Source organism: Elaeis guineensis, chromosome 4, assembly GCF_000442705.2.
Source record: "Elaeis guineensis isolate ETL-2024a chromosome 4, EG11, whole genome shotgun sequence".
In the NCBI taxonomy this organism is placed as follows: Eukaryota; Viridiplantae; Streptophyta; class Magnoliopsida; order Arecales; family Arecaceae; genus Elaeis; species Elaeis guineensis.
The window spans coordinates 64,343,459-64,487,637 of NC_025996.2; the positions used below are offsets into that span (position 1 = coordinate 64,343,459).

At 36.4% G+C, this 144,179-nt stretch overlaps 4 protein-coding genes across 6 annotated transcripts in view; 1 reads left to right on the forward strand and 3 right to left on the reverse strand.

Annotated features, from left to right (window-relative positions):
• Positions 1 to 11,396: 11,396 nt before the first annotated feature.
• On the reverse strand, positions 11,397 to 12,765 carry LOC105061522 (uncharacterized). Its single transcript, XM_010945600.4, has one exon. It carries the CDS (start codon positions 12,691 to 12,693, stop codon positions 11,602 to 11,604), a length of 1,092 nt encoding a protein of 363 aa, XP_010943902.1. The 5' UTR covers positions 12,694 to 12,765; the 3' UTR covers positions 11,397 to 11,601.
• A 14,312-nt stretch (positions 12,766 to 27,077) lies between these two features.
• Positions 27,078 to 51,616, forward strand: LOC105061523 (leucine carboxyl methyltransferase 1 homolog). 3 transcript variants are annotated; one of them, XM_010945601.4, is made up of 13 exons: positions 27,078 to 27,383; positions 36,979 to 37,067; positions 37,165 to 37,307; positions 37,627 to 37,674; positions 37,986 to 38,067; positions 45,371 to 45,473; positions 46,435 to 46,555; positions 46,645 to 46,692; positions 48,551 to 48,634; positions 48,761 to 48,825; positions 50,203 to 50,254; positions 50,401 to 50,439; positions 51,281 to 51,616. In XM_010945601.4, exons 1-13 carry the CDS (start codon positions 27,298 to 27,300, stop codon positions 51,365 to 51,367), a joined length of 1,047 nt encoding a protein of 348 aa, XP_010943903.1. In that variant the 5' UTR covers positions 27,078 to 27,297; the 3' UTR covers positions 51,368 to 51,616. The 3 variants fall into 3 exon arrangements, with proteins under 3 accessions (XP_010943903.1, XP_010943904.1, XP_073112715.1); XM_010945602.4 differs by having other exon boundaries at positions 37,165 to 37,304; XM_073256614.1 differs by lacking the exon at positions 36,979 to 37,067 and having other exon boundaries at positions 37,118 to 37,307.
• A 3,293-nt stretch (positions 51,617 to 54,909) lies between these two features.
• On the reverse strand, positions 54,910 to 75,484 carry LOC105061524 (ubiquitin carboxyl-terminal hydrolase 3). Its single transcript, XM_073256145.1, is given in 11 exon segments — positions 54,910 to 55,554; positions 55,976 to 56,052; positions 56,209 to 56,257; positions 56,629 to 56,703; positions 56,788 to 56,846; positions 59,713 to 59,751; positions 59,754 to 59,823; positions 59,982 to 60,080; positions 74,646 to 74,690; positions 74,916 to 75,047; positions 75,310 to 75,484. Coding segments are annotated over 11 exon segments (882 nt in total). The 5' UTR covers positions 75,457 to 75,484; the 3' UTR covers positions 54,910 to 55,464.
• Positions 75,485 to 140,361: 64,877 nt separating this feature from the next.
• The window catches only part of LOC105061533 (uncharacterized), a 4,963-nt gene continuing 1,145 nt past the window's right edge, over positions 140,362 to 144,179 (reverse strand). Inside the window, exons 2-3 of the mRNA XM_073256146.1 lie at positions 141,388 to 143,032; positions 140,362 to 140,519 (exon numbers count right to left, since the gene is read on the reverse strand). Coding sequence (XP_073112247.1) covers positions 140,362 to 140,519; positions 141,388 to 143,032 — 1,803 coding nt within the window. The remainder of the gene's footprint in view (positions 140,520 to 141,387; positions 143,033 to 144,179) is intronic.

The following is a 144,179-nucleotide window of genomic DNA, read 5'->3' on the forward strand; positions in this document are numbered from 1 at the left end:
TTTCCTACGAAAATTGATAGTCCCTTTGAACCACTTGAAATCAGGAGTGTGTAGATTTCGCCTCTTTCATACCTATTGCTTAAAAGAATCTTGAGGTGGAAAGAATTTGCTCCTTTCTCTTACTGATTTGTAGTTGTTGAAGGACTCTACAAACAAGCCCCTTGAAGATCGCTAGATCAAGATCCATTTTTGCCCTCTTCGGCATTGCCCTTTCCTCCAAGGAGAGTTTGATGGAGCCTTAAAGACTACCTTACCCTTGTCATTAACATTGCTTTCATATTGTCCAATATAATTTTGTCAGGCAATGTCTTCAAATTTAATTTGCATTATGGATATCGCACCCTATCTTATTCATCAACTGATTATTGGCTTTAGTAGGTAATTTCTATGTCAATTTTAACTCATGTTCTAGCCTATTCGATTTGAGCATTTTTTGTATGTTGATCATGCCTTATAGTCCAAATATATTTTAGAATCAAATCTTACTTCTTGCAAAGGAACATTCAAGAAGTGTACTGTTTTCTCCACCCTTGCTAGTCCCCTCCATACTTAATAAAGCTTCACTTGAAATACCTAAGTTGATAATATAGCATCCCAAAAGTTGGTTGCACTTCCATTCCTACACCCCCAAGGCCTTGTACAACATTAGTTGTTATATCCGGTTCATACGTGCTTTATCTAGTTGTTAATATGGTGGCTAGGTTGGCTTATTTCGGTACATAGATAATGAATCAAAAATTTTGAATTTGTCGTTAATTTGACATGCTACTTAGCTATTACTAAGTCATAAATTAGGAATTTAGTGATAGTGCAGCTATTTTGATGTTCATTTTTGGCCCTCAAACTTCCTACCTAGATGCTTACTTCCTCCTCCCCTTGGTCTTCTTATTGTGCCATTAGGTCATTTTCAATGTACTTTTACATTAGTTGTTGAGGGAGGATCAATTTTTTTTCATTTGATTGATGGATCCAACAACCAATTTTAATGACTTAAGATATTCGGTTTAGTCTTGCAACAAGTACAACTTATGCAATTAAGGGTCACTATGTTTGCTAGCTATCCGAATTAGGAATTAGATTCCTATTAAGATTTTATGTTAGACTGACTATATGATAGAAGATCATTGAAGCTTAAAAATTTGTATATTAAAATTTTTCTCTAGTCACACTAGATTCGGCAATTTAATGCACATCAATCCAAAAAAAAGCTTCATCAAGATGAATATAATTAAATTAAAATGGGATAGATTTCTAAAGTATTTTGAATCACCAAAATAGAGATCGGATGAGAAAATTATTAACAAATCATCAAAGGTAGTCAGTATTGATGAACTTCAATAAAATTATAAAAATATCACTTGTGATTCATAATTTATAGCATGGGTTTTTTTTTTATTTTGTCTGAACTATGTTTCTTTCTTCTAGGAACTCATGTTAGATGACTTAGAAGCTAGAACGAGTTAAAAACATATTAGCTTAGGGAATTTATTAGCTCACCAATTCAAGAAATTTATGTCCTACAAGAACTAGAAAGTCTGTTAGCTCTAGAAAAATCTCTCTTTTTAGTTATACTTTTTAATATCACCTAATTCATTAATAAAGCTTTTAAAGTTTTTCAATTCCTTTTTGAGAGTATTTTTTGCTTGTTGTAGTGTAAGATTATGATTTCTGAGAAGTGACTAGTGTGAGATTGGATGTTACATTTTCCAAAGAGGTCAGGGTGCAAGGTTGAAGAATCTCAAGGTGTTGGTACGAGGCTATCAATTGTCTCATATTTAGATTTGCTTCTATGGATTTTATACTCTCATGCTAGCTTGTCTGCATTAGTAATCCTCATGTTGAGTTACCATCAATGAGACCAAAGTTATGGCATGTTCTTAAGATTTGGTCTATATGCCCAGTGTTGCTCAATATCATTTGATAAAATAGTTACTCCAAAATGATTCTTGTTTAAGAATAGGACAACATTCCTCCAAGCCTTTCTTTCCTAAATTCTCTTTGAAAAACCCTCCTACTCAGTAAAAGAGACTTTGCTAATGCAATATCATGGATCCGAGTTCGGGAACAACCACTTTTAACAAAAAAAAAAAAAAAAAAAGCCAAATACTAGGTATTGCTGGGATCTACCTATCAAGACCTTGGATTGTCAAGGCTATAATTGGCTAAAAGCCCCTTGCTCTTGGCACTTTATATATAATATTTATTTTTCTTAAGCAATGTATGCTAATTACACTATTATATGGTATTTTATTTCTTGCACTTTATGTACCCTTCTTGTTCATGAATTGATTTTTGGTTTTAGTTTGGTATTTTTCATGTTAATTTCAAGGATATTCATAGCTATAATGTTCTGATGGGGTTTATGGATGTTGACCATGTCTAAATCCAAATGTCCTTTCTAGTGTCATGCCTTCCTTGTAAAAGAACATCCAAGGAGCACATTTTCTTCCATTCTTTATGGCTTCATTTTGAACCGCAAAGGTTAATGATATGGCCTACCAAAATATGATTGTACTTCCATCCATTCCTGCAACCCAAGGGCCTAGTGCAACATTAGCTATTATGGCAAATTTGTGTGAGTTATCATTTTTTTTTCTATTATTACCTCATCAACAATATAGCATCCAAGTTGGCTTATTCTGGTACATAGGTAGTAAATCAAAAACCATTAAGTCTGCTATTATTTTAATGTGCTAGCTACTTAGTTGTTACTTTGTCATGTATTAGGTTACTTGGCAATAATATGGCTATTTTTTATGTGCACTCTTTTGTCTGCCTCAAATCTCCTAGCTAGATGCCTCTTTCCCTCCTTTGTCATCTTGATGTACTACTAGGTCATTAGGAGACTTGGCTAGTAAATGTAATGCACAGGTTCGGATTCTCCGTTGCCTCTTTATGTACATACATACAGAAAAAAAAAAAAGAGTCTTTTATTCTAGGCATTTTGCATACAACATTTTATTTTGTTTGAACATTGTATACAAATTACATTGTTGTAGGTAGTTTAATTCATTTATTGGCTATATTGTTTGCAATGTAGCTAGTGTACTCCATCTTGTTCATGAATTGATTTTTGGATATAATTTGATTAATTTAAGACAAGTTCTAGATTGTTGGTTCTGATGAGGTTTCACCGAGATTGACCATCCCTAGAATCAAGATGTTTCTCGAGCGGACCACATGAAAATATAGCCAAACCTATTCAAAGTCGGATAAATCATTTAAAGGGGTGTTTGGTTGTAATCGAAATTAAAATGGGAATGAAAATCGAAATGTTTGAAATCGAAATGGCTAAATCTTCTGAAGTATTTGGTTCGTGACCAGAATCGAAATCAGAATGAAAATTTGAATTCATAGAGAAGAATAGGGATTGAATTCTATATAGATTGAGCCATTTCTATTCCACCCTGAAATCAAAATCGAAATGAAATTTTTTCAATCAAACAGTTAAATGGAAGTCATCTATTCCGATTCCAACCCCCACTCCCCCCAACCAAACATCCCATAAGTGAATTAGCTCTTAAACCTCCACTTCTTTAACTTCATTAGGGATGCTGATTCACATCAACTAGTAGATTAGCTTTTCCAGTAGTGTAATATATAATTAACACATACTTGTCAGCAACCACATTTCATCCTTAATCAGTTAAGAAACTAGATTTGTCAACAAGGACGAAGAGTATTGTTTGAATGTTCATAACATCTAAGCATCATCATAGAATAACCAAAAGTAATTCCTTAAAAAAATTCAACATATCATAGGATAGTATACAATATTGTACTAGTCATGTGTCTCTCTGAACCAACTTTTGTGACCAATACTAGCATAGTGTGACAAGGTAACAGATCATTCTAGTCCTAACAGGTACAAGCACAACGAATGGTTCTTCAAGCACTGTACAAACAACAGAATGATCCCTTAACAATAAGCAGCTAGCTTAGAAAAGATCCAAAACTTATAAAGTGGTTTCTCTCCAGACAGATTGCCAGTACCAGCAAAGTATGATGTGCATGCAATACCATGCTAGCCCAGACTGGTTTGCGCACAACAAATGATTCCTTATTCCTTAGAGAGGAGAGAGGAGAGAAACTGAAATACATCATACCATGGTTTAATGTATTTTAGTAGAGTTGCATGTCTCAGCAAGTGGTATCTTCCAGACAATTAGTGGATAGAAGTAAACACTTAGGTTGGTTTGATGCATCGCCAGACAATCTTAGAAGTAATCTGATTACCTTCAGATAGATTGCCACCATTAAATTGCAGTAATGTTGATTACTGTGTTTGATACATATAGGTAATGTTACAGTAAAATTATTGAAAATCTTGATTGACATATTTGATATGACAATCAGATTATCGTAATATGAAATCAAATTCCTAAAATACCCCCTTAATCTTATAATAATAATAATAATAATATATATATTATATTATTATATATAATGATATTTATATAATTATTATAATATAATATATTTTAATATAGTATATTATAATATTACATTATGATATTATAATAAACTATTATAATATAATATAATATAATATAATAATTATACTATATTATTATATATAATAATATTATATTATATATTATGTTATTTAATAAAATATATTTTTATAATATATTATAATATTAACATATTAATATATTACAATATATTATAATATAATAGTATAACAATATAGTTAATATATTGTTATAAAAATAATATTTATATAATATACATTACATATATATCAATATATATAATATTATATGATAATATAATAATACATTATTATAATAAATATAATATACTATATTATTATATATAATAATATTATATCATATGCTATATTATATTAATATAAGATATTAATATAATATAATATATATTTTTATAATATATAATAATAATATAATAATATATAGTAATATAATATTAATGATATTTATATAATTAATATAACTTAATATATTTTAATATAGTATATTGTAATATTATAATATTCATATATTAATATATTACAATATATTATAATATAATATGTAACAATATAATTAATATATTGTTATATAGAATAATATTTATATAATATATATTACAATATATTAATATAATATATAATAATATATGATTATATAATAATAAATTATTATAATATAATATAATACACTATATTATTATATATAATAATATTATATTACATACTATATTATTTTAATATAAGATATTAATATAATATATATTATTATAATATATTATAATTATAATATTATTATAATATATAATATTGTAATAATATAATAATGATATAATATAATATAATATAATATAATATAATAATACAATATAATTTATTGTTATATATAATAGAATTCATATAATATTATTATAATATATTATCATATACTATATTATTGTAATACAATATAATTACTATAAAAATATAATAATAATATAATAATAGTATATTATATTATAATATATTATACTATATTATTATATATAATAAAGAGAGGGTGAGAGCCGTCGGGAAGGAAAGTGGAGGGATGGATTTGTATAATTTTTTTTTGAAGGATAATTTTGTTTAAAATTTTTTTACAACATTATCAAACAATAGTAATCTAGATAGCCATCTCTCCCTAAGGCAATTCAAATTACCTCTCTGGAGGTAATCTGAATTGCCATCCAAAAAGCATACCAAATACAGTAATCTGATGGATTTATGTTAAATTGCCAGTAATCTAAATAGATTGCTTGCTACCAAATGCAATCCAGAGAACAAAGCAAAATAGATTGCTGCTACCAATTGCACCTGATATTTCCTATCAAGACCGAGAGTAGAGGGGGCCATCAGAGGAGAATAAACCCCTCGCGCCAAAACAAAAACAACCAAAAAGTGAAAAAACATTGGCATGCAAACCCTAGACTTTAAAATAAATAGCTTACAACTTATTTAGTGGAACAACCTAATCAAACAAAACAATTGAAATTAGACATAGAATCAAATGAGTGCACTTAAAGGGTAACTTGTCATTAAGTAGCAAAAAACATTAGCTCAGTAACATTGCATCTTTAAACTATCAATTACAATGAAACATCACATTGGGCTTTTGCATCACACAGTTGTACTCCATTGATATTCTTAAAGCAGCATTTTAAACAACAATACATTGTATTGGACAGAAAATAGCACCGGTACAGCTTGAAACCTTCCAACTTGAACTCCTATGCATATCTTTTTGGCGCAGCAGTTTGGTTTGGAGAACTAGCTATATATCATTCAACATGCAAACTAAGATCAATAGAACCTGTCATAAGTATATTAAGGAAACAAAGAAAATAAAACAATCCATGCATTTTGCCGCTTGTTCATTGTACATTACATTATTAACTCCTTAAATAACTAGAATATTCAACCTGGAGAGTTAAAGCCATCTCTGAAATCTCACTCCTGCGAATGCTTGTTCCATTTTGGGATCCTCTCATATCAAGTTACTTTCCATGACTTTAATATATCACCGAGCCATATCTAGTTTGTTCTGTCACATCTTAATCCTTTTTTCGTGTATTGCTTGAAATAGATCCACCAGCAGATCTTCATAAATAGAATGTATTAAAAATGAATATATAAATGATTCTATGTGTTTTGATTTCTAAGCTTTTTAAGAGAACCACTTGTCCATTATTGCACCTGAAACCATGTGCAATTCAGGCTACTAATCATAAGAGATGCTAATAAGGACAAATTGAAAAATACAGCACATCTTCAGAAAAATAGTGTTTATTGCAAAATTAATTCCAAGTGGCTTTGCAAAGAGACTTCACTAAATCTATGTTAACCCACATCTCGGGCTGGGTTTTTTCCAAAACAGATTTCTGGAAATCGTGTTTTATGAAAAACAGGAGGTGACCATTCTTCATTACTCATTTTTAAGTTTTTATGACTTCCTAGTTTTGGCAAAAGAAGTTTTAAGAAGAAAAAACCAAACAACATTTTCTGTGAAACAGATTCACTTTGAATTTTTTATAAATTTGTTTTAGTAAAACTTGTCAACCCTACAGTCCCTCATGATTGATAACATGGCGGTAGATATATCCACCCAATACCCCTTTTCATTAATTAATTGTTTCAAATATAACTTATACAAATGCTTTCTATGCATTTGGTTTCTAATGTTTTAAGAGAACCATTGTTGAAGCACTCCTTTCAAACTACTCATCATCAGACATGCCCAGAAAGATACAAACTAAATATTGCAGAACATCTTTTAAGTTAAAAAAAAGTGTGATTGAGTAATTAATTTCTGTTGGCATTAGGAAAAAGTAAACTTCATACCCTAACTCTAGCTTCCAACGACAATAAAGATTGATAATTTTTCAGTTGATATATCCACCCGATGTCTCTGACTAAATTGTGAATTTACAGCATAAAGTTTCTAGGAGATGAGATTCATGGAACAGAAACAAAACTCGCTTCCTCAGTTTAAGTCATTCAATAAGAAATTGCCAGCAATTAGGCCATATTCTGATTGGCTTCATTGTTCTATGATATTCTACCCTAGATGCAGTCTAATGTAGGATTATCATAGCTCAGGAATTTTCAAAGGTTTCTCTACTAAACAAGTTGGCTTTGGATGTGTAGGACTGAGACCATCCTATCAAAGCAAGTGCTTGTGCAGCATGAATCTTCAGAATCATGAGCAGTATCGACTTTGCATGGACAATGCAAGTTTCTTCTCTAATCTTTTTTTTTAATCACTTTAAGAGTCATTTATTAATGCATGGGAGAAAAAAAGAATAAAGTTGTAATTCATCAAAAGCAAGACATCACAATACAAAATCATCAAAGCATGAAGGGAATAGAGGACCCAATGCAACTGACCTCCAAACGGTATTATGCTACTTGGAAAAGTTATCATAGGAGCGTATTTCCACTTCTTAGCTAGATCTTAGATTGTGTTTGATGTTCATTGAGATGAGAGATGAAACTTCAGATGAGGAAGAAAAACTGAAAATTGTGAGTTTAAAATAAGACAAGACTGAGAAGACAGAAGCCAAGATGAGAGTACACTTTATACATCCTCACCAACCCATTCGTTATTAGGAACAAAGACGATGCACACCATAATTACATATCTGTTCAATTTAACAAAATGTATTACTCTTCGAAAGCACTTGCTATACTATCACCTGAAAAATTTGGTCACCCAATCAGCCTTCTTATGGGCAGTTATACATGAACAAGGAGTTTAAATACTTAAGGTAGACCTTGTTTACCACGTATAACACCAATAGCCATGGATAGGAGCACCATCTATATGCATTGCCTAACTTGCCCTTTACTAAGCATGCCCCACAATAGGACATCAACAGCATAGTCAACCAAAAACATAATAATCGGGCTTATATTTGTTTTATCCAGATACCATATGTCGTATAGTCTGAGTAACATTTATTTTTTCCAATAAAGTTATTCGACATTAATTTGTTATATAAACTGTACAACTAGGCAGTATGTATTCTTTTATGACATTCATTTATAACAATAGTGCATCTACTAGAATTCATAGTTATTTTTCAGAATAAGAATTCACAGTTATGATGTTTATAATAATCAAATTGGCATCCTAATGGTTCAGGACTTCTATAAAAACACAAATTTATGCTTTGGTAGAATTGTGTATCAAGGTGGCTCAAGTATTGATTTTATATACATAAAATGATCAGCCGTGACAATTATAAGTGCAGAGAGCAAACTTTAAACATGACCAACAGCCAACAAATCAGTTGATCCCGAAAGGACTTTGCCGGTACAATACTAATAGATCCATACCTTCCAAATATACCATATGAACATTTATCCTATGAAATCCCTCTAGGTCACTTCAAATGAGTATGAAAGCAAATAGGAGCATAAAACCAAAGGTTAGGGAACAAGAATGAATGCAGGTACTGTTTGTTCATAAAAATTGAATCCCCCATTAATGGCTAACTCTTTTTCCAAAACAATACCTTATCTCCAACCTTTCTAAGTGAAATCGTTCTTTTCTGCACCAATTCCTCAAATAAAATGTAGTTCAGTTATCTATCCAATTTTCTTTTTCAAAAAAAGACAAAAAAAGCAACATTGGAATAACACAAGATGTAAAGATCCAAACTGCTTGAGAAATCAACTGGTACAACTTTTCTATGGTATACCAGACATCAGACATTCCCTTAAATTACCAACTTCCACACAAGGACTTGACAGCTGGTCTGCATGGCATGATACACACCATGCCTGTTGCTACACATGATTTGGAACATAATAGCATGGTATAATAGAAAATTATGCCAATGCTAGGATAGCCTGCCACCTGCACATGGTATTTCAACTTTTGCTCCCATCCATGGCACCAAAGTTAACCATTTGAAAAGTTATAACAGCAACCATCATTTTACACACTCTAGCCTTGTCAGCAGCTCGTAAATAGCTGAAAAGCACCATTTGCATGTGTTTCCTAGCTCGCCTTTAACATTCATTCCCCACAATAGGACATCAGCAGCACAGGCAAATCGAAATTTTCCCCTTTGATCCCCAAACCTCCAACACTCCCCCCCCCCCCTCCCCCCCCCCAAAAAAAAGGAGAAAAAAACAGACACACACACACACAAACGAGGTTAGGAACCAATTTTAAGAGACAAAACTTTAATTGCACTACAGCTCTGGCCAAATTCCCAGATCTTTTCCTTTTCAGTACTTAATTGAAGTCTAAACTTCTAAATCCCAACCATCAACCTTAACAAAACTTTTAAAGCTAGATCATTCTATCAGATCACTCTGTCTTTCTTGCTTTCATCTATTTTCCAACCAAGGCCAAGGTCATTCTGCTAATTTTTCAAACTTAGAAATTGATATTTAGAAAAATTATATGCAGCATAATTTCTATTTTATATGTTCCACGTTGAGGACCCCATGACAGAATATACACACCTCGGTGCTGAAGAAGGTAATGCATTAACATATCCCTTCAATGGATAGGAGCGTAGGATTTCACCTGAAATCTACAATAAGCAATGAGACATCACAAGGCATCGTAATGGAGCTTATGTTTGCTGTCTCCAGACATCGTATATTGTATTGTCTGGGTAACATGTATTTTCTAAATAATGTTATTTCATAATATTTTGTTTATAAACTATGTAGCTAGTGCGATATGTGTTTTCTATGACATTCATTTAGAACAGCAATGCATCTTCATGAATTCATGGTTATGATGCTTACAGTGATTAAACATGCATCCTAATGGTTCAAAGCAACTATCTATATTATAAAAAATACAAGTTTACACATTGACTGGGTTGTGCATCAAGGTATCCAAGCATCGACTCAGTATCATACAATATGAGTAACATGATCAGCCTTGACCACTATGAATATAAAGAGCAAGCTTCAAACATTGCCAACAGCCAACAAACAAGTCAAGGCCTCAGGAGCATTGCTAGTGCAACACCAAAAGATTCATATCTTCCAAACAAACAAAATGAACTTTTTCCTTATCTTTACTATCTCCCCGATGGAATGTGTCTAAGTCACTCCCAATAAGAATGAATAAAAATAGCAGGATAAAAGTGGTAGTTAGAGAACAAGTTTGTAACTACATATAATTTGTCAATACAAAATTACAAATTATCCCTCATCAATATCTAACTCTTTTTTTTCCAAGGCAACCACCTTATCTCCAACTTTGTTTTCCAAGAGAAGTTATTGTTTTCTTCTACAAATATTCAAATAAAAGGTATTACAAGTTTTGCCCCTTTTTACTTTTTTTTTTTACGAGATAGTTTAGATTAACAAAATACAACATGTAAAGCTCCAAACTGCTTATGAAAGCAACCCTAACTACAATTTTTCTACACTAAACCAGAATTAGACATTCCCTTGGATTACCAACTCCCCTTTATGGATTTAAGAGCCTGTCAACATAGCACAAATGCATGTCATGCCAGTTCTTGCCAAGCATTCACATGATTTATGACAAAACAGCACAGAATCATAGCAACCTTGCCAATGCCAGGTTAGCATGTGACTAGCACATCATACTTCAATTTGTTCTCCCATCCATGGCACCAATGTTGACCGTTTAAAAATTTATGCCCACCACCATCATTTTTTCACACTATAGCCTTGTCAACAGCCCTGTAAAAAGCTGCAAGGTCCTACGGAGCCAAAGCATCTTGAAAATAAAATAAATGTAGAGTATGGTTCAAAATTAGGCTGAATTGTTGGATTAATAGAAGCCAATTTGTCAAGAAAATTTCCAAGGTTAAAAAATCACTATGTACTTTCCTTGCACATGAAACAGCAGCAATTCTTGGTTAAGTTTGAAAGGAGCAACAATTGTAAAACAATTCCAGAGCAATTTGTTTAAAAACTCTCGATAAAATAAATATACCATAAACATGGATGATAAACCTACATCTAGCATTAAACATAAGTAACTAGTCCCTGCAAGTAGTTAAGCAAAAACCCCAAAAGACTCACCTTACCTCGGCTTCTTCCACCTACAAAACCATTACCAGTTCTTAATCTCACATATACTATAAATTTCAGAACAATGACATGATTCATTCATTAATGTATCCCTCCTTGCGGCCTTCAAATCCTGGGCGCATGAGCTTCTTCTCCCTCTTCTCAATCCGCCTCATCTTCTTCTGATGGATCCGCTCCTTTATATTTTCTGTCCTCTTCTTCTGCTTCTCCACCCTAAGCTTCTCCACACTCTCCATCCTCTCCTTCCACTTCTCTGCGTGCTTCTGCTGCCTCTTCTTCTCCTTCTTTATACTCTCCTTCAATAACTTTGGATCATCGTGAACCTTAACCCCAGCAGCTCTGCTCACTGCAGTCTTCCAAGATTGTTTCTTCGAAATCTTCTCCCCCTTCTCCGGGTCTTTCTTTGCCTCATCGAGCTTCTTCGCCCTCTCCAAAGCCTGCTGCTTGGAAAGCTTCCTCTTTTTCTTCTTGTTGTCGTCGTCACCTCCAATCTTGACCTGGCCGAATGTTAAATCGGCAGTATCTCTCCCTTTCTCTGGCTTCGCCTTCTTTTTCTTTCCCTTCTCCTCTTCCGACTCCTCCTCTCGCTTCCGCTTCCCATGAGAAGAGGGCTCTGCCTCTTCTCCTGCCTCCTTATTCTTATTCTTCTTGTTTTGCTTGTTCTTTTTCTTCTCTTTCTTCTCCCTTTTCTTCTCAGACGGCCGGGTGTTTCGATTTGACCGGAGCTCCTCGATCCGGCGGTGGAGTCGCTGCCGGAGGTCCTCGTAGGTGATGGAGCGATCGTCGGCGACGACGGGGCGGCTGAGGTTCTCGTCAATCTCGGGAGCCTCGTCGCTGTCGCTGCCGCCGTCGGATGATTTGTCTGCGGCCTCAAAGATGCTCTTCTTTAGGAGGTCGAGGGTGGTGGCGGATTTTTCAGGGTCGAGGCGAGCGCGGCGAGCCTTCCTGACATTCTCGCGAGACTCCTTCTTGGCGGCGGCTTTGGCGGTTTTGCTAAGGCCTTGGAACCAGGGCTTGTCTTCGTCGGCGGGGAGGTAGAAGCGGGCCGGGATGAGCTCCACGAGGTGATCGAAGTAGACGGAGTGGCCGTGGATTAGAGTTTTCAGATTGCTGTCCCCCGCCGCCGGGAAAGGCTTCTCGCCGCCGCCGCCGCTCCTCTTCTTCATTTTAAGGATTCGTGTGTGTGTTTGATGAAGCCGAAGGAAAGGGAAGAAAGTAGAGGGTTTTGGAGGGTACTCGAATCGACCGATTTCATCTTTTATTTCCTAGAAGTGGGCTTGAGCCGGCCCGAAGCCCATTGGATCGAGTCAGGCTACAGAGTAGGTCTGATGTTGCCTGGTTGTAGCAATCTTCGGAAAACTTCTTTTAAAAATTAAAGCAATTATGTATGCTAATGATAATTTGTGACTGTGAATGCAGTGGAATAAAATAGTATTTATAAGTAAATGTAATGTAAATGGGCAAAGACAAAATGCAATTACAAATACAAGTAAATTTATAGTACACCCAGCGTATATGTCCACTCTCCAAAAATACCTATTTGGAAATTCCAACATGATCTTCAAAGATTATTGTTTGATTGTTTTGGCAGCTCATAATTAATCCAATGGTTTTGTATAGATTTACCGGCCAAAATATTATCAAGTTTTTTAAGACTTAGTTAATACAACCGTCCAATTCAAGGCTTCGGCAAACCTCATTTACAAATTTTTTACTTACATGTTTCTATCTCAAAAAGTAAAAATAAGAGTTAAATTAGACGAGCTGTTGCTCAAGAAAGAAACACTACTTGGAGCTCAAGAAAAATCGAAGTTGATTGCTCTTTGGAGTTTGGACTTCTTTTTTTTAATGAATAAGAGGCTCTTTGATGATTGATAAAGATATACTCAAGGTGCTCAGTCAATAAACATTTTTAAAGAATTGAGTGCACTCTTAAAAAGATGGCTTATGGGCTTTAAACATTCATTTCACTAATTTTCTTTATTTTCCACTATTCACTTCCAATCTCTTACTTTCTAATTTGATTCAGTGTTAAATATCTTCATTTTGATTAGAAAGGATAAACTAGTCATTATAAAAGCCAAAATGGCCCTTGCAGTTGAATTTTGCCCATTGAAAATTGTCAGAAAACTAGCCATTGGGTTGTTATCCACAGAAGAGTTGACTCATTTACTTCAAGGGTCGACTCATCAGTTTTTAAGGTTGACTCGCTTGACTGTTGAATCAACTCATGAAGACTGCATTTTGGGGTATTCTCTATCTTTTGCTTTTGGCCATTCTGGGGTCAACCCATGCAAGTGCTGGGTTCGACTCGCTAAATGTCATTTTTGAATACTTTCTTTTTTTCGCTTGCAGCAAATCTGGAGTTTACTTATGTTAGAGCTAGGGTTGACTCATGAACTTTGCCAGTTTCTTCTAACATACCAGAGTTGACTCGTGGATTCCTGAGATTCAACTCTTGAGACTTTCAAAAATATGGGTTCGACTTGTGGACATCAAAGGGGTCGACTCGTGGACATCAAAGGTCAACTCTTCAAGCCAAAACTTATATATTTGGTCTTTAAATTTTTTTGATTTAGCTCATTTGAGAGGTTTTCTTCATTCATCGAATGGTTCGTTGCGAGCATTGAGAAATCGCACAATCATTCTTAAAGCACTCAATTGTACCATTTGCACTCAAATAATTTATTATTATCAAAATTAAAGCTTTGAGTCAATAATTTTCTTTTTTTTATGATGACAAAATCTTTGAGCACTCAATCACAAAAAATTATGTGCATTTGATATGAATAAACACAAATCAAGCATCCTTGGCTTAAAAGAAATAAATTTTTAACTTACATTGAGTTTCATGATCTTGATACTATTAATTATGTACTTTCATTTGAATATGGTATAGAGATGAAATTTAAAAGAGTAATGCTCCATAAGAATAAAAATCAAAAAAAATGCTAAGATCAAATCATTTAATGCTCCCTTTTTTTTTACGATATTTGCTCTAAAAATGATGCTTACTCCCCTTACTCATTGTCTCTCTTTATTTATCAATAAATTCTTCCTCCTTTTGTCATTATCAAAAAGGACATTAAATAGTATCAGAGTAAAATAAAAGTGACAAGGCTAATGTCATAACTCATATCAGAGTAAAGAGAGTAATACAGTACCAGAGCAATCTATGTTATTGTAGAACAATAATATCTTTTCTTGTAGATATCATCCTATATCAGAGGATGATAAATAAAGTTGTATCTCCTAGATAAACCTAACACATGACACAACTTATTTCAAAGCAAAAATATCTCAAGACACATGGCATATAATATATATCAGAGCAGTATAGTAAAAAGATGATTTTATTGATAATTTAAATCAAGTTTAACATATTACATAGATAGTCTGAATACTAGACAATATAGGCAAAATGGACTAAGATCCTAGAATCCTAAATAGAGGATGCAGAAGAGCTATCTAAAAACTAGATGGGAGACCTCCTAGATTTATAACAAACTGAAGGCCTAGCTGAGGTGGAGGGTCTAGTTTGGGTAGAAGGATATGTCGGTATGGTCGCCCCAAGCTGCTATGCTCCCCTTTCCATCAAATCAATAATAGTGTATAGAGATATTGTAATTGACTCTGTAATGTTCTCTCTACTTTGACATGATGAATCAAGTCCAACATTTGTCACTCTATCCTATCACTCGTAATAATGATCAGATAGACTCTAAATAAACAATCCTTTACATCTGAACCTCCAACAAAAAAAAAATATTTGAGACATCATGCCGCAACTTGATGAAGAGTTAACATATATGGCACGAGTCTGCTATTAGGGTGTTCAATAACTCTAGTTGCCATTGAAAATCGGGTTGCATACCCATCGATTAATCAAAGAAACAGTGAAATTCAAAAACTTAACCCTCACCTGATCTTGAGCCCAATCCTATCTTCAGCCCGCATATAGAATGGTTGCTTCTCCCTTGATGCAACTGAACCACTGTATCCAGTCAAGAATAGTTAACATTTGAGAAGGCACGATATTCTATAATGGTGAAAGATCCCTCGACTTAATATTATTGAGGAGATTTTAAATTTAGGTCTCATTCTTAATTAGTCATAAATGTTATGACTAACCTAGTGGCATGGGCTAGCTCGAATCATAAGGAAACCAAATTTAAAACTTAATCACTCAAGTTAGCCAAGTAAGTATGATCATTGGGAGGGTTGCAGATGTTGCCTTGGATACTATTTATTCATGAGCAGGTAAGCATGATCCTATTAAAAATCATGATCCAGACTTGTCCTATACACCAATTGGTTATTAAGAATTGAATAGGTCAGCCTAGACTTGGACTCGAACTATTGAGCCAAATTAGATTTTTAAGTTGATCGACAACATATGGCTGTTAATTGATTTGATCAATCTACAACTATTGGATTGGTTATGAGCATACTTGATCCAATCCTAATCAACTTTTGATTCGATTTGATCAACCACTCAAACTAGATCTAATTGAGCTACCCACACCCATAACTCCATATTTTATGCGATAAATTAGATCTTAAATTCTTAATTTTAGATCTCATTAATTTTATATTTTAATTCTTAATTAAGTATATTATGAATATGAATTTAATCTAGATATTGAAATAATTTCATATCTAAACTACATTTTATTTTGTATCTCATACAAATTCACTGTCCATAGACATGAGTCAACTCATCCTAGATCCAAGTTGACTCATCCAATGAGTTGGCTCAACTCTCAGATTGAGTCGATTCAACTCTGACGAATAGAAATCTGTAAGCCTCAGTTTACACAACTGAGTCGGCTAATTTGCAAATTGAGCCGACTCACCAGGGTCTGAGTCGACTCGAATAAAAATTGAGTCAACTCTATAGGCATGCTAGCCACAAATTTTAATATTTCAAAAATATATATGCATCATTAAAGTTCTAGTTTAGATATGAAAACCCCTTTTCAAATCTAAACAACTAAAACATGCATCATAAGCAAAACATACTAGGATTTTTGGATCTAGAGTTTTGTAGAAAATTAAGTGTTTTCTCTTTTTGCTGTTTTTTTCATGAGACATCACAAGCGGTACCCTTACACACTATAAGAGAATCCATCGACTGGTTAAGAGAAAACTTTAATCCCTACTTCCTCTTATGATCGGATGGCCATGGTGATGTATCGATTTCGAGTATGAGATTGCTCAGAACAAACTAAATCTATATATCTCATATGCATGATTCAATCTACATATCTCATATGCAAGTATATATATCTCATATGTATAAAAACATGCTGATCCAAACTAAAACTCCTTTTAGATCTACAACAAACTTCAGATCTCATTTGAAAATAAGTCTGGTTTAGATCTATGATGTATCTCATACAAAAGATTCTCTTTTTACTGTTCTTCTTTACGAGACATCACAAGCAACCCCCCTATATGCCATAAGAGAACTCGTCAATTGGACAAGAGAGAGATTTTAATCTCTACTTTCTCTTATGATCAGACGGTCATGGTAATATACCTATTTCGAGTACTAGACTACTCAGAACAAACTAAAACTACATATCTCATATGCATAACTAGATCTACATATCAAATATGCATACATAAATCAAATATGATTTAGATATAGTCTTAAACATAATGATTTAATCTAAAACTCCTTTTAGATCTACTAAAAACTTCATATCTCATCTGAAAATAAATCTAACTTAGATCTATGATCACAACACTTGGCTTTGATATCAATTGGAGGGTCGGATTGCATACCTGATCGATTAATTAAAAAAATAGCAGAATTCAAAAACTTAAATCGATCTGACAACTGATTATAGATCTAAATCAGAAAACCAAAGCAAAAAATCAATATGCAAATGGGTTGTGATAATCTTATGATCACCTTACATAGGTAGATAAACATCGCAATCTGATTTTCGTGGATCTGAAGGAGGTTTGCTATTGAGCCGCGTATGTGCTCGACCTCTACAGGTATCCACTAAGATCAACCTTGGATTATCCTTCTTGTGAGATTTTCTGGATCGTAGATCAACTCTTGATCTTCCTCACGATCTCAACCTTGGAGAACTTGCTTCCTCCTTTTTTTGGCACAGGACAAGGTTTGTCTAACAACCTTAGACGTGTGGAGATAGGGACGCTCAACTCTTGGGCATGGAATAGGGTGGAGAGGGAGAGGACGTGTAGACACAGGGAGAGACTATGAAAATTTAATTTTCATCCCTTGGCAAATCCTAAAAAGCTGTCCCTTTATAGACCCTTGATTTGAATTCAAAATTCAAACCAATCGGGATAAAATTGTTGGTTGTTATTTCATAACAACTCATTCCATTTAATCTAATTTTTTTGTAAGAAAATCAGATCTAAATAGTATGTGATCTCTCTCAAATAGGTAAGTAAAGTGGGCACCAATACTTAACAGCCACTTGTCCTCATCCAAGCAAGAGAAGAAGGAGTGTATGCCCTTTCTCCCTTTCCTCATGCTGAAACCAGAGAGGGGAGTATGCCTCTCTCATTCCTCCACATGAATTCCAGTGGTGAGCACATCTGGAACATGCCAAGGCGTGTGCCTCTTTTGATCTCATCCAAAGGTGGCATGCGCCCCTTCTATAAAATTTGCACCAAGTCAAGAGAGAAAAAGAGGAATATGAGCCAACTAATTATCTTGACCCAATCCTATTGAGGCGCCCAATGTAGTGCCCCCTAAATTCAAATGGATTAGATTAGGACTAAGCAATTGACTTGATTAAAATCTTATCCAAGAAGGAATCAAATCCAGAGAAGAATTTGAATTTAACCATATGCTAGCATGGTGTGCCTAAACCCAATAGGATTTCATCAAATCTTAATCCAATTATGACTTTACAAGCCCAATTTGATCAATCCAAGATTAAATCTTTTATTGTGTGAACTCATAGGTTCAATTCTATATGATAATAAAATAGATCATGATCTCCATCATAGTATCATTAAAACTCTTTTCAATGGGTTGAAACAATTTCAACTCACACCCATAAAAGATCATTGATCCAGCATGATCCTAATGAGCTCTCACAATCTACTAGTGATATCTAGCAATATAGTGGCAAGCTAGCAGAACTGAAGGGATGAACCTCTAGGTGCAGTTACTGTGTGATTCGATTCGTCTATTATGAGTTTCGACGGGACAAAGGTTAAAGATAACTCATCAAACTTTATCCCTGTCATATGTTAGAATCAATCGATTCAAGCTTGATGTGAAATCTTGTGGAAATAATTTTTCATCATTCACATTGTCTTGGCCATAGATTTTAGGACTCAATCTCATGATGTACATAAGACTATCCTCTTCTATCGAGGTTGATAGATTCTATCTTAATACAATCCAATTTCTACAATGAACATATTGTAGCCAATATATACCTCAAGATGAACTGTCGATGCATCTCAGATCAGAGAACTAAATACACTACTGCAGCTATGAGTATGTCACTGATGAGAAAATAGATATCCTTGTGACTACTCAGGATTGATCACGCTTAGTATCCTTGTTCCTAATAAGTACTTATACTTTTACTCCAGTGTCTCACATCGTAGATTCAAGACTCATTTACCTTAAGAAAGCAATCATGCACCAATCTTTTCAGATCAATCATCATCCCCATGATGATCCTATGATCAGGAGTAATTTATGAGTTAACTAATAATAACATATATCTCAAATTTTCAACTCTTGAGAATATATGTTATTATATCCATTAACTCAATGGACGATTCATAGACACAATAAACATAGATGTGAATGAATAAAAATTTAAATTTTATTAATATATAAAAATTTAATTATAAAATTATGCCTCTAGAATGTGTATATGTGTCAACCAATTTGACTTTTAGAGCATACATCTACAGCTATGGGATGTTTGATGTACTAATTGGCTGCTTTCCCCTTTCTCAGCGCTCTCAAAGCTTATAGCATTGCCACTACTTGCTTTATGACTTCTCTCAATTGATTATCATCTAGTTTAATGGTCCTCTCGCTACTTCTCTTTGGATGCTCTGACTGAGGCTTCTTTGCTCCAATCCAGAAATATGGCTGCCATTTTTATCCTGAGACTGTGTAGCATCTCAAGTAAGCTGGGTTGGTGCATGTGGCATGAAAACCTAATATGCTTGCTCTGCTAGCTCAGAAAGTCCTACCTCATCCTTGCTTGTCTCTCTGCTTCTATTTTACTATCACTTCTCTATGTACTCAATGACTATCTATCTTATGATATTCTATGCAATTCAGAGAATGATCGTTGTAGGTGTCATTGTGCAAGAGGGTTGTTAATGTCTCACCCTCTAACTCCACACCTTGCTCCCTAAAAATAAGCATCAATACCATGTTGTAAGGAAGAGATGCCTTCAATCGGCTTGCTGCTTCATGCATAAGTGAGTGAACAAGAGAGAAAGAGATGGGGGATGGGGAGGGAGGAAGGGGAGTGCAAGGGAAACCTTAACCCTAATTTAAGTGTGTGAGAGAGAGAGAGAGAGAGGGTGGAGGGAGGGGCTTATCCAAATATAGGTGGTAGAGGGGTTGGGGTGGAGAAGTTCAAGCGGGTCATAAGCAATTTAATAGCCAAGGGAGGAGGATTTAAGTGTCCATGCTCTATCTTATTTTAATAGTATGAACCATGTTGCTACTTGACTTATCTATTTTGGTACATCTTATATTAACTGATTTGATATAGTTTAGTAAGCAATGGTCCAAGTAATGTGACATAAGGATAATTTGACATGATAGTTCTCTTTCTTCAACTCAACCCCAAGAATGTTTTCTTTTCTTTTCTTTTTAAATGATAGTAGCCCCTTGTTGTCACCCTTTTTGTCCTATCTAGATGAGTGCCAAGGAACTTGGCATCTCAAGGAACTCAATTAATTGACGGAGAAAGGCATCGAGTCTCAATGACAATAAGGTAGATGTTGGCAGGCATGAAATCAATGATAGATCAATGGAAAGGATGATGATGCGGATTTGGAGATTACAGAGAGGATGGAAAGTAGCATGGGTCAAGTGTCCTGATCTTCGAGAATTTTTATTACTATTACACCATCATTCGAAAAAGATGGATCTAATAGAGGTGTAGCATTGGGCCATGATAGCACTAGACGAGGTAGAAATTTAAGTTATTGCTACTTTTATGGTGGAAACTACTTATAGATTAAAACTAAATTAATATACAAGAATACATTAATTTATATTACTAAAAGATCCTGATGCAAAATAAAACTCTACTATTTGTACAAAAAAAAAAACTGCCTTAAAACATGATAACTACCCACATTGATGGTTGTTCCCTATGTTTGGCCTCTACTCTTGGTAGTTCTAATAACTGATACTGACCACCCTCCTTTACTCCATGTTCGTTATCATGATTTTTTTTAGCAACTAATAATCATTTCTTATTGATCTTAATTTATTCGAGGTGCCTGCATTGGCTATTTCTCTCCTTCCTCTGCTTATAATATGATCTCCTACACTTCGAAGATTGATTCAGTCACTTCGGTCTTTTATCGACCATCTTCACATACTTTGTAGTTAATTATAGCCAAAGTCTAATCTTTCAATCTATTTATCCATATTATCACTGAATCTTTCTTGTTCAGTTTGCATCTTTAGCCTTTGTGTGATTTATCACAGTCAAACTCTACTTAGTCCAACAAGAGTTACATGATTCTTGCATGCCTTGATTCTATCAAAGTTAATTCACATAGAACCTGCTTTTGGCCACCAGCTATATTGTTAAGATGGGATGTAAACACTCTTTTCTTTTCTTTTTTTTTTTGAGACTTGGACTATCTTTAGATGATTTCCATTTATTTCACCTGCTTGATAATAATTATAATCTTTCAAATTTTTTTAACATGTATACCCTTCTAAATATGTAAATTTAGATGAATACCCTCTTAAAGTTATTATTTGTATAAACACCTTCATAAAATCCTTATTTTGCATGTATACTCTCATTTTTCGTTATTTTTTGTATGTGCTTCAAAGTTTGTGATCAAAGCATATTTAATTCAGAGTATATGCTCGAATGTAGAAGTTAAATCTAGTAAAAATAATTTAGTTATTTTTAATTAAAGAGAGTGGCGAAAAAGATGAATATTATCATATTGCTTGATCTCATATTAATATCAATTTTTATAAAATAAATCATGATGCCTTTATGAAATTTTCATCTTGATGAACAAATAACAACTCCACATTTAAAAATCACTAGAAAAAATTTTACTGATCTAAATATCTATAATTAATTTAAATTTAATATATTTTAATTTTTTTAAAAATAAAAAAATATATGGATGTCATATTTATATCAAAATCAAATAAAATTTTAGAAATACCAAAACTATCATCCAATATTCCAACTTGACCCGTTGACCAACTCAAGATATTAAACAAAAAAAATTAATAATATTACTTGATTCTTTTTTTTGAACCTCTCAATTCAATTATCTTGTGAAAGATTTGAAGTTTTTATAGGATATACATATACAAAAAAAAAAAACATGCGAACTAAATATTTTATAAGTATTATATTATATATATATAATAAAAAATTATAAAATATTTATGTAATTTTGTATGCATACAAATAAAAAAATAATTATTAAAAGGTAAAATTTTATTATTTAAAAAATTTTATTATTAAAAGTTAAAATCTTTCGAGATCTGGGCCGAACTGGGCTAACGGTTAGGGATGGAAATAGGTCAGGCGGCCTGTCAGGGGCTTATGACCTGGCCTGCTATCGGTCTGGCCTGGTCTGATCTATTTATCTAAATAAGTCAGGTATAGGCTTTTAAAAAGATATGTTTAAATAAATAGATCAGGCCTAAAATTTTAAAACCTGGCCTGAAAGTCTGCAGGCTGACCTGTATAAATTATATATATATATATATGTTGGTGCAAAAATCCGCTTGCGTCGGAGAAGCTGGAGTCGAGGGAGTCGCGGTTGCCGTCGGGACCTGCAAAAGAAGTCTAAACCGGAGGTGGGGTTGCTCCGGCCAGACCCTCCGACGCTCAAGTCAGTTCTCTGCCTCAACAAGAATGGAGTTCTCGAACGAAGATTTTAGCAAAGTTTCTAGGTAAAAATAAGAACTTAGAGAATAACGTATCTGGGGTCCCCCTTTTATAGGCGGAGGGGGCAACAAACTGATAGCGATGCCTGTAACCGTCTGGCAGTGGGCCGTCCAGAGTCAGGAGGAGTTTGTTGCGGAGAGTAGTGGAGTAGACCCGTGGCTATCACCGAGGTGTGCCACGTGGAGTCTGCCACGGGGAGCGGAGCGACGTCCGTTGTCGCGACTTGTCAGAGAATGGAAGAATCGTGCGGTATCCGTCGCAAGAAGTGGAGCAGGATCGTGGCCATTATCATGGCCTGCCAGGGAGTGATGGAGCCGCGTGGAATCCGTCGCAGGAGGTGGAGTAGGATCGTGGCCATTATTATGGCCTGTCAGGGAGTGATGGAGCCACGTGGAATCCATCGCAGGAGGTGGAGCAGAGTCGTGGCTGTTGCTGCGGCCTGCCAGGGGGTCCAGGTCCATCGATCGGAGTTCGGCTGGGGTGTCTGGCGGAGAGAGGTGGCTAGCTGCCCGTCTGAGAGGAGCTTGAAGTCTGGCTCTCGCAGGAGCTCGGACGGAGTCTTCTTTCAGTTGAAGTCGGGGACGAGGTCTGGCTCCCACAGGAGTCCGGACGGAGTCTTCCCGCAGTTGGGGCTGGAGACGAAGTCTGGCTCCCGTAGGAGTTCGGGCGAAGTCTACCTGCAATTGGAGTTGGAAGTGAAGTCCGGCTCCCGTAGGAGTTCGGATGAAGTTTACCTGCAATTAGAGTCAGGGACGAAGTCTGGCTCCCATAGGAGTCTGGACGAAGTTTACCTACAGCTGGAGTCATGGGCGGGGTCCGGCTCCCATAGGAGTCCGGACAAAGTCTGCCTGCAATTAGAGTCAGGGATGAAGTCCAGCTCTCGTAGGAGTCCGGACGAAGTTTACCTGCAGCTGGAGTCGTGGGCAGAGTTCGGCTCCCATAGGAGCCCGGACAAAGTTTACCTGCAATTAGAGTCAGGGACGAAGTCCGGCTCCCGTAGGAGTCCGAACGAAGTTTACCTACAGTTGGAGTCGTGGGCGGAATCTGGCTCCCGTAGGAGCCCGGGTGGAGTCTGCAGGTGAAGTCGTGGGCGAGGTTCGGCTCCCGTAGGAGTCCGGACGAAGTTTACCTGCAATTAGAGTCAGGAACAAAGTCTGGCTCCCATAGGAGTCTGGACGAAGTTTACCTGCAGTTAGAGTTAGGGACGAAGTCCGGACGAAGTTTACCTGCAACTGGAGTTGTGGGTGGAGTCTGGCTCCCGTAGGAGCCCGGGCAGAGTCTGCAGGTGAAGTCGTGGGCGAGGTCCGGCTCCCGTAGGAGCCCGGGCGGAGTCTGCAGGTGAAGTCGTGGGCGAGGTCTGGCTCCCGTAGGAGTCCGGACGAAGTTTACCTGCAATTAGAGTCAGGGACAAAGTCCGACCCCCGTAGGAGTCCAGACGAAGTTTACCTGCAGCTGGAGTTGTGGGCAGAGTCTGGCTCCCGTAGGAGCCCGGGCGGAGTCTGCAAGTGAAGTCGTGGGCGAGGTTCGGCTCCCGTAGGAGTCCGGACAAAGTCTGCCTGCAATTGGAATCGGGGGCGAGGTCCGGCTCCCGTAGGAGTCTGGATGAAGTTTACCTGCAGTTAGAGTCAGAGACGAAGTCCGGCCCCCGTAGGAGTCCGGTCGAAGTTTACCTGCAGTTAGAGTTAGGGACGAAGTCCGACCCCCGTAGGAGTCCGGACGAAGTTTACCTACAGCTGGAGTTAGGGACGAAGTCCGGCCCCTGTAGGAGTCGGACGAAGTTTACCTGCAGCTGGAGTTGTGGGCAGAGTCTGGCTCCCGTAGGAGCCCGGGCGGAGCCTGCAGGTGAAGTCGTGGGCGAGGTTCGGCTCCCGTAGGAGTCCGGACAAAGTTTACCTGCAATTAGAGTCAGGGATAAAGTCCGGCTCCCGTAGGAGTCCGATCGAAGTTTACCTGCAGTTAGAGTCAGGGACGAAGTCCGGCCCCCGTAGGAGTCCGGACGAAGTTTACCTGCAGCTGGAGTCAGGGACGAAGTCCGGCCCCCGTAGGAGTCCGGACGAAGTTTACCTGCAGTTGGAGTTGTGGGCGGAGTCTGGCTCCTGTAGGAGCCCGGGCGGAGTCTGCAGGTGAAGTCGTGGGCGAGGTTCGGCTCCCGTAGGAGCCCGGACGGAGTCTGCAGGTGAAGTCGTGGGCGAGGTCCGGCTCCCGTAGGAGTCCGGACGAAGTTTACCTGCAATTAGAGTCAGGGACAAAGTCCGACCCCCGTAGGAGTCCGGACAAAGTTTATCTGCAGCTGGAGTTGTGGGCGGAGTCTGGCTCCCGTAGGAGTCCGGGCGGAGTCTGCAGGTGAAGTCGTGGGCGAGGTCCGGCTCCTGTAGGAGTCCGGACAAAGTCTGCCTGCAATTGAAATCAGGGGCGAGGTCCGGCTCCCGTAGGAGTCCGGACGAAGTTTACCTGCAGTTAGAGTCAGGGACGAAGTCCGTCCCCCGTAGGAGTCCGATTGTAGTTTATCTGCAGTTAGAATCAGGGACGAAGTCCGACCCCCATAGGAGTCCGGACGAAGTTTACCTGCAGCTGGAGTCAGGGACGAAGTCCGGCCCCCGTAGGAGTCCGGACGAAGTTTATCCGCAGCTGGAGTTGTGGGCGGAGTCTGGCTTCCGTAGGAGCCCGGGCGGAGCCTGCAGGTGAAGTCGTGGGCGAGGTCCGGCTCCCGTAGGAGTCCGGACAAAGTTTACCTGCAATTAGAGTCAGGGACAAAGTCCGGCTCCCGTAGGAGTCCGGTCGAAGTTTACTTGCAGTTAGAGTTAGGGATGAAGTCCGGTCCCCGTAGGAGTCCGGACGAAGTTTACCTGCAGCTGGAGTCAGGGACGAAGTCCGGCCCCCGTAGGAGTCCGGACGAAGTTTATCTGCAGTTAGAGTCAGGGACGAAGTCTGGCCCCCGTAGGAATCCGGACGAAGTTTACCTGCAGCTGGAGTTGTGGGCGGAGTCTGGCTCCCGTAGGAGCCCGGGCGGAGCCTGCAGGTGAAGTCGTGGGCGAGGTCCGGCTCCCGTAGGAGTCCGGACAAAGTTTACCTGCAATTAGAGTCAGGGACAAAGTCTGGCTCCCGTAGGAGTCCGGTCGAAGTTTACCTGCAGTTAGAGTCAGGGACGAAGTCCGGTCCCCGTAGGAGTCCGGACGAAGTTTACCTGCAGCTGGAGTCAGGAACGAAGTCCGGCCCCCGTAGGAGTCCGGATGAAGTTTACCTGCAGCTGGAGTTGTGGGCGGAGTCTGGCTCCCGTAGGAGCCCGGGCGGAGTCTGCAGGTGAAGTCGTGGGCGAGGTTCGGCTCCCGTAGGAGCCCGGGTGGAGTCTGCAGGTGAAGTCGTGGGCGAGGTCCGGCTCCTGTAGGAGTTCGGACGAAGTTTACCTGCAATTGGAGTTGGGGGCGAGGTCCGGCTCCCGTAGGAGTCCGGACGAAGTTTACCTGCAGTTAGAGTCAGGGACGAAGTCCGGCCCCCGTAGGAGTCCGGACGAAGTTTACCTGCAGCTGGAGTTGTGGGTGGAGTCTGGCTCCCGTAGGAGCCCGGGCGGAGCCTGCAGGTGAAGTCGTGGGCGAGGTCCGGCTCCCGTAGGAGTCCGGGCGGAGTCTGCAGGTGAAGTCGTGGGCGAGGTCCGGCTTCCGTAGGAGTCCGGACGAAGTTTACCTGCAATTAGAGTCAGGGACAAAGTCCGGCCCCCGTAGGAGTCCGGACGAAGTTTACCTGCAGCTGGAGTTGTGGGCGGAGTCTGGCTCCCATAGGAGCCCGGACGGAGTCTGCAGGTGAAGTCGTGGGCGAGGTCCGGCTCCTGTAGGAGTCCGGACAAAGTCTGCAGGTGAAGTCGTGGGCGAGGTCTGGCTCCCGTAGGAGTCCGGACAAAGTCTGCCTGCAATTGGAATCGGGGGCGAGGTCCGGCTCCCATAGGAGTCACTCCATTTTTCATTCTTGTTGAGGCAGAGAACTGATTTGAGTGTTGGAGGGTTTTGTCGGAGCAACCCCACCTTCGGTTTAGACTTCTTTTGCAGGTCCCGGCAGCGACCGCGACTCCCTCGACTCCAGCTTCTCCGACGCAAGCGGATTTTTACACCAATAATATATAATTTAATAAAAATTATTATTTTATTAATATATATAATTAATTAATTATTAATTTTATCCATCAATATTCAATTATCTTAATTCTTTCGAGAATCAAGAAAATGAAAGAGTCTTTTTAAATAAACTTTTAGATCAGATATTTTTATTTTGTAAAATAGATCATTGAGCCTCATTTTAAGCCTGAATTAATCTAATAGATCATATGCAAGTTAGTATTTTATAATACAGGTATGATCTGTTTAAGCCAAAGCCTGGTCTGCCTGGCCTATTTCCACCCGTAATAGCGGTGGAGGTCTAAACAGGCTCTAACAGAATCTCCTCCTCCCCTTCTCTTTGGCAAACCTCCGCTCAGACCCAGCTCTTCCACCGCTGCTCCGTCTCTCATCTTTGTGTTATATGATCTTTGGATCGCTCTGGTTTGGTATTATATCCTTTTTGGAATCCAAAAACAGGATCGAGTTGCTCTCTTAGAAGGTTTTTCCTTCCCAAGGGCGAATCCAGAGAACTGCGCAGCCGATGGAGAGAGTAGCGGCCGATTCCCGCGGCAGCAGCAGCACCGCTGCCGTTCAAGCGACCAACGACGACGCTGCCGCCAGCAAGCTGTGCGTGTTCATCACCCCTCTTCCCTCTTTTCCCTCTGTCCCTTCCAATCCAAAGAACATAACCACATTCATAATATCAGTTAGATTCTTTGTCATGATTTCTATACCTTGAACTTGCTGATCCCGTTGATTCTTAATACAAATACTTTTGCTCCTTTTTATTTTCCTAATTTGAATCGCTTCACTTGTTATATTTGAAGGCGTCAATGTTCTCATGACATAATCAGGTTTATATCTGAGGCATGGCGTGCTGTTTTAGATCGTTTTTGTTTAAAGCTTCGTCATGTATATGGTTCGATCTAAGATACCCTGTTTCTGCGTCAGACTCAATCGTCTCTAAAGGTACGGCAACTATGGTAGGAAACAAAAATAAAAAAAATAGGCAGAGTTGCGGAGTGGGAAATCCCAAAATTTGAGGTAGAACTGTAAATAAAGGATGGAATGTGTTTGGGTGGCCACGCAGGTGGTAGATTCATAATCTACATAGAAAATTCTATCTTCTCCATTTAAAATTGGAGATTTATGTATGCTTGGATGTTATATGTTGCTAGGCAATAGGATAGATTGGAGCATTTAGAGTTCAGGTTTTGTTTAGAGAAATTCAAAATACCAAACGTATACAAATGATTGTAGATAAGGTATTCTGTAATATGTAGGAGTTATTGTTGTTGCTAATTGAGGATTTGAGTCAGGGATTTCTTTGTTTCTTTGTTGTAGTGTGTGGCTTTAATTTTACAGACCCTCTGGTTATCAATTGCTCCTCAGCTTTGGTAGACATTGTTTTTATATCAGGGGTAGCTTATTAGAGCATCCAAGTAATGGCTGAATGTGAATGATTTGTGTTGGTAGTTAATGAATCCAAGCTCTTCCTCAACTAGTTGAATTTGTGTGGTGGAAGTTGAATGGTCTTATATTGGTCATTGAATTATCAGTCGTGCCAGTAGAAAACTGGAAGTTGAAAGCATTTGATGCTTTACAATAACTAAGGGGAATGTTACTAAATATTTTGCTTAATTATGGCCAAAATTTAGGAGGATAAACAATTTAATAGGACATTAAAATGGATGATGTGCGGGCTAAATGAACGATTAAGAGAAATGGAAATTAGTATGATGTTAAAAAAGAATGGCGTAGCTGCTATGTGTGGTTGATTTTTTCTGTGATTTCTTAGAGAACTTTGATGAATTTTAGAGAGGGCATGACTTTCTTTATTCTATCTGGAAGGCATGTTTGAAAAATTGTAGATGCTTGATTGATAGACACAAATTCTTAGTTTCTTGGCACATTACAATCAATATTATATATCTTTGCTAATAGCAGCAACAGTGGCTTAAAAGGATGAAATAAACGGATAAAAAAAGAGGGAAAAGTTGGTAGCAGGAACAGGAGTAACAGGTGGGAGAAGAGAATATAACCGAAAGGGGAAGATTTTTTTTCCCCTTTTACTATTACTGCTGTCATTGTTGAATATGACCATCAGATTCCACTGTTGTCAGATGCAATAATCATATTAGGTCTATGCTGATGTGCTGAATCCATGTTGGCGTTCTTTTCTGATTTCAGTTGTCAATTGATTAAATTTTGGTGGATGAGTGGTTTTGAAGTCATCTGATGTTGGATGTGGATATGGTTACGCTTTTGTATTTTGGATATGAATACATATAATTTTATGAACATTTGCATCATCTAGCTTTGACAAGATTGTCCTTATTGACAAGAACAAGAATAGAGAGATGGCTTGGGATGCCCAAATTTTCTCTCCCCTTTGGGATCAGAGAGTCTCTTTATATAGATCTTTAATAGAGAAAAATATAGTAATACAGCCTATACCAACAACTATACAAAATAGGATAATCAATAATATATTACAGCCCAAAGATAGTAATACAAACTATAAAAATACAGCCTATATTTAGATTCCTGCTGATTGCTAAATATATTCTTACTGATTGCTATATTTAGATCCCTACTAATAAGGTATTCTTGGATTTTGCATATATATTTAGATTCCTGTTGATAAGGCATTCTTGAATTGTGCTATATTTAGATTCTTGCTAATTGCTATCCCTGCTGATAAGGTATTCTTGGATTTTGCATATATATTTTGATCCCTGCTGATAAGGTATTCTTGGATTGTGCTATATTTAGATTCTTACTGATTACTAAATATATTCCTACTGATACTTCCTCTCAAATTGATGCTGGGGAATCTTGCAGTATCAATTTGCTATTGATAAACTTATGTCGATCAAAAGAGAAAGCCTTCGTAAAAATATCAATGATCTGATCTTTGGAGGGCAAGTAGAGAAGAGTAATAATTTTTCTCTCAAGAACATCACGAATGTAGTGACAATCAATTTCAATATGTTTTGTGCGTTCATGTAAGATTGGATTCTCAGCAATTCGAATGGCACTAGTATTGTCAGCATATAGGGGAGTGGGTTCATTGCACGGGAAACCCAATTCTAAGAGTAATCCTCTCAATCAGGTGACTTCAGAACATGTAGCAAACATTGCGCGATATTCAGCTTCAGTGGATGACCTAGAAACCCGATCTTGCTTCTTGCATTTCCATGAAATCAAGCACTGTCCTAAAAAGACACACCAACTAGTAATAGATCTCCTAGTGTTGGGGCAAGCTCCCCAATCGGCATCAGCATATGCGGACAAGGACAGAGAGGTTCCAGAAGAAAAGAACAGTCCTCGGTTAGGAGTACCCTTGAGGTAGCGGAGAATACGATGAACAACAGCAAGATGTGTATGCCTAGGAGCAGTCATAAATTGACTCACATTATTCACAGCATAGGCAATGTCTGGACGAGTAAAACTGAGATAAATGAGGCTCCCAACAAGTTTGCGATAATAGGTAGGATCATCAAGTAGATTGCCAGCATCACTTCGAAGTTTAAGATTTACTTCCATAGGTGTGGCAATAGTGGGACTGTTTTGAAACTGAGCAAGAGATATTAGATCATGCAAATATTTTTGTTGAGTCAAATGTATGCCTTTTTTGGTGCGATGGGCTTCAACACCTAAAAAATAATTAAAATACCCAAGGTCTTTCATCTGAAATGACTGATGCAGCGTATCTTTGATGTGCTGTATTCCAAGAGTATCATCACCTGAGATCAATATATCATCAACATACACTACAATAAGAGTAAGACCTTGAGGGGCCTTTGCAAGAAAAGGGATGAATCTTGTTTGCTCTGCTGAAATCCCGCCTTCTGAATGGTATGTCGCAGCTTAGTAAACCATGCCCGTGGTGCTTGTTTGAGCCCATAGAGTGATCTCCTCAATCGACAAATCAAGTCTTGTGATGGCAAAGGCAATCCTGGAGGAGGTTTCATAAAAACTTCCTTATGTAGATCTCCATTCAAGAAAGCATTCTTGACATCCATTTGAAATATAGGTCAAGATTTTGATGCAGCTAATGCAACAAGAGTTCGAACAGTTGTCATTTTAGCCACAGGGGCAAAAGTGTCTTGATAATCAATTCCATATTCTTGACGATTCCCCAAAGCGACTAATCGAGCCTTGTAGCGTTCCAAGGATCCATCGGATTTCATTTTGATAGTGTAAATCCATTTACATCCTATGGGCTTGATGCCTGAAGGACAGAAAATGAGATCCCATGTGTTGGTTTTGACCAAAGCATCTAACTCCTCTGCCATAGCCTGTTGCCAACACTCATGCTTCACAGCCTGAGATTATGTATTGAGGATGAAATTGTGGACAAAGTGAAGAGAAAGGATATTTCTGTGAAAGTGGATGGAAAGCCATAGCGGTCAGGTGGGCGAGTGGGGCGAGTGGATCTCCTAATATTGGAAAGTAAAGGAAATTCAAAAATCGGTGCAAGTTCAGGATCAGGGTCAATAGCAGGGTTAAGAGGTTCAGCTTGACCAGCACCTGATGCTGTGGGTGTATCCCTTCACTTGTAGACCATTCCTTGTTTGAATTTGCTGGAGAAATCTGCCTCATGAGTTGTGTCAAATAAATGTATAATGGAGGAAGAGACTTGCGAAGATAATGACGGATGGTGAAAATAGAAAAAATATTTATCAAAGAATACGACATTTCGAGACACTCGAATGCGTTGACTGTGAGGATCATAACATCGGAACCCCTTTTGATTCACCGCATAACCAAGAATACACAGCGAGCAGCTTGAGCAGAAATTTTATGACGTTCAAGTGGAGGAAGGTGAACAAAACAAAGACAACCAAAGGGATGAAGATTTCTATAATTTGGTTGTTCTTTAAAAAGTTTAAAATAGGGACTGACATTCTCTAATTTTTTCGAGATCTGACGATTGATTAAAAACACAGCAGTCCTTACAGCCTCATCCCAAAACGTTGGAGGCACTACAGCATCAAGAAGCAGAGTATGAGCGACATCAAGGATGTGTCTATGTTTTCTCTCAGCAACATCATTTTGCTGAGGAGTATAGGGGCAAGATCGTTGAGAGATTATTCTTTTGTCTTGAAGAAATAATTGAAACTGATTTGATATATACTCTCCCCCTGAATCTGATCGTAGGGTCTGTATACGTTTGTCAAAATGAGTTTCAACCATCGACACAAAGGCTTTGAAACAAGACAACACATTAGATTTTGCACGCAAGAAGTAGATCCAAGTGAATCTACTAAAGTCATCGATGAATGTCACAAAATATTTGTAACCCGAAGAGGATATAATTGGAGCCAAACCCAGACATCAGAATGTATAAGTTCAAAGGATGATTGTGATACACGATTGCTCAAAGAAAATGGAAGAGTTTTGCTCTTCCCTTGGCAACAACTAAAACAAGGACATTGCTTTGGAATTTCAGATTTATTATGAATCAAATCTTTCTTGAACATTAACAACAATTTATTTGAATTTGGATGTCCTAATCTACGATGCCAAAGTAGCCATTTATTGGACACAACTTCATGAGATGCAGACAAACCAGAGGGTTGCAGGAATATGTGATCCACAGTGAAAAGACGCCCATGCTTACTCCCTTTCCCGATCACTGTCTCTGAGTTCAGGTCCTGAATAATGCAGCCAGAAGGAGAGAAGGTTACATTGCAATGATTGTCTACAAGCTGTCCAACTGAAAGAAGGTTATTGGACAATTGTGGAACAAGATAAACATCAGAAACATTAAAGTTTTTGGATTGAATTTACCCATTGCCATAATAGGTAAATTTTTTTCATTAGCAATGTGAACTTTAGATTGACCATGGTAAGGAGATATTGAACAAAGGGTTTGTGAAGAGGATGTCATATGATTGGAGGCTCCAGAATCTAACAACCAGGGCCTAGAAGTATTTTTACCTGAAATTCTCATGGCAGACAAGGCAGACTGAATCATAGCTTGAATTGATTCAGTAGTGATTGAGTGATTACCAGTAGGTGTGGCAAGAGGAGAAGATTCTCCAGCTAAACCAACTGTGGTTGGTATGCCTTTCCTCAGTTCTGAGGTCTTCGCCTACATTCAGTCAAGATGTGGCCTTCCTTCTTACAATACCTGCAGAATTTCTCCTTACAATCTCGAGCAATGTGTCCATATTTTTGGCATGAATAGCATTGTAACTGCTGGGTATCTTTAGCTCTAGGTTGCTCCCTAAAAAGAAAGGCAAGATCTGAATTGTTTACAATCTTAGAATTATCGACAGTTCCTTGTGAGAGAAGCCGTTGTTCTTCACGAAGAACCTCCTGAAAGCACTCATCTAGATCAGGTACAGGTTTTCGATTCATTAAAGTCCCTCTAACAGTCTCAAAATCAGATCTTAACTTCATGAGGAAATGATCTCTCATATTTTTGGCTTGCAAAGTTTGAATTGTCACCAAAGCTTCCGTAGGAACAGTTTCATATATGATAGAGTTGTATTCCAATCACAAGTTCATAAAATCAGAATAGTATTCCTGAACAGTCTTGTCCCCTGAGTATATTCACCAATCTCAATCCCAATATTGTATTTCCTAGAATCATTGTCTTGATGATATAACTTCTTTAAAAAACTCCACATGCTTGCAGCAGTGGTGTGTGCCTGCAGATTTATTCCAATTTGAGGTTCAACAGAACTCACAATCTAACTCATCACTTTTGTATTGTTTTTTTGCTATTGTTTTACTTTTTTTTCATTTCTTTATCTTTCCTAGGCTGGCCTTCACTTCCATCAACAAAACCTCAAAGTTCTTGACCCATAATGAAACATCTTAAATGAAACTCCACAAAAAATAGTTTTTTCCATTAAAACATACAGGAATTGCAGCAGTTTTGGTGTTGGTATCCATGAGGAACAGAGATTTCGAAAGTTAGGAGATCAAAACAGAAATATGCAACGAACCTGACAGAAGTTTCTCAAAAAAATACCAGACTTCAGATTCCCATGATCTCAAGATGCTGCAGAAGAATCCTTGAACGAGGGCAGCGGACTCCAGAAAGCCCTCTAGATGAGGACGGTAGTTTCAGAAGTCCTTTGCTCTGATACCATGACAAGAACAAGAATAGAGAGATGGTTTGGGATGCCAAAATTTCCTCTCCCCTTTGGGATCAGAGAGTCTCTTTATATAAATCTTTAATAGAGAAAAATATAGTAATATAGCCTATACCAACAACTATACAAAACAGGATAATCAATAATATATTACAGCCCCAAAGATAGTAATACAAACTATAAAAATACAGTCTATATTTAGATTTCTGATGATTGCTAAATATATTCCTACTGATTGCTATATTTAGATCCCTGCTGATAAGGTATTCTTGGATTTTGCATATATATTTAGATCCCTGCTGATAAGGTATTCTTGAATTATGCTATATTTAGATTCTTACTGATTGCTATCCCTGCTGATAAGGTATTTTTGGATTTTGCATATATATTTAGATCCCTGCTGATAAGGTATTCTTGGATTGTGCTATATTTAGATTCTTGCTGATTGCTAAATATATTCCTACTGATACTTATGTCTTATGTAATGGACATAGATGTAAAACAACATATCTTGATAAAAAAAAAACATAATTTCATGAAGACTTAACCAACATTATTTTGTAGTTTTGCTAAAAATCTAATTGATCAGAACTTATTATGCATGAGATGACCGAAAAGCATATGAGACGACTTATTAACTTTACTGGTGCAACTTGAATTAGGTTTATCTAAACCCTACCAGAGCCAACCCATTGTTTGGTCAAGTTGGGTAATTATGCATCTGGCTGAGGCCAGGCTTGGGTTGGAAAATGTCAGCTTGATTTGTTGATGGGTTAAGTCAGTTTGAAGCCTTGGATAGCTTGGAATTCATTTTCAGATCTGATCTATTGAAGCTAAATCCACACTTCTTTTACAGGCATCCTACCTAGCATAACCTTTTGCTTGATGAAAGTAAAGATGGTTTCATGATCAAAACGATGTGAGGAGTTTAAGATACAACAATGAACCAACTTGATAGATCCAACCCACTTCTATTTGGTTGAAAATATCGGAGGCATGTGAATTCCATGTTTGGCTGGTTGACTCCAGGATGGTTTAGGTTGGGTTCCAAATGTGATTTGATTGATTGGATAAGTCTGTTAGCCTTAAGTCAATCCAACTTACTCATATTGAACCTCTATTTTGTATAAGAAATCTATCACATTCCCAATGGTACTTATTTTTCATTTAAAGTAGGTATTATTGTACTCATGTCTAGTTTCAAGTAGATATCATTGTACTCATGTCTAGTTCATATTCATGTCATTTCACAATGATAGATATAAGCATGGTATTCCGTACCCGGCCTGAACGGCCGGTACACTTCGTACCGTACCGATGGAGAACCGGTATGATTCACACTGGATTTTTGAAAAATTGCCTGAGCTAAACTGGACCGAACCAGTTGGTTCGATACGGTATCGGCCCAAACCGCCTAATACGGGGCGGTTTGGTCTGGTTCGGTACGTTTCGGGGCCGGTCAGCCTGATTTTTTTTTCTTTTGGTGTGCTATTGGGTAGAATTTTTTTTGATTTTGTACGGTATGGTACAGTACGGTATGGTATGGCATCGTATCGTACCATATCGGTCGGCAATCGGCACGGATTCCAGTACTGAGTCTACGAACCTTGAATATAAGTTTCAAGATCTGAACTATGCAAACATTCGTGTGCATGTGTGCAATACAATTAGAATATGGATATGTTTATTCACATATCTGAGCCATATCCACTCCATTTATTTTTCTTATAAAAACTAAATTCTTTTTAATTATTTGGATAGTGAGATTATTTAGCAGTAATTAATGAACAACTTAGAAGCGTTTAGGTATAAGTTATCTTGCAAATTTATTTAAAAAATGGGTCATTAGGTGTTTAAAGAGAGTGGTTTATGTACTTTTGGAAAACTCTCCATTATAGAGTTTTCGTTAGTGGTTTAGATCTAGGAATCACACCTAGGGTCTATTAGGAAAAACACCTAGTAAAGAGGAAACACTCCTTTAGGAGCTGGGCATCTCACCAAATTTAGGACCCGTGCATTTTATTTAGCATAGAATGTCACATGCCTTTACAAAGGCCATTTCCTTTTCTCATATAAAGGTGGTTTGCAATTAAAATTTCACAGAAACAACTAATTAATGGTTGTCAGTGAATTGGATCAAGTTATCATAGGAAGGTTTCAACTAGCAGTTAGTTGGCTATTAGCTAGGTAGTTGTCAATGGGTTTGCATTGAGTTATCAAAAGTTGGTATAATCTTCTAGCCAATGGTTTGGGCCTTGGCAGCCTAGTGGACTTTGCTTTTGAAGTCTTGGGCTAGTACAGCTCCCAAATAGAGCCTGCTCTAGTTTCTTTCCATATAAATTCTGATTTTTTTTTCTTATAAAATTTCATATGCTGCGAAGCATGCCTAGCAGTGGAGCAGGCTGAATCTATGTGAGCAAGATAATAATGCTAGATTGCTAATATTAATGATCCATACCCGTTCAAAACCATGTACTAGTCACTTGTCTTTAGTTAATTGAATACAAATACTAGAAAAACCCTCACAAACTTTCCTAGGCATACTAAGATAAAAAAGTATAATAGCAATAGCACTTATCTAGTCCATGCAAAAAGAAGAAAATAAGGTGAAGAAGCTAGCAAAATCCTCATGACATTACCGAGAAAAAGGAAAAAAAGGAATGAAACAAGAAGCAGCAGTAACCTTTTTCAACTCATACTAACACCATGTTTGTGCATGCGAATTTGTTGCAAATCAGATATTAATTATCCTTCATGCTGGGTTTGGGGCAAGTTATTTTCTATCATTGGCTTCTATGGTAGAATCTGTCGATGAGGCATATGTAAACTATGACCTACAAGATTATGATGGCAACACCACTGTCCTGTCCATTGTGACCCTTATATTTCGCACACTTACCTACATAAAATATATGTCAGAAGCATATTGTGTTGCAAGCATCTTGCTATCATATGTTTTTCCATTTGGCATATCAGTTTAGGAGTCACTATCTTTTTTCCATTATGGGACTCTGCTCTACTTCAACTTGTTTGCAGATGAAGTTCTATTATACAGTTATTGTGACCTTCTATTGCTAGAACTAATTATTATATTGTTGCTCACAAAGGTCCTGTGTGAATAAAGGATACATGAAGGATGAATATGTTCACTTGTTTGTTAGAAGACCTGTAAAAAGAGCGCCCATAATCAACCGTGGTTCGGTTCCTGCATCTAGACCTAAAAACCTGTTGTTTCTCATTTTTCAGATTATTCAATATTAACAACTTTTCATGTGGTAAATGGCATTTTGAAGGGTACTATTCTCGTTGGGTTGCTCTCCGGAAGCTCCTTCTTCAGTTTCTCAAGTCCAAGAGACAGAGCAATGGCAACATTCAGACAAAGAAACAGATTTTGTCTCTTGGAGCTGGCTTTGATACAACCTACTTTCAGTTGGTGGTGCATAACACTCATTCTTCTATTTTTTGTATCTAAATTGATTCCAACTATACTTGGTGTGTATTTTTGTTCTATGTGACGTTAATTCAAATCTCATAACTAAGAAGAGGCTGTCTCAGTGTTTTGGGAGGGTGGAATTAGTTCGTATGCAAGGAAGTTGATGCTTTCTGATTATCTTTTGTACCTGATTTTAATTTAATTCTATAAATTAAGATACATAACAAATGGCAGTCAGGTTTTCTGTATCCTCCTTTCTTGCTTGGTCTGCCGCTAATATCCTAGTCTTTTTTTCTGAATTTATTTTATCTTATTTTTACAGGATGAAGGGATTGCACCACACCTTTATGTTGAAGTGGATTTTAAGGAGGTGCAAATCTAAAGCATAAGTATTATATTATGAATTTATTGGTGAACCTTTAGTTCATTTTTTTGCCCTGAGTGTCTTTTGCTACATTAGACGAAGAATTTGCAGTTTTTGGAGATAAAATTATAAATTCCGCATCCATGATTTTTTCTTTCTTTTTTTTTGAAGAGTACATCATATTTTAATTGTTCTAGATGTTCTAATCACTGATCAGCATGCCATCAGAAGTTATAGCTATTTCCTGAAGAATTAACTTTTTTTTTCAATTCCATTAAAAATGTATGTAGATATTTGATTCTTTTCATTTTTGTTAGGTAACCAGTAAAAAGGCCGCTCTCATAGAACACTATAGCCAATTAAAAGACAAAGTTGGACCAGAAGCATCCATTTCAAGAGGTAAATCACCTATGTTAAAATAGCTTATTTCACCAGTTTTTTTATCATCATATTTGATTTACTGGTGCTGCAGTTCCCTTTTCTCTCCTTAATTTTGGGTTTCTGCACTTTAAATTCACTGACCATTTATCTTCATATATGCATAATCATAGAATTAAAATACTTAAATGGGCTGAACTTTTATTCATATGAATTGTATTCAACGAAATGATGGAAAATAATGGCTATGGGGATTTAATGACGCAGCAATTAATTGCTATGTTATCCAGTACTCCATAAAAATCTGAGTTGCAAAAAATACCTTATCACTTGTCTAAGTTCATATGGAACTCAACTAGCAGACGATATATTAAATTGTGGTGGAAGTTAAGTTATCAAAGTAGGGAATTGAAGCATGTCTATGTTATTTGAACCTATATCTGGTGGCAGATGTGGAGGATGTCTGTATATCAGAAAATTTGACCTGTTTACTGGATGATGTAAAAAAAGGCCATTACGTTGTTATGGTCTCTGCAATCCAGGGTCTTGGAAGGGGCAGTCTAGGGGCAGGCCTAGCTTTTGGGTTTTACAATTTTTTTTGGGACAAACTGGTTGCTCCAGGACTTAAACCCACACCATTGTGCTTGGTAGCTCAAGCCTTTTATCGTTGTACCAGGCAATGATCCCTTGTTTATTGCATGATGTGAAAATATTAAGTTGCTGATAGATTATTTTTGTTATATATTAGGCTCAGTTTTTCATTTGAGGAAGATTTATGGGAAGTATCTTTCTTAGTTTAGCTCTTGAAATGCTTTTTTCTGATATTCATGTTTGGTGGTAAAAATTATGAAGGATCATTATTCTACAGATGTAGCATGAAATCTCTTTAACATTGAATTGTTGTAAAAATAGACTTTGTTGATCAAGTTTTTTCTTCTTCCTTTTGTTGAAATGGGGTGAGAAAGATGGTGTCCTGAAATTTGGTATTATGCTATATATTTTAGGAATTTAGGTGAATTCGAAGGATTAGTAGGCCATGTTTTGCATATGGAAAAAAAGTGAAACATGATTTGAGATTAAGAACTTGAAATAGGGATGTGAATGGATTGGATTTGGGTTGGATCCATCATGTGTCTGTATCCAAACTTAATATGAAAAATCGAGTTTGTATTCAGGTCCAGGTCCAACAATATGAGTAAGCTCCAAACTCGCCTTGAGTTTGGATCGAGTTTGCATTTCAGTTTTTTCTTTTTCTTTTTTTTTTGGGGGGGGGTACGATTTAGAACATGATTTTAGTAGGCCAAAACTAGCCAAGGGTCAACATATTTCAAAGATAAAAGGACTCTTATCATAATAGTTTGTGACAAATTGCAATATGAAGGGAGCATGATATGGGAAGTGCATGTTTTTTGGAAAAAAATCACATTACCTTTGAAACAAATTTAAATTTAAGTATCTATATATGCTTAGTTTGATTGAAACCTAATAAAAATCCAATATCGGTGGGGATTTGGAACTAAAATAGCAAAGGGCAAGAGTTAAGGAGAGCATGCATGTGAAAAAAGTATAAATCCAAATGTGAAGAAAAGGAATGAAAAAAAATCATGTAGCCATTTTTCTACATATTTCTATACAACATATATAGTTTCTATACAACATATAATTTGGTATCACAGGAAAAAGAGTTCTACCTTGTCTTCTTCTTTCTTGATCTTCCTTGTATTTGCCTCAATTTTTCTTCCCCTCTGTCATAATAAAGAATGAGGAGTTGGTTTTCAAAATCAATGATCTTCATCAACATATCAAATATGAGAAAGGTATTGTTGGGAAGTTGGATAATAATTTGACATCTATCCGTAATTGTGTGCTGCCAATGAATGCTACATCAGCATGATTGTAGGAGTGTTTAAGTATTGAAGAATTATTTGAGGCGAAATCAAGAGTTGCAAACCTGAAGAACCATTAAAAAATGATGAATCTAGAATTGAAGGTTCATCACATGGTGAGCCAATGATCAAGAATATACCATGTAAGATTTGTAGCATATGCAGATTTGTGAAATGAGGGTCTTGCAATCTTCGATCCATTAGACATCTTCAATGCAAAAGATTGAAATGGTGGACATCCATATACAGAACACTCATGTAACATCATCAAAGGTCGCCATCAACTGGATGATTTATAGTGTTTTCATCATCAATCAAAGGGCACTAAAACGACCAACTAGCAACATGATAGCATGAAAGTCCTATATGGGTCATCAAATCCTGATGATCCAACAATTGAGTATGAGGATGCAAATCATCTGGATCTTGGGGTGAGATTTATGCAGTGGAGACAAATGATTGGGAGTAGATTACAATGCATTTAATGATTTGAGATTTACCGATCCGAAGTCATTTAGTTATTGGCCTTAGGCCATAACCAATAGTGTTTTATTCCTTAATTTGATTGGAGTCTGAAAATAACCAGTGAATGCTGTCATAAGATCTTTGAGTCATTTAAGTTTTGGAGGGATAGAAGTAGTCAGATAAGGTAACAAGTTCTGTACACATCACTTTAGCATGAGTAATGATGCTGCAGGACATTGGGTTGTTGGGGGTCAACAAGTAGCTTGTTTTGGAGATTCTATGAGGGAATTCTTTCTATCTATATAAGGAACCCAAAAAGACTTAAACTCAATAATTTGTAAGTCAAGCTCGGGAATCTTTATAAAGGGTTTCGGGCAAAAGATAATGTATGCTGGTTTTTCTTGTGAAAGGAACTGAAAGTTTGAGGATCCTCCCCTCTCTCTCACCCTTTCTTGCTGATATTTCTTCTTGTCCCCTCTAGATGACCATTCTCTTATCTTTATGTATGCTTATATGTCTTTATCCTGCATGCACAATTCTGAATTTTAGTAATACATGAATATAAACCCTATTGTTTATCCTATGACATTACTGAACTTTAGTAATACATCAATATAAACCCTGTTGTTTATCCTAAGACCCTTTAACACCTAGTTCCTCTTATCCATTCCTATCACAAAACTGAAAACCCGAGGTTAAGGTGCGTTTGGTGTTGTTATTTGTCCTTGATCTTGAAGATTGACCATTGCTGTCAATCAAGCTACACCTATGCCTACTCCAGTGCATTCCCTATGTCCTTGGATGCATTGCAGGCCATCCCCTATTGGTCTTTCATCACCTGGTTGGGATTATTCAGAACAGTATTAGATATAGTTTGCCTTCAAGAATTTGAAGAACTTCCTAGTAAGATGGTGTAGCTAATATTGTTGATTACTTGCCTTGATGTGGAAAGTGGTCCAGAAAAATGGTAAGTTCACAAATTTTTTTTCTCTCTTGCACTAATTTGTGGCAAGTACAAGAAGGAAATATTGAAAAATTTGTTGTAGGTGATTAATACTCACCAGAGCTGCTCATTGGCTGCAATTATTTGTTACTGATCAAGGTTGACCTAAGACATTTAATCATCAATAGCTAACATGGACCACATTAGTGATAATTCTGATGCTCATCATAGTTGGCTGATGGAACACAATTGTTCGTCACTAATTTTATTATGTAGTTGATCATCACTGACTTGTTTTTATTAGATTGTGATCGACTTTGCTGATGGGGACCATAGTCAACAATAATCAACACAGTTAGTCATTGACAGGTTACTAAATCTCATTAAAGTTGATCGATCTTGGATAGCACAACTGACTTCATAGGCTATTTGATCATTATTCTTTGGTGAACATAGTTAACCATTAGTGCCAAGACAAGTGGTACTTTATCCTTATTATGTTTTTGGTAATTGATAATAGGTAAAATACAAGAACTAAACAAATGATAGCTGTGCTAGTGAAGTCACACATGCAGTGCAACCGGCATTCAGGATTTTGTTTCTTTCTTTGGTCTGCACATAATATTCCACTTTTTCAACAGTTTTGTTGGGCTTAAGTTTTCCTTTTTTTAAAAAATCGTAATAAGATCGTGAAGCAAACATTGCTTTTGTTTCTGTACTTCATAGGCCCTATAGTAGCTTTTGTGGAGAAGATCATGTGGAGCTCAGCTTTGATGATGTATTTAACAAGTGAAATCTGACATCTCTTTGATGGAATGGGAATTAAAAAATTTGTTTTGTAAAAGTGGGTCTTGTGAGCCAGTTGTGACTCCTTCGTATATGTGGCTTGCTGGAATCAATGCAGTGGTTTATGATCCCATCTTGATTGTACATTTGTAAGTTATCACTCCATATTGAAACAAATGCAGCTGAAGCTTGACCATTACTCGGTCTATTGAAGATCTTATGATAGTGTGGATCCTAAAGGAGGATGAGTTTTTTTGAAGTCTGTAGAGCATTATTGTAGTGGTTTATATGTGCTTGGAGCTTTGGATCGAGGTTTTAAATCCTGTGGAATGAAAGTGTCTTGGTTTCTCCATAGAATGGGATGCCCTGCTGTCCTATCTCGTCCCTACAACAGTCTCGGTTATGCATCCCAGTAGATATCCTCCATCTTCCTCCATCTTTGCTTTCTTTCTTTTCTTTCTTTTTCTACTTTCTTTTCTTTCATTTCTTTTTTCTTTCTTTTTTTTCTCCTTTACTTTCTCTTTTTCATTTTTCATCTTTTTTCCTTTTATTTTTTTCCTTCTCTTCATCTTTCCTTCTTTTTCTTCTCTCCTCTTTCTTCTCCTCTTCCCATGTGGATGGGTTTTGGAGTCTTGAATCTGTCTGGTCCTGTTTTTTCACAAGAATGAGGCGAGACGGTCGGGATGCCCCTTGTCCCGCCGAGATGCAAAACCTTGCCTTGGATGGTCTTTCATGCTTCCAGTGAGAACTTAATTTTAACTGAAGAATGCTTCACCATCCCTGCTTTAGTCTTTGTGTGTATTGATTGGTAGGTTGGCACTAGGGCCCTGCTTTTCACCCATGTGAGCCTCATGTACGGCACCAATTCCTGACTACCATGGGGGACTAATGTTCTCAACAAGGAGGGGAGTGGTTCTAGGAATCAGCACTCTAATTAATTTACAAGAGTTCAATCTGTCTTTACTGATGGGGATATTGGTTTAAAATTGTGCTTTTTTTTTTTTTTTGTTTATGTATTACCTTTTTTCATGAATTAGTTTCAAAATTTAGTTGTTTCCTGTGGTGATAAAAGGTGTATTGTCTTGTTCTTTCCCTTTGCTTCCTATTTGTTTCACCTAGTGTTCGCTGTACTATCTTGTACCGGGCGTACGAGGCATACCGTACCGTACGAGGCATACCGTACATACCGACACAGGTATACTGTATTGTACCGTATATATCACTATACTAGGGTTTCACCGTATGGGATCCGATACCGAGACGATGAACCTTGGTTTCACCTACTTTTCTATAATAAATGCCATTTGTGCAAGTCATGAAATTAAAGTTAAAAAATATTCACAATCCAAAATCATCCATGGATTCAATTATGCCCTCATCCACAAATCCAACAGAGCCCAGAAAACCATTATAGATCATCCCAAAGACTGTTGATTAGCCAAATATTTTGAAGTATGTGTTTTTAATTCAAAATGTTGCTTGTAATACTAGCTTTCTTTGTTGTCATATAGTGCTCATAATTGTGTTATAGAAACTTCGTGAGTATTTTTGATTTAAACAATGATCTTAAAGATACATTTGATTACAGGCCATACATAAAAAGAATAATATAATATTGAACAATTGCAATATTGGGAATTGTTTTTATGGCAATCACATAATGCCACTGCGGGCAGTGCAAAATTATATTCGAAGAAACTATAATTTATATTATACCATGTTTGCTCATTTTTCAATGGAAATGTCTTGAATGAAACTGTTATCTACTACTGTATATATGTATATATGTCTAAAACTGTTATAGACCATCCCAAGGACTGTTGACAAGTCAAATAAGTTTGAAGAATGTATTTTGATTCAAAATGTTGCTTGTAATACTAGCTTTCTTTGTTGTCATATAGTGGCTCATAATTGTGGGATAGCAACATCTTGAGTATTTTATATTTAATCAATGATCTTAAAGATACATTCAATTAGTGGCCGTACATAAAAATAAACAATATAATATTGAACAGTTGTAATATCAGGAATTGCTTTTATGGCAATTATATAATGCTACTGCAGTGATTGCAACATAATATTTTAAGTAATTATAATTTATATTGCATCATGTATGCTCATTATTCAATGGAAATGCATTGAATGAAATTGTTATCTACTACTGTGTGTGTGTCTATATATATATATAATGGGAAAGGCTTGGGGTCGGCTTCTTAACTGAGCTCCATGCCTGAAATCTCACATTTTTCCACAGGCCCTGTATCTATAGGATAAGAAATCCATCCCAAATCTATTTCTTGTGTGACCTTCACGGTTTGCCAAAAGAAAATGAACAAAACCAAAGACAAATAAGTGAAGGGAGGGGAAAAAATACTGTTAAAGGGAGCAGATATAATTATACCCTCATCTTCGCTTTCCTTGTCTTTTTATTTTTAAGATAAGATAGATATTAGATGGAGATTATACTTCCTAATGATTTCAATTAGGAAAGGAAAGAGAGATGTGATTAGAACCATTCATTAATTGCTTTCTTAAAAAACATGTGGATTGCATGTGTCAAGACCTAATGGTATTATTACTTGCTGTATATAGTGAAAAAGGCTTGGGCCTGGCTTCATGCAACTGATGTCCAAGCTTGAATCCTCTCACCTTTTTCCATGGACCCTGCATCTAAAGAGAATAAGAAATCCATCCCAAATTTATTTCTTGCATGATCTGCACAATGCACTTTTTTTTTTAAATTAAAATGACAACCAGGTGAGGGAAGGGAACAAACACCAGTAAAGGGGGCAAGATATATTTACATCCTCTTCTTCGCTTTCATTATCATTTTATTTTTAAGATATGAAAGATATTGGAAAGAGATTATACTCGTTCTGATTTCAGCTACAAAAGGAAATGGAGATGCAATTAGAACCATTTATTTGATATTTTCTTTTAAAAAATTACTTGAATGGCATATATCAAGATCTGACGTAGCAATAACATGAGTCATTTTAAACGATGAAGCAACCCTGCTATGGATTTGCTTGAGGCTAATGATATTTTTGGGCAACGTATGCGTTACATCATGAGTTGTCTTTGTATGTCTCTGTGGAAGCACAAGTTCATGACTTAGCATGAGACTTTAACAAGGGTTGTGAACTTAAGCCCTTTGTATGATATATTTGTTTAAATTGGAGTCATTACGCTATTGTTGTGTCTTGTATTCTTGTGCTTTCATGACAGTTTTTCATCATGTCAGAAAGAGGTGAAGTGTTAAGTGATCATTACAAGCTACTGCCAGCTGATATACGTGATATTCAAAAACTAGATAGCATCATAGGTCTGGCTCACTTTGATCCCAGGTACATTTTCCCAATTCTGCTTATTCTCATATCTGTCAATTGAATGTGGACCATTTATCTTCTTATTTTGATTTAAGTTAACAGTCATAATCAACAACACAATGATAATTTTCTTTGTTCTTTCCAATCTTACCTGGACACTAGCATCCAGCTTCTAGAATCTTTGCCAGATACATATACAAATCAGATACGTATCTGACACTTGGACACTTATCAGCTTATAGAAGTTGGTAGAGAGTGGACCGGCAGCGAGTTCAATGCACTACAATTATGTTAGGTTTTGTTTTTCAACAAAGTGGTCAGAATGTAGGTACTAAAATAATTTTGCAAAATATCATTTTTTTGGAAATTCTTAAACTTGTTGGAAAGTTTGAATGAGCAACATCTTTATTGGAAAACCTTAATAAATAATCTCTTTATTATTTTTTATTATTTTATTTATATTTAATATGTTAAACCATGTTTTATGTTTTGAAATTATTTATATAAATATTAAATATATATTATTTTTAAAAAAGAAGATATGATGATACATTAAAAGTTATATAAAATTGTATTTGTTCTTCATATCACCATATTATCTTTTTTCCTTCCTTTTGTATCTGACAGTTAGATAAGTGCCAGAATCTAATTCTTGAGTCTATGATGATGTAGCAGTGGTTCTATCTAGATCTTTTTTTCTAAATTTATTTTTGACTTTTAAAAGGAAAGTACTAAATTGTGAGTTTGCATTACTTGGTACTCTGTTATTCAGTGTAATCATTTTAATACATAGAAATTGCACTACTATCAGTTAAGGTGGATCATTTTGACTTTAGCCTTGTATTAACTATTAACATACATTGCCATGTTTACAAGATATAAATCTAAATGTTCATGTTACTAAGATTTTTCTACCATACGTTGCACAAAATCTATGTCTGAGAAAAATTAAACTGGTTTATTCTGATGTTGCCATCAGCCTGCCAACATTTATAATTGCAGAGTGCGTTTTAATATACTTGGATCCAGATTCGACCAATGCTATTGTTGGATGGGCTGCCAAAAAATTCTCAACTGCAGTATTTTTCTTATATGAGCAGGTTGATTCTCATTTCATGCCATGATCTCAGCCTACTTTTATAGCTTTTATTTTTGGAGTTCTTACCATTTTCCCTGGTTTTCTACTCAGATCCATCCTGATGATGCTTTTGGAGAGCAAATGATAAAAAATCTTGAGGTATTATAAATTATGTTGTCATCCTGATTGTATTTTCTTTTATCTCAGTTATGTGTAAGTATCCTATTTTATGAATCTGATATTATGGTCACTGCAACCAATTGAGCTTTTAATTGTACATGCCAACAGTATGGTGCTGGAGCTAATCAAGAAGTCAAGAAAGACTTTAAACAATTTCTTTATAATTTAAGGGGTGCTATAGGTTAGCAGGAAACTTGTACCGTTCCACAGTTGTTTATGTTGGGGACAAGATTTGCTATATGTGCTCCGGAGATTGAATCCTTTCTCCATTGCAAGCATTAAACTTAAAACCTCAGACGGAAATTGCTGTAGTGAAAATATTCTTTCAAGGAATGTAGTGCGATAGAGGAGAGGAAAGGAAGGGGGAAGAGAATAATGAAAAAGAAACAGAGAGTGAAGAAATTAGAAGAAAACGAAACATGAGAAAGAAGGGGGAGAATTGAGGGATGCATGGTCTGTTCTGCAGTCAGAGCTGACAAGATTACTGAATAAATATAATCTTTTTTCTTTTAAAACCTGTTTTAATGGGCAAATTTAAAATAGTTTGAGGTGGTGCACCTCACTAAATGGAACTTTGTTATGATTGTTGTTCCTACTATATTGGCTTATAAATTAGCTCTGACCGGGCAATTCAAGCACGACCCATGTTAATCACCTGCTTGCAACTAAATCAGAATCTGAATAAGATGTTTCATGATTTCTTCAAATTTAATATTTAGCCTGATTTGTTTAATTTGCTATCTAAATGGTGTAGTGTAACTTCTAATCTTTGTTAAAAGATTTAATAACACAAAAAGCAGTAATCGACCATCCAAATTGGAGATCCACATCATAGGTTGTGATCTGCACTACTAACCATTCTTAGAATCCGAAAGTCATGTCTTTGAGACCTTTAACTCATGCATTGAAGTGGGTGCACAAAAAAGGCTGCTTCAATGACATGGTATGATATTTTGCTATGATCTATGTGTCAAACCTACTGAATTCCAGTTTTTAAGTTGTTGATAGGTTCAAAAAAAAAAAAAAAATCTTGGACTTACCAAGATTCTCTGACTAAAGTGGTGTTAGGGTCTATGCAAACTCGGCCCCTTTTCCCTAATCAATGCGACCACACTGGACCTTTTAAAATATCATTGGAATTCTATTTTCAATCTTGGAAATAATGCTCTCATTTTAGCTCGACCATCATCCCAACTTATTTCCATTGACTTCCAACATGACATACATATTCAACATTCACTTAAGCTCCCTTTTACCTTGAGGTTGTAGATCATCAAAAACTACTCTTTTACGCTTTCAATCTTCCTTGGCTAGATTTCAAGTTTCTTTTTTTTTTTTATTTATTATTTTCTTAACATATGATCCTTTTTCATTCTCTGGAGTTCTGATAATTTTCTTTACCATGTTTTTTTCTGAGTAAATTACCCTAACCCCTCTGAAGGTTTGGGGTAATTACATGATCCCACCCAACGTTTTGAAAATATATACATGACCCCTTGGTCAAATATAAAAATTTAAAATTTGAAAAATTAAAAATTATCAAAATAAAAAATATAAGATATTTTAAGACTCAAATAGGTTAGATAGTGATGATGTTAGCAAGACCATTAGTTTGTTTAACAGAAAGATATTAGTAGGGGGTTACATGTCATACATATAGCAAAAGTTAAGTAGTAGAATGTATATTTCCAGAACATTGGGTTGGAATCTGTCATTATCTCAAACTTCAAGGGAGATCATTGTAATTTATTCTTTTTTTTTTAATTAACTTATAATGTATAAACAATTGCCTGGACAAGTTATAGAAGTGATGTATGCATATTGGCTTGTTTTGCAGAGTCGAGGATGCCCTCTCCTTGGTATACATGCTACACCGACTTTACAATCTAAGGAAAAACTCTTTCTTGATCATGGATGGCAGGTGTGTTTTTTCAATAGATGGCATATTCTTTTAGCAAAAGACTTTCTATTTGTTGGATATGAACAATGCCTACACATATTAAAGCTAAAATTCATGACCCACTCCCTCTAATATTTGATGCTGCAGAGGGCTGTTTCATGGGATATGCTGCAGATATATAATGAATTTATCGAAATTCAAGAAAAACACAGGTAGGATTTTTCTAATTGAATTGTACAAAAATTGTTTTAGATGGTGTAAAACTAACAATGGTTACAATTCTCTTTTAATAAATGCAGTTTGAAATTTAGAAAATATTATTTTGTTTGCTACGTACTAGAAGAAAATGAGCACCAAGATTTTCCTTCACATACGAGTTTCTCTTGGTCCATATTCTGTCATTTACCTGTTGGTTTCTTGCATTTCTTTAGTTCGCTGCTATTCTATCATGCCAGACGAACTCCTTACCATGCATGGCTACATAACAAAATGGGAAGCCGTTCAAGATATAATATTAGAGGTGTTTATATACATTTCAGGCATGATTGTTGAGCACTTTATGGAATCAGCACGAAAACATCGTTTGGGGCAGTACATACCCTGAACCACCCCATACCAAGCTGAACTATACCATAGCATCTGATACTGTCCAGAACTGGGGTGTGTAATATATCAACTCATACGCCTAATTTTGAATGGTACCATGATAAAAAGTGAGAAAAGGGTCGGGAGCTATCTCAGTATAAGATGCGTACCATGCTGTATTGACCATAGCACACTGAACGAATGCCATACCAGTATGGTACCCAATACCGAGACTACAGATCTTGGTTGAGCTACTATGAAAAGCTGTTTTAAGCTAAATAGCAATTTGTGGAACTTCATTTGTGTGGAACTCGACTTTGGGAACACATACACGCACGCACGTGCACGCGCGCGCACACACTAATTTTACCTGTCAAATTTTGGAATTTATGTTGTGTGGTTGAACAGATTCACAATATGCAAGTATTTTTTTCAAAAAAGAAAAAAATTGATGCAACTCATTTTGAAACTGCAAAGTTGGTTTCTAAATACCATCTCACTATTTCTTGATTATTCAGCTGTATTATGATTGCAAATGCTATATGACTATCATATACTATTGAATCTGCATATGGGTAAATTGAATTGCCACAACCTGTGTTTCTGGCCCCAGTTCACTGAAGGCATGAATTGCATTAATGAGTCCAAAACCATTCACTCGGGGCTCTTCCCTTACATCTATTTTTGCCGGATCTTCCTATTCTTCCAAACAAAAGGAAGGGTCTTCTTGGGTGGATTCCTCTTGTTCTTGTTTAGTCTCCTTCATTTCGAAAGTTGTTTCTACATGCTTTCTTCCTCACTTTCTCCCTTTCTTCCATTTCTGAGGTTTCTTTCAGTTCTTAGTAACAACAGGTGATGGCATTCTGCCTAAATAGTAGACACAGTGATAAATAAGAGAATATTTAAGATTTGAGTAAAGCTTGAAAGGCTGAAATAAGTCATCCAAATAATAAGGTAACAATAGCCTCTAACTTCCATTTCTTTACATTGATATTCTGTTGCAGGATTGAACGGTTAGAGCTGTTTGATGAGTTTGAAGAGTGGTACATGATGCAGGCAAGTGCATGTTTAATATAATGTGCAATGTTTAATGTCATGATTTCAAGTCAACATTGTTAAACTCATTAGCCTTTACCTAAGTAACAGCATCTCCATTCATCTCGTCAAAGGCATTGTCTAATAAATTAATTCTTTTCCTCCAGGAACATTACTGTGTGGCTTGCGCAATTAATGATACTGAGGTTTGCAGCAAATACATTCAGCAGCACACATATCTGAAGTAGATATAGGCATATTTTACTTGCTTCCACTACGTGAAAACTGAAAGCATGGATAATAAAACTGAAAACACAAGCATGGGTTCTTTATGGCCATACTTTGCCCATGTGATGTGGGCCATGTGTTGCAGCGGCCTTGGTCTAACATGATCCTGCACCTTGTTGGTCTCAAAAGGGCCGAAGGGTCTTTTAGCCATGAAGAATCCAGGCTCGATGAACACAGGTTCAATATAATTTAAAATTCTTTTTTTTTTTTCTCCCTTGTCCCTTTTTCTTTGATTTATAATATTTTTTTCTTATATTCGAAATTTCAACATCCAAGCAATACGTTGACAAGTGCGGTCAATATTACAGTTCATGTTTTATACAACCACCTGGATGGAATCTTTGAAATGCCTCAAGGGGTTTCAGAGGGCAGAATGCTACTTTGACAAATTAGCTTATCCTACAAACCAGTCTAAAGCCAATGCAAGAGAATGGAATGATGTTTGGTGAGAATATCTAGCCAGGAAACCGATGTGTCTAAATGGCTAGGATCATCTTTTTTTTTTTCAAAAAAAAAAAAAAGAGAAAAAACTATTGTAACAATATTTTAAGCTGGACTTATGGAAGAAGAGATTTTACCTGTTTCTTGATTAGAAATGGACTAGCTATCATAGTTAATATCGTCGATGCTAATGAAGCTTGAATTTTTGCAGTAATGTTTTGGCATCACCAGAATAGATGCTTTATAGAGGATCATTTTACTTCATCAGCTTATTTTTGAATTTGTTGACAGACTTGGGTTCTACCTGTTCACGTGCAGGGCCTGTTTAATGATTTTGGATTCTCCAAGGACCCGCATATTAGCAGCAAATCTGAGAAGCTTCATCCTAAGCAGATCAAGGAATAACCATTGTTAATTGGAAGAATTATGATTATGACTTAATTGTTGGTTGGTTGTTTAGTTTGATGGTAGTTGGTAAATATGTCATTTACCTCTCCCCTACCACCCCCCACCCCCCCGCCCCCAACCCACCACACCCAAAAAAAGGTAATTCATCTAGAATGTATGATATGAAGTCCCATGCATATGCTGGTGGCATGATAGTTTTCTGCAGTGCACAGTTTGTCATTGAAGAAACATGTCTTTTGGTCACCATCCAAGACTATGTTTTGGAATATTGAAATTGTGTTATGCTTTTATGAAATCTCCTTTTTTGGGGGATCAGTTGGCAATTTAAAGTGGACCGCTCCTTTTCTTTTCTTTTCTTTTTTTTTCCTTTAGAATCTTAGTGATCAAGTGGGAAGTATTTTTTATCTACAAAAATAGTACTGTGATAACTAAAATATTCCTAGAAATTCAGTTTAAAAAATAAAATATACCTATAAATTAATGCCTTTGATGATGAAAGCTACGTTGGTCAGCAGGGGTACAGCTTTAAGACTAGCTAATAATCAATGGTCTGAAAAGGTCTGCACATAATGCTATCTATTTTCTTGGTCCTTTCCCACGCATTACAGTATTTATGAATATCCATGCTTTTTGAATGGAGATGGGGTTCATTAGCTTGAAATTTAGCGGCACAAGAAGAAAACGGGAAAGTGCCTCGAGGCCCCATTACACAATAAAATGACCAAAGATCCACCAAGTATCGATAAATGAAATTTGGGTCGGTGCCTAAATTTATTCAGAGGAAAATAACATTCAGGAGCAAATAAGTTACCTCACCAAAATGAAAATAGTTATGGTATATGAATGGTAGTACCATAATCATCATCTTGGTTAGAGTTGTTTTACGTAATCAGCCTTGTAGGTTTATTTTATGTGGCAAATGTCTTTTGGTTTGGACGTTCTTGCTTGAAAGTGCCATGACTAAATGATGTATCCCCTGCGAATGGCGTGGTTGTGAGGCATTCGATCCGCTCTGTTGCTCCATTGTGTGGTTTTGAGGTGTTCTCTAAAACACATCTTAGGCTTGAGGCTTCTCACCCAAGTGAACCAAGCTTGGGTGAACATCTTAGGAAACCTGTTTTATGAAACTAGCTTTTTCTTTTCCTGCATGATGCATGGAATGCAGTTCTGGTATTGTATGATACAGTAATTAGCTAAGATGGACCAGAGAGAAACTAATGATGAGCAGGAGTATATATGTGCAAGGGTTCTAGCCGCATTTTGACTTACCTATCAAATTCAAACTTAGGAAGAAAATACAGAGTCAACCCTCCGTTAGATCCCAAAAGATTAAAAAGTATCATTAGATCCCAAAATTTTAAAACTGTCGGAATCTATAGCTGAGCCACCTATCTCCGTTAGAAATATTACCATGTGAGGATCACCTGATAGCCCAATTTTTATAAATTCGTAACTATCCTTCCTAATAACAAAAAATGTTTTTGTTTTGACAAGAATTGAAAGAAAGAGGAAAGTGGTATTTTAAGATTCATCTCCGTGAATTAACGACTTTATGTTTTGAGATCTATGTAGCTAGATAAATGATGAAAGATGGATGCTTGAGGATCTATACAAATAGATGAATATAGAGAATAGTGTTTTAAGATCTATGCAGATACAAGCGATAGTAGACGGAGCATTTTCAGATTTATGCAGATAGATGAAGGACAGAATAGAGTGCTTTAAAATCTGTGTAAATGGATGGATAATAAAAGATGAAGTACTTTGAGATCTATGTAAGCAGATGGATGATAGGCATAGACTGCTTTGAGATTTGGCAAGCAGATAGATGACAAAAGATTTAGCACTTTGAAATCCGTATAGATGGATGGATGATAAAGGATGGAGTGTTTTGAAATTTGTGTAAACGATATATGATAGATGATGAAGTGCTTTACGATTTGTGCAAATGGAGATAGAGGTGGAATGCTTTGAGATCTATGCAATGGTCGAATGATGAGGAGAAATCATTTGAGATTTGTGCAAAATATAGATGACAAAGGACGAAGTACTTCAAAATTCATATAGTTGGATGAATGATAGAGGATGAGTGCTTTAAGATTTGTGTAAGGAGATAAATATATAGGATGAAGTCTTTTGAGATCTATGCAAGTAGATGAATGATAGAGAAAGAGTGTTTGAGATTTGTGCAAATAGATAATGATAGAGAATGGAGTACTTTAATTTTACAGACAGAAAATAACTAAGAATAGATGTTTAAGATCTATGTAAGAAGATGGATGATAGATAGAGTGTTTAAGATTTTTACAGACAAATGGATGATAGAGGACTGAGCGCTTTGAGATCAGTGCAAGCCAATGCATCACAGATGAAGCACTTTAAAATCTATTAGACAAATGGATTATAGGCAGAATGTTTTGCGATCTGTGCAGGGAAAAGATGACAAAATGAAGCTCTTTAAGAGTTGTGCATGCGGATGGATGATTAAGGCAGAAGCACTTTAAAATTTATGAGACAAATGAATGGCAAGGATGAGGTGCTTTAAGATCTGTGCAGGTGGATGAATGATAAAGAATGGAGTATTTCGAGATTTGTGCCAAATGCATGAATGTCAAAAGATAGCTTCTTTAAGTAAGGATATTTTTATTCTTTTTCTCATTCTTTTAATGATGTTAGAATCCAGATAGATATAGTAACAAATTTGAAATTTTAGTGACTAATTGACACTTTTTAAACTTTTAGGATCTAAATGTAAAAATGATCCAAACTTGAAAGAATATCTCTATAATTTTTCTTTAAACTTAATATTGCACTCAATGATAGGATATTTATATCTAATAAGTCAAATTGTTTAGAAATGAGATCATAAGCCTCAAATGTAAGCAAGTCCAAAACATTAAAATCGCTCCATCTCAGTTAAAAACAAAAGTGGTTTCGCCAAAATGTTGTGCTGGAAACCAAAATGATGTATTAAAGTTAGGCATAACAATAGTTGCATAATAACATAAAAAAGCGGAACCGTTGACATCCGTATATTCCTGTGTTATGTAGCACAGGATAGGAAGAATATACTTGACATTGCCTGGCCAAATTTAAGCATTGTTAACAGTTTCTTTGCATTCCAAAGTAAACTTCAATCTTGCAAACCTTATCCAATAAAGATGGATTGATTTGATTTGATAAATATGATCATAATTTTATAATTCTTTCAATATTTTGTGGACTTATTTATTATTTAGATCTTGCATAATCTTTGGACATTCTCTAAAATTCATGTAATCATATCACATGGTTGATCCAGACACGGGTTTGGGATGTGACAATTTCAAATGAAAATCCATTTATTTTGGCTGTAATGATTGAAGGATGGGCCCTAGCTTTCCTTCTGACTCTGATATTCAAATTTCAACCTCAATATTACACAGCTCATGTTTTCAATTTGGCCTTTCACCTCACTACCATAAGATCAAGGGCACATGCTGGAATAAGTGTCCACAACTAACATGAGATACTGATCTATGCACCAAGGAAGCACATCTAACAAAGAGAAACACAAGCTATGCTCTCAAATAAAATGGTGCGCTAAAATATGTACAATACATTGTTAGGAACCAAATTGACTCCATGGGATTAGAGAATTACATAGTTTATAAAGATAGAAAAGAAAAAAAATAATGATACAGTGACTGCAAAGCCGGATCAGCTTAAGTACATAGATGATGACTTTGGGCACAGCAGCAATAGCCAATGGAAAAATACCACATCTTACAAAGGTGACTCCAAGGTTGATCAAGTATTTTCTGAACAAACTGTATTCACTGGTTGTAGAAACTATAGAATGAAGACTGGAGGTCACTTAAATTTGTCAGAATGAAAGTTTGGGAATTTTGTGAGAAGAAAAGGAATCTGGAGATGTATACAGTTAGGTCCCACTAGGCAAACAATTATACATGACAAATCATGGCAAGCGAACTTGCAGAATAAATACATATCAAATTTGTTGGTTTCCCTTTCACCATTTCCTCAGCATTTTCTTTTGACACAAGTCCCTGCCATAAAATAATGTCAAATCAGTGGTGGCGACCGCATGATCTTCACTTTGTTTTTTTGGAGAGTGCCATGACATTGAAGTTGAGTGAATCAGGATTTTTTTGGATCATGGCTTTTATAATTCTTACAGCATCCTGTACACAAACAAGTTCCCGATTCATTGGTCGTAGAATTCACAAAATAAAGAAGCAAAAGAGTACAAATTGGGCCTGTGTCCCAAAACTGGTGAAGGATGCATCAGAACGATGTAATCCTTCAACATTTACAAAGATATCTGCAATCAAACTGAGTGATTGTCACTCCTAATAATTGTTTGACTCTTCCATCTTACATGTAGCATTTTGAGCATTAAAATAAGTCCATTGATATGGTAGTTCAGGTTGCACATAAGTTTGATGCTTTTGCAGTTGTTTGAAAATGTTAACAGTTGAAAATAGCAAACTAGTCTCTTTCGTGCTGATTTTTTTTTTTTTTTTTTTAATTTTTTGGCAGTAGTGCTGCTGGAAGGATGAAATGGCTTGTAGTAGGAAGATAGGCAACAAAGATGCAGAATACCTGCAATAAGCTGGCAGGTGATGAGGAACCATGTGATATTGGTTGAGACTTCATCCCATCAAGCTCATAAAGTTCTCCTATAAATCCAAAAATTGTGTGGTTTTATGTCATTAATTAAAGAGAATAACTAATATTAAAAAAATTAAATTATTAATGAAAGGGCACAAGTACATTTAAATGGTAAATAGTCACTAAGTTTATAAGATGATGGAAGACAGATTCACCATTCGTACCATCAACGCATGTGAAACAAATAAAATGTTCATCTACATCTGGAGAAGCCTGATAAAAAAAAAATCCAGCAACCAAGTTAGAGAATTCATAAGAGCGAAATAGAATAAATGAAGAGCTTCAGTTTACCTTTTCCTTCAAAAGTTAAGCTGAAACCGATATCTACTTGTTTTTTTTTAAAAAAAAGGAGGTCTAGTTTCAGATCTTCCTAAAATCATCCACTAAATGCAAATTTTCAAATGCTTAGGAAAAGGTCCCACAAATGTCAAGGTTATTGTCACAAAACTACTCCATGCAAAATGGGTATAAGATCCAGTAAACCTACAAATGATATGAATCCCTCACAGAGAAAAATCAAGCCCTGAATCTGGCTTGATGGCTTTGGCAATCTATCATACAAATATTGTTCATGTCAAAAGTACCTCTGTATCACCAGCAGTAGCTGCTAGAGAATGGGCATTCTCCATTTCTGTGTCCTTTTCAAGAAAAGCAGCACGCTGAAAAGCAGATGACTGTTGTCAGTAAAACAGCAGAAAATATATCTCCTACTTTAAACTTCAAAAGCAAATGTGGATAAGAACCTCAAGTGGATCCATTTTGGATGTTGACTTGAAGAACCTATCCAAGCATGATCCGTCAACTGAAAGAAAGAATCATATGTATAAAATTATTATTTTTTTTTAAAAAAAACAACACTCATTTCTTGTTATAAATGGTTTAGAGTTCTCCAATACAAGAACTTTGGCTTCCTTACTTCATACCTTCCAGTACAACATTCAAACAATATAACAAACAACTTGAATAGCAAGGCAACACCAATTGTCCTAACATAATAGAAAAAATAAATTACAGAAAAGTATGGAATACAGTACAACTGAAAAGCATAAAGACAGCTTCTTAAGATGAACCTTTCATGCCAGTGCACATGGAGCAAGCTCCTTGAACGCCTCCATGGTATCTCCTAATCCAGCAGATCAAATGATCTAGTATTGGTGATAGGATCAATCATATAACATGTTAGGTTTATGTTATGGGAAAAAAAACTTTAACAAGCAGTCATGACCAGAAAGGCCATCAGTTCAAACATATGTACTATGGTTACTGAACCGTATAAAATGGCTGACCAAAAGACTGTAGAGGAGCTTACATCCTACAAATACTTGTGCAAACTAAAAGATTGCCATGAACCAGAGGTGGTGTCCCTGACCAACCTATTGAGCTGTAATGTGTCTTATCAATGCTGGCAGAACCCTTAAGTTTATAAAATTGGGGGAATGCTAGACATAAGAAAGACTTCTATGTCTGCCCGAGAATGCTTCTAATCTTACTACAACATGACCTTGAAAGTTGATCTAATTTTATCATGTATATGGAAACTGAACCCACCTTATATGTATATATATTTTTTAACACCCGAAAACATGGATAGTCATGGTCTTCAGAACCGTCCCAAACCAGGCAGTTTGGAGCGTGCTGAACCGGAACGGCGAGAAACCGAGACGGTTCCGGCAGGAAAAACGGCACATGCTGGTGCAGGGGAAGAGAGAAACAGAAGAAGAGAGAGAGAGAAGAGGGAGAGGCCGTCGGAGGCCGGTGGTGGCCCTTTGTGGCCCCGGAGGGCCGCAAAATCCTTTATGGCTTGGTTCGCCCGATAGAGCTGCCGCAACGAGCAAGAAAGAGAGAGAGGTAGAGGTCATTGGAGACGGGAGGACGGGACGGCGGAGGGGCCGCTGGAGGTCTCTGGGTAGCCATCGTGACCATCGGATGGCGGAAACGGTGCAGGCAAAGTCGTGGCCACAAAATAGGGGCGATCCCCTTTTACGCGTCGACTGTTTTTTAAAAAAGAAGAAGAACAGTGAAATCGACACTTAGTTTGTTGGCTTCACTTTTTAAGAAGTTTTTTAAAAAAAAATTAAAAACAATGAAATCGGCAATCGATTTGCTGGCTTCACTATTTCAATACTTTTTTAAAAAATCCAAAAATAGTAAAGTCGGCAAATCCATTGCCGGCTTTACTGTTGTCGGACTTTTTTAAAAAAGTCCCTGAAACAGGGGGCTTTTTCGAACCCCTGTTTCACCACTGCGGAGCCGGAGGTGCCATTTATGCCACTTGGCGGCCAGCCGGAGGGCGCCGGCTTTACTGTTGTCGGACTTTTTTAAAAAGTCTCTGAAACAGAGGACTTTTTTGAACCCCTATTTCACGACTGCGGAGCCGAAAGTGGCATTTACGCCGCTTGGCGGTCAGCCAGAGACCCTTCGGTGGCCTCTCCGCGAACCTCCCTCGGTCTGGTTCTCCCCTCTCTCTCTCTCTTTTCTCCCGCAGACGATGTGGAGCCGTGGTGGCCACCGCGGCCCTCCGAGGGCCTGTGCAATCCTCAGGTGGCCACTTGCGACTTCTCTGCTGCCTCAACCTCCGTCGCTCCCCTCCTCTCTTTCTCTTCCTTTCTTTTCTCTCTTTCTCTCTTTTCCTCCTCCCCGATTTGTCCCTTCCTCCCTTCATCGGTTCGCACCGGTCCAGTCCAGTAAGGGGCCATGCCGGACCATGCCACCGGCCGGCCAAAACAGCCACCGATACTGATGTTCAAAATCTTGATGGATACTGTTATCATTCTTGAGGAAAACTTGGATACTAATATGTTTTGAATAATAATGTAGATAATATATCAGCATTGTTGTCTGATAAGGGCAACAATAAGATTTAAAAAATCTTAGTAATTAGACTACACCAGTCTTCGCATAAATAAGATAAACTGCAATTTATGTCAATAATGATTTAACATCTTTTGCAAGACATCAAAATAGTTTAGTAAATATGATTCTACCTAGAGATATCAAGCTAATCCAGAAAGCAAAACTACAAACCAGAAGTCACTCCATACATGATATTTTGAGATGGATTCAGCTTTTATCAAGATGCACAACTTACCAAGCATCAAGAACATGCTATACACATGAAAAGATGAGGCAGGTGGAGATGCCTTTTGATGACAGTGGTGTTTGCGTTGTATTAATTGGAAAACTCAAAATGCCATACACCAGTTTTTATTTCATGCATCATTGTAGTACTGTCTTACATTGTTTTGATCATGGTGTTGTTGCTTGTGCAATAAGTTTTAAAGAAAACAATATTTTCTTTTATTAAGCTAACAAACTTTATCATACATTCTGTAAAATTATAAGAAATCAGAGCATTGTCTAGCAAGCAAGCTGTTTTATGTATCAACTTTATCTTATCTCTCTCATATTTCCAAAACAAATAACTTGGTATGGACTAGCAGGTTTCCATTTTATCTTGCCAGCAAAGATGAGTATGGTGCTTGGACCAATCAATAGTCTTGATGATCAGGATGTGGAGCAAATGTGACAGAAAACATAAGGACTGCCACAAACCTATAGGCATGAACAGAATATTCAATAAACAAGCACGTATAACATGATTTGCAAAAATCTAGGTGATCAAAAAAGGGAATATTGCAACCAACAAATCTAAGACGTAAGAAACTTACTTAACTGTATTTCTGAAGTTGCATTTCCTATGGCATGAGAAGACCAATAGTTCCACAAGCATTTCCCAAAGATTCAATTTGTTTCAAGAAGTATGCTCTGTCACTAGGTTCCTGTGAAAAAACACAAAAGAAAGAAAAGAAAAATCTTAAATGATTAACTCATTGCACATCCATACATTAACTATAACCAAAAAAATGTTATCTTATTGCTTCACCTATATGTCTTGTCAGGGCCAAACAATACATCCGCATTAGCTTCCTCAGGTTCTCTGAACAACTTCCATCCATGTACTTTTATGTATTCTCCATTCTTTATTTGAAGCTTCAATGCAAATGCAAGGGCTTTCTTTTTTATTATTGCTTCCGATCTTCATTGCACATGACCACCAAGATCACATATTATCCTTATTATGTTTTTCTAAAATTTTAAATTACATCTGACTGTCATGCAACAATCACACAGTCAAGAAGCAAACTATTCTTCATCCATCCTGACATTTTTTATTTTGAAAAAAAATAGGAAAATGAAATCTGTCTTCCTGCTATACTACTACATGTAGCCTAGAAGAGAAAACTGTTGGATCAATATGCATACAGATTTAATACAGAATCAATTCAAAAAGTTTCTTCCCCATCCCTTTAACTAACACTTAATCTCACTTGGAACTACATGCAAATACATAATATGCATATATGTGTGCTTGTTTTTCATACATATTGTGATATTGTTATATATCTTTTTGTTTTGTATCCTGATGCCTCATCATCAAGCTGAAAATACCTTACAAAAATAGCATATCTTTTGTGATAATAAAGGTATCGAAAATCACTCTTGTATCTCTAGAAAGATATATAAGTTTGCCACAAGATTCAAAACAGTATACTACAAACACTACTTTTTGTTGGATTTCTTTTTAACCTTGGCTAATCTATGCTGCTGTAAACTGGTGCAGAAACATATTCGAAACTACCATATATTGTTAGTTTGATATATGGCCTGATCTTGCCCGTGTTTGCCTGACAATTTGTTAGGAGCATGGTAAAATCCTCGTTAAATTATCTCCCCTCTTTACCAGTATTAACTGTATGGGTCCTCTAATACCTCCTTTTTATCTCCTTGACGAATTGTTTCTCTTGTTCAAGTTTCCTTGTGTGCCTATAACTTCATTTTTGCCTCTTCGTATTGATCTTTGCCATTCCTGTTTCTCCACATGATCAATGAAGACTGAGGGTGAGTGGCAACTTATTGACATGTTAAAGTTCTCATCAAGTCGATAGCACAAACTTTGGGCATGCAGCCTCTCAGTTTTTCTTCTACAAAGGCCATTTGGGGCTATCTATAGGGAATCAACATTCATGGTTGATGCAGCGCATCAAGCCGTTATTTTGCTATATCCGTCAAGTCATCGTTTTTCTTTATTTCGTTTGTGGTGTTTGATTCGATATAGCTTAATTATTTTGAGAAAAATTGGATAGGGTGATCCAAACCCGAACCAAATCTTTTTGTTTATTTTTAGCCAAACAGGGATGCCAATTTAGATTTGCATGGACCACATGATTCTCCAAAAAAATTATCTTTTATTAGAGAAAAAGGAAAGAAAAGAAAAAGGGGAAAGACAAAAAAAAAAAGAGACTTCACAAAAATCCTAAATCCTCCTCTCTACATATAGCTCCCCCTCTATCTTCTAATTCATAGTTGCTTCTTCTTCACACTCAGATTGATCTCTCCTTTCTCTCTACTTCTTCTGGATCTTCTTGCCTTTCATCCTTCCCATGCTGGAGTTTGTCCACTATGGTGCTGCTAATCTTGATGGTCATGGATGCCCTGCATCTGGTGAAGCAATTGCAATCTTAAACCTCACCGACCTTTGCCTTCTCATCGGAGGTAATCCATAGGTCATGTAACCACCGTGATTTATTACCGTCTTAACCTTCTACTGAAACCTATTCAGTTTCTTTTAATAATTAAGCTTGGAAAGATTCAATTCTCGAATGTTTCTTTGGGACTATTATATGTACTTGGTGTTGGTGTATTGAACTTAGTTGTTGATCTTTCACTTTTTTTTAGTTCTTATTGTCGCTGTTAATCTAATCTAGATTATATTGCTGCTGAAAATTGTCTTATTTTCTGCGCTAGGCTCTTAAGTTCAACTTAAAAGATCTCATTAAATTCAGATTCAGAATCTAGGATTGCATTTTATCCTTTAAAGCCCTCTTTCTACTGCACTGCTATAATAAAATGGCTGCAGCCCTGCAACAATACTTACAGCTACATTAAGTGGTATCTGAGCAAGTTCTGATCCAAGGGCTTTCATTCAAATGCATTATTAGAACCGTATATCAATACACGTACATGGCATGAGCTTGTCTCACCTGCCACTTCTTTGTTGTCTAAAAAGTTTGAAAAAAAAGTGTTGAAGATTCATGTCTTGCATCTTGTTGGCTGTCCACAACTTTTCAAATCATTAATACCTCATTGTAGGGCCATTAGCATCTCAAAATGCCAAACAATCACGTAAAAAACCCTAGGGATGGGAGAGAGGCATATGAGAGACAACAAGGGGCTATGAGAAATATGCAAAACCAACTAAATCAAATACAACAATTGTTAGAAGCCATGAACATGACTCGTCAACACTTGAAGGATGTAGCTACCAATTCTAAGAGCGACCCTGATGTAGATAGATTCGACTTACCTCCTATGAGAAATTGGCCAACCCAACATCAAGCGAACACCGCATGTTGGGATCAAGGTATTAAGGTGGATGTTAGTGAGTTCGAGGGTAGGCTAGAACCTAAAGAGTTTCTAGATTGAGACAAGTTAGAACAATTCTTCAAGTGAAAAAATTCTCCGAGGACAAAAAAGTCAAATTTGTCTCCCTTAAGTTGAAAGATCATGCCTTAATTTGGTGAAAGTAAGTCCAAAATGATAGGATTAGAAAAGACAAGGAGAAAATCGCCTCTTCTGAAAGAATGAAAGAGAAGCTTAAAGAAAAATTTCTCCCAACTGATTATCGACAAATCTTATTCCAAAACCTTCACAATCTTAGACAGAGATCTAAGATAGTGCAAGAATACATTCAGAAATTTTATATCTTGTAGGCTCACGATGACCTTAAGGAGGACGAAGAACAGCAAATAGCTCGCTGTCTTATCGGGTTTCGTCCTCAAATTCAGGATGAATTAATCTTTTGCAATTTTCTGCAAATCAACACAACCTACGTCACGCACTTAAAGCTGAGTCCATGTTGAAAAGGCAAATATTCCAATAGGGAAATACAAGTGGGAAGATCACCGTAGGAAACAAACCAACCCCAAAATATAGCATCCAACCCCTCCAAAACCTATTGTTGATACTAAGGATAAGGAGATTTTAGGTCCTAAGCCCCGGGATCCAATCACTTGTTACAAGTGTAAGTAACCGAGTCATAAGTCGTTAGAGTGTCCTTTGAGACAATTTCAGCCTTGAACAAATTTGATTGAAAATGCCAATGAAAGTGAAGAGGACGAAGAGGTCGAAATGCAAGAGAAAGATGCTATTGGAGATAGCAAAATCCTCGATTAGACTGCTGAAGTTACTGAACCAAATCTAATGATCATTCGAGTCCTAATAGCACCCAAAACTATGAAGGACAATTGGAGACGACGTAGTCATTTCTGAACTATCTGCAGTGCTGGAGGAAAATTCTATTCTATCATAACTAATAGTAGGAGCACAAAGAACTTTGTCTCTCAAGAGATGGTTGACAAGCTTCTGTTAAAAATTGAAAAGCTTACACAACCTTATCGAATTGCATGATTTAAAGATGGGGATAAGGTTCCAATAACGCAACGAAGTTTGATTAAGTTTTTCATCCGAAAAACTTATACTAACAAGTTTGGTGCAATATAGTGCCTATGGATGTATGTTACTTGCTTTTAGGAAGACTGGCAATTTGACCATAACACCATACATGACGGAAAGGAGAACACATACATAGTCATCAAGGACAACAAAAAGATCATCAAAGCCACAGCCTAAGTTAGACTTATCCCAAAAATATCATCCATCGAGGGGCAATTCATAATGACTTTGAACAAATCTCAATTTGCCAAAATCTTAGCAGGATCCCTTATGCTTTATGCCTTAGTGATAAAAGAAACAATGGAAACTCTGAAGTTCCGTCGATTGTTCGAACACTGATAGACGAGTTTTCTGATATCATGTCAGAGGAACTCCCTGATGGCCTACCCTCTATGAGAGATATCCAGCACTGTATTGATCTAGTGCCAGGGGCAAGTCTCTCACACTTAGCTCACTATAGGATGAGCCTAGTAGAAGTTGAAGAATTGTATCAACAAATCACTGACTTGTTGAAGAGGGGTACATTAGAGAGAGTATAAGTCCCGTGGCTATACCTGCTCTCCTCACTCCCAAAAAGGACGAAACATGGTGGATGTACGTAGATAGTCGAGCTATCAATAAGATCACGATAAAGTATAGGTTCCTCATCCCTAGGCTTGGTGACATGCTTCACATGTTAGAGGGTGCGAAGATATTCTCCAAAGTCGATCTGAAGAGCGGATATCACCAAATCTATATCCAACCAGGAGACGAGTGGACAACGGCATTCAAAACCAAAGAACTATATGAATGGTTGGTTATGCCCCTTAGGCTATCCAATGCCCCAAGCACTTTCATGCATACCATGAATCAAGTGTTGCGGCCGTTCATTGGAAAATTCATCGTGGTACACTTCAACAACATTTTGATCTATAACACGAGTCTTGAATTCCATCTAAACGATCTACGACAAGTACTTCCGACCTTGAGAAAAACTCAGTTGTATCTAAACCTTAAGAAGTATACTTTTCTAATTGATAGCCTTAGTTTTTTAGGCTATATTGTATCTGCCAATGAGATTAAAGTAGATCCTGCTAAGATCAAAATGATTCGAGATTGGACAACCTCAAAAACCATAATTGAAATTCAAAGCTTTCATGGACTTATGTCATTCTATTGATGCTTCATTCGAAATTTCAGTTCTTTGATTGTTCCGATCACAGACTGTTTGAAAGGAGGAAAATTTCGTTGGACTCCTACATCGAACAAAGCTTCAAAATGGTTAAGGACAGGCTCACGAGCACACTCATACTTGCCCTACCTAACTTTGATATGGTATTCGAAGTTGATTGTGATGCCTCACATGTGGAAATAGGGACTATGCTATCTCAAGACAAGCCATAGTCCTTTTTAGTAAAAAATTGAATGATGCTTGATCACGTTATTCTACATATCATCTCGAGTTCTGTGCGATCGTGCAGGCTTTAAAGTACCGATGACCATATTTGATTCATCAGAAGTTCATCCTTAATTCAGATCAGCATTTTCGGAACCGTCTCGAACCGATCAGTTCGGAGCGTGCCGAACCATACCAACGAAGAATCGAGACGGTTCCTACATGAAAAACGGCACATGCCGGTGCCGGAGAAGAAAAGAGAGAAAAAGAGAAGAGAGGAAGAGAAAGAGAGGAAGAAAAAGAGGGAGGGGATCCGTCGGAGGGGCTCCAGAGGGCCTCCGACGGGCTGTCATGGCTATCGGGCGGCGTAAACACCTCCCGCAGCTCCGCGGCATGAAACAGGGCGATCCGCCCCTATTTCCCATATTATTTTAAATTTTTTTTTTAAATGAAGCCGGCATAGGGTTTGTTGGCTTTACTCAAGTCATGTCGGCAAATCTAATGCCGGCTTCATTTAAAAAAAAATTTAAAAAAAATATGAAAAATGGGCGGATCACCCCTGTTTCATGTCGCGGAGCCGCAGGGGGCGTAAACGCAGCTCGCAGACCACGACAGCCCACCGAAGGCCCTCCGACAGTCCCTCCGACGGACCTCCCTCCCTCTTTTTCTTTCTTTCTCCCTCTCTCTATTTCTCTCTTTCTCTCTTTTTTTCTCCGATTTGGCTCTGTTTTTCTTCATCGGTTCGTTTCCGTTCGGAACGGAATAAGAGCATGCCGAACCATATCGTCGGTCAGTCGATACAGCCATCGGTACCAGTCCGCAAACCTTAATTCAGATTATGAAGCCTTGCATTATTTGAATTCTCAAAAGAACCTTAACAAGAGGCATGCCAGATGAGCTGTGTTTTTACAAGAGTACACTTTCCACTTGAGACATAGGTAGGGTATAGTCAATTGGGTTGTTGATGCTCTCAGCCGTAGGACCATCTCCTTGCCACTGCTTCCTTACAGATTATAGGGCTTGAGACTATGAGAATCAATACAAAGATGACCTTACTTCGGACCTATCATAGAAAAATATTTGTCTCCCGACACTAGTTTGTTCTCTGATTTCTACACTGAGTCCGGGTACCTTTTAGGCAATCCAAGTTATGCATCCTCGAGGGTTCGCTAAGAGAGAGTCCTTGATTCAAGACCTACACGATAGCGGTTTAAGGGGGCATTTTGGATGGGATAAAATCTTAAGATTAGTTCAAGAGCGCTACTATTGACCAAACGTGCATAGAGACAGATGATTCGTTCAATATTGTATGACCAATCAAACATTTAAGGATAAAAAATAGAACACGGGTTTATATACTCCTCACTCCATTCTCTCTACTCCTTGGGAAGATGTCTCTATGAACTTTGTTCTTGGCCTATCCAAAACTGCACGATATGCTAACTCAATCTTTGTGGTTGTAGATCGCTTTACTAAAATGGCCCATTTTATTCCTTATAAAAAGACGTCTGTTGTATCACATATTGCAAAACTATTTTTCAATGAAATTGTGCGTCTAAATAGCATTCTTAGGTCAATCACATCAGATAGGGATACTAAATTTTTAAGTCATTTTTGAATAACTTTGATGACCAGAGCAGGACGTAGATTAAATTTTAGCGGCCCATATCATCCGCAAACTAATGGATAGAAAGAGATGGTAAATCGATCTTTGGGCATCCTTTTAAGATGCTTGATGGGTGAAAAACCAATACAATGGGATCTAATCTTACCATAGGTTCAGTTTGCATATAATAGTTTCACAAACAGAACCACAATAAAATCTCTTTTTGAAGCTCTCTATGGCCATCCTATTCTCCATTTTCTTGATCGACATTCATTACATATCCTAGTAGAGTTAGTGCAGAAGCTGAGTCCTACTTGAAACAGGTTCAAGAGGTGCAACAGCAGGTTCATTAAAGGTTGTAAGATTCCACAACCAAATATAAAATAGTAACGGACCTACACCACCGAGGTATGGATTTTAGTGAAGGAGATAGTGTTTTGGTTTATTTCAGAAATGAGAGAGATTTCCAACCGGAAGTATAGCCAGCTCAAGATTCTCAAGTTGGAGAAGATGCCTACCTTATTGATCTAACATCAGAAGTACCTACCTCTCTAGTATTCAATATGAGTGATTTATTCAAGTACCATAGATAAACACCCACTATTATAAGTGTCGAGGTGCTACCTTTCATTGTAGATGCACAGATGACAGCAAAGGTTGTGCAGGAGATTTCAGACGTTCGCAAGACTAAGACATGTCGGGGTACACATTGCCCATATTTGGTATGTGGGCAAAGACGTCAGATAACCAATAAAAGCTGGATTTCGGAGGTAGAGTTGCGCTGGCTTCGAGAGGACCTATACCAAGGATATCAAAAGGCTATCTCGATGGGATCGAGATTTCTCCCATCTGGAGAGAACTGATGCAGCGTATCAAGCCGTTATTTTATTTTACTCATCAAGTCATTATTTTTCTTTATTTTGTTTGTGGTGTTTCATTTAATCCAGCTTAATTATTTTGAGAAAGATTGAATAAGTTGATCCAAAATCAAACCAAATTTTTTTGTTTATTTTTAGTTAAATGGGGATGCCAATCTAGATTTACGGAGACCACATGATTCTCTAATAGATTTATCTTTTCTCAGAGAAGAGGAAAAGAAAAGAAAAAGGGGAAAGAAGAAAAAAAGAGACTTCACAGAAACAATAAATCCTCCTCTCTACATTCGGCTTCCCCTCTATCTTCTGATTTATGATCGCTTCTTCCTTACGCTTGGATCGACCTCTCCTTCTCTACTTCTAGATCCTCTTGCTTTTCATCCTTCTCGTGCTGGAGTTTGTCCACTGTGGTACCGCTAACCTTGGTGGTAGTGGATACCTCGTATCTGGTGAACCAGTTGCAACCTTGAACCTCACCGATCTTTGCCTTCTCATCCAAGGTAATCAATATGTCACGTAACCACCGTAACCCATTACCTTCTTAACCTTCTATTGAAATCTATCCACTTTTTTAATAATTAAGCTTGGAAGATTCGATTTGTGGATGTTTATTTGGGACTATTATATACTTGGTATTGATGTATTGAACTCAGTTGTTGATATTTTATTTTTAGTTTTTATGGTTGCTGTTAATGTAAATCTAGATTTATTGCTGCTGAAATTTATTTTATTTCCTACACTATGCTCTTAACTTCGACTTAAAAGATCTTATTAAATTCAGATTTAGAATCTAAAATTGTATTTTATCTTTTAAAGCCTTCTTCCCACTGCACTGCTACAATAAAGTGGCTGCAGCGTTGCAATAGCATTTGCGGCTACATTAAAGGTGGTCATGTTCATGCCAAACAACCTTACCTCAGCTGGTTGGCACCCTCTCCACTTGGGAGAGGTCCACAGTTTGAACCTAGTTGGTGGTGTGTTGACCATAGTTCTCAAAAAGAAAGAAAAACAGGAGGGGGGAAGACAAAAAGGATGTCATGCTCATGAGGTTTAGTAATTATTCTATAAGAATCTCAGTGCATATCTCTGCAAATCTTGGAACCTTTTCTACTCCACAGCAATTGCCTATCCTTAAATAAGGAGAGAGATCTAGTCCTTAAACTGTTCTGGACACCCTGCTGACAAACTTTTTTAGACTCCATTTCCCTGATGACAGATCTTCCTTGCTTCTCTTTTATTTATTTTTTCAAGTAGATAAGCCTCACTTAAATGCGTTTAACTGAGATATACTATGTTTAGTAGAATGTCATAGATGCAGCCACTCTCCTATTTGTTTGCATAACTGGATACTTCAATTGGAGGTTTCCTACTACAGGTTCAACAAAGGCAAAGCTCCTTTGCAACCGAATGTTTAATTCAGAAATGACTCTCTCCAACAAAGTGCATTTAAAAGAAGACATGTCACTCACAGCCACTTAGACATGTTGTCTGTGCAGTTTGCCCAGGCAAGGCCACTGAACCCTAGTGGGCTACTGTGTTATAAATTGAGTTACAAGCCATATCTCATTATAAATTCCATATGTGTTTGTATATCTACAACAAAAGATAATCCACATATCATATTCTTTTGCTAACAATGTATATGGTATATTGGAGCAGAAAAATACTTAATGCTATAACAGACAGTATAACTTTTACTTTTCTTCATCCAGCTATTTCCTTCAATTCTCAGATTTTCTTCTACTTTCTTTCCTTTGCTTCTTCAACTTTTTCCTTCTCTCTCTCTCTCTCTCTCTCTCTGTCTTGTCTTATTCTTTCTCTTCTTCTTAACCCATCTTTCTTTACCATACTCTCCACCTTCAACCTTTTTCTTTTACTTGTTCTATTGTTTCGATCCTTCCCCTTTTCACTTTCTCTCTCTTTTTTCCTTCTTATCCTTTTTTCCTCTTTTTACTTTTCATCCTCTCCTTTCCTTTTCTCTTGTTAATAGCAATCATGTTCATTTGCTATAAACTCAGAATATGTCTTCATCTTCAAGTCTGTTGCAACAATGGGCAAAATTTGAATGCAAGTCCATTTCCAGCCTGCTATGATTGTTCTGTTGATTATCAACAAAAAAATACAGCCAATACATAAAGAAGATAAGATTTAAATCTGATGGAGGTCAAAAATGATAATCTTTCTCATATAGATAAGGTTTAAATCTGATGGAGGTCAAAAATGATAATCTTTCTTATATTCATCCTACATGGGAAGTATGTCTTTTAATAATTTAATTGTCTTTCCAGAATCATGCTTATTTCTTTTTCAGACTTCTTACTAGATTATGCATGCCAAGCTAAAAGGTTCGGTTTTCATACTGAAATGTTGAAACAGGATGCTTTAACTCTATTTCACAGATGCATCACCTTTCATTCTTAAATTGACACAAGATATTTTCCTAAAGGACAATGGATATGCTACATACTCCAATTTCATTCTTAAATAGCTACTTATGCCAAAACATTTGAATCATCAAGGATTCTCTCTGCTTATGAAACAGCATTAGAGTCATTTGATAGGAGTGCTGCAAATTACTGACTGATGTATCAAGGCTCAAATAATATGTGCTCGATCTCTATCTTTTTGCTCCACAGTTAAGGCATTTGACAGTGGCAGAAGAAAACATAAGTAAATTTAGGCCAAGACTTATTCATAACTCAATAATCAAGAACCTAAATTACATAATGTATCTGGGGTCGACTCTAAGAATCCATCTCCATATACCCTTCCAATTAAAAGAAGATTAACAAATATGTTGAAACCGTCGGTGTGGTCCCTTCTCATATGGGACCCATCGGTTTAAAGGAGGTGAAGAGAAGAGTCCGAAACAAACTCTTATTTATTGGCTTGGGATTGTCCTGTGTGCGTGAAACTAAGGTGCACGGAAAAGCCACGACAGCGTCGAAAGGGATAACGTGCGGAAATCGTGTGAGGCACGAAAAAGCCTAGTGCGTGGAAGTGAAGGACGTGCGGAATTCTTTCGCGAAGTGGAAGATGAGTCCATAAAGGACTCCTACCTTTTTTGCTTATAAAAAGGGGGTCATGGATGTGATGAGAAGAGAACACAGACAAGAAAAAAGGGAGAAAATGGTGAACCACAAAAAGAGAAAGGTAGAAAAGAAGAGAGGTTTGGAGAGGGTGCTTCTTTCAAGAAAAGAAGATTGGAGAACATCGATTGAGTTCGCTCTACCTCGGATAAGAGTTATTCCATTGAGAAGGATTCTTCTGGAGATTTGTTTAATCTTTGGATTTCTTCTTGTATCAGAAGCGGTGTTCCAGACGTGATATCAGAGAAGTTTTTGTACTTTAAACTATTATTATTATAGTGGAATCTCCTTTTTACTTTGATCCCTGTGTGGATGTAGGCTTCGGCCGAACCACGAAAAAATTCTGGTGTTCTTGCAATTGGTGTGATTTTTCTGGCCTTTTGGTATTATTATTAGTGTAGGTTTTTGTTCTATTTATTATCTTTCAAGTACTCGAATCTAAATAAGTAGTATCAAAGCCTGGTTCCTCGAATCCAGAGTATCAAGAAAGAGATAAGATGCTAATAGATGGAGAATCAATATTCGACAAGTACTATGATCAAGCTGATGTCAACCAACTACTCGATTTGAAAGCTTCGCATGGAAGATCTCCTTTATTGCAAAGATCTTTACAATCCAATCGAGAGAGTTATTGCTCAGCCCGATAAGATGTCAGACAGAGAATGGGAGAAGCTGAATCGCAAAACCATTGGGCTCATTCGGCAATGGATTGATGATAGCATCTTCCATCATGTTTCAATAGAGGTTAATGCCCATAGCCTCTGGCTGAAGCTGAAAAGCTTGTACGAGAGATAAAGACGACGTAGAACAAGATGCTCCTAATTCACAAACTAGTGAACATAAAATATGAGGGAACTTCCATGGTGGAGCATCTAAGCAACTTCCAGAATTTGGTAAACCAGCTCGCCGCAACGAAGATGGCGTTAGATGAGCAGCTCCAGGCCCTACTGTTGTTGAGTTCCTTGCTTGACAATTGGGAGACTTTGGTGGTGTCTCTAAGCAATTCTTCATCAGAGGGTTTGATAGCCTAGACGATGGTGAAAGATTGTATGCTTAATGAAGAAGCCAGGAGGAAGGAGCAAGGGGTCTCGAGCCACAATGAGACCCTTGTCACGCAAAAAAAAGAAAAAGCAAGGACAGGGACTCCCAATCTAACTCAGATGATGGCCGCACCAAATCATGGAGAAGATCTAAGTCTCGAAGTGGTAGATGTTTCAACTGCAGCAAACGGGGCCACTTCTAAAAAGATTGCCGATTATTGAAAAAGGAGAAGCTAAAGAACAAAGCAGACGGTGATTCCAACTCGGATAATGAGACGATAGCAATAGCTTCAGGTGAAGAGGTGATCATTGTTTGTGGCACAACAGACGATTGTTTTACAGGTACTACTGGCCAATACTCTATCTGGATAATTAATTCAGTCGCTTCGTATCATATTACAGCGAGACAAGAATTATTCACGTCTTATCATTCTAATGATTTTGGGATGGTAAAGATGGAAAACGATGGAGAATCAAAAATCATTGACGTTGGAGATATTGTCCTGATCATGAGCTTAGGGTACATGTTGGTATTAAAGAATGTTCGACATATATCAGATATCCATCTGAATCTGTTGTCGATAGGAGTATTAGACGAGGAGAGCTACTACAATGTGTTTGGAGACGGCAAGTAGAAGCTGACCAAAAAATTGCTAGCAGTAGCCAGAGGCATCAAGCAAGGCTCTCTCTACTTCATGCAAGCCAAGCTCAATAAGGGAGATGTGAAAGTAGTGAAAGAACCTTCTATCTCAGAATTGTGGCATTGATGATTGGGACATATGAGCCAAAAATGGATGTCAATTTTGATCAAGAAAAATGCTCTTCCTATTGATGGTTCTGAATTGAAGACATGCGAAAGTTGCCTGATAGGAAGCAAACCCGAATTTCTTTTCAGAACTTTTTCTCTAAAAGAAAAATTAGTATATTAGATCTTGTTCACAGTGATGTTTGGTCAATAAGTGATAGAACTCTTGGTCGATGCTTTTACTTTGTGATTTTTATTGATGATCACTCTCGAAAAATTTGGACATATGCTTTGAAAATGAAGAATCAAGTGCTTGATATATTCAAGCAATTTCATGTCTCTATTGAAAAAAAGATTGGATGAAAGCTGAAGTGCATATGGACGGACAACGGAGATGAATACAGGGTTTCTTTTGAGAAATACTATCAACACAATTGCATCAGATTAGAGAAGACGGTGCCTAAGATGCCATAGCAAAATGGGATTGCTAAGAGGATGAACAGGATGATCTGCGAGAGAATCAAGAGTATGCTCTCTCACGCTAAACTATCGAAGGCATTTTGGGGAGAGGCATTGATGACTGTGGTCTATGTTATTAATCTTTCTCCTTTCTATGCTCTTAAGGGTGATACATCACAGAGAGTATGATTAGGAAAAAATGTTTATTATAATTATTTGAAAATTTTTGGATGCAGGACGTTCGTGCATATTCCCAAGGATGAGAGGTCCAAACTAGATGCCAAGGCAAAGCAGTGCATATTCTTGGGCTACAGTGATGATGGAGAGTTCGGCTACCGATTGTGAGATCCTGTGGAGTAGAAGATCATGCACAGCCACGATGTTATTTTCTTGGAGGATCAGACGATCGATGACTTCGAGAAGCCTAACAAGCCAAAGTCGACCTCGAGTAGCCTTATAGACTTATGCCCAGATACTTTTTCGAGGAGTCTTGATAATAGGGGAACAACTGCAGATGATAGTACATATGACAATCACGAGGCTGAAGAGTGCGGATGGTGTTCAAACTGAGCTGCATGCGGAACCATTTACACAGGAGATCCGAAAATCCACAAGAGAGCGGAGGCCGTCTATGAGATACCCACCACAAGATTATGTGCTATTAATGGATGTGGGGGAGCCTGAGTCCTATTATGAAGCCATGGAGCACCAACATAGTGAGGAGTGGTTGAAATCAATGACGGAGCAATGGCCCTGCAGGCTTGACGGAACCTCCCATACGAGTCAGGAGGGAGTGATTTGTTGGTGTGGTCCTTTGTCATATGGGACCCACCAGTTTAAAGGTGAAGAGAAGAGTCCAAAATGGACTCTTATTTATTAGCTTAGGATTGTTCTGTGCACGTGAAACCAAGGCATACGGAAAAGCCACGACAGTGCCGAAAGGGATAATGCGTAGAAATCGCACGAGGCACGAAAAAGCCTAGCACACGGAAACGAAGGATGTGCGGAATTCTTTTGCAACGCGGAAGATGAATCTGTAAAGGACTCCTACCTTTTTTGCCTATAAAAAGGGGGTCGTGACATGATCAGATGAGAACACAGACAAGAAAAAGGGAGAAAACCGTGAGCCACAAAAGGAGAGAGGGAGAGAGAAGAAGAGAGGTTTGAAGATGGTGCTTCATTCAAGAAAAGAAGATTGGAGAACGTCGTTTGAAAGAGTTCGTTTAACTTCGGATTAAAGTTATTCCATCGAGAAGGGTTCTTCTGGAGGTTTGTTTAATCTTTGGATTTCTTCTTTCTTATATCAGAAGCGGTGTTCCAATGTGGTATCAGAAAAATTTTTATAGTCCAAACTATTATTATTATAGTGGAATCTCCTTCTCATTCTAAGCCCTATGTGGACGTAGGCTTCGACCGAACCACGAAAAAATTCTGGTGTTCTTGCGATTGGTATGATTTTTCTAAACTTTTGGTATTATTGTTAGAATAGGTTTTTATTCTATTTATTATCTTTCAAGTACTCGAATCCCAATAGAAACATCTAACTGCTGGCATTCTACATGACTGCATACTTCATCTCCATTTATTTGGTCTGTGAGTGTTAAGAAAGGAATGATCTACTCCCAATATGTATTAGATAGGTGCAGAAAGCAACATTTTGTACAGGCATTACGAGTCATTTTGATACAAATTGAGCCGCTTCAAATAGGCACATTGCTCTAGCTCATAATACTATCAATCAGTCATGGGGACAGACAAATGCTATGCATCATAATATTAGACAAATGGTTAAATTACATCATCAATAGCAAATTTGGAGGATTTCAGTATCAAGAAAATTCAGCATTGATAATCTATAGCCCAAAACTCGAGTTAATAGACAAAGGTTTACTTTGCTCACCTTCTTCCCACACCCCACAACTTGCTCGTTATCAGACCATCCAACCTGAACCAAGAAAAGACATAATATATTTCTTCCATCCCGAACAATATGCAAACAGAAAGCAAAAACCAGTAAGTCACGAGAAACAAAAACAACATAAAAACCTTTTAAACAATGGATAACTAGGTGATTTTTTTTAAAGAAAAAAAGGAAACTTTTTTATACGCCCAAAAAAAAAAAATGATAAACTGGTTACGAAATTAAAATGAGCTATAGCGAATGAATTACCTGGGCAGTATCAGGGAAAAGGAAAATCACCGCAAGCACGGGCTTAGGCACCATCTCAAGAAGTTCATCATCTAAACCATAAACATCATATAGCTCCACTTCATCCTTGGGAACGCCGAGGCCCCAAATAAACTGCTCCACGTAGAGATACAGCAACAGGTATCAATAATAACCAAAGCCTAACCAAGAACCCATATTTTCCATATCTAGTGCCTATTCAGCGAGCTAAAAAATTGTAAACCCTAACTAATTAATCATTCTTACACGATAGAAGTCGATAGTACTTGGAGATTACAAGCCACGTAAGAGAAGAAATTGCTCAAGAATTTTTTTGATAGGGAGGAAGGGAGTTTGAGGTCGCCATAGGGGTTTGGGGGGAAGGAAGAGGGGAGACCTGGTTCATGACATCGGGGTTGGATTCCAGGGGAAGCCATTTCTGGGCGGCCGTTCCCTCACCAGGCATCGCCATTGACGTGGGAAGAGGAGCGCGAGCAGGAAATTTTAGTGTCAGAGGAGTCGCACTTGAAAAGTTCGTCAGCATCCGATTGTTTCTACCAAGACTGCACAAGGAGCGGGTTGACGACGGGTGACCTGAACCGAACCGAGTAGATCCGTTTAGACCTAACGTCAGCTGCTCCGGCCGAGTTGCGTTCAAACATTAGACCCGTTTCATATTTTGGACCGGATCAGGAATCCATAAATTTTGACCGAGCCAACTCGATCCGTTCCAAACACTTCTGATCTATTTTTGGATCTTCCTCACCTAAATTGATCCGAAGACATCATTCCAAATCAGTTCTTCACTCAAACAAATCTTACAATATTTAAAAATGCAAGCTGTTGAGATTGTTAACCTCTTGAAGCATTCTATAGTTCCAATAAATATTAATTCATGTAGTTTTGACCATGTTTGTAAATAATTCTATGGCAGTCAAAATTTAGTTGGATTACAAAATAAGAACAAAATACTGTTCATGTGATCTTATTAATAAATGAATGCAGGACTGGACTCAAACTCAACTCAACTTGGACCTATCCCAAACCTGCTCATGACATAAATATTTTGGATCAGTTCTAGGCCATAATGACTTTTATTGGGATTTGGATACACAGCGAAGGATGAAATTTAAAAATTTTATTATGTAATCAATAATTGAAAACATAAGATCTGAATCCAATTCCAAGATCATCTTGATGATTACAATCAAACAGAAAAGAAATACTCAAACAAAAGGAAAGAATATGTATACCTTCCAAAAGATTTTGATTGATTTCCATAAAGTACCAAAGTGGATGTCCTCTAATGCTAATCCATAGAGGAACCGATCGTGGACTTCTCTTTCAATCTTTTTTTTGAATCCCTTCTTAACGAATTCGGTGCCCTTTCTCACTTTTATTTTTGGTTTACCACGAACTCTTCTGAGGCATCCCAAATTTCAGGCATGAGATATGTGGCGTGTCTCCTCCTCAAGGCATGAAGAATCTGTTATAGGGTGCAAACACCTTGGGCGTTAACCCCATTTAGCATCAATCCTCTTAGGGCGTAAGATATATATTTTGCTAAGATCTATCTATATTTTTCATAATACCTTTTATTATATAAATATTATTATATATAATAATATAATATAATATATATTATAATATATTATATCAATATAATATATATTATAATATAATATATTATATCAATATAATATATTATAATATATTATTAAATATTATATTATATTATAAGGTGGTAGATATATAGGAATGAATTAAAAAGATTATTTTTCTAATTGATGGAAAAATGATTTACACTATAAGAAAACAGTGATATTGCGGTCGATTTTGTAACTGAATTTTTGGATTGAAATTAATATAGCAACCGAAAAAATTAGTTACAAAATTAAAATTTTATAATCAATTTTGAAACAAAAAAGTTGAATATAAAAATAAATTTATAAAATATTAATTTTTTATAGATTTGTAATTGCAAATTCGATCGTAATAATTTTTAATTATTTAATTCAACTTTTAAATAATTTAGCAATCAATTTTTTGGTTGCAAAATGAATTTATTATTTTGTAATAAAAAAATTAGTTGCAAGCTTTTTATTTTTTTATTTTTATTAAAAATTTTACGATCAAAAAATCAGTCCCAAAATTCTTGACTTGTTTTCTAATCTATAGACAAGTTTGCAATTGATTTTTCGAACACAAAATTTTGTTTATATTTTATAAGCAAAAAATCAATCACAAAATATTTTAATTAGTTTTTTAATTTAAATATATTTGTGACCAATTTTTTGGTTGTAAAATATTAAAAAAATTATGATCAAAAAATCATTGCAAAATACTTGAATTATTTTTTTAATCTATAAATAAGTTTGTAATCAATTTTTTGATCATAAAATTTTTTAATATTTTACAACCAAAAAATTGATCATAAAAATATTTTAATTATTTTTTAATTTAAATATATCTATGATTAATTTTTTGATTGTAAAATATTCAAAAAATTTATGATCAAAAAATCGATCATAAAATACTTAAATTATATTTTTAATTTATAAATAATTTTATGATCGATTTTTTTGTCACAAAATTAATATTTTATAACTGAAAAATCGATCGTAAATATATTTTGCAATTGAATATAATTTTTTTCTAATTTTCTCTGAATATGATATAATTTTAAAATTTAAAGTTCATCTTTATCATTTATTATCTAAATAATTATCATTAGAGTATCGTCACAAAAGATCGTCTTTGATCCGGTAGTCCTAGTTATGTCGATCAATAAAATTTAATTTCGACGATCACAAATATTCGTATAATGATCTGATAGATAGAGACCATCAATGGATCCGAAAGCTGGTAACGATGATTTCGATGATATTTATAGCATACTATCAAAATTTTATTTCAATCGGACATCATTATCATGGTCAATTTAGCATGAGATAATTTGGATCGTTCAATAAAAAATAAGTGATCAAAAGATCAAACGGCATCCGATTATAAGATAATTTTTTAAATAAATTATCTTTGTTACTACTTTGATTATTTATATGGTGGTGATTATAAAATTTAAATCACACATATATGAACCATCCACGTTCAGCAAATCTTATAAAAGTATAAGTATAATTATTTAAAAACTTTAAGAATGACTATTAAGAGACATATAGTTTTGGATGGTTCATATACTCATGATTTGAATTTTACAATTACCATTGTATAAATGATTAAAGTAGTAGCAAAGATCATTTATCCAAAAATTCACCTTATAATCAAACAACGTCTGATCTTTTGATCACTCATTTTTTATTTAACGGTCTAAATCATTTTATACTAAATTAATTATGATAATGATATTCGACTAAAGTAAAATTTTGATAGTATGCTACAAATATCATCAAGATAATTGTTATAATTTTTTGGACCTATTGGTGGTCTCTATCTATCAAATCATCATACGATCGTTCATGACCATCGAAATTAATTTTATTGATCGACATAGTTAGTGCTAATGAATCGAGGTGGTATTTTATGATGATACTCTAATTATAATTATTTAGATAATAAATGATAAAGATAGATTTTAAATTTTAAAATTATATCATATTTAGATAAAAATAAAAAAAATTATATCTAGTTGTAAAATATATTTACGATTGATTTTTTGATTGTAAAATATTAAAAAATTTTGCAATCAAAAAATTGATCACAAAATTTTTAAATTATTTTTTTTTATCTATAAATAAGTTTACAACCAATTTTTTGATCATAAGATATTAATTTTATGATAGAAAAATCAATCATAAATTATTTATTGATTAAAAAATAATTCAAGTGTTTTGCAATGGATTTTTTGGTTGCAAATCTTTTTAATATTTTATTACCAAAAAATTAGTCAAAAAAAAATATTTAAATTAAAAAATAATTAAAATATTTTATGATCAATTTTTTAGTTATAAAATTTTAAAAAAATTTTATGATCGAAAAATCGATTACAAACTTATTTATAGATTAAAAAATATCTCAAAAATTTTGTGACCAATTTTTTGAACATAAAATTTATAATTTATAAAATATTAAAAAAAATTATGATCAAAAAATCGATTGCAAAATTTTTGAATTAGTTTTTTTAATCTATAAATAAGTTTGTGATCAATTTTTTGATTGTAAAATATTAATTTTATGATCAAAAATCGATCATAAAATTTTTGAATTATTTTTATTCTATAACTAAGTTTGTGATCAATTTTTCAGTCATAAATTTTTTTATATATTTTTCAACTAAAAAATCAATCATAAATTTAAATTTAAAAAAAAATAATTGGCGATGCCGATTTCTTCTTTATAACTTGTCTTCTTCCCCTCCCCTCTCCTCTCCGACCTTTTTCCCTCTTCCCCTCCCCTCCCCAACACCCGAACCCCCCCTTCCCCTCCCTGGCCCACCTGCGACGACCTGCCCTCCCCTCTCCGATGATCGCTCGCGACGGCCTCCCCTTACCGATTCGCCCGCGATGGCCCCTCTCCCCTTCCCTCCCCGACGATCGCCCGCAACAGCCTCCCCTCATCAACCCACCTGTGATGGCCCCCCTCCCCTCTGATCTCCCCACACCGGCCCACCTGCGATCGCCCTCTCTCCCCAACGACCACCCGCGACGGCCTCTCCTTGCCGTGAGCCACAAGAAATGGGCAAGAAATACCCTCGATCCACGATGGATCACGAGAATTGAGGGGAGCTGGTCGTTGGTCCATGCCTTGCTCCATGGACTGCGCCAGCCGAATTTTATTTTAAATAATAATATAAAAAATAAGATATATAAAAAATAAAAAATATATAATAAAAATAATAAAAATATAAAAATATAAAATTAAAATTTTATGATCAATTTTATGATTTATTTTAAAAATTAAAATATTATAAAAAATAAATTACAACTGATTTTACAATCAATTTTTTAATTAAAAAATTTAAAAATAATTAACGATCAATTTTATAAATTAAAAAATATTTTAACAAAATTAGTAATCAATTTTATGATCGATATATTAATTTAAAAATTAAAAATAATTAGCAATCAATTTTATTAATAAAAAAATTTAAAAATAATTAGCGACTAATTTTATGATTGATTTATTAAAAAATATTTTAATAAATTTAGTAATCGATTTTAGCGATTGATTTTACGATCGATTTTGCAATTGATTTTAAAAAATAAAATATTATAAAATTTAAATTATTTTTTTATTTTTCGATCACTAAATAGATTGCAAGATGTTGCGATTGATTTAAATCGATCACAAAGTTTTACAATTAGGATTTTTGCAATCGATTAAAATCGATCACATAATTGATTGTAAAATAAATTAGCAACTAATTTTTATTATTTTTCAATTGATTTTTTGGTCGTTAAATTTTTATTGTTTTGTAGTGTTAGACATCCTCTAGTTGGGTAAGATTTTCTTCTATTTTATGGATAAATATTATCCATGAGAAAGTAATTTATCCATCTTGAAAAATATGAAAATATAAGTAAGTTAGTCAATGAGAAAGTTGACCAAATTTTTCATGATATTTATCCACAAAAGAATAGACCCTAAAGCCTCTTGCCTTTGGGAGATTAGGAGGAAGTCATAGTTTAGTTGATCAAAAGCTTTCTTAAAATCTGGTTTGGAAACTATACCTTGCTGGCATGATTTTTTGCAGTGGAAGATGAGTTTGGCTATCGAAATAAAGTAGTCTCTAATATGTCTTTCTTTTATAAATGTTGAATAGATTGAGGAATTAGTCTATCAATGATGGTTATAAGGCAAGAGCAAAGGGTTTTTGCGTTGATTTTGACGACACCATGAATTAAGTTTATAGGTCTGTAATCTCCAATCGATAAGCTTTTCTTCTTTTTAGGTATCAATGTCTGGATCCTCTCTAGTTCAATATTGCCATTGTAAAGGTCTTTAAACAGCTTGCAGAAGTCTCCTTTAAAAAGTGCCCGATATCACTAATAAAAGGAATTAGAAATCTATTAGGTTCTGGTGACTTATCCTTGACAAGACTGAAGATAGCATCTTTAATTTTCTCCTTTGAGAATGGTTTGTCAAGCTCTGCCATGTTGATTTGTTCATTTTGAAAGAAAATTTTTCAATCGAAGTATATGCCAGGGTGGGAGGCATTATTGAAGAGCTTTATGTAGAAGTTTACAAACACCTCCTCTATTATTTGGTGATCATCATATGTTGGATCTTGAAATATAACAGTGCAAATTGTATTCTTATTTTCATGCACTAGTGCTGGCATGGAAAATTTTGATATTTTGATCATTGCACTTTAACCATTGAATTTTCAACCACTGCCTTTACATTATCTCTACTTGGTATAGTATGTCATGTAGTTTTTCTTTGAGATTTCTTTCCTCTGATACAGATAAGTTAAGGTTCTAAGCTCTTCAAATTCATCCAACCGAGCTATTCTCTTTTGTTTTTCATTCTTCTTAATCAATAATCAAAACGTTGCCATTGTTGTTTCTATTCCACACCTTAAGATTGGCTCTAAGGAATCTTAACTTTAAGACTATATTTGACATTGTGTTTTCAGAGTATGGTGCTGCTTTCCAATAGTTATATATAAGGTCATCAAAATCTAGAGTAGAGCACTAAAATTTTTTGAATCTAAATAGTTAGTAGCATATGATTGGGGGGGGGGGGAGGGGGTATTAAAGGTATAGGCAGTGATTTGAAGTGATCTGGGCCAATGGTTGGAGGGTAGCTAAGGAGAATGTGTCCATCCAGTTGAGCGTGGCAGGGTAGCGATCCAACTTGATAAGTGTTGGATGTTCCCTATGGTTTAACCAAATGAATTATTAATGATTGAGACTTATCTCCACCAGCTATAGAAAATCAAAGAATTCATTGAAATCTCTAGATGCAGTTTTAGTATGAATTTTTCCTTATTTTTCCCAGTGAAACCGAATTAAGTTGAAATATCCAACCAAGATCCAAAAACCTTGCCAACTGTTCTTGATATTGATGAGCTCTTGTAGGAAAGATTTCTAGAGTACCAGGTTGACTAGGCCGTAGACATTTATGAGCAACAAGATAAATTGAACTTGGCATTGATGAGGGAGTGTCAAGTACTAAGAGAGTATATTCCTTTGAGAAATAAGGTGCCATCTATTTTTGAGGAGTCCCAAGATGTGATTTGTCCCCCAAAAGAGTTTATTGCATTGACTGTTTCCCATTTATCGAATTTATGCCTGCATGTCGTGAGAAGGATTTTGTAATTCATGTGTGTAAGTTTGGACTCTTGGAGACAAATAATGCAACTTTTAAATTGCTATATGATTTCTTTCATCTTGCATCTTTTCAATGGTTTACCTAGATCTCTTACATTCCAAAAAAGTATAGTCATTGGAATTGAAAAGCCAACCAATCACTAAGCCTACTTATAGTGCAAACCAAGGTTGTATTGAACTAAAGTTAAGAAAGAAAATTTACTAGCTGTTTGAGATCAAAGTGATGAATATGGCACTGGATCCATTAAAGAGAACACCTAGGGAGATCTTGAGTTGAAGGTGCACTTGACTTGGCGAGAGATAGTAGAACGAGTGGAAGGAACACTTGTAGTGATGATGTTCTTTTGAGAAAGGTTTTTATATTGTCTATAACAGGCATTCAAAAAATATAATCACTGTAGTTTTAAAGCGTTGATCAAAAGCTTTCTGCTAATATATTTGAGGAAGGGACATGTTTAATTAACACTATCAAATAAGTACCGAGCTTTAAAGGCTAAAGTTGCAGATGTTAATAGGTAGAGATAGCAACCTGAGATTTTTGGGAAATGAAATCTACTAGAGGGTATTGTGGTCTTCTATTTTCCATCATTTCCACTAGCACTCCTAAGCATTCCATAGCATGCGGTTTCTAAGAGTTGAAGCATGGCGGTCACCTTCTCTAGATTTTTCTAAAGAGGAGATCATACTTTGCTCCAAGAGTTTTGACTTCTTGTGCAGTAAAGGAGTTGGGTAGAGGAGATCTACTTGCCAAAGCTTCAAATTTTTCTTTGCTTGAGTTGAACACTACATTTTGCAAAGGGGGATGGGTTAACATGGTATGGGGTTGATACGATTTGGAGGGGGGGAAGAAATGATGGGAGAAGATATTGTAGATCTAATAGGAGCTATTGCCAAAGTACTATCGATCTCAAACGGTTTGGAATGAAAGTTAGTTAGGATGATAGAAAAGGTTTTTTTTTTTTTTTAGTGGACATAATATTTAGTGCTGAGGGTGAAGTGACAATGGCTTTAAGATCAGAAGAGATTTTTGAGGCTTTAAAAGTGGGGGTCGATAAGTCCACGATGGAACAAGTAACAGATCATTTGAGTTTGAAATTTGAATCGATGAACTAGTGTTTGCAAGCAAACCACAGAAGCTTAGCTATGAACCATATTGGATCGAGCCTGAGGATGGATCAGATAAGGTTGAACTCAGTAGAGACAACAGGAGAATAAGCTGGTTTAACCAAGACAATCAGTTTTCATCTGAGTTCAGCTTAAAGTTAAGATTCTCAAAATCAAATGCTTAGGTTGCACCCCTTGATACGACCACCACTACTGGGTTGCAGCAGTCGGTGGATTGACTGTCGTCTGATTGATTGAGATGGTGTTATCAGGAGATGTTTGATGGAGACCGGCCAGCAGGCCATTTCAAAATTCTTAACCACTATTTCTAGGTCATCTTGGTCATCATCGGAGGATGAAGAACTATCAAATTATAGCTCCTTTTCTGAAATGAAGTAAACTAAGATGCCAATAGTATACATAAGGGTTTCGATGGTTACTTAAATTGATTCCGGTATACTTTCAATCAATTCACGGAACAAAACAACATTAAAGCCCGATAGATCTTCTTATTTTAGGCTAGTGCAACTTGCTCTATGAAGTACCCCAAAACCTAAGATTATGGTAGTAACTGCTTCAACCGTCCCACAATAAAGGGAAGGGTTGAGGAGAGCCGCATAAATTTTGAATTTAAGGTTGTGTTGTTCTCCATTTTTGGAAGTGATTCCAGTAGTTGATAATGATTGAGAAACCATCTCTGTAGATATGGCTTTTAGCAATGGGGTAACAGGAAGCAAAGAACTCAAAAGGAGATAACCGTCTTGTAGTCTAGGAGCCGCATTTTTTGTCTTGTATGTTAGGGTAGTAGATATCATCTACTTTTAACTGGACGACCAATGGACTCAACATGTACTGTTCGACCAAGATAGGAGGAGATACTGGCCATTTCACAGGTGAAAGGAAGGAAGACTTTTGCAAATTGTGGATGATTAGGGATTTGTTGGGAATGATTTGGTTCTTAGGATTGCATTTTTGGCAGTTGGCAGGATGTGGTTTGCTAGCTTGAGGTGCAGAAAGGAAAGTATGCTCTGCAATTCTTAGCTTGGAGGCCCATGCAAAGGCACTTAAAACATCATAATGGATTTCGGCAGCTATCTTTAAAGTGATTTGAGCTCCCAAATCTGAAGCAAGTGCTCTTTTTAAAGGATAGGGTGAAGGAAGGGGGACGTGAGTATGACCGAGATGCAGAGTGGGGGACCTTACTGAGGCTGCCTTGGGTTCTGGGATGAGAAAGAAAGAAAGATGTCACCAAATGGGATAAAGTTGGGAGTCTTTTCTCAAGGACCTCAGCATAAGATTCTCAGTGTCATCTTAGGCCTTGTGAGAGCCGTTTCCAACCTTGATTTGTTACTTCCATCTCAAAGGCACGACACCACCACCAAGAGGATGGTAAGGGGGGTACATGGAGTTGTTGGAAGTTTTAGGACGACATTTGGAGACAGCCACCTATTCTCCTCGAGCTTTAGGCTGAGGTGGTTTTAAAAATCTAGAGGTTTTGATGTTGTTTGGAGGATTTTGAGGCATGGTGTGAGCCAGTTGATTGGTGAGAGACCAGAGACCAGCGACCAGAGGATATAATAGATGCATGATAAGAGAGGGATGTCATATCAGAGTGCTGGTTTAGATGGCAAGGGAGTTAATGGGATTTAATCGTCGGAGTTGGTTGTAGAGGTGGAAGCCGACTAGATGGGAGTGGATGGTTAGATTGTGCGAACCGGAAGGTTGACAAGAGTGAGGGTGGAGATGAACAAGGCCTATAGGATGCTGAGGGGAGGTATTCACACCAGATTTCCCAGAGCTTCTCTCTCTATATTTTCTAGAGTTGCAGAGTTTTGTTGCAAAACATGCAATGCAAGGGGAGTGCTCTTGGACTACCAGTGGTGTTATTCATGCAATGTAGTGTTAATCTCTAAGATCTTATAACTCATTATTTATACATCCATCAAAAGGTTAAGTAGATGTTAACAAAAAAATCTGCTTATATTGTTTCGTCGGTATTTATTTCATATATTCTTGACATTATGCCTCTCATTTTCATACTAAATCAATCCATTAAGTAATGCCCCTCTACCATTAGTCCTCGGGTAGCAAAAGGAGCAAAAGGAGGCCTAGTCCAAATCCCATTTACAATTAATGCAAAGGCAGTTTTGTCCTTCTGCAATGCTGGTTAATCCAAACTAAATTTTTTTTTTGATGAAGTGTGGAAGAAGTAAGGTACTTCCCCCACTTAATTGATAATATTAAAGTGCGTATATGTACAAAGGAAGATCAAATGAGAGATACAATGAGAAGGTAATTAGGAATTTAAGATAGAGCTGAGGAAGATCCATTTTAACTGTATCCTTCAGTCGCATTCTCTATGTTTCAGTAGTCGAAGTGCTCGACTTCCTTGTAAAACTGAATCTGGCTATTTTCCATATAATGAGATTCTGTTGCGTTCCTTGGAGTCTGAAAGGAGGAAAGGCGATGTGGAGATTATGTTGACTTGTTACCTCCTTGTAGTCCCAATATCTGATACTCAGAAAAGTTGGTAAACATGCACTATAATCCAAACTAAAATTCAATTGCTGAAAACTAGTAAAAAGACTGATTTGTGCAAGTGGAAGATTTTACAAGATTTTTATATGAAATATGAAAAATGATGATTAATATGCAAATATGAAGATTTTTAGGACTAATTTATCAAAATATTTTCTCGAACTGAATCTCCAACTTGGGATGTTATAACATTTTGCAACATAACCCTTCATTTAAAAAACATTTTCCAGAATGTTGCAGCACTTTGAAAATGTTGGAGGATCAATGCCTATGGGTTGGAGAATGTATCATTAGGTATATAAAATCCATAGAGGATCCTCTGTAATCTATCATATAGTTGGCTATCCAAAACATACTAAGTTAGTATTTTTTTAGAATCTCACAGCATAATTTGGAAAAATACCACGATAAATTGACGTAGGCTCTGATAGTACTTCCATTGTGAGAGTGCTTCCCCTTCCTTGCCTCCTACACCATATGAAATTTTTAGTTGGAACAGCCATCTCTGAGCTAGTGGACTAATCCAATCACGAAGCACCATGCACAAATGCATATTTATGGTGCTCTTTTCCTTTTTGTCCATCATTGTGCATGTTGCTTCACGGTTGGACTGATCCACCATCTTAATGGTGGATAAATAATATGTCTCAACACCATAGGTTGATTACAGAGACCCACCCATCTCTAGCTACCAAGGCTCAATCAGTACATCACGGTAAATGGTGACAACATTTAAGTATCAGCCGAAGAGCTTCAGAAGCCAGATTCCAGAATGACACGGTGAGACACCATACAAAATACCAGTAAACAGTCTTACTTCAAGAGAAATTATGTCACAGAGGTGACAATGCCACCGTCATTAAATCTGCCCTACTAACACCAATTCCCCTTTCAGTTGGATTGCAGATTCTTCAAGTTGATTTTGTTCTCCCTGCAAACCTGTTGGACAAAGAACTAAATTAGACAAGGAAAATTTTGACTCATTTTTCAGCTGATAAGCAAAGCATAATGTAGGCCCTTCCAAATCGAACATATAGCAGATACTAATGCAAACATGAATTGCAATAGATAGCAATCAGAAGCAGTTCAAAGTGAATAGAGGAGTGGACACAAGAAACCAGATCATATTCATACCCATCTAGTTCTGATTCCTAAATGACTATGTGATGGCCACATGGTACCGGCAGTATGTTACGGTGGTGACGATGTTTTGATTGTATCATGCATACATTACCAATAATGGAAACCCAATGATCAGGCGCCATGATGCAAATTATGTTTGATAAATATACAACACATATCATAGTCTCGAACAGTTATGCGCTCCTCCGACTTAGCACTTCGATCTGATAAGGAAGCATTGCTAGATTCTCATAATGTAAGAACATAATATGGCACCCAAAAGCATATCATTGGTGTTAGATGGCACCAACATAAGAACATGTTTGATGTACTGCAGTGGGTTGCCTAGTGAGAGGCACAGAGAGCTCCCAATGATAATATAGTTATCTACGAAGTACCTAGCAGATTATAACAACGATTATACTCCATCCATAAGTATGACTAAATATTATATGAATCTTAAATGCGTAAGAAGAAGTGATTCACAAATCCTAGTAAAATTCATAGCTAATGAATGATTTAAATATGTCAATGTAATTTTTCTCATTTTAACAGATCCATTTGCAGAGTAATTGCTCTCAGATCCATGATGGCATCCTGCCTGACTTAACTAAAAACAGGTCTCATTACCTTCAGGAACTTCCTGACCTCTAACAAAAACAGATATATTAGTTTATGTTTGTTAAGATGAGGCAAAAGGAAGAGTTCACCCATCCTCATACCTCCTCTTCAGCTAGCATAAGATCGATCCACATGCTGTCGAGGTCTTGCAAACGTTCGACCTTGGCAACCATATCTGTAGACTGAAGGGTGCAGAAATTTGCAGATAATTTTTAAAAAAAAAAAATATTATAATGCAGAAAGAAGAGAGAGATTGAGAAATATCACATATGAGGGAACAAACAGTACATTTGATGTTTGTGGGTCAAACGTATAGCAAAAAGTAGAAACTGTATAATTAACTAAAAGAGATGTGCAGAAGAATATCATGTGAACCAACTTCTAAGAAAATTTAGAATTTAAAACTAACAGCATCAACTAGTTTGCTAACCTGGAACCTTACCAAAATAAAGTTTTTATCTATTAATTTTTTGGACATTAATTTACATGAAAATTAATCTTATAATGGAATTATTTGTACATCCTATCATCGATCAAAATGGACACGCTTTGGTCGTGCTACGGTTCCACCTAATCTCAACCCAAATTTATTGTAAATTTTAAATCAACTCAACTAAAAACACCATTGTTTGGGACAATTTTTTTTAGATGTTGTGCACATTGGACTGATCTAAAAAAGCCACCCATTAAAAATACTTCTAAAATTACTTTGAAATTTTAAATTTAAATTTCAGTTTAATTATTTATAAAAGTAGTGAAGTTAATATTAAAAATGTAAGTGTCGCATTAGATGATTATAGACCATTTTCTGAGATAAATAGTGCACTTTCTTTAAAAAAAAAAAAAATCTTTCTTAATAATTTTCTATTTTTACATAATTAAAAATACATAAGTGTCTAAAAATTTTATTCAAGAAAAGATAAATTGATTCACCTATGTTACAAGGGTAATGCACTAATGAATCAACAAATGTGCACACTTTATTACATCCATCTCAAACCAGGCATTATTTTGCCTTGAAATACTATGTGGCATCTTTTTGATAGATCATTGTATATATGTATGGATGTTTTGGTTAGAGAACATTAACATCATTGGATGGGTTTCTTACTCCACTCAAAGCTATCAGCAATTGGACAAAACCTTGACTTTGCATCAAGCAGGACTTCCTCTCACAAGCATAGGTCAATTTTTCTCTATTGCATCTCTCTGTTAGGTCTATATCAGAGATAAAAGTCTAAAAACAGAGTAATATCTCTCCTTTTTCTTGTCTTAAACATTCTTAATTCATGGTCTCCCAAAGGCTACAAGTTTGAAGCCTCCTTGGTTTTTGGTTACACACACAAAGCTAGTCCATGGCTATTAATTATGATTGTATCTGGAGTAAAAGAGCTTAATAGAGCTATGAACCACGGTGGGCTCAACCCAGGCAGTATGTAAACTTTTATCTACGTTATTTATTTATTTATTTACTCATCCGAAAGTTTATCAACAAACTGTACATTAGCCCAATATTATTTCTTCTTCATTTCCCAACATTATATCTACATGAGCCATTTTCCTTTATTCCAATTTAAGATTACTGAGTTGTAGAACAGATTTACTCACAAAAAGTTTCAGGCAATCTTTCTTTCACAATGAGAATATGCAATATTTTTTTTTTTAAAAAAACAAGGATAAGATCAATTAGTAAAACGAGTAAGATTGGATCACTTTGGTTGAACTATATGCTACAGCAATTACTTAGATCCAACTACATATGTTGAGAGAACTTTGTGCAAGTTTTCCTTGAGGACAAGTGGAGAGGAGGAGGCCTCCTCTCCACGATTTCTATTAAAATAAGAGAATGAATATATACCATCTAAGTGGAGGATATTGGAAGAGAATAGGATCTACATATTAAACATATAACTAAAACTAGATCCATCTTTGCTGTTACAATCACTGACCCACAAAGAGCAAAAAGTCTAATGTAAGAGAAAAGCACCGAGATACTAGAGGCAGCATACTGAAGAAGATCCCGTTGTTATGTTTATTTGCCAACAAATTGCCAAAACAAGCGAATCCTAGGCCTTTCCGAACCTTGCAGGAATATATTTTGCATGCTACGCCATTCAAAGGGAGAGGACTGAACACGCTTTGTCCCTAATTCTTGTTGGAAATAGGGTGGTCAACAAAGTAAGAAATAAAGTAAACATCAAATATTATTGGCTTCGAAGCATATAGGATGCTTTGTGTTAATTGCTTATACTTTGACATTTCAGTTTGCTAATGAGTTATAGCAATATGCCTCCAGGAAACAACAAAGCCCTCTAGGATTTGTAAGTAGCAATCTTGAAAACTCCACAAATCTCTTATTGAAGAACTTATAACTCTTGGATTTATATATTTCTGAAGTAATCATCAAGTGATGATAGGGAATTGACAACTCAGATTTCTGTTTTGTTTATGGAATCCAAAGGGTTGTCAAAAATACAAAGAGATGTCTTTCTAAGGAGACATTATATGTAGAAACAAAACCATTAGGATACACCTGTTGAGAAATATCAGTTAAAAACCCAACTATTTGGAAAAATATCTAAGCTAAAAAAATAAAATACAAGTTTCAAATAAATAAATTAGTTATATTTATAATACCAACAACCTTTACAATTTAATATATAATTAATAATGAAAAATGCAAGCAAGAGTTTCATGGCAATGGTATACGTAGAGGTATCTTTCTACGACAGCACCTACTAATATATATATATATATATATATATATTGTTGGAAATCTGGGTGGGCGCCCATGATGGGTTGACCCGGTCTGGTTCAAACAGGTAGTTTTATAAACTGCCGAACTGCACGACTTAGTGGCATGTTTGGCAGTTTCTTTTGAGTGGGACATGGGCCATGGTAGTTTGTGCTGGTGAATGAACGTAGAAGGGGATTGCATAGAGACAAAAGATGTGGGGTGCGTGAGCTAAAGTGCTTCGTCCTTTTGTGAAAAAAAAAAATAAAGTGAAGGTCTTTTATCTTCTTGATTTTCAAGTGGAAAGATTAAGGTTTGTGATCAATTATTTTGTTTGTGTAATTTAGTCCAGCATAATTTTTTTTCTCCCGTGTGGCATTTACACGGTGAAAAGCGAATTTGTTCCATCTGTAATTGAATTTCGATCAAATCAGTGATCCAACCAACAAATTTGATCCAAAAATTTGCAAGTGCAGTGGTTGAAACCTGTAAATTTTATTTTTAAATTTAATTTCTTACATTGGTATCAGAGTTAAGTTTGCTGGTTTCCTGATCTGTTTAAATGCTGTGTGCATGTTTAAAATTACCCCAAATTATCATATATTTTTTTGATAGAATTTTGATACCACTAATGCCAATGTCATTGTACACATTGCATTAGACTAAAAAATTTTATGTGGAAGAAGCCTATGACATGTTGATTAAATTTGGTATAATTAATATGAAATGGAAGTAAATGGCATGAGATATAAGCAGTCTATCATTCTAGAACAGAAAGTTTTTGGTGCAATTTGGTTATGTATATTATTTTTTTGTAATTAAATCTGATAACATTCATCTTACTAGATTTATTTTGAAATATGGCTACTTGTTTTATTATTTAATTCATCTGACGTGATATTTGAATCTCCCAATGCATTCTACCCCTACAACCAACGGAACACGTAAAGTATTAAAACAATCTGAGCACTGTAATTTGTACCATGTCCTATACCCAAATTTTTACCGTAAATGTATGAAACGGTACATCGGTACCAACATGTGGTATCTCCTTGTACTTGTTCCGAGACTTTAAAATTTGCTCACAGGGAATGCATGCAGAGGTGGCGTGATGAAAGGTGCACTATTTATGAGTTTTGTCTTCGGACATTTGAACCTGGTTCCACTATGCCACCCCAAAAGGCATTGGTTGAGGTCCCTGTTACAATCAGAGGAAGCTTGGAGGTCCCTAGGCTAAATTATGATCCTGATAACCTAGAGAGAGACTTAGGCATTTGAAAACGAATAGTTTTTTAGGGCCTAAAAGAATGAGTTCATGTCTCATTTAAAAAAAAAAAAGTTAGATTTTTAAATACATGATTCCAGCAACTCTTGAAAACTGTACATTGATGACTGTAGAAATAACTTTGCATCATTATGGTGTATGCTCTATGTTTTGTTCACGAGATACATGACTATCCTTAACTGAAACATTTTTCCTTCATGAATTGTAGGAAAAATGGCAAGGTGACCGCTTGTAATCAAGATGCCGAGAGTCATTAGAACTATAGCTCAAAGAGAATAAGTCAGAGAGATGATATTTGAACTGCATCGTTATCGTATAAGATTTAGGCATAATGTGATCACTCACATCAAGATGGTGAACAAGATGATCGAGGAGCTCATTCATGCTGGCTATTTCATGAGTGAATCATTAAGGATCATCACTTTGTATACCACGATGAATGAGCCTTGGTCCTCTCTTCTTATAGATATCTAACTTAGGAAAAATATCACTATATATGCTCAAGTTGTGAAAGCATTTGTTAGAGAGTTCATGACATCGAGGGCTACGAGGACTACTTTATACTCGACGAGCTCTAGCTTCCGAGTCTATCAAGGCATAAGCTTAGAAATGCCATGGGTCCAAGAAGCAATCATGAGAGTGCTCAACGACGTGGAGGAGACGATCCCAAGGAGGCTTAGAGTTACGAAGTGGCAGCATTGATATTTTGTTTAGGGATTAAGCCTTTAGAATTATATGTATTAAATAGCTTATGTAGCTATGTATATAAGGCTCTTTGTTTCTAGTTTCAATTTGTTCTAATTATTATGTGTTATTCTGTATGCACATTTAATTTTTCTATGAATGCAATGTTTATTAACATATTTTTTATTGCATATTTATTGATTGTTAGAGAACATTACAATGAATGGGAGTTCTCATGCAAATGATTGTAGTATTTAAAATACTAAATGCACAAGATCCAAAATTTTGCATTATGAAACCAAATTAATGATGATTGGACATTTGGATCATGGACGATGATTGGAAACTTAGTGAACTTTCGATTTCATGCCTTATGTTAGATTATCATCAATTTTGTTTGTATTTTGCCAAAATAAATGTGTGTTATATTGGGCACTAAGTAGTATATTGTCTCTTTGTATAATTTAGACTTACAGATAGCATCAAAAAATATTATCGCTGACCTTAACAAGGGTGAGAAACTGAACAACGAGAACTACAATATATGGAGCTTCAAGATCAGATATGTTCTTGAAGAGCAAGAGTTTCTCGAGGTCGTTAATCATGTATTGGCTTATCCTGATGAGGATACTTTGACTCAGCACAGACGTGCCACAGAAGCTTACTAGGCCTGGAAGAAGGCCAATGCTACTACTCAAGGCATCTTAGTAAGCTCAATGAATGATGACCTTACTTTTGAATACAAGGATTATGGCACAGCATATGAGTTGTGGGTAGCCTTAAAAGAGAAATATGGGGGCATCACTGTGTCAAAGCTGAGACAGCTGACCATCAAGTTTGATACTTATAAGATGTGCTCCAATTATACAGTGAAACAACATCTGAGAGAGATGTTGAATATGATTAGGGAGCTGAAGTCAGCTGGTTATATCCTCACTGATGAACAGCAAGTGCAAGCTTTGATCTATTTTCTACCAGAATCGTGGGAGCATATGAAGGTAAACTTGACTCAATGAAAGTATCAGGACTTTTGTTGATGCTGCCCGACACATTGAGTTAGAAGATGAGCAGCTTGGTGCTACGAAGCTTCTTAGGTAGGCTTATGTAGCCGAGTCAAGCTCTCACAAAGCTCCTAGTTCGAAGCGAAAAAAGTTTTGGATCAAAAAAGGTAAAAGGAAGAATATCGGTCCTAGACCTAAGAGAAACAAATCCAATCACAATAAGAAAAAGTGATTTGGAAAGAAGAGGGACAACAGTAAACAAAAGTATTACAACTATGGCAATTTGGGCCATTATGCTCGTGAATGCTCTGAGCCAAAGAAAGTAATACAATTTCTCACTTCTTTGAATATGTTTGTGTTTCTAGCACTGTATTACTCATTGAATCTTATCATTTGTGGATTGTAGATTCAGGATCAACCAACTATATAGCAAGAGATTGAGGAGCATTTATAGAGTATCATTAGATTTTCGCCAGTTCCAAGTGGATACATGTGGAAAATAATTTTAGAGTTGAAGTCAAAGGATTGGCACGTCCAAATTGGATTTGCATGGTGGTCGTACTTTACTCTTGTATGATGTCTTATATGCTCTTGTAATTCGATGAAACTTGATCTCTGTTGTCTCTCTTATGGGTCTAGGATATGTTTTGTATTTTTCTAGCACTGATCTTGTAGTTAATCATGGTACTACTTATTATGATTGTGGATACATTATGGATGGTTTTCTTGTATTGGATGTTGAACAACGTAGTTATATTTGTTTTTCTTTAACTTCATCTTCTAGAGCTACTTGTGAAGATGTGAATGTTTGGCATGCTAGACTAGGACAAATTGGGCAAGATCGAATGAATAGGTTGGTAGGAGAGGGCTTATTGGGTTCTCTTATCAAAGTGGATTTGCCGATATGCGAACCTTGTTTAGCGGGAAAAGCAACAAAAAAATCTTTTGGGAAGGGTATGAGAGTTGAGTATCCATTGCAATTAGTGCATTCCGACATATGTGGACCAACGAATGTGAGGACGAGGCATGGTGCCTTATATTTTATTACATTCATAGATGACTTTTTTCATTTCAGTATATTTATTTGATTTCCCATAAGTCCGAGGCACTAGAGTGCTTTAAACTTTACCTGAATGAGGTCGAGAATCAATTGGAAAAGAAAGGAAAAACTTTGAGAACAGTCCGAGGAAGGGAGTATCTATCTGAGCAGTTCAAGGAACTGTGTTATGACAAGGGGATAACTAGACAAGTAACTGTTTCTGAAACTCTGGAACAAAATGAGATTACTGAGAGGAAAAATAGAACCTTTTTAGAAATGGTTAGATCTATGATGGCATAAGCAAATCTTTCAATTTCATTTTGGAGGGATGCTTTACTAACCGCTGCTTATATACTTAACTGTGTGCCCTCAAAATCCATCTCTTTCACCCCTTATGAACTATGGACTAGTAGGAGGCTTGACCTAAGTTCATTAAAACCTTGAGGGTGTGTAGCTTATGTTCACGACATTTTCAATAAGTTGGAAATATTAGATCTAAGAGGAAAGAAAAGTATCTTCATAAGATACTCACAATACTCAAAAGAAAATATTTTTTAGGTGAAAAAAATGGATGGATGTGTGATTGAGTTTGAGTCACGAGATACCATATTTTTGGAAGATGTTTTTTCTAGTAGAGGTGAAATATGCAAAGAGGATATACTCTATGAGTTGGAGGATCCCGACTTCACCAGTGTACGATTTATTACAGGACAACTAGGTTTGTCTCAAACTCCTGAATCGAGTGGGAGGAATTTAATTTTCAAGGCTATCAAAGAAATGCCCCAATCTCCAGAATCGAGTGAAAGGAATTTACCTTCCGAGGCTGTAAGAGAAACACCTCAACCTCTTGAGCCTAGTGGGAGAAGTAAATGGAAAATCATTCCCCACCGACATTTTGAAATTGAAGGGGAAGCTTTGATCATATCACCTCAGAATGATGAGGAATCTCAGATAGTTTTTGAGGCTCTTTTGTGTCCTGTAAGGAAAAAATAGAAGAAAGCAATGGAAGAGGAAATAGATTCCATGAAGGTCAATCAAGTCTGAAAACTTGTCGATCTTCCACCTGGCCGCAAGGTAATTGAAAATAAGTGGATTCTCAAAATCAAATAAAAGATCGATAGATCCATAGAAATATATAAGGCCCGTCTAGTGGCAAAAGACTATACCCAACAAGAAGGTATAGATTTGAAGAAACCTTCTCATCAGTGGTAAGATTTATATCGATTCGCCTTATTCTAGCCATAGTAGCCCAGTTGGACTTAGAATTACACCAAATAAATATTAAGATGACATTCTTAAATGGTGAGCTAGATGAAGAAATCTACATGGAGCAATCTATAGGTTTCATTATTAAAGGCCAAGAGCATAAGATTTGCAAATTACAGAGATCTATATATGGTCTTAAACAATTATCTAGACAGTGATATTTGAGATTTCATTAGGCTATAATCTTCGATAATTTTAAAATGATCGAAGAAGACCACTGTGTTTATGTGAAGTGGTCCGAGGGCAAATTCATAATTTTGTCATTCTATGTGGATGATATATTATTGGCTGGAAATAACATGGAGTTTCTTCAGTCTGTAAAGGAATGGTTAGCATCAAACTTTGAGAAAAAAGATATGGAGAAAGTAGATTTTATACTTGATGTTAAAATTCATAGAGATCGTTCAAAAAAATTTTTAGCTCTATCACAAGAGCCATATATTAATTTTTTTTTGAATAATTTAACATATCAAATTGTAACCCCATAGACACTCCGATCAAAAAAGGCGACAACTTAAACCTTGCTATATGTCCAAAAACTTCAAAAGAAAGAGAAGTCATGTTCAAGGTACCATATTCCAGTGTAGTGGGGAGCTTAATATATGCAATGATGTGTACATGGCCAGACCTATCTTATGCCGTCGGTCTTGTAAGTTGGTACCAATCAAACCTTGGAAGTGTGGGAAAAATTCAGTGCAGGGGTAAAATGGTAATTTTAAATTTTTTTCAAAATCACTATTTTACAGTAAAAATTATTAATTAATCTAATTAATTAATAAAAATTTATCCTACATTAGGATCTAAATATGATATATAGCATGCATGCATTTAAATTTGAAATTTGAATTTGAACAATAAATACTTTACTGTAATATGTTCAGAACACAATATCTTTGTGCGGGTAGTAGATCACCGCAATCTGATCACCGTCGAAAGAGTCTGATCATCGTGATGTAGCCACACAATGTATCTGGCCTCTGCGGATCGTCCACACGAAGCTTCCGATCTGATCGACTCCTCACGAGTGCTAGCTCGTTGTAGAGCCCTTTCGACGGTCGATGCTGATCGAACTCCTTCGATCGATATCTGTCGATTCTTTGGATGCTCTGATTTATCGGCAGACATGCTTGAGAGGATGTTGAAGATCTTCCTAAAATTTGGTGGGCTCACGACACTCGTAGCTCACCTTCTCACTTCCCGAACTCCAGGCTGAAACCCTGAAGAACTCACTGAAACCCTGCGCACACTTTTTCTTTCTTTTCTTTCTTTTTCTCTCGGAAGGATATAGACCTTCACCTAGCACACAAGGATTCCTCATACCCAGATTTTTTCTCCAAAATTTTTCTTTCACACGCCCCACTCTTCTCCTCCTTTTAAAACAATGTCAAACGTCTTATCCACGTGAGAGGATAAAGATGAGTAATTGCATATTTGAATTCAAATCAAATTTTGAATTCAAATGAAAATCAATTTATCCCTATCCACTAAGGGCGTGAGAAGAGGAGGGCATGGCTTAATTAGTGCATGAGTGATTTCATGAAAAATATTTTCTCGTGTAATAAATGGGGTGCTAAAAGAGGATAAGGTCAAGGCACTAAAATTGGTTGCTCATTCAAATTCAAACTTTGTTTTGAATTTGAATGGCCAACCAATCATCCTTATCCTCATTTGGCGCATTAAAGTAGGGCATGAGGAGGGCTTTGCATGAGAAAAAATTCATGAGAACTTCCTTCTCGTGAATTCAAATGGGCACAGTGGAAGTGAGGTGGCACAGGGAGAATGGGTCAAGGTGGTTTCATTATTTAAACCAACCTAATTGAACCAAATAAATTAGGCCCAATTAGGCTAATTTAAATCTAACTTAATTAGGCTTAATTAGGCTCAATAAAATCCTAATCAAATCAGAAATTGATTAAGCCCAACCCCTGATCAAATCAGGGACCAAACCATCGACAATTAGATCAACTCTTAACCTAATCGGGTCAAACCCAACTGAATCCAATTCAATTGGACTTGATCCAAAAATAATTACTCAATCAAATTGAGTTAATTAATGATCAAATCACTAATTAAATATCTCATAAATATTGAGTCCAAATCCGATGGGTAATCGGATATCAGAATTCATCGATATGTAACCCTGATCGAAGAGTCCCAAATCAGTGGGACTCTTGACCCCGGTATCCAAAATGTGTGGGACTCATGATTAGAGAATCCTGATTCTCGATCACAGAGTCTCAGACACGTAGGACTCATAGTCTATGAGCATTAGGACTCTTCATCAGCCATCAGATCAGATAGGAACCTCTAATGTGTGTGACCCCGCAGGTTCGAACCTAAGTCGGTAGCACAGGAATCAATTCCTGTACTAATCGAAGTGACCATCTAGCAATGGTACCCAACGATCGGATAGGTCGAATAGTTGTAATCGCAACACTCAGAACCTATGTAAATATGGTTACTGTATAATTCATCCTTTTGACCTCTGTGTTTAGGATGACTCAGGGTTAAACTGTCCACCCTGATTAGATCATCCGAATCCTGCTCAACTCAAACAGTCCTGTGACTCCTCATAAAGACTACCCTGGTCAAGATTTTGCTAAATTGAAATATGACTGTACACAACTCCTAAACTGGAGTGGTCAATCTCATCTTGACACACGCACTGACAAGTCAAGTACTTGACTACACCCAGCAGCCTTCTGTCACTGAATTAGAAATTCAGGTAGTCCAGTGCCTAAGTGCAGTGAGTTGCTTGCAAGTCACCGTGGCGGTCTCAGGTCGGAGGAACATTTATACCCATATTTCATCGGAGCAAATCTTGACAGCAGAAATAGCTCCGGAGTCGGTCACGTTCAGTGTAGATGTACCCTTACATCTCACCTGTATGTCATATCAGTGTCTCCACACTCATTGGTTAAGAGGACAACCAACCTATATGGCACACAATGACCTATGCTTGACAAACGTTGTCATCCTTGGTAACAATGTATCATTTGGTCGCGAACAGATTTAAGGACTAAACGACAAATCCTCCTTTGTCGAGTCTAAATAGTCCTAAGGACTTCACCACAATATAGGAGTTCATTAGAAGATAAAATATTTTGTGATGAAAAATATCAAAATAATTTTTATTAATTCATAATTCATGTATATATACAAAAATGAGCACAACTGTCAACAGACTGACGATTGACTTTGGGACACTATTCCCAACAATCTTCCACTTGGCCTAAAGTCGATCGGTGCAGTATCTAATACCCATCTTCGACTTGTAGTCATCGAACTCCTTCACCGCAATGGCTTTAGTGAATGGGTCGGCCAGGTTCTCCTTTTCGTCGATCTTCTGAAGGTCGACATCACCTCGATCCATAATTTTTCGGATGAGATGGTAGCGGCACAGAATATGCTTCGTCTGCTGGTGTGCCTTGGGTTCCTTCGCTTGAGCAATGGCTCCAGAGCTGTCACAGTAGAGCAGAACTGGACCAACAAGGGAGGGTGCTACTCCAAGCTCGGTGATGAATTTTCTCAGCCACATCGCTTCTTTGGCAGCATCTGATGCAGCAACATAGTCTTCCTCACAAACTGAATCAGCCACTGTGTGTTGCTTGGAACTCTTCCAGCAGATAGCCCCACCATTAAGAGTAAAAATAAATTCTGACACACTTTTGCTGTCATCGTGATCAAACTGAAAACTAGAGTCTGTAAACCCTATAAGTCTCAAGTCCGATTCACCATAAACAAGCCACTGGTCTTTAGTATTTCTTAAATACTACAGAATGGTTTTAACAACCTTCCAGTGATTTTTCCCTGGATCAGATTGGTATCTACTCACTACCCCTAGTGAGTATGCCACATCTGATCGTGTATATGTCATGGCATACATGATAGATCCCACTGTCGAAGCATATGGAATCCTACCCATACGCTCTCTCTCTTGAGGTGTTGTCGGACAATCCCTCTTCAAGAGAGAAATTTCATGGCCTATCGATAGATAGCCTTTCTTGAAATTCTCCATGCTAAACCTCTTCAGCATAGTATCTATGTACGTAGACTGGGATAAACCAAGCAACCTTTTAGATCTATCCCTATAGATCCTCATTCCTAGGATGTAGGAAGCTTCTCCCAGATCCTTCATTGAGAACTGTGACAATAGCCAAATCTTTATTCCCTGTAATACAGGGACATCATTCTCGATTAAGAGAATATCATCCACATACAATACAAGAAATATCACTACTGGACCATTAGCCCACTTATAAATGCAGGGCTCTTCTCTATTTTTAACGAAGCGATACATCTTGATCGTCCTATCAAAACGTATGTTCCAACTCTGGGATGCCTGCTTAAGTCCATAAATGGACCTCTGTATTCTGCACACCTTAGACTCATCAGTGGATGTGAATCCTTCAGGTTGTATCATATACACCTCTTCATCCAGCTCTCCGTTTAGGAAAGCTGTCTTCACATCCATCTGTCAGATTTCATAGTCCAGATGGGCAGCTATCGCAAGCATAATCCGAATGGATTTGAGCATTGCCACAGGAGAAAACGTCTCGTCATAGTCTATACCATAACGTTGATGATATGCCTTGGCAATCAGACGAGCTTTTTAGGTTTCCACCTTTACGTCTGCTCCCCTCTTCCTCTTGAAGACCCACTTACACCCTATGGGTTTTACTCTTTCGGGTGGGTCAACCAATGTCCACACATCGTTGACCTTCATGGACTCCATTTCGGATTTCATGGCCTCTAGCCATTTCTCAGAGTCGGATCTCTGCATTGCATCCATGTAGGTGATCGGATTCTCATCATTTTCATCAAGTTTGATAGGATCGTCGTCCTGGACCAAGAAACCATAGTATCTGTCCGGTTGATGTGGTACTCTACCAAATCGCCTTAAGGGTGCTTGAACAATGGGCTTCGAATCTGATCTAATCAAATCCAGTTCAGGTTCAGCAACTTGTGTCAGTTTTTTCACCTGTCAAACTTCGTCAAGTTCGACCTTAGAGGCAACAGTCCCTTCATCGAAGAACTCTTTTTTCAAAAAGATTGCCTTAAGTCTGACAAACACCTTTTGCTCATCAGCCAGGTAGAAATAATATCCTTTGGTCTTTTTTGGGTATCCTATAAAATTATACTTGTTAGACTTAGGTCCTAGCTTGTTCGTAATTAAACATTTAACATAAGCCGGACACCCCCAAACCCTAAGGTGCGAGAGTACTGGCTTACGTCCTATCCATATCTCATATGACGTTTTGGTTACAGACTTACTCGAAACTCTATTTAGAAGGTAACAAGCCGATTCGAGCGCATATCTCCTGAAGGAGATCGGCAGACCAGCAAACCCCATCATGGATCGAACCATGTCCAACATGGTTGATTCCTCCTTTCAGATACACCATTATGCTGTGGTGTTCCAGGAGGAGTCCATTGAGAGAGAATCCCATTCTCCTCAAGATATGTCAGAAACTCATTGGAAAGGTATTCACCTCCTCGATCAGATCGAAGAGTTTTAATACACTTTCCAGTTTATTTTTCTACTTCATTTCGGAATAGGTTGAACATTTCAAACGACTTCGACTTATGCTTCATTAAATAGACATACCCATACCTCGATAGGTCGTCTGTGAAGGTTATGAAGTAAAAATATTCACCTCTTGCACTTGAGCTCATGGGTCCACATACATCAGAATGTACCAGACCCAAGAGTTCACTGGCTCGCTCACCTTTTTCAGTAAAAGGTGACTTGGTTATTTTACCAAGAAGATAGGACTCACAGGTTGGAAGTGATTCACAATCACCTACTTCAAGAATTCCTTCTTGAGCCAACCTGTTTATCCTGTTCTTATTGATATGACCTAGCCTACAGTGCCAAAGGTAGACTGCTGACACATTATCTATTCTAGGACGTTTACCAGAGATTTGAACCACATTAACAGGTTGTGATAGAAAGTAAATTTCATTATAAAGTTGTCTAATAAATATTGTAATACCATTCAAAATGATATTGCAAACATTTTTTTTTATTAAAAATTGATTACCATTCATGGCCAAAAGGCCTACAGAAATAATATTTAATAAAAAGCTTGGATAATAGTGACATTCACTCAGAATTATATTTCGAGAATTGATTACAAGATTCATGATTCCTAATGCTAGAACTGAAACTTTGCTTCTATCTCCAACGTTCAGGAACCTCTCGCCGTAATCAAATCTCCTACTGACCTGCAAACCCTGTATCGAATTGCAAATATGATAAGGACTTTCGGTATCCAATACCCAGGTAGTAGTATCACAAATAGAAAAGTTGCAAGGTGTTATCATATAATTACCTTGCTTCTTCTTCGGCCTGTTTGGGTCCAGAGAGGCAATGTATAGAGGACAGTTCCTTTTTCAGTGCCCCTACTTCTTGCAAAAGAAGCACTCCGCCTGGCTCTGGTCGGGCTTGCGCTTCTTGGTCTAACTCTGTGCAGACATCCCAGAATGCGGCTGCACCTTCTTGTTCTTCTTCTTCTTGTTCTTCTTCCCTTTCTTAAAGGGTCGTCGACCAGAAGAAGACCTTCCCACAACTTTCACCGACTCCTTATGGAGCTGGTGGTCCTTCTCAAAGTTTTGTTCGAAAATGAGTAAGGAAGGAGAAAAAGGACTTGGGCAATGAATTAAGGATCGCATCCGTACCGAGCTGCTCGTGCAGGGAAAAGCCCAGTTTATTTAGACGCTCAATCATTTCGATCATATACAGTACATGATCGGTGACTGAGGCCCCATCCCTCATCCGAGCATTGAAAATGGCACAACTAGTTTTGTGCCTTTCAACGTCGTCAGACGTACCAAAGGAGTCGCTCAATATTTGAAGCATCTCCTGTGGCTGGGCGTTCTCAAACCTGTAACTGAACTCATCATTCATTGCCGCCAGCATTATGCACCGGACGTTGGTGCAGTCGTTGAGCCACTTCTGGTAAGTGTCTCGGATCGTTCCTCTAGCGTTCAGGACTGGCTCCTCAAGTGTCGGATCCGTTGCTACATAAAGAATCCACTCATGCTCAAGGATGATTTTTAATTTTCGATACCAGCTATCAAAATTAGGTCCCATGAGCTTGTCATTATCTAATAATGACCGGAGCGATAGGGTAGTGGCCGTAGCTGCATGAAGAAAAACCAGACCTATATTAGTACATAAATTATTAATACTAAAGACTTGGACTTTAGTCTAAAGTTTCTCCCAGTATTTTTACGAATTGGTAGCCTCAATCTTCAATTCGAGAAATTACTTTAATTCCTTAGTGGGTACTAGAATCCACACAGACTACACACGAGTCCAACTTTGGTTGGTCAACCCATGTGCATCTATGGGTAGGTTCATAACCAGTTATTTCTCTAAATAATTTTTAGTAATTAATTTTGCTTCAGAACCTAATCAGTAGGCTTTGGCCTCCACTAAAAAAATCTGGTTAGGTCCAACCATTAACATGATTTGATTTGGTGAATCGGATCAATAAATGATCAAGCCCGACTTTGGTCGGCCAACCTAACCACCATCAGAAAGACTCAAACTAAATTATCATACTATGAATGATAATTCCATTAGTCAATAAGCACCAGGCCTTTGGGCCTCCAATGATTATTAAACTAATGGACTCATTATCACTCACTTAATGGGAGGCTATGACTTAGTTATCAATATAACTTAATCATTTTTAGGATCTAATAATTTTTTTTTGAGGATTTTATTAAAGAATAGATGAGAAAAAAATATCCAGCCAATTTCAATCCTTCCACTGACTTCACCAAGTCAGATTTAAAAAGATTTACTTAAAGCTGGTATTAGGAGCACCTAAATCAGTCAAACTGATTTACCTAATGACATGGGTGAGCCCTAATCACCAAGTGATCTAATCAAAACCTAATTCATCAGGTTGATCAGGTAAGTGAAATCAGTGGTGGGGATAAGCCATTAACTCGTCAGAGATCGAATTATTGCGAGTAGCTCCCGCTTAAAAATCATTGGTCAAACTGTCAAACTTACCTTAGACACCAACCGGTTCATTAGTTTTAATTTGATCAACTTAGTAAATAGGGTTCCACCGCGTAGCCATGAATTAAGTCCATCTTGGTCTTGTTAAAGACATGGACCCATTCAACTACAACTATTGGAGTTGAGTCTAGAGTATCCTTGACCTAATCTAATTTAACTTTTGATTAGATTTGACCAATTACTCTAATTTAGTCCATTTCTTTAAGCTAACCTTAGGTCTAACCCAATTATGGACCTAATCCATCTAATCTATTGACCCACAAGTTTATGCAATTATCTTAGGTCTTAATTCATAATTCTAGACCTACTAGACAACACTTAATTCTTTTAATTAAGTATTTGGACTGATGGGTCAGGGTTTGGCATTTTGAAAATAATTTTCAAATTTGAAAAGTTTTATTTTTTGTTCACCAAATATGTTGACTTATTACACAAATATATCAGCACATTTCATAAATAGCAATCCTATTGCTAATTACGTAACAGAAAATAACTCAATCAAAATAAATCATGAATATTTTTTTCGCTGCTTCATCTGCATGGGATATAATCACATCGGCACCCCTACTGCCATAGGAGACCCCATCGAATGGGAAGAGAAGGCCTTTAAACCCTACTTTTCTCCTATGACCGGACGGCCATGGCAACCAACCCAATTCGATTACTTGCTACTTGGATCCAATATATCTAAATATACCAATTTCAAAATTTAAATTTCAAATTTTAAATTTCAAATTTTAAATTTTGAATTTCAAATTTCAAACAAATTTCAAATTTCAAATTTTGAATTTTAAATTTTAAATTTCAAATTTGAAATTTCAACCAAATTTCAAATTTAAATAACCAATTCAAATTTTAAATTTTAAATTTTGAATTTAAAATTTTTAAATTTTGAATTTCAAATTTTAAATTTTAAAATTTAAATTTCAAATTTTAAATTTCAAATTTTTGAATTTTGAATTTCGAACAACTTTCAAAATTCAAAATTTAAATTTTAAATTTTAAATTTAAACTTTTAGATTATAATTTAATCTATGCATGTAAATATATATATCATATCTAAGAACCCACTCTGATACCATTTATGGGAAAAATTCAGTGCAGGGGTAAAATGGTAATTTTAAATTTTTTCAAAATCATTATTTTACAGCAAAAATTATTAATTAATCTAATTAATTAATAAAAAATTATCCTACACTAGGATCTAAATATGATATATAGCATGCATGCATTTAAATTTGAAATTCGAATTTAAACAGTAAACACTTTACTGTAATGTGTTCAGAACACAATACCTTTGTGCGGGTAGTAGATCACCGCAATCTGATTACCGTCGAAAGAGTTTGATCATTACGATGTAGCCACACAGTATGTCTGGCCTCTACAGATCATCCACACGAAGCTCCCGATCTGATCGACTCCTCACGAGTGCTAGCTCGTTGTAGAGCCCTTTCGACGGTCGATGCTGATCGAACTCCTTCGATCGATATTTGTCGATTCTTTAGATACTCCAGATTATCAGTAGACATGCTTGAGAGGATGTTGAAGATCTCTCTAAAATTTGGTGGGCTCACGACACTCATAGCTCACCTTCCCACTTCTCGAACTCCAGGCTGAAACCCTGCGCACATTTTTTCTTTCTTTTCTTTCTTTTTCTCTCGGAAGGATATAGACCTTCACCTTATACACAAAGATTCTTCCCCACTCTTCTCCTCCTTTTAAAATAATGTCAAACGTCTTATCCACGTGAGAGGATAAAGATGAGTAATTGCACATTTGAATTCAAATCAAATTTTGAATTCAAATGGAAACCAATTTATCCCTATCCACTAAGGGCGTGAGAAGAAGAGGACGTGGCTTAATTAGTGCATGAGTGATTTCATGAGAAATATTTTCTCGTGTAATAAATGGGGCGCTAATAGAGGATAAGGTCAAGGCGCTAAGATTGGTTGCTCATTCAAATTCAAACTTTGTTTTGAATTTGAATGGCGAACCAATCATCCTTATCCTCATTTGGTGCATTAAAGTAGGGCATGAGGAGGGCTTTGCGTAAGGAAAAATTCATGAGAACTTCCTTCTCGTGAATTCAAATGGGCGCAGTGGAAGTGAGGTGGCGCAGGGAGAATGGGTCAAGGTGGTTTCATTATTTAAACCAACCTAATTGAACTAAATAAGTTAGGCCCAATTAGACTAATTTAAATTCAACTTAATTAGGCTTAATTAGGCTCAATAAAATCTTAATCAAATCAAAATTAATTAAGCCCAACCCCTGATCAAATCAGGGACCAAACCATCTCGACGATTAGGTCAACTCTTAACCTAATCGGGTCAAACCCAACTGAATTCAATTCAATTGGACTTGATCCAAAAATAATTACTCAATCAAATTGAGTTAATTAATGATCAAATCACTAATTAAACATCTCATAAATATTGAGTCCAAATTCGATGGATAATCGGATATCAGAATTCATCGATATGTAACCCTGATCGAAGAGTCCCAAATCAGTGAGACTCTTGACCCCGATACCCAAAATGTGTGGGATTCATGATCAGAGAATCCTGATTCTCGATCACAGAGTCTCAGACACGTAAGACTCATAGTCCATGAGCATTAGGACTCTTCATCAGCCATCAGATCAGATAGGAACCTCTAATATGTGTGACCCCGCAGGTTCGAACCTAAGCCGGTAGCACAGGAATCAATTCCTGTACTAATCGAAGTGACCATCTAGCAATGGTACCCGATGATCGGATAGGTCGAATAGTTACAATCGCAATACTCAGAACCTACGTGAATATAGTTACTGTATAATTCATCCTTTTGACCTCTGTGTTTAGGATGACTCAGGGTTAAACTGTCCACCCTGATTAGATCATCCGAATCGTGCTCAACTCAAACAGTCCTGTGACTCCTCACAAAGACTACCCTGGTCAAGGTTTTGCTAAATTGAAATATGACTGTACACAGCTCTTAAACTGGAGTGGTCAATCCCATCTTGACACACGCACTGACAAGTCAAGTACTTGACTACACCCAGCAGCCTTCTGTCACTGAATTAGAAATTCAGATAGTCCAGTGCCTAAGTGCAGTGAGTTGCTTGCAAGTCACCGTGGCGGTCTCAGGTCGGAGGGATATTTATACCCATATTCAATCGGAGCAAATCTTGACAGCAGAAATAGCTCCAGAGTCGATCACGTTCAGTACAGATGTACCCTTATATCTCATCTGTATGCCATACCAGTGTCTCCACACTCATTGATTAAGAGGATAACCAACCTATATGGCACACAATGGCCTATGCTTGATAAACGTTGTCATCCTTGATAACAACGTATCATTTGGTCGCGAACAGATTTAGGGACTAAACGATAAATCTTCCTTTGTCGAGTCTAAATAGTCCTAAGGACTTCACCACAACATAGGAGTTCATTAGAAGATGAAATATTTTGTGATGAAAAATATCAAAATAATTTTTATTAATTCATAATTCATGTACATATACAAAAATGAGCACAACCGTCAGCAGACTGACGATTGGCTTTGGGACACTATTCCCAACAGGAAGTGGACACTGAAAGGCTGTCAAGAGAGTGCTGAGATACCCGAAAGAAACCGCAGACTATTGCCTTGATTATCAGGGATCTGATCTCTGCTCGACAGGTTACACTGATGCTGATTATGGAAGGGACCTAGACGAGTGTAAATCAATATCAGGATATGTATTCTTGCTCAATAATAGCGCCATATCTTGGAGTAGCAAAAAACAAATCTGTATAGCTCTGTCCACGATGGAAGCAGAATTTGTAGCATGTTCTGCTGGGGTACAAGAAGCTATTTGGTTACGAAGATTCTTTAAAAATTTAGGAATATGAAATAACAATGATAGTCTAGTGATTATAAATTATGATAGCCAAGCATCTGTTGCTGCTCGATTTGGTCGACATCGGAGAGAGGGTGATTGAGCCTCGGACAGGGATGCTGATGCTAGAGTGATTTGCAAAAAAAAAATCTGGACAGAAGGTTTTTGCTCCTGTGAGGACCCTCCGATGCTCAAGGTAGATTTAGAGAACAAAGAGAACAGCCACGAGTTTTCTGAAAGGAATGGCTTCACTTACTTGGGTTCTCGGGGCTTTAGCTATTTGAAGAAGAGGATTGAGCAAATGGATAACTCCAAAGATTTCGGGCTGTTAATCACGCTGTTGTGGTATTATAGCCCTCATTCGCTCCTATGGAGTGAGGAGGTAGTTACTACTAGCAACATACTGAGTGGGAGATTTGAATATCTTCAAAGATCGTGCTTGACCTTTTGGTCTTCTTAAATTGGATGTGTGGTGTCACCCCATAGTCATGTGGGTTTCATCTATTAATTGCATGGGCTGTCAATCAGGAGCTGAGAGTATGGAGAGATTTTATCTTCATATGCTCCCATGTGAGGGTATTTATTATTTTTGACTTTTTTGTATGGATAGCTCAGCTCAGTATGTAGCTCAGAATAGCTCAGCTCAGCATGTGTATAGCTCAAGACAGCTCTTCTCAGTATAGCTCATATTAGGATAGCTCATATCAGTATAGATAGCTCTTCACAGTAAGTATATATGGCTCAGCATGCCTCTTCACAGCAAGCATATAGCTTAGCATGGCTCAATCGATATAAATCCGAGGCATCAAAGTACCCTCGTAACACTACCCTCTTACTCCTAAGTCTAAGAATCAGATGAAAGGAGTACTATTACTATGATGCCTCGGGCCTAGGGACGTCCATCCGTGCATCCCCTTAAGGCATCTATTCTTATTTCACCATACAAGTAGCATCCTGTGCACTGCTCATTTCACCATACGAGCGGCATCTTATACTCTGCTCTTAATGCAAGAGGCATCTTGTGCTCTGCTCATCTTGTGAGCGGCAGTATGTGCTCTTCTCGTAATTGTAGTTTGAAGGTTTTGTAAGTTAGCCCTCCGAAGGTTCCTTTGGATTTCTCTCCGCTTCTTGCATGACTTGGGCGATGCAGGGTCTTGTAAGTTAGCCCCACCTCTAAGTCATTAAGGTATTGTCATTGATTATAGATCGAGGGTCATATAAGTTAGTTCTCTGAAGGTCTTTTTTAGGTTAGCTTTTGCTTCTCGCACGACTTAGGCTTTGTAGGGATCTTATTGTTGGGTTTTGGGTCATGCAACAGAAGACTGAATTTCAAAATTTTTATGAAATCTGATAAACCCGAAATTCAAAATCCTAGGATCTCCCTTGGTGTATTCAATCAAACATATACGTCTATAAGTGAGGTTTAGAAATGAAACCTTAGGTCAGTGAAGAATGGAAAAAGCTGGTATCCTTTCTTTTCCATGAGGTACCCAAATGTTCATTCTTCAACAGGTGATCCATACGAAATCAGGATTAAGAAAATGCTCCGACAGAACCTTACCTTATCAAATTCTCCTCCTGAGAACTATCTTGCCTTGCTAGGACCAATTCTCAACACTCCTTCATCAATTCTCTTTTAAATGGCCTAAACCCCTCTCTTAGTCTTTCAAAAGGATCTTCCTAAACTCTTGTCCTAATGGAAGACTCTTTGTCTTGAAGTCTAAGATCTTATCTTAAAACTACAAGACTTTGTCTTAACAAGGGAAGGAAGAAACTTTATTGGACTTTTTATGATTGTTTGACCAGGTCAAACCTGATCCTAGCCATCCAAATCCCATGCCATAATCTGATTAAGACCTTGGATTTAATTTAAAATCCCAGGAGAGAATTGATACGTGAAAAGTTACGAAAATTTTTCAGCCTTCTAGAATTGGTGCCACCAAGACCTCATCTTGGCCCTCCAAATGTGTTTTGATTTGGTCAAATCACTCAACCAAAAGTGGAGATTAAATCTTGGCCCTCTAATCCTTATCCCAAAAAAGTGATTAATATGCAAAAGGACTCTTAGCCCATCTGCACACTAAGAACAATTACCGTGTGCCAAAATCATGCGCCAAACATTATCCACTTTATCTCTATGCCGTTTAGGTATTTTAATCCCATTAAAATTCTTCAAAAATGGCATGCAACAAGATAAAGGAAAGAGGTTAGTTGGCATCAAAAATTAGGATTAGATCCTTCCATGAGAAGAACTCTAATTCTCTCACACGTAACAAATCCTCATGTGCTAAAACCAAAATTCATGATCTGATTTTCACGCCCATAAGCCATAGATTTTAATCTCATTAAAATATCATAAAATTAGGCATTAAACCTCATCAAATAAGGATTAAAATGGCATGGAAATTCAAAGTAAAATCCCTTTGGAGAAGGCTTCTTGTACGTGTACATTTCTTGCACCAAACAATGTGGCGCCTTACACCAAGAGTCCTACCAACTTAGGACTCTTGATAAATGATGTTAAAATCATAAAAAAATTTCAATTGAGACTGATTAAAATAAGCACTAGCCAATTAAGTTCCACTTAATTTTGGTTGACTTGTTGGCAAGGTTTCAAATCCAAATGGATTAGGTTAGGAGCTTGGATTAGCCAACAAGTGCTAGCTTGTCAATTAGGCACCCAATCCAGATCCAATATCCCATGATTAAATCAAATAAAATTTTTGACTGATTTCTTGATGTGTGTGACCCTTTGGTTTCCACATCTAGTCAGCAGTAGGTCTGGATTTATGTTGACCCAAACTGATTAGAGTCCATCTAACCGAATCAGGTCAAACCGATGCATATCCAAGTTGTCAAATTAGAATCCTTTCTAATTGACCCATGAATTAAACTCTTTATTTATAAAAATATACAAGACATGATTGATATCTAGCAACATGTCATGCCGATCCAAAAGATATAAAATTTTCTAATAAAAATATCAAAAATATCATTCAGTGGTAAGTTACCGTATAATTCAATTCTTTGATCATCCAACATCCCGAATATGATTATGGATATGGAACCAAGTCAAATTTAATTTCATATTCATATTTCTCTCGATCATAAAATGATGATTCGATTAATAAAATATTAAAAACCCTTTCTAATTTTTATTTTGCTTTGATCAAAGTCTTCTTGAATCATCTCTCGATCGGAACAAGTAGGATGCGATCTTCTTTTTTATTTGGAGTGATCGATTCGATATTGACCTACTCATAACCTCCATACATAATCCACCATATCCAAAACATCCCATATATGACTAAGTGATGAATGGGTATGAACCAAAACTATGATTTCATATGCACAAGGTACCATGATGGTCTCAGGTCTAAGGACCACATGCACAACCCCCACTAGAGAAGCATCTCTTGACATTAGAATTTCATAAGATGTTTCTCATGTCGGATCAATTCAGTGAACTTATTCTTTAATGAGCATCCACATCCTTGATTAGTGTCTCACACAAGTAGCTTATGAGATCAGCTATCCTCTCTATCGAGCATACATAGGATGTGCTAGTTCTTCCGAAACATCGATTCCCGACTCAATATCCTTCTAACTAGGAATGTTCAAGATCTGGATTTTAGGATTTTAGATCTCATAGGTATGATCTCATCATAACCCTAAAACCATTACTCTGATCTATGGGATTCATCATGATCTCAATTAAAAAATATAAGATGCAGCACATGATGAAAAAAATATCTTTTATTAATATAAAATATCATTTACATAAGTCTGAAAGATTACAAGAAAAATTTCTTATATACATAAGTAGATTGGCTTGTGGGCATATTCCTTTCAATCTTTCACTTGCACTAAAGCCAATCGCTCTTATATTTTAACCCCATACAATCGAGATGGCGATCGAACTGTTACTGTGGTAGAGCCTTAGTGAATGGATCTGCCATGTTGTTCTTTGTATCTACTTGTTCAATAACTACATCTTGTCTTTCGACAATCTCACGAACGAGGTGGAAGCACCTTAGAATGTGCTTGGATTTATGATGAGACCTTGGTTCATTTGCTTGAGTAACAGCTTCAGTATTATCATAATAAAGTGGTACTGAATTCTCAATCTCAGGAACAATATCCAATTCGGTGATGAGTTTCTTCATTCAGACAGCTTCCTTGATGGCTTCACTTGCAGCAATGTATTCTACCTCAATGGTTGAGTCAGCTACAGTCTGCTGCTTGAAACTCTTCCAGTTCACTGCTCTACCATTTAGAGTAAAAATATATCCTGAAGTGAATTTGCTATCATCAGGGTCTGATTGCAAATTAAAATCAGAATATCCTTCTAGTTTTAGATCGATCCCTCATAAACTAGAAAAATATCCTTAGTTCTTCTCAAATACTTAAGAATATTCTTCACTGTTTTCTAATAATCCTCTCCTGGATTAGCCTGAAAATGACTAGCAATGCCTAAGGCACATGCAACATCAGGCCTGGTACATAGTATTGCATACATGATTGATCCTACTGTTGAAGCATAGGGAACAGAACTCATTTTTTTCCTCTCTTCAGGTGTCTTAGGAGATATTTTCTTAGAAAGATGTATGCCTTGACTCATGGATAAGTAACTTCTCTTACTTCCATCCGTGCTGAACCTTTTCAGCACAAGGTCTATGTACCTTGATGGGATAAGCCTAGTATCCTTTTAGATCTATCCCTATAGATCTTTATACCAATATAAATGATGCTTTACCTAAGTCTTTCATGAAAAACTTAGATGATAGCCATAACTTGACCGATTGTAACATTGAAATATCATTTTCAATGAGAAGTATGTCATCCACATACAAAACTAAGAAGACAATGGCACTCCCACTAGTCTTCTTATATACACAAGGTTCATCCATATTTTTGATGAAGCCATATTCTCTGACTGTTACATCAAAATAGATGTTCCAGCTTCTCGAGGCCTACTTTAACCCATAAATAGATTTCTTAAACTTACATACTTGATTTGGTCTCCTATTTGAGATAAATCCTTCTGGTTGGGACATATAGACCTCTTCTTCAAGATAACCATTAAGAAAAGCGGTCTTTACATCCATTTGTCAGATTTTATAATTATGGTATGCAGCTATAGCAAGCATAATCCGAATTGATTTGAGCATGGCAACAGGTGCAAATATTTCATTATAATCGATGTCCTATTTTTGCCTGAAATCCTTAGCCACCAATCTGGCTTTGTAGGTTTCTACTTGACCATCTACTCCAATCTTTTTCTTATAGATCCATTTACATCCGATAGGGGTAACACCCTCTGGTGGATCAACCAAAGTTCATACTTGATTGGTGTACATAAAATTTATTTCGGATTTCATAGCCTCTTGCCATTTGTTTGAGTCTCTACTCATGACAGCTTTCGTATAGGTCAGAGATTCATCATTTTTCATGATGTGTGTTTCATTATTCTCATTAACAAACCCATACCTTAAAGGTGAATTTCGCATTCTATCTGACCTACGGAGAGGAGGTGTAACTTGTAGTTATACCTTATCACTATGTACTTTTGGTTGAGGAATATTTTGTACTTCACTTTGAACTTCTTCAAGTTCAATATTTCTCCCACCACTTCTTTCTAGGATAAACTCCTTTTCTATGAAAGTAGCATGTCTACTGATAAATATCTTTTTTCAGTAGGATGGTAAAAGAGGTATCCCATACTCTCTTTAGGATATCCTACAAATAGACATTTATCTGCCCTAGCACTTAGCTTATGTTCAAAATTTTTTTTGACATATGCTGGACAGCCCCATATCTTAAGATAGTTAAGATTGGGCTTCTTACATCTCCATAACTCATATGGAGTGCTAGGCACAAATTTTGAAGGTACCCTATTTCAAATATATATGGCAGTTTGTAGGACATACCCTAGAAGGAAATAGGTAAATCTGTAAGACACGTCATGGATTGTACCATATCTAATAAAGTGCGATTCCTTCTTTCAGCTATACCATTCAACTGTGGTGTATAAGGAGGGGTCCACTCAGAGAAATTTTTTTTTCTTAAGATGGTTCAAGAATTCACCAGAAAGATATTCTCCTCCTCGATCTGATCGAAAGATTTTAATATACTTTTCAGTTTGTTTCTCAACCATACATTGATACTTTTTAAATTTATCAAAAGCTTCGAATTTGTGTTTCATAAGATATACATATCCAAATCTAGATAAATCATCAGTGAACGTTATAAAATAAGAGTATCCTCCTTTGGCTTCAGTTGTCATGGGACCACATACATCTGTATGTACCAGTTCTAATAACTCATTTGCTCTTTCTCCATATCCACTAAATGGAGTTTTAGTCATTTTTCTCATAAGACAAGATTCACAAGTCCCTAATGATTCATAATCATAAGGTTCAAAGAATTCTTCTTTGTATAACTTATTAATTCTTGTTTCACTAATGTGACCAAGTCGGCAATGCTAAAGTAAAGTATTATTTATGTATTCTTTCTTACGTTTCTTATTTTTATCAACATAGAAAATATTATCATTAAGAGAAAGAATCAGAAGTTCATTATTAACAATGCCATCATAGATATGCTCATTAGAAAAAGAAATAGAGCATCTAGTGCTCTTTCCATTTATTTCAAAATTTTGTTGTAATAACAATGATACAGAAATAATATTTCTAATGATCTTAAGTATATAATAATAATTTTTCAACTCTAAGATCTTCTCAGAAAGTAACTTCAACATATAAGTCCCTACGGCTTCTGCTTGAATGGACTCTCCTCCAGCACCGTAGAGCTCGAAGTCACCCTCCTTCAAAACTCTAAGATTCTGTAGTCCCTGCAATGACTTGTATATATGAAAATCACAGGCGGTATCCAATATCCAAGAGTCTGAATTAGAAAAATTTAATGACAGAATTGTATGTATCTCATACATATCTTTTGGTGCATTGCTTGCACCAATTTTTACAGATACAAGATAAACCTTGCAATTTCTTTTTCAGTGTCCTGCCTTACCGCAGTGAAGGTAGGTACCCTTCTCAGAAGCTTTCTTTCCCTTCTTCCTTTTCATGACACTACCTTTATGGTTCAGCTTTTTTTTTGAACCCTTCATGCCTGATTTCTTCTTAGAGGTCTTATCCATAAGAAGAACTAGAGCCTTATCCTTTTTAATATGGCTCTTTATTGTTTTGAGCATATTCAACAGCTCAGGCAATGAAGCACTCAGTTTGTTCATATAAAAATTAACCACAAACTGAGAAAATGATTTTGAAAATGATTGTAGGATCAATTCCTGACTCAATTTCTCATCCATCACAAAATCTAATTGACTCAATGTGGTGAGCAAGTCTATGATCTTAAGGATATGGTCTTGCACAGATGATCCTTCTGTCATTCGAGCATGGAATAATTACTTGGATATCTCATATCTTGTAGTTCTACTCTGCTCTCCATGCAACTCCTTTAGATTGAGGAGTATGGAATAAGTATCCATGTTTTCATGCTGCCTTTGTAGATCATTACTCATAGAGGCAAGTATGATGCATTTAACAGTAAGAGAATCATTTTGCCACATCTTATATGTGGCTACTTCATCCTCAGTAGCATCATCTCCTAACGGCCCCGGGTCTGGGGTGTCAAGGATGTAGGAGATCTTCTCTTGTGTGAGTATAATTTTTAAATTCCTCAACTAGTCAACATAATTTGGATCGATCAACTTATTGGCATCCAAGATGCCTCTCAGTGATAATGAAGATATCATTTTTAATCTACAATAAATAAAAAATATAACATAAGCAATCGACTTATGATGACATGCATAATTAAACAAGGTCTTGTATCTAATTATGTCTCCCACTATTTTATCGGACACCATAGCCCTCACTATGATGAATGGGATACTGTAGAGTTATCCAAGTGGGGTTGAGATCGTAATTCTTCATAAGAGCCTTGTGGTTGCACAACAAACTCTAATGAGTTCATAGATAGAAAATTTTTTCCAATTGCAATTCATGCAATTCTCAACTCTATCCTGGCCTCTAAAACATAATAGTCTTGTGGTTGCACAATAAACTATAATGTTCTAGTTAAGTATGACCCTTCATTTCTATATAGTCAAAATTGAATATAACTGCTCTTGTGGTAACACAACAAAGCAGTATAGCCAAAATTACTGTAAGCATCTTGTATGCATCAGGGCTATATTATATCAGTCCCTACAGCAAGCCTTGTGGTTACACAATAAACCTGCTATGATTCTTGTTATAATATTGACCTAGCATGAAGGAAGACCCCTTAGTAGTATTTTTTAACATTAAGCAATCCAAATTCAAGATTCGAATTAATACAATTGGTCAGAAAAGTGTAAAAATAAGTTTGGTGGGAGTCCCTCCCGTTGCTTTTCTAGACACCAACAAAGTTGGCCAGACTAGCGAATGGAACCAATTAAATAACCACTGTATTTGAAACACTTTTAGACATCGAAGGATTAATCGTTTCAAGAATCGGCAAGCTTAATTGTTGTTATTACTACTGACTTAATATAACTTTTATGAGGGCTTGGACCGGTCTCATGGACATTCTAATAAAGAAGTATATAGCATATAACAAAGATGATAAACTACATACTTCAAACAATCAGATTATAACTATTCGAGTACTAGGCTACTAAGAGTTCAATTTTAACATATCATATATGTTCTACATAACCATCTCATGAATATAGCATATGATCAATGAATCATAAAATATTATGTATAAAATATAATATTTGTTATTTCATCATCTTAGGACAACCATCTACCACATAGCAGACATCCACCACTATGCCAGGGCAATCTTACAGAATGATGAATAATAAAATCTGATCATCAATAAATATCACATCTGATTGAATCGATTAAAGAAGGCTCTGATACCATTGTTGGGTTTTGGATCACGCAACGGAAGACTGAATTTCAAAATTTTTATGAAATTTGATAAACTCGAAATCCAAAATCTTAGGATCTCCTTTGGTGTATTCAATCAAACATATATGTCTATAAGTGAGGTTTAGAAATGAAACCTTAGGTTGGTGAAGAATGGAAGAAGCCGGTATCCTTTCTTTTCCATGAGGTGCCCAAATGTTCACTCTCCAATAGGTGATCCACACAAAATCAGGATAAAAAAAATACTTCGATAGAATCTTGCCTTATCAAATTCTCCTCTCGAGAACTATTTTGCCTTGCTAGGACCAATTTCCAGCACTCCTTCATCAATTCTCTCTTAAATGGCCTAGACCCCTCTCTTAGCCTTTCAAAAGGATCTTCCTAAACCCTTGTCCTAATGGAAGACTCTTTGTCTTGAAGTCTAAGACCTTGTCTTAAAGAAGACCCCTTGTCTTAAAACTACAAGACTTTGTCTTAACAAGGGAAGGAAGAAACTTTATCGAAATTCTTTATGATTGTTTGACTAGGTCAAACTTGATCCTAGCCATCCAAATCCCATGTCATAATCTGATTAAGGCCTTGGATTTAATTTAAAACCCCGGGAGAGAATTGATACGTGAAAAGTTATGAAGAATTTTCAGCCTTCTAGAATTGGTGCCACTAGAGCCGTCAAAACGGGCCTTGGCCCGCGGGCCGGCCCGTTTAGGCCCTTAAAATAGTAGGACTGGGTCAGTATTTTAGCAGTCCATTTAACAAAAGGGCTTTTTAGCCCGACCCGTTTATGGCCCGACCCGTGAAGGGCTGGCCCGTCTAGCCAGCGGACCAGTCTATTTTTTTTAAAAAAATTATTTTAAAATAACTTAACCACTTAAAGTAATCAGTAAATAATCAATTATTTTTAAAATATTTTTTTTTCATTTTTATGCCTTATTAGTCATTACTTCCATTATTAATGTCTAATAACTCAAATCACTTTTTCCAAGCCTTAGTTCCTGTTCATCTTCCCACTACCCATTTGATCATTATTACTCTCTCCTTTCTTCAAATATCCATGGTGGTTCTGTATTTCTGCTTCTTTAAGCCCTCAAAGGTATGTCTTATTATCTTGTTAATCTTTTTTTTTTTTTAATTTATTGATGTTTATAATGATTTCATGGAATGAAGTCATGCGAAGGATGTGATTTTTTTTTGGTTTTCATGTTTTTTCTTGTTTACTTTTGGTGTTTTAAAATTTGATGTAGGGATTGATTTTATTTATTTATTTGATGAAGTATTATGTTTGAGAATTTTTTAATTTATTATAATTTTTTAATTTTTTTAATTTTTATAATTATTTTAATTTTTTTGGTGAGCTATAAGGGCCGGCCCGTTTAGGCCCTTCACTTATAAGGGCTAGGGCTGGGCTGCCTATTTGATGGCTCGTTTATCAAAAGGGCTTCTTTGGCCTGGCCCTAATGGGCCCGATTTGTGAAGGGCCGGCCCTCCACAGGCCGGGCCGGCCCGTTTTGACGGCTCTAGGCACCACCAAGACACCATCTTGGCCCTCCAAATGTATTTTGACTTGGTCAAATCACTCAACCAAAGGTAGAGATTAAATCTTGGCCCTCTAAGCCTTATCCCAAAGAGGTGATTAACATGCAGAAGGACTCTTAGCCCATCTGCACACCAAGAACAATTGCAATGCGCCAAAACCATACGCCAAACATTATCCACTTTATCTCTATGCCATTTAGGTATTTTAATCCCATTAAAATTCTTCAAAAATAGTGTGCAACAAGATAAAGGAAAGAGGTTAGTTGACATCAAAAATTAAGATTAGATCCTTCCATGAGAAGGACTCTAATCCTCTCACACGTAACAAGTCCTCATGCGCTAAAACCAAAATGCATGATCTGATTTCCATGCCCCATAAGCCATAGATTTTAATCTCATTAAAGTATCATAAAATTAGGCATTAAATCTCATCAAATAAAGATTAAAATGGCATAGAAATTCAGAGTAAAATCCTTTTGAAGAAGGACTTCTTGTACATGTACATTTCTTGCACCAAACAATGTGGCACCTTACACTAAGAGTCCTACCAACTTGGGACTCTTGATAAATGATGTTAAAATCATGAAAAAATTTCCAATTAAGGCTGATTAAAATAAGCACTAACCAAATTAAGTCTCACTTAATTTTGGTTGACTTATTGATAAGGTTTCAAATCTAAATAGATTAGGTTAGGAGCTTGGGTTAGCCAACAAGTGCTAGCTTGTCAATTAGGCACCCAATCCAGATCCAATATCCCATGATTAAATCAAATAAAATTTTTGACTGATTTTTTGATGTGTGTGACCCTTTGAGTTCCATATCTAGTCAGTAGTAGGTCTAAATTTATGTTGATCCGAATTAATTAGAGTCCATCTAACTGAATTAGGTCAAACCGATCCATATCCAAGTTGTCAAATTAGAACCCTTTCTAATTGACCCATGAATTAAACTCTTTAATTTATGAAAATCTACAAGACATGATTGATGTCTAGCAACATATCATGCCACCTGAAAGATGTAAAATTTTTTGATAAAAATATTAAAAATATCCTTCAGTGGTAAGTTACCGTATAATTCAATCCTTTGATCATTCAGCATCTCGAATATGATTATGGATATGTAACCAAGTCAAATATAATTTCATATTTATATTTCTCTCAATCATAAGATGATGATTCAATTAATAAAATATTAGAATTTTTTTCTAATTTTCATTCTATTTTGATCAAAGTCTTCTTGAATCATCTCTCGATCAGAACAAGTAGGATGCGATCTCCTTTTTAATTGGAGTGATCGATTCCATGTTGATCTACTCATAACCTCCATACATAATCCACCATATCTAGAACATCTCGTACATGATTAAGTCATGAATGAGTATGAACCAAAACTATGATTTCATATGCACAAGTTACCATGGTGGTCTCAGGTCTAGGACTACATGCACAACCCCCACTAGAGAAGCATCTCTTGACATTAAAATTTCATAAGATGTTTCTCATATCGGATCAATTAAGTGAACTTATTCTCTAATGAGCACCCACACCTTTGTATTAGTATCTCACACAAGTAGCTTATGAGATCAGCTACCCTCTCTATCGAGCATACATAGGATGTGTTTTCTAATCGATCTCTATATTCTAATAGGATGTTCTAGATCAAAATTTTAGGATTTTAAGTCTCATAGGTATGATCTCATCATAACCCTAAAACCATTATCCTGATCTATGAGATTCATCATGATCTCAATTAAAAAATATAAGATACAGCACATGATAAAAAAATATTTTTTATTAATATAAAATATCATTTACATAAGTCTGAAAGATTACAAAAAAAATTTCTTATATACATAAGTCGATTAGCTTGTAGGGCATATTCCTTTCACTTATAAGTTAACCCCACCTCTAAGTCACCGAGGTATTGTCGTCAATTACAGATCAAGGGTCTTATAAGTTAGCCCTCTTAAGGTTCTTTTTAGGTTAGCCTTCACCTCTTGCATGACTTGGACTCTGCAGGGGTCTTATAAGTTAGCCCCACCTCTAAGTCATCGAGATTTTATCGTCGATTGTGGATCGAGGATCTTATAAGTTAGCCCTCCGAAGGTCTTTTTTAGGTTAGCCTTCACTTCTCGTACAACTTAGGCTCTGTAAGGGTCTTATAAGTTAGCCCCGTCTCTAAGTCGTGGAGGTATTGTCATCGATTATGAATCGAGGGTCTTATAAGTTGGCCCTCCGAAGATCTTTTTAGGTTAGTCTTCGCCTCTCGTATGATTTAGGCTCTGCAGAGATCTTATAAGTTAGCCCTGCTTCTAAGTTATCGAGGTATTTTGGCTCGCATGCCAATATAGGATGAGATCTGTCTGCAAAGTTAGCGATTTAGAAAATTTTTTATTAAAAGAGCATATATTACTTTAGTCTACCTAGGTTGGTTTAGTCAAATAAGTCTCCTTAGATTGGTTTTGGATGGTCGGCCCTCAAGAGCTCAGCCTTTAGGAGTCAAGCTTTGAGGAGTTCGCTTTTTAATGGTTGGCCTTTGAAGAGCGATTTTTAGACAGTCCACCTCGGAGGTCTGTGAACATAGCCTTGATCAAACCTGACTTCGATTGGAATAAGCCTCAGCCTTCTAGCTTCAACCTCGGCTTGTCCTTGATTTGCTCAGACTGGTCTTTCGATGATCCTTTGAAGCTAGTTTCTGAAAAGTCTTGAAGACCTGCTATTGAAAAAGAATAATACAGAATAATAAATAGGATCTAAAAACCTTTTACTATGAGAGTTGTGAGCTCTTTTGGGAGCTTTTGGGTTTTGTTTGACTTCTCCTATTATTTGTCTTAGTTTGAATTGAAACTTTGCCTTAGTTTGGTCTTTTTTTTTTTTACTTCAGATTAGCTTGATTTTTATTTTAGATTTGTATGCTTTCACCTTGGATTTGAATGATTTATCTCGGATCTACATGCTTTGACGTTGGATTTACATGATTTACCTCGGATCTATATGTTTTGAGCTCGAATCTACATGATTTTACTCGAATCTACATGATTTTAGCTTGGATCTGTATGATTTACCTCAGATCTGCATGTTTAGATCTCGGATCTGGATGATTTACTTTGGATTTGCATGATTTACCTTGGATCTGTATGCTTTGACCTTGGATTTGCATGATTTACCTCAGATCTACATGCTTGGACCTTAGATTTGCATGATTTACCTCAAATTTGCATGATTTTAGCTTGAATCTGCATGATTTACCTTGAATCTGCATGCTTTGACCTTGGATTTACATGATTTACGTCGGATCTACATACTTTGACCTTTACATGATTTACCTCGGATCTGGTTGCTTGGACCTTGGATTTGCATGATTTACCTCGCATCTGCATGCTTTTACTTTGGATTTGCATGCTTTTACCTTGGATGGGTTCGATTGGCTTGAATCTGAACATCGAACCTATTTGATGTGGATCTGATTTTGGATTGGCCATGTTCCACCATCTCCATGCACTCTTGTGCTTCATTTTTTGACTTAGAATATTGTGGGTCCACATCCAACATGTGCTCCACCATTTTCTCCCACAGGTTGTCCATTTGGGCCATAATGAATGAAAATAACATACCTTGGGGCCACTCATGGGTGGCCATGGCACTGTCGTAAGTCAGACCTCACCTGTGGGTGATTTTGGTGCCACTGGAGGCAAAGCACGCAAGCGGAGAGCACTACACGTGGATAACTTTGGATCTGCCACGATCCGAGCCTCGGATCGACCTCGATCTCTACTTTATGTTGATCTAATTTTTACTTTGATCGAAACATGCCGCTCGAGGGAGCCACAATCTTGCAAGAAAAAAATAGAGATGAGAGCTTGAGAGAAAGATCTATTGCTCCACCCAACTTATTTTTGATCTGGGCAGGCTTTTGCCCACGTGGAGGCCTCGGATGCATCCATAGGTGACCTTGGCGCAGTGGGCCCAAGGTCATTCTACCAACGACCTTGTCGAGATTGGGACCTCAGTTCAGCACTATCGAGAGCTCGGAGAGATCATTGAGAGTTGGGGAGTCTTCTGCGTCGACGGAGGCCTGGTGTGCACGAAAAGTACCTTGGCCCAGGTGAGCGCGGTATCGATGAGGCAAGGTCGGTGGTGATTCACTTGTGGTTGTTAGAGGTGAGGTAGGAAAGGGGAGAGATCGAAGGCTCAGATTTGGTGAGTTCAGCACCGATAAAGGGGGTGCAAACGAGACCTTGGAGGGAGATCTTGGAGTTATCCATGTCGGGGTAGGATGTGGACTCCACCCTCAGATCCATCTACAGGGGAACTTCATGCACTGTCGGAGGTGAGACAAGAGCGGGGAGGTTTACTCATGGTGAGGTGGGCCAAGGAGATAAGGTTCCTGGTGGTGAGAGGCCAGATACGAGTAATGAGGCTACTGTCGACCTTGAAGAAAGCAGCCATCTGAGTAGTGGTGATGCAGACGTCGGGCCCATCTCAGGTTGAGCCTCTCAACACCATTGATGATGAGGTAATAGTGGAGGGAGCTCGGGTTCGACGAGCTCGACACCAATAGGAGAGGCATGAGTAGGGAAGCACCTCGGGAGCTCGAATCTGGCGAGCTCGGCATCGACAGGAGTGGTGCGAGTAGGGGAGCACCTTGGGAGCTCGGATCTGGCGAGCTCGGTATCGACAGGAAAGGCGTGAGCGGGGGAGCACCTCGGGAGCTTGGATTCGGTGGGCTCGATGCCGACAGGAGAGGCACATTTAGTTTTTCATGTATGTCCACAATTAATTTCTCTTGGATTTGCATATATGTCCACAAAGACATAAATGGTCGATCGATGAACCATACAATTGGTGTCAAAAGAAATAGTCTTTCTTTTCACGCTCTCATATCCCTTAAACATATAATGGCTGCTTTCCTAGTGGTGTCCCATTAGGTCGAATCATACGCCTAACCCTCTGAAAGACACTCTAAAGTAGCAAACACCAAAATATGACCTCAAGACATGATCCAAAAGTCACATATGTTACGAATGAGGTCGAAATATGTAAAATACATCGCCTCAAAAGGTCTCACATGGTGAAGAAGCAGGGATCCATTCTTCACTCCCTTTGTTGTCACAAAGCACATGCAGTATGAAACACGTGCTGCGGTGTCTACTGTATAATCATACAGTTGTATGTTATTAAAGAACACCACACAGATCTTAGTCTAGTTGATTCCCACACAACTGACCTGAGTCCTCTGTCTCTTATCTCAATGGATTCATATCAAATCCTAGCGGATTCAACTGAGGTCTCACATCTGGCATAATAAATAGATTTATGAGTCGAGGGGCACTCATAAAGGCTTCTATAAATATGAGAAGCCTCATCTCAATGCTTTAGTTGAGGTGACCATGTCTAAAGTCTCGCAAACCTTTAGAGTCTCATCTCTGTGAGCAACCCATGTGCAAGAGGAGATAGCTCGTGTGAGAGAGCCAATCTCCACCTATTGACATACTTATCCAGCATACGCAAGCATCTCATCTCTTAAATTCTCATGTACCAAATAATGAGAAACAAAATATCCATTAAGAGATTCAGCAAACACACATCACCAAGTGATGTTGAGATGTATTGAAGGACAACATCCTTCTCTGACACGGTATCTCAAATAAAGTTGCATCTTGTGTCAACATGCTTAGTTCTGCAATGAAATTTGGGACCTTTGGGATTTCTCATGTATGCTATCCTCGGTACAATCCCCAAATAATGCAGAAACCAACTAAGCCATATTGCCTCTTGAGCCTCTCTCATATGTACTAGTCATAAACTCAGATTCCACATGATACAAAAGATAAACTCAACATCATTTCTAGCTAATAGGACATCATCAATGCACAAAGAAAGTATCAAAAGTTTATCTTTGTACTGCTTCATGTATGTGCAGTGATAGCTATCCATCATTGTGAAATCAAATATAACACAAACCTGATGGAGCCTAAAATGTCATTGTATGGATGATTGTTTCAGGCCATAGATAGGTCTATCCACAACAAACAGATCTTATCCATCTGGCCTTCAACCACAAAATCTTATCATCCAATTCTCCATTGAGAAAAATAGTTTTGACATCCATGTAGTGCAGCTTAATATCCAAATGAGCTAGTAGAGCTAGAATTAGATGTATAGATATGAACCTTACTATTCGAAAAAGGTCATCATCATCTATACCCTCTCATTGAGTAAATCCCTCAACAACAAGATGAGTTTCAAATCTTTTAATGACTCAATCAGCCTCGTGCTTGATCTATTGAGCCCATTTAAAGTTGATCACTCTGTGTTCCATAAGAAGTTCAATCAAGTCCTAGAACTGATTTGACTTCATAGACTCCATATCTTACTTCATAGCTTCTATCCAATTTCCTTTATTAGGGCATGAAAGAGCCTCCTCTACTGACTTAAGTTCCTCCTCAACTTGTGAAGTGTCAAGTGTAAGTGCTTCCCCTTCAATCCCAAAATGATGACAGGAAATGCATTACAATCACTTCGCAAAGTGGAGAATTATTAAGCAAAGAATCAAGTAATATTATTGCTCCCACTAGGAACAACATGGTGAGATCTCTATATAGAAATGATCTCATGACTTAACTTGATTCTATCCAATGAGTAGGTTCCTCCATTTTATAAAATTTGAAATCAATTCAAATTCACCCTTCTTAGGAAAGTCAATCTTAAAAAGAAATGACATCTCGTGACTCTAGCATATTTATGCTTCCATCAGCATGTTCACCTATATATATATATATATATATATATATATATATCCTTTGGAGTAATCGTAGCATCTAACAAAGACACATCTTTTACTCATGTGACTAACTTACCAAAGTTGTAATTCGGGTCATGAACATACATCACATACCCCTAGGGTATTAGAGAAACTAGGTCAGGTCTCCCACCTATCCATAGTCCATAAAGAGTGAAAGTAATGGATTTTGATGACACATGGTTAAAATATAGGCCACAATCATTATTGCATCTTAGGCACGTTGACCTGTGCCAACATATACTTAACCATATCTAAAAAAATGACTCATTCCTCATTCCACAACATTAGATTGTCATGGAGTCCCAAGAATAGTCAACTATCTCAAAATGCTCTTTTCATCACATAAGCTCTAAATCCTTTCAAATAGATACTCTTGTCTCCGGTCAGTCCTTAAGGACTTAATCCTTTATTCTACTAATTTTCCACAAATGGAGAGAACTTCCAAAGTATTCAATCCACGAAAAATCGGAAAGACATGATCGAAACAAGTATAGCCATCTATCAAATTAATGAAATTAGGAAGTTCCAAGTCTTCTCTTAACAGTTAGGTAAAGAACTAATCACACCATGGACCTCTTGCTCATCAGTGAGCACTACCTAGCCACTTTTAGCTCTCTAATCATATTCATGCAATACCTCACGTGGGTTGTAACATTCTTTAAATGTATGTGTCGAACTTAGATTGCGAGCTTCTCGGTTTCGGTGGCTAACGAGCCTCTAAACTCGTCTTTTAGGGCAATCTAGGCATCCTGAGCATCTAAGTATTCCTCATGCTCATACATAAGATCATCTGGCATACTACCAGCAATACAATGCGAGCTATGTTATTCTTGTTCTCCAAACAAGATGCATTTCATGGTCTTATGAATTGGGCACTATTGCCCTGCTCAAGTTCATCCATGAATTGATCAAGGGTCACAACAGCATATCCTGTTCCTCCAGGACAACTGAATCTCATGGTGTCAAATACCATAATTGACATCGTTCAGTTCCTCACCCTTGTTTCAATTCAGCCATGATACATTCACATGCACTAGTTATAGTCAAAACAGCTACAATAATCAGAGGCAATTGCATCTCTATAAAAAAATGCTTGCAGTAATTCGCTAAGAATCACGTCATACTTATGAAAGTTCAATCAAAAGACATAAATTCGACAGAAAGCTGAGCTTCCAATCAAATTTTCAATTACCAGTGAGAATTTCCAAACAAATTCTACCAGCATGGATAACTCCCTCTCAGAAAAACATATACATGTACATGCTATTATCACAATTCAATTTTCCAGGGACATAAATGGATGCGGAACTCACGGGCTTCTACCAGTGTGTTTGCAAATCCTCGGATCAAATTTATTGATTGGATTATCGGTCTGATCGGAACTCAATCATAGATGGAACAGGTTCGCTTTTCACCGTCTAAATACCATATGAGAGAAAAAAATTGTGCTGGACTAAATTATACAAATAAAATAATTGATCACAAACCTTAATCTTCCTATTGGAAAATCAAGGAGACAAAAGACCTTCACCATGTTTTTTTTTTTTTTTTTTTTCACGAAAGGACGAAGCACTTTTGCTCACGCACCCCACATCTTTTGTCTTTGCGCAATCCCCTTGTATATTCATTCACCAGCACACAAGCTACCGTGGCCCACGTCCCACTCAAAAGAAACTGCCACACATGCCACTAAGTTATGCAGTTCCGCAGTTTACAAAATTGCCTTTTTGAATCAGGTTTGGGTCAACCCATCATGGACGCCCACTCAAGTTTCCACCTAAATATCGTAGTCATACCAAACACATCGATATTAAGTATAATTTTATTAGAGACATCATTACATAAAAAAAAATTAGTGTGCAACACATTTCTACGCATGAGATGATAGCTGATCTCCAGACGAAGCCTATATTTAGAGATGCATTTTTGAGATATGTGAGATCTATAGGCTTGGGTAGAATATAATATTGACATACCATATAATACTCTGTGTATTATTTACAATCTTTAAATGAATGAATGTTGATGTTTATTTTTCATTCAATTTATGCCTATGAGTTCTTTATGTGAGAATTATGATCCATGTGCCCATGAGCTATTTACGTGAGATCGTTAGACTTAAATACACACATTGCATGTTGAGCACACATGAAAAAATATTTAATAGGCATAAGACTGGCCTTCTCATACGAGCAGCCACCGCTGACATTGTGGAAAATATGCAGAGATGAGACTTCAAGCTTCAAAATAATGAAAAGTCGTCTAGATAGTAATTCAAGATGAGGTCATATAAGTGAATTTATTTGTGATCGAGATGGATACGCCTACTATCTATTTTAGTCTATTAGTCACCAAACATGCATTCTCAATTGAAAGAAATTATGTGGAGCAATTGAAGAATTCAGGTTAGATACTGGAGTGTATCTATACATACATATAAATATATATATATAAACATACATAAACACACACACACACACACACACACACACACACACACACACACACACATATATATATATATATATATATATATATATATATATATATATATATATATATATATATATATATATGCATGTATGTATGTATGGATGAATATATATATGTACGTATGTATGCATGCATGTGTGTGTGTGTATATATATGCATACATACACACATACATGCATACATACATACATGTATATATTCATACATATATATACATACATATATATGCATATGTATATATATATATATGCATGTATGTATGTATGGATGAATATATATATGTATGTATGTATGTATGTATATATATATGTATATACGTATATATGTATATATATATGTATGTATATATGTATAGATATATGTATGTATGTATGTGTGTGTGTGTATATATATATGTGTGTGTGTACATACATACATACATACATACATACATACATATATATATATATATATATATATATATATATATATATATATATATATATATATATATATATATATATATATATATATATATATGTATGTATGTATGCATGTATGTATTGTACAAATGCCATTAGGAACCACCCATCGAGAAATGTCAGTTGAATAGCCCAACCGTTTTGAAAAGTAACGGATGATAGAAGACTAAAATACTAGTTTAAAATAAATAATTTAATACAAACGTATATTTTCTTATATATATAGTACCAAAATCCTATATAATGTTGCTCTCTTTAAAATGAAAAAATAAAGAAAATTTTATGTCACGCCCCTGACCCGAGATTTTGAATCGAGGGTCATGGCAACCGCCGCATACTCATAGAAAACTCTTCCCATAAGCATGCAAGACATCTTATCATACTATCCTAAAACAACAGCAGAATAATTAGTCAACAATTAAAATCTAAAATATAATGACCTAAATTTTTTTTTCTTTAATATCTCAATAAATTCAATAACAATTCAAAGGCTTTGCATCAAATTCAATAAGCCTTTCAACCTAAAATAAAAGTACGGAGATTCTGCTTCTGATCACTCTTCTATTCATATCTTGTATCATCTTAATTCCTCAACATCTGTAAAAACAGTAAAATAAGAGGTAATGAGCTAAACAGCCCAGTAAGCAACGATCACTTCTCAACAGATTTCATCAGGCATATAAATAAATAATCATTTATAGAAAATAAGCATATAGAGTTCATCAATTTGAAATCAATTTCAATTATGCAATATAATTCATGCCAAATTCATTTCTTTTTCGAAATTTCAAGTTTCTTTCGGGATTTCAATTTCTTTTGTTCTTCAATTTTTTTTCGTCAACCATGAGCTATGACCACATTTTCCCTGTGGCAGGGTCATAATATCGCATATCTGCTTGCGGTAGGCTGCGAATCATCTGGCAGCCATGTCCTTTGGAACCGCTGGTCTCGCTGGCGGTTTGTCGCTGGTCTCTCTGGCGACATGTCGCTGGTCTCGCTGGCGACATAAACCCTCAGGACAATCAATTGCCAACGTACATGCCCCCATTGGCAGGGTCCTTTACATAGTCAGGTTGTCAATTCTTATTGTTTCTTATATCATAATTCTTCATAAATCATGTTTCATATTCTAATTTCGATAATAAAATATAAAATCATGTAGTATCGAAATCAATCAATATAATGCATCATGAAATCAATATGTTCAATCATGCTTCATCATAACATTTCAAATAAGATATTTTCATAACAGAATACCATTCATCCAATTCATGCATCATTTCACAAATCATGTCAGAAGAATACATTATAATTTGCCGATAAATCTAGAAAAAGTGAAACATTACTTACCTCGAACGCATTCCAATAAATCCATAAAATTCTATAAATTTTCTTCCAAAAATTTTATTCATAGATCATATCGCGATATCCCATGATCAAACATCCACAATCCTATACAGAATCAATTTCAATAATTAGAAAGAATACGAATACCATATTTTAACGGTTTAGATTGGGTCCGATCATCTAATTTCATCTAATCAAAATCTAATTAGGACCTAAACGATCCAAAGTTTGACTATCAGATCAAATCGGATTCGAAGTGATAGGACCGAGATTTCTTCATCGATTTCATAAAATCAAGTGGAGAGAGAAAATCAGAAGAGAGAGAATTCATGAGGTACAATTCAAATTGATCAGGTGACACAATCCAACATTATGATTGATCCAATATCTCAATTGGTGAAATCAACATGATCAAATCAAATCATGGCTAGATCAGAATCATGGATGATCAAATCTAAAGATTCATAGTCTGATTAAGGTGTGTGCCAGTACGCTGTCTGACAATCATAGATCAGGATTCTTCATTAAAATCAGATCAGACTTATTAAAAGAAATTTCTTCATTCACTAACCCCTTTTTTTAGAGAGAGAATCAATCAAGAGAGAGAATATTTTAGAGAGAGAAAATTTTAGAGAGAGAAAATTCTAGAGAGAGAAAACTCATCTTGAATTCTTCAGACAATATGATTCAACAAATTCTGATCGATCAGATCAAATCATGCTAAAATTATTATGTGAATAATTCAATAAGATCATGAGAAATAAAATCTAAAAATACCTGATTTGATCAAAGTGGATGTCGGTGTATCGTCCGACGATCACAGATCAAAAATCCATTACGAGAATCATTTAAATTCATCATCATTTTTCTCAAAATTCTAAAAATCTTAGGAGAGAGAAATAATCTAGAAAGAGGATTCTAGAGAGAGAAAGTAGAGAGAGAAAGTCCAATTCTAGAGAGAGAAAATACTAGTTCAGGCTGAAGAGAGAGAGGGAAGAGAGGGAAACTCTCTTTCTCATATTTTATTATTTATATCATTATTTATTAATTAATTTAATAATTTTTCTTTTCTTTTCTTTTCTTTTTCTTCTTTTTTTTTCTTTTTCTTCATGGAAGAGAGAGGAGAGAAAATCTTATTTATTATTATATTATTATTATTATTATTATTATTTTTCTTTTATTTTTCTTTTTATTTTTCTTTTTATTTTTCCTTTCCTTTTTTCTTTTTCTTTTCTTTTTCTTCTTTTTCTTTTCTTTTTCTTTTCTTTTTCTTTTCTTTTCCTTCTTCTTTTCTTTTTCTTTTTCTTTTCCTTCTTCTTCTTCTTCTTCTTTTCTTCTTCTCCCGTGGACTTATTTTGGGCTGAAACAGGGGATCTCATGGTCCCCTCGTTGGGTGGTCGGCCGGCGGTGCAGCCGGCGTGGGACGACCATCGGCAGGAGAGGAGACGTTCCGGCGGTAAGGGGCGGCCAAACCGGTGGTCGACGGTGACCACCGGCAACGGAAAAACGGCAAAAAGAAGATTCTTCCGCAACAAAATCCGACGACTCCGGTCGCCGGCGAGCGTGCACATCAGCACGGGAAGGAAGGGGAGGAGAGAGGAAGGGGAGGAAGCTTACCTCCGACGCCGGCGAGGCTTTTCCGACGAGAAATTGGATGGCACAAGGACGGGTCTCTGCGAGATTTTTCCAGCAATTGCCACCGTTTTGCCCCGGGATTTCTCGATGAGAGGAGAGAGGAGGGTTCTCCTCCTTAAATAGAGCCGGTGGAAACTTGTTTCCGACTCCGATTAGGAGCCGGTGAACGGAGGAAGAAGACTCCCTTCGGGAGTCTTCTCCCCTGTTTTTCTATTTTTTTTTTTGTTCGTTTGGGTTTTGGCTGGGATATCACATTCTTCCCCTCTAAAAGAAATTTCGTCCTCGAAATTTTTCTTGCTTGAGTCTTCATAGTTTCTTACTTGAATCTCATCCATAAATATTTTAATATTCTAATTCTTGATATAAATTTATTCTTAAATCATTTCATAAGGAAAAAGTCAATACATTAATATCGATCTGATACGGAACCATTCATTTTTTTATTTATCAAGATCAACATCTCAAAGATTTTCAATATTTCAAGATTTTGAAATTATGATCTCATTTCCTATAAAAAATCATATTCAATATCTCATGACTCAAATTAAAATTAAATCTATCTCTTGTGAATAGAAGAGGATCAATGTCTCTATTCTTGCATAAGAACTTCATTCATCATCATCATTCATTTTATTTCAAAATATTAATCATTCTTAATTTCAACCCATCATAAGATAGGAAATCATACTTCTATGAGTCATATGATGACATCCCAATCAATCAAAATTCAAAAATATTTTCTCTTATTCGTACTTTCAAAAATTAAAAATTTATCATTTCAATCTCATTCCCGAATTTTTGATATTTAATTCTCGATACAACTTCATCATTAAGTTATTTCATAAAGATCAATATCACCATTGTTGATTTAAATCAATATCACTATTTTTAGTCATCGAAATTTTCTTACTCAAACCCTCAAACTCTTAAATATTCTAATTCTTGAAGCAAATTTTATCATTAAGTCATTCAATAACTCAAAAATTGATCTAAATCAAAACTATATTTTTCTTATAATCAAAATCAATGTCTCTATTCTAAGTAAGTATATCAATTTTCTTTATCTAAACATTAACAACTCTTAATTAATCGATTCATTATCAAATTATGAATAACTCCAATCTATCTTTTGTAGAACAATCGTCAATATCAATAGATAACCTCAATCTTTTTCATTCAGTCTGAGAAATAATAATAATCAAAAGAGTTCTAACTTCAAATTTCATTATACCCTGGAGATAATTATTTGAGTATACTAATCTAAGATCAAAATCATCATTCGATAAATAATCTCAAATTCTTTCTAATAAATAGAGAATTATAAAATTTAATTCTAAGATAGAAAAAATTTATCTCTAAATATTCTAAATCTAAAATCAAAAATCAAAGGTCCACTCATCCTAGAATTAAGATGCTAATTATTTTTGTAGCATAGTAGATGAAAGCTCTACTTTTAAAAATCACATTAGGATATCTAAAATAATTCAAAATTTTAAAATATTATTCTTTCTAATATCAATAAATTTCTTGTATCAAACCATATCATTTATCATAATTCTTTGACTCAAAGAATCAACATTCTTGACTTACTCAAAGTAATCCAGATTACCATGCTTCCGCTGCGCACTCTGATCTAACAATCAAAATTTCTTAGCTTCACCAAAAAAAACTTTGATCAAATTATTTCTTTATGTTATCAATAGAAAAGATCTAAAATTTTAAATTTCAATTGAAGTCAAAGATTAACTTTCGATTCTCATTCATACCTTTACTGGTATACAATAATCTTGATTAACCTTTGAGTCCAATATCATATTTAAACCATCATATAGATTTACTATAATCAATATGAATCAAATCTTAATTCTCATATCAATTCAATTCGATAATTTTCAAATCAAAATCTTTATAAGTCAAATTAATGAAGAAAAAAAAAAATTCTTCGATGCTTCACCAAATTTGGACATAATCTTAATATATAAGAACTTCAAATCATTATTTTTTTCTAAAATTTCTATCATCAGGATCTTCAATATCTATCAAATATCCTTTCATAACAATCATACAAGCTTAAAAAAAAAATCAAATCTCCATTTAATGGTAGTTTCAATTAGGGACCTCGTTAACAAAAGCAAAGGAACTCTATATCAATTCCTAAATCCAAAATTTTTAAATTATAAAATTCACATGGATCCCTTAGTCTGAAATAAATATAAATCAGATCTTTTATCTTAATCTGAAGATATCAATTTTTTATTAACAACCTCAACAATAATATCAGAAAATCTCTTGATCAACTTAGATACGAAGTCTTTAAATTAAAATTTCATACACATCATGTAGTCTCCAAGAGACATAATAAGATCCATTATTTAGATCTAAGGATGATGATTAAAGCTTCCAGTATGATGAATATCCTATAATCTCAAAATCAATTTCATCAATAAGACATAGGTTTCTTTGCAATATCCTCAAATATGTATTCATCATAATATGCCACTTTATATATAATCCACATACCAAATTCAATTTCGATAAATATTTCAATTAAGCATCATAAAAGATTTTTCTTAGTCCATCCTGGAACAACATTTTATTATCAAATCTTTATCTTGTCAATAATAGTCAACTTCTCAACTAGAAGTAATATCATAGTATTATTCTCACATCGAATTTGAACTTACGATTCACTTGAATAACCATAATGCACAATAAAATTTTATGTCAATCCTTTTGTGATTACTTTCGATCAAGATCTAACTAATCATATCATGATCTACAGATTATCCATCATATTTCAAACTCCATATGTCATAATCTCTTGCGATCTTTTTATACATAATCTCAATATTTAATCAAAAATTTTAAATATTTCTCCCACTACAATCATCAAAGATCTACACTATAATGTCCCTGGTGTCTATCCACTTACACCCATTCTATATCTAATTCTATGTTTCATAATTCATCCACTTATGCTCTGATACCACTATAATTGTCACGCCCCCGATCCGAGATTTTGAATCGAGGGTCATGGCAACCGCCGCATACTCATAGAAAACTCTTCCCATAAGCATGCAAGGCATCTTATCATACTATCCTAAAACAACAGCGGAATAATTAGTCAACAATTAAAATCTAAAATATAATGACCTAAATTTTTTTTTCTTTAATATCTCAATAAATTCAACAACAATTCAAAGGCTTTGCATCAAATTCAATAAGTCTTTCAACCTAAAATAAAAGTACGAAGATTCTGCTTCTGATCACTCTTCTATTCATATCTTATATCATCTTAATTCCTCAACATCTGTAAAAATAGTAAAATAAGAGGTAATGAGCTAGACAGCCCAGTAAGCAACGATCACTTCTCAACAGATTTCATCAGGCATATAAGTAAATAATCATTTATAGAAAATAAGCATATAGAGTTCATCAATTCGAAATCAATTTCAATTATGCAATATAATTCATGCCAAATTCTTTTCTTTTTCGAAATTTCAAGTTTCTTTCGAGATTTTAATTTCTTTTATTCTTCAATTTCTTTTCGTCAACCATGAACTATGACCACATTTTCCCTGTGGCAGGGTCATAATACCACGTATCTGCTTGCAGTAGGCTGCGAATCATCTGGCAGCCATGTCCTTTGGAACCGCTGGTCTCGCTGGCGGTTTGTCGCTGGTCTCTCTGGCGACATGTCGCTGGTCTCGCTGGCGACATAAACCCTCAGGACAATCAATTTTCAACGTACATACCCCCATTGCAGGGTCCTTTACATAGTCAGGTTGTCAATTCTTATTGTTTCTTATATCATAATTCTTCATAAATCATGTTTCATATTCTAATTTCGATAATAAAACATAAAATCATGTAGTATCGAAATCAATCAATATAATGTATCATGAAATCAATATGTTCAATCATGCTTCATCATAACATTTCAAATAAGATATTTTCATAACAGAATACCATTCATCCAATTCATGCATCGTTTCACAAATCATGTCAGAAGAATACATTATAATTTACCGATAAATCTAAAAAAAGTGAAACATTACTTACCTCGAATGCATTCCAATAAATCCATAAAATTCTATAAATTTTCTTCCAAAAATTCTGTTCGTAGATCATATCGCGATATCCCATGATCAAACATCCACAATCCTATACAGAATCAATTTCAATAATTAGAAAGAATACGAATACCATATTTCAACGGTTTAGATTGGGTCCGATCATCTAATTTCATCTAATCAAAATCTAATTAGGACCTAAACGATCCAAAGTTTGACTATCAGATCAAATCAGATTCGAAGTGATAGGACCGAGATTTCTTTATCGATTTCATAAAATCAAGTGGAGAGAGAAAATCAGAAGAGAGAGAATTCATGAGGTATAATTCAAATTGATCAGGTGACACAATCCAACATTACGATTGATCCAATATCTCAATTGGTGAAATCAATATGATCAAATCAAATCATGGCTAGATCGAAATCATGGATGATCAAATCTAAAGATTCATGGTCTGATTAAGGTGGGTGCCAGTACGCTGTCTGACAATCATAGATCAGGGTTCTTCATTAAAATCAGATCAGATTTATTAAAACAAATTTCTTCATTCACTAATCCCTTTTTTTAGAGAGAGAATCAATCAAGAGAGAGAATATTTTAGAGAGAGAAAATTCTAGAGAGAGAAAATTTTAGAGAGAGAAAACTCATCTTGAATTCTTCAGACAATATGGTTCAATAAATTCTGATCGATCAGATCAAATCATACTAAAATTATCATGTGAATAATTCAATAAGATTATGAGAAATAAAATCTAAAAATACCTGATCTGATCAAAGTGGATGTCGGTGTATCGTCCGACGATCACAGATCAAAAATCCATTACGAGAATCATTTAAATTCATCATCATTCTTCTCAAAATTTTAAAAATCTTAGGAGAGAGAAATAATCTAGAGAGAGGATTTTAGAGAGAGAAAGTAGAGAGAGAAAGTTCAATTCTAGAGAGAGAAAATACTAGTTCAGGCTGAAGAGAGAGAGGGAAGAGAGGGAAACTCTCTTTCTCATATTTTATTATTTATATCATTATTTATTAATTAATTTAATAATTTTTCTTTTCTTTTCTTTTCTTTTTTTCTTTTCTTTTTCTTTTTTTTTTTTCTTTTTCTTCATGGAAGAGAGAGGAGAGAAAATCCTATTTATTATTATTATTATATTATTATTTTATTTTTCTTCTTTCTTTTTTTTTTTCCTTTTCCTTTTTTCTTTTTCTTTTCTTTTTCTTCTTTTTCTTTTCTTTTTCTTTTCTTTTCCTTCTTCTTTTCTTTTTCTTTTTCTTTTCCTTCTTCTTCTTCTTCTTTTCTTCTTCTCCCGTGGACTTGTTTTGGGCTGAAACAGGGGACCTCACGGTCCCCTCGTTGGGTGGCCGGCCGGCGGCGCAGCCGGCGTGGGACGACCATCGGCAGGAGAGGAGATGTTCCGGCGGCAAGGGGCGGCCAAACCGGTGGTCGACGGTGACCACCGGCAACGGAAAAACGGCAAAAAGAAGATTCTTCCGCAACAAAATTCGGCGACTCCGATTGCCGGCGAGCGTGCACATCGGCACGGGAAGGAAGGAGGAGGAGAGAGGAGGGAGAGGAAGCTTACCTCCGACGCCGGCGAGGCTTTTCCGGCGAGAAATTGGATGGCACAAGGACGGGTCTCCGCAGGATTTTTCCGGCAATTGCCGCCGTTTTGCCCCGGGATTTCTCGATGAGAGGAGAGAGGAGGGTTCTCCTCCTTAAATAGAGCCGGTGAAAACTTGTTTCCAACTCCGATTAGGAGCCGGTGAATGGAGGAAGAAGACTCCCTTCGGGAGTCTTCTCCCCTGTTTTTCTGTTTTTTTTTTTTGTTCGTTTGGGTTTTGGCTGGGATATCACATTTTAAAAGATATACATGGACAATTTTCATTTCATCTAGAAAAATTTTTGGATCATTTCAATATCGACTTAATTTTTCAAGTGATCCGTGTAATGTAAATTTAATCAAGAATTATCATTTTTCAGTCTTTTTTTTTTGATGATTCATTTTTCATTAATTACATTCATTGCATTCAAGTTGATAATGATTGATCTGTTTTTATCAAAAGAAAAAAAAATCGAATAACCAAGATCTCATACGGATCACAATTTCGTCAGTAAATCCATTTGGGATTTTTCTAATGATTCCAATGCTTAAATATCATTAAGTATCAATTCCCTTCATTGTATACATAATATGATAGAATAAGACCACCATAGGACTGACATAAAATGCAAAATGCAAGGATTTATTTTGACACATTTATCAACTTTGAGATTAAAGAGTAAGGTCACTGAGATAACAACCGGAAACTATCCATCATGAATTTTGCCCACTAATCTGGTAATTTTACCCAACATCTTGGATCCAAAATCAAAAGGATTTTAAAATACTATTTAGATAAAGCATAAGATTATCTTACTTCCCAATGTGTCATGATGTCAAAGAAATCTAAGCTTCATGTTGTTAGTGGTGACAAGAGCATTGGTATTGAACATCAGCAAAGAATATCGGAAGTTCAAATAACATATTTCAGTGAAATGACAATACTATTATTTCTAAAAGAAATTATCTCTCTACATGTTTCTGAGAAGATATAATTCTATTAACAAAATGGTGCAAATGTAAACTGTTCCTCAAATAATTAATGAGAATATGTTTATATGTAATAGATGTTCTCATAAAAAAATTGTTTACATGTAACAATGTCCAACAGAAGCATTTTTTCATTATAAAGAAGAAGAAGAAGAAGAAGAAGAAGTTTCCAAATAGCATCTTGGACTTGTTTGGTTTTACCCTTTTTTATGCTTCCGTTTCTTTACTAATTAGTAAAATACCACATGAACATTGATGTTGAAAATAGTATTTGGACTAAACTTCTACTATTTTCTCCTCTAATGTGGCTGTTCTTGACAGTGAAAAATTGTTATTACCAAAGGCTCTTAAGATTTTAGAAATAATTGTAAAAGTAGAAAAAGTTTCTAGTCTAGTTTATTTTTCTTTTTGGATTGTTAAAACAAAAATAAAAAATAGTACCAAACATAATTAGATTTGCTTTCTGTTTCATTGTTTAACTTATGTTCACATCTATTTTAACAAGGGGGAGATAGCAAAATTGTCCAAGAAGAAAAGTTACTAGATATGTAGCGCATCCAAGTAGGAATTTTGAACTTCTTTTTCTTTGATCTAAAGGATTCACCAAATATGGGACCTTAAATTTTTAGCAATTATGTCATCACATCTCTAAGAAGAAAATCATCTCCATTCCCCTTGAAAAACAACAAAAACAGCATGCAATGACCCCTCGCATTTGGATCAAAATTGAATATGGCAATAGTCTACACTCTTAGCCAATACTTTTAGTGTATATGTAAGTCGATCACATCTTCATTCTTCAAATAGGATAGACTTATCGTGAAGAACATATAGATAAGCTACAAATTAATACCTGATATTTATCATAAATGCAAGGCAAAGTGTTATTTCTTGATAATTTTAAAAAATGGGCTAAAATGATTCAGAGATTCTTTGATAAAATGAATTAGCTGCAAATTAATAGTCAGCAATTTATTTCAATTGCATGGCAAAGTATTAACTAAAATAATATCATAAGCAAAAGTTATTTCCTTGTATTTTTAAAAATACTACTGAAATAATATTATAGATCCTATGATTTCTTGTAATGTATCTTCCGAATATTTACTTTATTATCTAAACAAAGAATATTAAAGAAATAAACATATGTTTTATTTTAGGTCACCACCATATGGGACCTGTTACGGACAAGGCCTCAGCCCGTCACATGAGATATTGTCCGCTCTGGTCCATGGGACTTACGGTTTTGTCCTTTAAAAAGTGCCTCACGTGGGAAGGATTTTTTCTTCTTTATAAGCGTGAGTCTCTCTTGACTTACAACCGATGTGAAACTATTACTGCTCTCCACATTATTAGAACCACAACAGAATCCTCCAGTCAAGGAGAACTTCGATATGTATAGTCTGAGGAGCTTCACAGTCAGCCGAGGCGGACCTCAGCCCCAAAGAATGGAGGCAAACCTCGACCCCTACCTGACGTGTCAATTTGTTGCGGCCAACTTCTTATCGTCTGTAGCCGGTGAAGAGCACCTGCAATATCAAGTCCTCACAGACCGAAGTTATGTCTGGCGGAGACCTTTCGATGTTTAAGTCAGAGAGGAGTTGGTGAACAGTAGATAAAATGAGTAGTAGAGTCTTGACTCAGAAATTGCCCTTATCGGTGCTGCTCACTAACCCCTCTTTTATAGATGATTCTGATATAACCGTCGAGCACGTGGTCCCACTTTTTAGGGCACTAAATTATCGGGCCATTATTGTGGAGTTAGTGGATCGTTAATTCTCACTAATTGTCGTGACACGTAGTTGATAACCGTTCACAACGGTTAGGGTGTATTGAATAGATAAGCCGGCTGTATGTCGGTAATACTGATAAGTCGGTAAGATATCCGAATATCCATCGGCTGGTAACTTTGATATGCCGATGGTCTTCGGTCGGAGGCTTATTAATTCATCTGTTGTTTGTCGGTAATAGCCGACTCTCGGTCGGTCAACCGATAGTAAGTCGGCGTAATATATTCATTCAACCGATGTAGAGTCGGAGTCGAAGATCGGTTATATTGTCCCAACAGTCAACATATTGGGTCCAATCGTAGAGGTGGTCAGGAAGGGGGTTTGGGACAGAAATCGAGTGGCCGAGAGGTTTAACAGATAGATGGCTAGAATTGAAAGGAAGGAGGGGAATTGGGTGGGAAGAGGGAGTGTAAAGGCATGACAATAGGAAAAAGATTGAAGGACAAGGAAGAGAGTATTATTAAAGGATGTCCAAGATATCCCGATTGGGATTCTAGGATGATGGTGAGATGTCTTATCCTGATACATGGGATGGTATCCAATCTCATTATCCCATAGGATGTCATGCTAGGATCTGAATTTTTGATAACAGTGAAGTGTATCATGGAGAGATCTCGAGTGGGGTGTTATGCTGTACTCTCACAGATATGGTGAGATCTCGAACTGAGTTGGACCAAAATCAGGCCTGAATTCTTTCTGTTGCTGTAGTTTGGGCCTGAGCTGTAGATAGCCTGCAACTCAAGTTATTTCTACAGCACCAAAAGCAGCCGCCAATTAGGGATGGACTGCATTGTAGCTCATCGGCAGGCAGGTCAGGTTGTAGGCTTCCAACCAGATCCTAAATCTCAAGTTGCAACGATTTCACCACACATTTGCATGTCTTCATGCATGACCCCTTCTCCTACGTAGATTTATCCCCATCAATGGATATATCAAATTAACTTTCTAAGATCTTTAACACTAATTAAACTAGTAAGCCTCTTGACTATTAGAAAACATTTGCAAGTCTATTCAGTCATTATTTCATTTAAATCAAGCAAGGATATAAAGTCTTTGTATTAGTAATAATTATTTAAACATGAAGTTACTTTAAAAGAAAAGGTAACAAACATCTACGAAACTATGTGAAAGCTACACACGCACGCATGCACGCACAGATGTAAAAAGCAAATCAATCAACACAAATATTGATTTAAGAGCAAAATTTTATCGACAAAAATATTGATTTAAGAACAAAATTTACAATAATTACCTCACCCATTGGTTTTAAGAATGAGCTGCAGTCATTTAGCATGCAGTCCATCACAAGTATAGATGGCAGCCCATGCAAAGCAAAATCCTCTTTCTTATCTGCTGGACAAGTAATAAATTATTAGTGGACATAAATATCATGGTGTGACAAGAGGGGTTCCAATTGTATGTATGAATGGAAATTTGATGCAGCATTGCAGCGCACCACTTTACAAAGTAAAATTTCACAACCATCTAGGCTTTTCCCAACCAAGTAAACTTTAAAAGGCCAAAATAAGGAACATTATAATATCTCAGTACTTTTAAAATAGTGTGCCATTTGTAAATATCAGATAATTACTCAGAATAGAATTATAATCATCTCTGCAATTAATGATGTCGCATATGTGGAACACAAAGGAAGAAACGGCAGACGGTATGAGTGATTGTGAAGAATTAACATCATTCACAGCTGCTTGAACTGCAATTAGAAGTAGTATGCTGAGAGTAATAACAAAACAGTAGCATATTGAACTAGACAAGCAAGTGTATTAGTGCTCTATCAGTCTATTTATTACATATTTGGTTACAAAGACATTGCATCCTACAAGGAAGGCTCTCCAGAACTTGTGTCATATTCTGAGCTGAAGTTCTATCATTGTTTTTTTTCATCTCATTCTACAAATGAGGTGCACATCCAAGGTGACGCTGTTGATTTTCTTAATGCAGTTAGGTATCATCTGCAAGAAAACATGGTCCGGTTAACCATCCCACCCCACTTTTTTCTCCCACAGCATCACCCTATCTCTCTAGCTAAGCATATTAAATATTGTTTTCATATTGATATCTTTAGGGGTACTGTCCATTTCTTGAGGTAAAACATGTTACAAACTAAACTTAAAAAGAAGGAAGTCAATATAAAACTACTGCCAAGATTCATGATGTGAATGACATGTTACACCCACGTAAGAACAGCACCAAATAGTACCTTTGATTTGCATGGGATCCACATCTTTAGCTTGAGTCTTTGGCATATTCATAAAGCTTTTAAGAGCTCGATATACTTCACGCACGACCAGTTCCATACGCTGGGAGAATCCGCACCAGGAAGCAGTGAATAGCACCAAAACATCCAATTTCCAAGCAGAAAAGAAATTTTCGGTGTTGGAGAATGAGACTACATTTCCTGTTTCACAGGACTCAAAACCTACAACCAGTTCACAGAATGTGTTGGCTGTCACTCGGGGTATAGAATCAGCCTCATGGAAATCCAGGTTCACAAATGGTGGCCTTGGAGTCTCCCTTGAACTGTGTGTAGACAATGCCGGACGCTGATATGGAGTAAGATTTTGACTGAGAAATTTGTTCACAAAATTAAGTAGAGAGTTATAGCTAATCTCTGTTTCCTCAGAAAATACATAATGCTGCTGCCGAACTGGATCAAGTATTATCAAAGATGGAATTTTAGACCCTCCTGTCAAGGCTTGTAGTAGCTGATAACCACCATCAGAAAAGAAAAACGAGCTGAAAAAAGGTTGGCGCTGATCATGCAGCTTATCTGCATTGCTTATGATCATGGGTTTCTTATTTTCAGCTACATCATTCCCTGAAACATCCAGGCTATAAATATTTGTCAAATTCGCTGCAACTTCACTCGAATATGTTCCGTTTGAGCGACAATCAGTACGCTCAACTTCCACTTTTTTTTTGTATTCCATAGCATATGGTGACTTCTGTTCCAAATGGAAAGAATTTTCAGCATGACTTGTGAACGATCCCCATTCCTCTTGGTTACAACATTTCTGGTCACAACTTTTGAAAACACCTATATCAACTTTAACCTCTTTGTCTAACTTAGTGGAAAATTTGTCAGTTTCAAATTCATAAGTGACTGCTTCCTGAGTTTGCTGAATATCAGTTTCCATATCTATAGCTTCAGGTTGCTTCCCTTCATCCAGTGCAGTAATATTAGGAGCATCCGAATGATCAGCATCATTCATGCTGACATATGGCTCAGCATATTCTTTCGGTAACTCTGAAGTTGGATCCTTTGGACTTGTCGCATCGCTCTTAATCATGTCTACAGATTGATCGTTTTCATTTGATGACAATGGTTCTACTACTTGCACTTCAAAATCGTCAGACAAAAGCTGAAAGCCAACTTCCTTTGCTAATATACTTATTTTGCTTTCTTTAGTCGTCAATGCATGTTCCTTCTGGTGAAGTAGATGTGTTAAAATATCATAAACAGAATCACCTTGATTGTCAGAAGCAGTGTTTTTCAATGAAATCCCTTCACCTTCATTTACTATCATAATAGCCATGTAATCCTTGACTTTTACCATCTTAGATACCAGATTATCTTTACGAGTGCGATGGCCCAAGGCATCTGACAAACTTCTGCTCCACATTCCAAAAGAAGCTTGTCCAGAGGAACTCTTGGAAATACTGCCATCCAGTCCTGAAGCTCTCTGGTAGGAAATCTGATTGTACCATGCAAACTTTCTAAGAACCTCAAGAGATGATTTGCTCTCTCTAACTTTTGATGATTCTGAAGATCTATCAACAAAAAGAATGATTGAAGGCCTGTCTGATGGAAATGCAGGCTTAAGATTGTGTCCATCGGCATCAAGCTAAAAGGAAAAAGAGTATGTGATATTGCAATATACATTATTTAAATAATCTTACAGCATATAAGAAAAAGCAACTTTGCATAATGAAAACTAGGGAACCACCTTGAGTAAAATGGAGTCTCAAAGAAGCTTGAGTGTGCATCAATTCCATAAACAGAACAAGTCAAAAAGATACAATGAATCGCACGACATGTACTTCTCTTAAGTGTAATAAGATATATTGTATATCTATATAAATAATATAATTAATATTGCAGCCAACTCTCCATCGTCTGTCATCGGTATCGAGCACCTATAAGACAGCATCCACACAGACTGGATTGGTGTCCGTTGGAGACTCTCCGATGCTTAAGTTAGAGAAAGTTGGTGAACAGTAACTTTGATTGTATGAAGGTGCAGAGCTTTGGCCCAAAGTTAGCTTACCCCTACTATTCACTTACCTCTTCTTTTTATAGATGATTATGGTGTAACCGTTGAGCACATGGTCTCGCTTTTTATGATGCTAAATTATCGACCCATAAATATAGAATTAGTGGGGCGTTATTTTTTCTTAATAACCACGACATAGTCGATAACCGTTCGTGACAGTTATGGTATGTTGAGCAGATTACCGACCATACGTCGGTATAATCGACTTTATATCGGCAGAATCTATGAGCGACTATCGGCTATTAGCTCTGTCATGCTGACGCATGCCAATGATCTAAGTCGTCCGCTATCGATCGGTGGTAGTCGAATACTAGTCGGTCAATCGATCTTAGTTGATTAGCCGACAGTAGGTCGGCATAATTAGCTTGGTCATTCGATGAAGAATCGGTACTATCTGTTCGGCCAATGTATTATCGGAGTCGTATTGATCAAAGTCGAGGGCCGGTCGGTTTACCCCAACAGTTGCCCTCCACTCTCAAGTCCAAGGTGAGCGGACGTGTGAATTGCCACGTGGTTTATCACGTTGGATGAAGAGAGTTCTATCATATCAAGTCCCGATTTTGATGCTGTTTTCTTCGAGATATGGATGATCGGCTATTTTATCGTATTGGTAGGTACGATCATCTGTCACATTGATCGGTCGATCCGGTATCAGTTGTTAGTGTCAGGCATCATTTTGAAAAGTTGATTCGACGTTGGACGATATGATTTTGATAAG

Excerpts from the sequence above, each read along its gene's own strand:
- LOC105061522 (XM_010945600.4), bottom strand. The coding sequence starts at position 12,693 with ATGAAGAAGAGGAGCGGCGGCGGCGGCGAGAAGCCTTTCCCGGCGGCG.
- LOC105061523 (XM_010945601.4), top strand. The coding sequence starts at position 27,298 with ATGGAGAGAGTAGCGGCCGATTCCCGCGGCAGCAGCAGCACCGCTGCC. Across the intron at positions 37,675-37,985 it reads TTGAAGTGGATTTTAAGGAG|GTAACCAGTAAAAAGGCCGC; the intron begins GTGCAAATCTAA and ends CATTTTTGTTAG. Across the intron at positions 48,635-48,760 it reads TTCTTGATCATGGATGGCAG|AGGGCTGTTTCATGGGATAT; the intron begins GTGTGTTTTTTC and ends TTGATGCTGCAG.